The sequence below is a fragment of the Dermochelys coriacea genome, chromosome 2 (genome assembly GCF_009764565.3).
Source record: "Dermochelys coriacea isolate rDerCor1 chromosome 2, rDerCor1.pri.v4, whole genome shotgun sequence".
Lineage (NCBI taxonomy): Eukaryota > Metazoa > Chordata > Testudines > Dermochelyidae > Dermochelys > Dermochelys coriacea.
This window is the reverse complement of record NC_050069.1, coordinates 2,441,142-2,558,589: the sequence shown is the minus strand read 5'-3', so window position 1 is coordinate 2,558,589 and position 117,448 is coordinate 2,441,142. Positions and strand designations below refer to the sequence as shown.

Here is a 117,448-nt window from a genome sequence, read left to right as displayed (position 1 = left end):
AACAAACCCAGTGTTTTCAATTTTCCCTCAGAGCTCATGTTTTCTAGACCTTTCATCATTTTTGTTGCTCTTCTCTGCACTTTCTCCAATTTGTCCCCATCTTTCCTGAAATGGGGCGCCCAGAACTGGATCTGACACTCCAGTTGAGGCGCTATCAGGGCGGAGCGGAGCAGAGCAGAAGAATCACTTCTCATGTCTTGCTTACAACACTCCTGCTAATACAGCCCAGACTGACGTTTGCTTTTTTTGCTACAGTGTTGACTTGGATTTAGCTTCTGGTCCACTATGACCCCAGATCCCTTCCTGCAGTGCTCCTTCCTAAGCGGTCATTTCCCATTGTCTGTGTATGCAACTGATTGCTCCACTTAGGAAGGAACACTTTGCATTTGTCCTTATTGAATTTCATCCTATTTACTTCAGACCATTCCTCCTGTCTGTCCAGATCATTTTGAATTTTAATCCTGTTTTCTAAAGCACTGGCAACCCCTCCCAGCTTGGTTATCGCCTGCAGACTGTACAACTACGCTCTTTGTGCCATAAGCTAAATCACTGATGAAGATGTTGAATAGAACCGAGCCCTGCAGGACCCCACTCGCTCTGCCCTTCCAGCATGACTGAGCCACTGATAACTCCTCTCGGGGAGGAATTTTCCAACCAGTTTTGCACCCACTTATAGTAGCTCCATCTAGGTTGGATTTGCCTAGTTGTTTATGAGAAAGTCATGCGGGACAGTATCAGAAGTCTCACTAAAGTCAAGATTATCATGTCTACCACTTCCCCCCCCCCCTCCACAAGGCTGGCTGGAGCCCCCCTCCCGGTGTGCCATGCTTGGGCAAGGAAGTGGCAGGATCTGTGCTGGAACAGCAGCGTTCTCACCCACCCCAGCTCTCCATTCAGCTCTGCCCTGGCCCGTGGTGCTGAAGCATGGAGCAGGTGCAGCGGTATGTGCAGCCGAGGGCACCTGCCTTTCACACGCCAGCCTGCAGCCCCTTTTTCTACCAAGGGAGTCATTTGAAGGGGGCAAATTGCTGCCAAGAGGGCCCCCCACCCCGAGGCCAGTCACTGCAGGCCAGGCTCCAAGGCCCCTGCCCTGCCCTTAGCAGCACCCAACAGAGCCAGGGCAGGCTCCACCTGGCAATGAGACTCCAGCGCCAGCCCCTCTATGAGAAGGAAACGAACAGCTTTATTAAAAAATAAGTACAGTCTGGTTTCTATACACATTCCGCGTGGAGGGGACAGCTCGACTCAGCCAGCAGAGAAGCCGGAGCGCACCGCTGCCATCAGGGGCTCTGCTGTGCCGGGGGCCCAGGGGAAAGCGCCGGGAAGTGCCAAGGACTCTGGGGGCAGCTCGCTGGCCTCACTCGTGGAACAGTGGAAGGAAGGTGCACGTGCAGTGATGGCCAAGGTTTCTTACTATCCTAGGACATTGGGTGGGGGTGGAGGGGAAGGTCCTCAGAGGCCATCCAGGGCCCTGTAGGGATCCCCACAAGGGCAGGGTGCCCCATCTAACCCCCAGACCCAACACAGGGCACTGGCCCCAGGCTGTGCAGTGCCCAGGTTAACCAGAGTCAGACTAACAGGCACAAGTCCCCGTGACTGGATGGGAGCGATTGGTGTGAGACAACCAGCCCTAGAACATGCAGTGACACAAGGGGCCTCAGCAGGGCTGGTACCTGCCCCTCTTGTGTCAGGGCAGTGACGCGGGAAAGCCAGAGGGGCTGCACTCATTGGGCATGGACCCTGTGCACACCCCGGAACAGTGCCAGGTCCTATTGCCCAGTTCATTCGCTGGGGGGAAAGGCTGGTGGAGAGCTGGGACCGGGACACTTGAGCCAGCAGCCACAGCAGAGGGAAGGGCGGAGTCCTGGCCCTGTGGGGCGGGTGCCCCAGGCTGCAGTGGGAGCATCCGCACAAGGCCCCTGCTCCAGGCAGTGGGCATGGGAGTGAGCGTAGCACCTGCTGCTCTGCAGAGCCCAAGGCACCGGTTCCGGGCCCTGGAAGCTGTGGCATCTCCGGGGCAAGGAGCATCCATCCAGCTGACCGCCGTCAACGGAGCCCGGGCGCCCGCAGGTCCCATCTGCCGCTTACACAACCCGGACCAGGCGGCCCAGAGCCTCAGCCACCTTCATGCGGACGACAGGAGCGGGGTCCTTCAGCAGCACGTTGAGAGCTGGAATGAGAGCACACGACTCGGGCAGCCCTGACTGAACACGCAGCCATGAGCCCGGGGACCGGCGCCGGTGGAACCAGTCTCATTCCAACGCAGCTGGAGCTGGCACAGTCCTGCCCCAGGGAGGGCAAGCCAAGCTGTGCCCCACTCTGCAGCAGGACCAGCCCCTCCCTGCACTGGAGGTCAGCTCCCCCTCCCATCAGACAGGAGGTTGGGGCACTGCCCCAGGCCTGGGCTCCAGCCCTGGTCTGCACAGCCAGGCATCGAGTCTGACCAGCCAAGGGCAGTGCCTCCCAACCTCCACCTCTGCTCCCCAAACCAGGGCCATGCCCCCTCCCCCAGAGCCCCAGGCACAATCAAGGCTTGGGCCTCCCCCCTTCCACCCCACGGGAGAGTGCTCCTCCCCAGCAGGAGCTGCCTTGGCCCCTCAGCCCTGCATGGAGGGGAGCTGCCACGGCCCCTGGCAAAGCCCCCTCTGGAGCACAACATCCATTACCCAAAACGAGCAGGGGGGGCCAATGGGGCAGCAGGACCAGCCTTGGCACTGGCTTCTCCTAGAGCTTCCACAGGCCACCCCGACCCCCACAGCCTGTGACAGGGAGCCAGGCAGGGCAATAGGAAACCTCCCTGCCAGGCACTGATCTGGCTGGCCCCATCATGGGGGTCTGAACCCTGGCACCTCCCCGTGTTTACCCTCGGCCCCAGGAGGCAGGGCAGGGCAGGGCTCACCGCCTTAGAGGGGAAAATGAAGCACAGAGGCTGCGTGACTGGCCCCAGGTCACACAGGGCAGCTGCAGCAAAGCCTGGCTCGCCAGCGGAGAAGCGCGAGCCCCACGTGAAGCTGTGTGCCCAGCCCCTGTGCTCTGCCTGTTTCCCAGGACCCACCCTGAGCTCGGCGGGCAGGGGGTGCTCTGGGTGTACAGCACCAGACGGCAGCAGCACCCCAGCTGTGCTAAGGGACACCCCCAAGCAGCCTGGCAGGGGCTCAGAGCTGCCCGGGAGGGGGGGCGCTGGTTACTTCATGCCCCGCCCCAGCACTAAGGGGGCGGTTGGGCCCTGGAGGAGAATCCTGCGGAGACAAGGAAGCGAGGCAGCGATGCCGTTTCACTGCAGACTCCATGCTGGGCTGGGGGTCGGACTCCTGCACACTGGCCATTCCAGGCAGGCCCCCGGCCGCTGGGCGAGCGCTGAGTGGACCGTCGGCTCCACGCGCTCCCAGAGGGGAGCGGGCAGATCAGGAGCCCAGAGCAGGACAGCGGCCTGGTTTCCCCAGTGAGCAGCAGGAACCATTGGGCTGCACAGATTGCACTGCAGCACTCACCTGAAGCTGTGAGCGGGTCTTTGGCCTTCTGCTCGCCAGCGTCCCCTCGCCGGACTCTCCCCTGCTAGCACTGATGGGCCCCCGTGCTCGGCTGCACTCAGCCGGCTAGACTACTGGGTGCCCATGGACAGGGCAGGGGGTGACGTGACCCCGCCAGTGTTTACAGCACCTTGCCCAGGGCCAGACAGGTAGGGTTTCCTTGCAGAGAAGCTATAATATTTTCCAGTAGCTTGTTTACGAAGCTGGGCGCCCCCCGTCCCTCCAGCTCCCCTCTGCCATTAGCATGGATGAGGTCCCTGATTTATGTGCCGACTTGCTTCCTGTTCCAGCCGTCCTGGTGATTAGCCTGGGCTAGTGCAGGGGTGCCCCCGGGGCTGGGCTGTAAATCAGAGCCCAGAGCTGTCCCCGGACCCCAGTCAGCTAATCCACTCAATACGGGAAGCTAGAGCAACCCGATCCAAGGCTGCTAACTCCAGCTATTACTCACAGACACACGTCTTCTCTTTCACTTGTTTCAAACAGACAGGCCTCTCTCTGCTGGAAGGGCTCCGGGAGCCAACGGAAAGATAGTTTTTCCTTTTTTAGTGTTTTTTAAGCTCTCTTGGAACAATCCAAGAGTTTCCATGCATTACTATACACTATGAGGTCACTAGTGACAGGGAAAAAATCCCTGAAATCCAGGAAAATTACTTAACTGGGCTCCAAAATGCCACCAGCTTTCAATTGGACTTTTTATTAGTCCTTTCTAATGAGCTCTGGCTGGGCCTTTTAACAGTTAACACATTACAAGCAACCCCGGCATTTCCTTACGTGCCAACGCTGCAAATGCCACACGTGCTTTGAGCAGATGCTTGGGCTGCAGCCCGCGATGCCACAGACGGGAGCCAAAATTGCAGCCTCCAGCCGCTTTGCCAGCGCTGTGCCATGCTGGGCTCTGTGCTTGGGGCGGTTTCCATGAGACAGGCTCCTCCGGAGCCCAGCATCGGCAGCAGCCAAGGCGGGGGTTAGTCACAATGCACACTGCCGTGCCCAGCACAGGGCTCTCAGGCTGGGTCTCCCTGGCGAAGCAAACCCTCACTTGCTGATCCAAGCCCTTTCCCCAGCTAAGCTAAGGGGAGCAGAACCACTGGGGGACTGAATGTCACAACGCCACTCCTAAGTCACTAGCACGACGTGCCCTGCCACTCGAGGGAGAGGCTGCCAGGCAGTGGCCAAGCAAGCCCTGCACTGGCAGCTTGCTAGGATCCTGGCACGCACAGTTGGCTATGATGCTCAGAGGTCAAGGAAACCAGGCCTGCGAATAAAGTCCGTGAAGATGAGTGACCTTGCTGCAGAGCACACGCTCTGGATTGGCCCGTCCACCCCTCTGTTTCCATCTCCAGAGGGGAGGCTGGGCAAACCCAGAGTTGGGCTGCGACCACATGTGCCAGGAGCGGGGACCAGCCTGTGGGACAGGAGCCAATGCTGCAGGGTTGGCTTGTTCTCCAACCCCCTGGGCCCCGGGCCTCACCGGCCAGCACCTGCACTGTGCTGTGCTCTTGCATATGTTGACAGCACATGCTGGCAGGGACTTTTCAGCGACTCGTTCCCCAACCCCACGAAGACACCCACCTCTGCTGTGAAACCGACTATCAATTTCCATGCCAAAATCGGAGCCTTACGCACTGTAGCCAGCTCCACTGGTAACATGCCAGAAGAGGCCACAGGGTGCAGGCCCAGGCCCAGGACCTCGAGGGACTTTGTCTAAAGCTCTTTGGAATCCACTTAAGTTACTCCCCCAGGCCTTCACCCAGGACCACGCGGACGGTCCAGGATTGTCCTTGGCAGAAAAGGGACCATCTGCCCCGCCACATTGCTCCTGGGGCAGTCGAGCGCCAGACAGAGCTCCCGCCGATCGATCTAGTGCTGATGCAAGTCTCATCCGATCAGTGATCTGCAGGGCTCTGCCTGTAGCAGCTCTCTCAAGACGACAGTCCCTGCCCCCACTCGGGCTGCCTAGGAGAGTCTGTGGCTTACGGTCACTCGTTAGCAGCTCAGTCTCATCGTTCTGCAGTATCCTCCCAACACCACAGTCTTGCCAGCCTTGGCCGCAACGTGCTGCACCGACAGTAGGGCTCGTCTATGCCGGGATGCTGCTGCTTGGCAGCCCAGACACTGCCCAGGCCGCCGGGGGGGCTCTCCCTGGCAATCCAGTCCGAGGCAGTAGCCAGGCTGATGGAACCAGTGCTGTGTACACAGGCCCTTAGGCTGGCTTGGCTGAAATCGCTTGGGGGGGAAGATATTTCACACATAGCTAAGTTGAGCTAGTGTCTAAGGTAGACCAGCCCCTGCTGTTTGTGAGGGTTCCCCAGACTCCATCCTTGGTCCCCTCTAATCTCCTCCGCAACACGAACTCAGCTCCTGTCTGTGACCGTGCCCAGCTCTCCAGGCCGGTCTCCTTCTGCCCACACTGGGGTCTGCGCCGCTCTCCGAGGTCTCCGCAGGGCCTCTCGTCACCAGCTCCAACACAACAAGGCTGCAAGCGAGCCATCTCCTCAGTCACTGTGGCCAGCACTGCCAGCCAGCCTGGCCCGCAGGCTCAGACCCTGGCCCCTTGGTAGGTCCTTACATCCACACCGCAGCCTGCCCTGGCCAGCCACCAGGTCACACCTCGATCGCTGCAAACCCTTTCCCCTAGCCCGGACAAACGCAGCCTTCTGCCCACGCTCACTCCCAATGCTGCTGCCAAGATCCCGCTCCTAGCCTGGTCCCCTGCCCTGGCTCCATCAGACAGCAGCTACTTGGCCTCACTTCCATGGCCTTCCCCGCGCTATTCCCCCTCCCACAGCAGCCAGTCATCTCGTTCACGGGCCAAGCGCTCACTCCCTGCCCATGGCACCAGCCTCCACTGCCACTTACAAGTCTGCAAACAAACCCCTTCATGCTTCCTCGGCTGCTGCCCCTCAGCTTTGGCAGAAGCTCCCCTGCCCCACCCACCCTCCTTCAAACGCTCCCTTACGGTGACACCAACAAAACCCTGAGGAGTTAGGCCCTGGAGGCTGAGACCACTGCCTGCCATGCTGACCAGTCCCATCTCCCTGCTTCTGCAGCCTCTCCAATCTGCCTGGGACTTAGAAATTTCAATCTGTGCACGTACGGCGCCTAGCGCAGCGAGCCCCTGGACCATGCCTAGAGCTGCTAGGCACTCCAGTAATACAAACTGATTTGTTAACTAATGAGCTCCAGCCCCCACTCATTTCAAGCCAGGCCAGCCAGAAGCCAGTGATCAGTGCCTGTCTGCCCAGGACATCCCACGGCACAAGATGGGCCTGTGACAAGAGCTGCCAGCACACCAGGCTGCACAGCCCTGGAAATGACCCACAGGGAGCAGCTCGTCGCCGGCTCCCTCCCCAGCACTGGTGTCCCCTGCCTCAAGGCCTGAAGCATTGGCGAGAGCCCTTGCAGGCCCTCGTTCAGCCAGGCTCCTGTTTAACAGGACTGTGCCATGCTAACATGAACCTCCCGGGCCCCAAACCCGGGGAGCAGAGCCCCGAAACACCAAGAGCCCCAGGGCAGCGTTCCCGGAGTGAACAGAAGGGAAAGGGCCACGAGATACCAGCTGGGAGAAGGGAGCTGGGATCTGTTCTGCAGGAGGCACCAAGGGCCCCCTCCAGCCTGTGCAGCACCATGCCTGCTGGACCTCTCGACGGAGCGCCGGGCAAGGACCCAGCACACGTCTCGTGCCCTGCACCGGGTACAAGCTGGCTCTGTGACGAAGTGGGAATGTTCTTAAGATTTTCTCCAAATACTGTGTAGGTGCCTCAGTTTCCCTCTATGCCTTTCTTAAGTATCCAGGTGGGGAGATAAGGGGTGTGATTGTTGCAGAGCCCTAGGGGGCCAGTGGGATGGTGTCTGCACAGAGAATGGCCGACAACCTATCTCCTGGCAACTGATGGCCTGGACCCCTCCTCTGCAAAGGTGCCGACTAAAGGTGTTGGAGAACAAAGATCAGGTGGCCTCCTGGCCTGGGAAAGAGAGAAAGGCCAGAGGAAGGGCTGGGGAGTTTCAGTTTGGAGCTGGCTGGGGAAATGGAGCAAGGGCCAGATGGGGCTCTGGCCTCCCTGCCCCCCCAAGATGGACCTGACTGAGGGGTCCTGTTCTCTGTACCTACAAGCTCTGTGTTAGACTGTGTTCCAGTCGTCTAATAAACCTTCTCTTTTACTGGCTGGCTGAGAGTCACGTCTGACTGCGGAGTTGGGGTGCGGGACCCTCTGGCTGCCCCAGGACCCCGGCTGGGCGGACTGGCTGTGGGAAGCACACGGTGGGGCAGAGGATGCTGAATGCTCTGGGGTCAGACCCAGGAAGGGGGAAGCCGGGTGAGCTGTGTGTCCTGCAGACAGGCTGCTCCCAGAGAGGAGACTCCCCAGAGTCCTGCCTGGCTTCGTAGGGAGCAGCTCCAGAGCATCGCCCGGGGACGCCGGGACAGGCACTATGGAACCAGAGAGGAACGTTTGCTATTGCGGGCCGGCCTGGCGAGGGCAGAGATGCCCCCCAGCAGGGGGTTTTGCTGCTGCTCAGGAGAACGACCTTGGACTCTGAAGTCAGGGTGGGCCAGTGGCCTCGACTCAAGCCAAGACTAACTGTCCCTTAGCCCAGTATCCAGCCCAGACCTCGTGCGCCCTGGGGAAGCCCCTGCCAGCACAGGGGTTTATAGTCCTGTACAAAGGACGGGGCAGAGGCGCAGCGCGACCCTGACTTGGTGGCAGCAAGAAGCAAAGTGCCAGAGTGAACTGGAAGGTGAAGCTGCCCCACCCCAGCCCTGGCTCATTAACCTCCCGCTGCCTGGTGTGGAACCTCACTGGGAACCACTGCGAAGCCTGAGGCCGGCCAAGAAGCTCACCAATGACTCGTTCCCAGCCCTGCCTTCCCACACTGCGATCTCCCTCCCATTTCACACGCAGGCTCCTGGGGCTCTGCACCCGCAGCTTCCAGCCCCAGCACAGGCCTGTGACAGGGCTCCCACAGCACCAAGGGACGCTCTTACTCACAGGAAAGGAGTTGGTCCAGGTCCACTTGCTTACAGTGCTCTTCATCTACGTGCAGAACGAGGAAGCCTGGAGTCAGAAGAGACTGAAAGTTACGGCCGAGTTTGCAGCGCAGGGTTTTGAGGCCTTGTTTAACCTGGCCAGGTCACATCAGACTGTTCTGCAGAGCAGCAGCCGCAGCAGGTCAGTGCAGAGGCACCAGAGCACCCCTCCTGCAGCGTCGCTGGCGTCTGCACAGTGCTGATCCGCGAGGGGAGAAGGCTGGGGAATGTCGCAGATTCCAAGGCCAGAAGGGACCCGAGAGATTATCCAGTCTGACCTGCCTAGCACAGGCCAGAGACCTCTCCTAACATCATCCCTAAATCCAGTCTTGATCTGAGACTTGTCAGTGATGGGAACTGCACCACGACCCTTGGTAATTGGCCCATGGGCTAATCACTCACAGTTAAAAACGTATACCTTATTTCCAGTCTGAATTGGTCTGACTGGAAATTTCCAGCCACCGGATCGTGTTAGACCTTTGTCTGCTAGACAGAGGATCCCATTATCCAATATTTGTTCCCCGTGCAGGTATTTATAGACTGATCCAACTCACCCCTTAGATGTCTCTTTGTTAAGCTCAAGAGACCAAGCTCCTCAATTCTCTCACTCTAAGGCAGGTTTCTAACCCTGTAATCACTCTCGTGACTCGTCTCTGACCCTTCCTCAAAGTTATCAACATCTTTCTTAAACTGTGAACACCAGAACTGGACCCAGGATTCCAGCAGTGCTCGCACCAGGGCCACAGAGATAAAATAACCTCTGCTCCTACTCGAGATTCCCCCATTTATGCATCCAAGGATCCCATTAGCCCTCTGGCCACTGCATCACACTGGGAGCTGATGTGCAGCTGATTATCCATCAGGACCCCCACATCTTTCAAAGTCGCTGCTTCCCAGGATAGAGGCCCCAGCCTGCAAGTCTGGCCAACAGTCTTTGTCCCTAGATGGTCCATTTACACCGAGCCACATTAAAACACGTTTGCACTGTATCTCTGGGTAAGCTGTGGGCAAGCAATCTCAATCAGTGACCTACCCTCTTGATTTACCACTCCCTCAATTCTTATATCCTCTGCAAACTTCAGGGACAATTTTTTTGTTTTCTTCCAGCTCACGGATTAAAAAAAAAAAAATGTTCACTAGCATAGGGCCAAGAACCCATCCCTGCGGGACCGCACTAGAAACATGCCTGCTCAAGTACTCCTCGTTCCCAGCCCTATCGGACAGTTTTTAATCCATGTAATGTGTGCCATGATGATTTTAGTTGATCTAGTTTCTTCAAACTTGTGTGGTACCAAGTCAACACTGAACAGAAGCATAAGAACTTTACATCTCATGACCATGGTTAGCAGCCAGTCTGGTCATCGCAGCAAAACAGTTACTTTGACAGGATCTAGTGTCCCCGTAAACCCAGGCTGATAGAGAATTAAAGGAGGATGACTAATGCCAATCAAGTCCTGTATCGGCCACTCCATTATCCTGCCCACAACTGACGTCAAACTGACAGGCTTCTTATTACCGGAGCCAGCCTGTTTACTCTTTTCCAATACCAGCACAATATTAGCTTTCTTCTAGTCTTTTAGAACTTCCCTGGTGTTCCAAGACTTATTGAAAAAACAACAATATTAGCCATCCAGCCAGCTCTTTTAAGACTCTTGGATTCAAGTTATCCAAATCTGCAGATTTAAAAATGTAACTTTAGTAGCTGCTGTTATCCTGAGATACTAGTGGACTGGAGAGAGAATCATCATAGGACAGGACATCTCATCTGTTTTATTCCCAAATACAGAACAAGTATGTATTGAACAACTCCTGCTTTACAGATACTCTACCACCATTTCCATCTAGTAATGCACCGATACCACTGGCAGCATTCTTTTTGCATACACTTAAAAACTCCTTATTGTCTAACTCTGCTAGACACAGATTTCCTCCCCCCCCCCCAAAAAAAAAAAAAGCTGCCTTCATTCCACAGTGAACTGTGTCAGTCTTTTCACCAATACAGCCTTCTTCCTCAGTTGTGGGGTTTTGTGCATCTGATGAAGGGTTCTTAAATAATTCCCAATCATCATTCACACCTTTCTGATTAAATTCTTCCTCCCTGCTGGTTTGGCTCATAACGGTTTTCATCCTTGTGAAATTGGCCCTATTAAAGCACCAAGTTATATTTTTCTGGTCTGGATTTTATCTGGCTTGATCAAGTCACGGTCACTTGCACCTGAGCTACCAGTAATGTTTAGTTCTAGGATCAGACCCTCCGTATCTGTCAGCACAAGATCTAATAAAGAATTTCCTAACTCGAAGTGTTGCAGCCGACCTGTGAAATTGTCATCTAGCAGGTTTAGAAATTCCAAGGATGTTTCCATACTGGCAGCATGAGACCTCCAGCATGTGCCACTCAGAGTGAAGCCCCTATAATCTCCCCCCCCCGCCCAACACATTACAGATTACAGAGTTAAGCACCCAAACCCCAGTGACTTTCAAACCCCTCTGCCAGTCCCAGCCAGCGAGAGCAGGGCCGATGTGGGAACAGTGCCAAGGCAACCTTACCTATAAACATGGGCGCTGCTGCTCGAATGTCAACCCAGTTGCTCTTGAAGTAGAAGAGGTTGGTTGAAATCAAACGATTCAGCATCTCTGGGTAGTTCTGCATCTAAAGGGAAAACCAAGGTAATGAGAACGAGCTGGGCTCCCGGGGGCACCCTGCTTCCTGCGGAAAGGAGCAGCCATGCAGGGCATCTGCTGGGCTAAGGCATTCCAGCCCCCACAGGGTCCCCACCATCCCAGCCCCAGCACGGACCTCCACTGTGCCAAGTCCCACCCCCAATGGGCTTTGTCAGGTTCGTAGGAACGTGCCAAGGCTCCTGAGGCAAGCGACCATGTTAAGGCACACCTTAAGGAACGGGAGGGAAGGATCCAGGAGGTCATTAGCCTGGCCGGGAGAGTAGAGAATGGGCCCTGTGGGTGGTCGGCTGCTCCCTTTGGAAAGCAGTGTACCTACGGGCATGGCAGCGACTGGCCGGGGTGCTCCGGGAGCTACCCAGCTACTCTGGGCACCCTCCCTGTGGCGTCAGAGCTGGGGTCAGAAGTGGATCAGGGTGCAGCCTGCCGGGCTGACAGGAGAGGGACTGGTCTGCTCAGCAAGGTTCAGAGAGTGTAACGGTCCCTTCTGGCCTCAAGGCATCTCCTCTGCCCTCTGGGAGATCCCTGGTCAGACGTTTCACTCCCATGGGCAGCCTGAGGACGCAGTGAAACTAAAGCATTTCAGTGCTCAGGACACTACGCTGGTGTGTGCCACGGCAGAGAGGAGAAACCAAGGGGCCAGCAAAATACCCAATACCCCAGTGGCCGGGAACTGAAGAGGTGACATGTGCCCAGATGATCCTGCAGGCGGATCCATGCCCAACGTTGCAGAGGAAGGCAACAAACCTACGGTCCCTGCCAGTCTGAGCTGGGAGAAACCCCCTCCCAGCCCCTATGTCTGGCCGTCAGACCCACAGCAAGACCCACCAGCCAGGCATGTGAGAGTGGGTCCCCTGCACCAGCTCAGAGCACCAGGGTCCCATCTCCTGCTGGGGCTTCAGAGGAAGGGAAAGATTCTTTCCCGACCCCTGCAGGTGACTGGTTGAAACACTGGAGCACGAGACAGTCAGATGAACAGGTTGAGGGCAGTGCAGATGGTCTGTCCCCCCCAGCCTGCGAAGGGAGTGGGTGACAGGAGGTCCATGGGGTCACGGAGTCCAAGGCCAGATGGACAGCATGCAATGCTACAGCTTGAGCCAGGCACCCTTGACCTCTGCACTTTGGCCAGCACTTCTGTTCACTCCTTTGGGGCATCAGAAAAGGGCCAACTCCAGGGACTCTCGAAAGGTCCCACCCTTTCAAGGGAAAGGCCAAGCCGCTGTCATGCTAGCAGCACCACTGCTGGGGGGAGCTTCAGCACCTTCCCGATGTCCCAGAAGGTCTTTGCTCTGGGTCCTCCAGCTCACTAGGCTGGAAATGCTGCTCTCCAACTTTAGCCATACCAGGGCGTTTCAGTGCCAGCTGTCGGCAAAGACTCAGAGTGGGGCGGGCTGGGGCAGGTTAGTTTCGCCCCAGCAGTGACTGCTCGCAGGGCTGTCAGCCACTCACTCCACCCACTGCGAAGCCAGAGAGAGTCTCGCTCACCAGGTGTTTGCAGGCATCGTTCATGAACTCTCCGTAATGCAGGCTTCTGTCTTCGTGTAAGTGGCTCAGAAACATGTCACAGAGCCCCTCACAGCCCATGCTGGGGCCACACATGCGCAGAGCAAATTTACAGGCCTGCAGGACAGGGCAGGTGAGGAGGAGACCACAACACCTGTTAGTCACTAGAAACTCACCAGCCCGCTAGTCGCTTTCCACCCTGGCAGGACATTCCACACCCAGGGACCAAGAGCCCTGGTTACAGGCTCCCAGCCATAGGAGCGCTTAGCAGAACACTGTCCTAGCCGAGCCCGCAGGCCAGCATGGCAGCTGTGCATTGAGACACCAGCCAAACATCTGCTGGCCCCATTCTAGCAGCAAGACACTTACTTTGATGACCTCTGGCTTTGGATCTTGGAGGTGAAGCAGCAGTGTCACCAGCCCATTCAAGATCTGCTCAAAAAAGACGTCTTCACAGTTCCCAGCGCTGAACTTGGTCAGGTTCCCGAACAGAACGATGGAAGACGTGCGCAGTTCATGGTTTTCCTGCAGGCAAAGGGCACACAAGGAGCGTCTCGCTGTGATGGAGATGCACAGGAGGATCATAGCAGACACCGTCTCAGCGATCGGTACAGCCCCACTCCAGCTGCCTACTCCTGGGGACACCCTAGCATGGGTGAGCAAAGGAATTGTTCCCTCCTTGTTCACTGGTTCCTTCCCACCCAGCCCCCCAACCCGCTGGCTGTCTCCAGTTCTGAGCAAACAGACAGACGACAAATCTCCAGGTTCTACAGATGCTGGAGCTTTCTCACTGTCCACTGGCTTCTCGTGGACTGGGTGAAAAGCAGAGAGCAAGGATGGAGATTTCAACCTCCCGTCTCAGTTGTCTCCTCTGTAGAATGGGGCTAACAGCCTCCCTGGGGCAGAGATCAGCCGGCTGTCTGGACCGTGCTGGGAGTCCCCTGGATGGACATTACTTTAGCACAGAGAAACAGTCCCCACAGTCACCCAGCCCTGCCACAGACTCAGCTGCTACGTCTCCTACAGTACGTCACTCGCTCCTGCTCTGCCATCTGGGTGGGTCTTTCCTTCCTGCTCATGGGTGCAGAGCCTTCCTCTCCCAGCCCCCGTTAGCCACAGCCAGCATGCCGGGTTGTTACCTCTCACCCACCCACAGCTCCCGTTTCTCTTTACGCAGGTGTGCTAGCACACTAGGGACTCGCAGTAACGCCCACTAGGCACCAGGCTTCTCACGCATGAAGGATCCTCCTCCCAGCCGGCAGGCAGAGGCAGGGGAAGGACCAAGGGAACGGTAGGGAAGTTGCGAAGCCTCCAGCACTAGTGGGTCTGCGAGGGACTTCAGTGCGGGCAGACAGAGCCGGGCTCCGGAGGAGCACAAGAACCATTGCATGGCCATCTGACGGACGGGTAGCTACTGCTGGGAGCAGCGGTGGTGGATGGGGCAGGGCAGGGCGAGCAGAGCTCTGAGGCAGTGACTCGTGGCGACTGCAAGAGGGGCGTGACCCGATTCCACCGGCGCATGCTGGAGTTCAGCGGCAGCGTGTGCTGGGAGGCCAGCGCAGGGGGACGATAATCCAGGCAGGGCAGAATGAGGATCTGAGCACCAAGGCCAGATCTCAGCAAGGCGGAGGGAGCAGGGGATCGAGCTATGGTTTGACAAGGGAAGAGTTGCAGGCCTGAGTGCTGGGGAGGCGGGTGGCGTCAGTGACAGCATCAGGCAAAGGGAGAAGGCGGGAGCTGGTTTTGGGCCACGGGCAGTTTAGGAGGGCAAGCCGTCCCACGAGGTGGTGTCAGACAGGTGGGATGGAAGAGAGGGTGGCAGAGCGAGCTCTGCGAGCTGTCAGCAGAGAGTGCCCCAGGGCCGGGTGCAGAGCAGGAGAAGGGAGGATGCAGAAAGAGCAGCCAGAGGCAGGAGAGGCAGTGTCCGGGCAGCCCAGTGGGCACAGGGTGTTCTGGAGAGGGATGCACAGGACAGAGCAGAGGCCCTGAAGCATGGCCAGGAAGAGGTCATTCAAGACTGGAGAGTCAAGCACAAGCCGGAGCAGGAAGAGAGGAAATCGGTGCCTGTCAATACTTTGGAGAGGTGGTGAAGTGTAGGGGGAGGGGAGGGAGCGAGATCCTTGGAAAGGCAGGAGCACTGCAGGGAGGGGGCAAGTTTCTCGGAAGGGGAAGGAACAGAGAACAACCCGATGAGGTGAGGGAAGGGATCACAAGGCAGGTGCAGAGAAGAGCAGAATCTGGGAGAGCTCAGCAGACCCGCAATCCTCTCTCCAAAGGAGTCAGGAAGATCTGGTGCAGAGAGCAGGGTCGTTAGTCTCACCACTTCCCGGGGGCACGCCCTGTGCGCTCGAGTGCCTCATGCTTGGAGAAGCCCTCACCCCTTTCACTAACTCGCTCCAGCTACATGCTGCTCATCTCCACCGCTCAGGCCTTCAGGTACTCTTCTCTAGCTTTGTTCTTTCCCTGCTTTGCCATTCCCAGGGCAGGTACATCGCCGCCACCCCCTGGCCAGGCCTGCTCCCTTCTCAGAGGAATTGTAACCTTGAAGTATTGACCTGCTCCTCCAGCCTCTCTATCCTGGAGCACTAAGCACGTCCTCCTAGGACGCCAAGCTAGACCGACTCCCTTCCCATGGTTAACATCGCTGGCCTGCTGCGCACCAATGCCCCACTACGCTGAACCCAGCAACTCCCGCACACTGGTACCAGTACGGCCATCCTCACCTTCCCCACCTCTTCCCTGTGGCCAAGGGGTGAGCCCACGATGGCATCTACTGTCTAGCTTAGGATGCTACCTTCTATTTACTGGAAACGGGCGATGGGATGGATCACTTGATTCCGTTCCGTTCATACTCTCTGGGGCACCTGGAATTGGCCACTGTCGATAGACAGGATACTGGGCTAGATGGACCTTTGGTCTGACCCAGTCTGGCCGTTCTTATGTTGTAACTTAGCCTCAGATGATCCCCGCTTAGCTACCAAGCGGGCCAGATCTCTCCTGGGTAGGACAACCTGCCAGGACTACACTAGCTTGTGGTCTAAAGCTCTGTGCTCCCCCTCAGCCCTAACTCCCAGCATTGTGCTGAGTCAGCAGCTCTGTTCCCTGACATGCTGGAGAAGGCTGACCCCCCACTTCAGAGCAGGCACCTCTTCTCATTACAGCCCCCGAGCCCTTTGAACTCTGGCTAACGGCTCACGCTCCCCCGCAAAAAACAGCCACGGTTCTGCCTTACGTTGTCAAAGAAGGGGCGGATGCGGATGGCAATATGGAGAAGCATGGAACGGATGTCCCTCTCCTCCACATGGTCCAGGAGTTTGGACAGGCTAGTCATGGCCTCCAGAGCGACCACATTGTTGGGATCATCCTTGTCGTCCATGCCATTGACCATGGAAGCCAGGAGCTGGGCCCCGTGTTTCCTCACCTGCAGAAGGAAGTGGCACATTAGAAGCACTCCCTGCTGTAGGACACATGCCAGGATACATGGGTGGGATTCAAGCAGCACCCTCAGGGAGGTCATGGTGTCACTGCCACATGGAAGGATTTCTCCTAAGTGGAGCTCGTAGCATCATCTCTGAGCAAACGTCACTAGCACTTTCTATTACAAACAACTGAAAACAGGGGCTTGTAACTTTGCCAGACTAAGAACGGAGGTTTCTTTTCAAGCCTGATAGTTTAAGCTAAAACAGTTCTGAAAAAATGGCTGAATGACGTTAGGGAACAAAAGAAAAAACCCACAACATTTTCCCCTGCCCTGCCCTCCAATGCTTTGGCACAGGGATGTGAAATTTGGCAGGGTCACCCCGGCATCACGGATGTGCCTTTTGCCATCTCCATGAAAATCTGCCCAAACTTGGCCCAGGGATAAGAAAAGTCAGTTTGCACATGCTCAGTAGAGAGACTTGTTCAGCAGCTAAATTCTCTGAAGATTCTATCTGCACTGGGCATGTTCCAGGCCAGAGCTGTAGGACTTCCCTGGAATTGCTCCTCTCGGCTACCGGGCTGCTGTGAGTCCAGATACAGGAACAGAGCAGGGAGACTTGTGCTCTCAGAGCCCCTGATCAGCAATATGGTTTGAACACACAGGGATGGGGCAGACAGCCTGCAGGAGAACATGTGAGGGGTGGGACAGAGCACTGCTCACTCCAGAGCCTGGAGCTAAACCCAGGGACCCCGAGTCTCCCCATTTCTCTGCTGTCTGCAGATAGCTGTGAAAGCCACTGGCAAAGCGCATCATCCCCTGTAGTTACTGATCCACAGAGGAGAACAGCATACTACTGCTACCAGTTACTCCATCAGTGCAAGAGGTGGACATCTGTGTTGTGGAACAATCCTATGTGAGGACATAACTAAAGCCTGTGTGATAATGCATAGGAACAAGGAAACCAAATTACGTTTGCACCAGCAGACTCCATCATGACCACTCCTACCTTCTGGGTGCTTGACTTTTGCAACCTAACCGCCTGCGGTGTAACTGATGTAGTATTACAAGCATGGGGCAAAGCATTCGGAACACTGTGGCCATCTGGCCACAAGTGTCCCGGAGGACTGGATGCCCCTCTGCAGTTGTAAATGGATACAGGGCCTTTTACTTGTAGTTCACCACCTCTGTGCAACCCAGGTCAGGCTGGCCCTTGGATCAAGCTGGGACCTGTAGCTTCCACAGGGCACCTGACCTTATAAAAAGACATTGTCACTGCCATGTGCTCCATTTTATTGGCATTAAATGCAGCCCCCACCCCCGGCTCCTGGCCTGGTGCCAACACAGCCGGGTGCTGGGCAGATGGTGGGTGTGCTGCTCTGGGCATGCAGAGCAGGTGTAAGCACATGCAGCCACTCTCTCTGCTGGGGAAGTTCATTCAGTCCCTGTTTGCCCGGGGAGCACTTTGCTCTGCTCCCGGCAGGAGAAGGCGGAGGAGCTGGATGCTGTTACAGAAGGGACTGACTACGGCTACGCCAGCAGAATGGTATTTTTAGTAGCTACTTATATTTTAGTGTCAAGTCACAGTAGCTTATTGTCTGTCTTAGGGGTGACCTGTCCATGACCTCTTCTTGGGGTTTGGCACAAGCCCGAGTGTAGGAACGGTGCTTGCCAAGTCACTGTGCTGCCGTAGATTAGACAGCAGGTATAGAAACCTGAACAGCGAGTGCAGGCAGTTCAGGGCCACGTGACAGTCAGCAGGGCTGGGCTCCTCTGCCTACAATGGGCCACGATGCAGATTCCAGGGCGGCCTCTCAGACAGGAAACGACTGTTTTAAAACAGTCATTTCCCACTGCAGGTGTATCTGGAAACAAGCAGCAACTCCTCACTCTCCCAGCAATTGAGATCTCACACGCTGCAGTGGCTGGGAACAGCACAGCCAGCCACCCCTGCAACTGGCGGCATCAGAGATGTCCAAGATGGGAGAGAACAGACAAATCCGAGCGCAGGCCTCGAGAGGGGCAGACACCGTGCTAAGGTGTGGCTGTCCGGATTCCATGATAAGCGCCCCGGCTGTCAGCGGAGGTACCCACTGGCGAACAGAGTAGCGCAGGAATCGCCAGTAGCCAATGGAGACAAGTCCAAGCACATCTCCCTGTGGTGTGCGGGCCTCCCTTTGCACAGCCTCTCTCAGCTGGCGCCTGGCCAGGGCCCGGGGAGCTCGGGACTTCGCAGGAGGCTCAGTCTGTGCTCCACAATCTGGGCTCATGTTTTAAGTTAAGAAACCTTCAAAAAATATGAGTCAAATCAATCAGTGCCTGCCTGAGTCTCTGCAAAGAGCCAGAGACAATAGTTGGGTGGGGGGGGGTTAAACCACCCCATTCCTCTCCCCAGGGTGTCAGCAATCAGGGGTCAGAGCCAACAGTGCTGGCATCTCCCTTCCCTGCCGATCAAAGCAGGTCCCAGAGGACGGTGCTGGCTGAAGAGCTGCACAGTGCTAGTTGCATGAATGGGTGGAACTTGGGAAAGCAGGAGTACTTCCCCAATTTGGGCAGTACTCCTGCCCTTCCCCCCAACACCTCCACTTAGTACAGGTCAGATAGCGCCCCGGGGCAGCAGGCCAGAACAAGCTTTAATCTGGGGACAGACAGAAGTACCCTGGCTCTAGCAAAGAGGGCCTGGAGCCAAGCAGGACAATTCGCTCAAAGCCCTGGGCTCCTTTCCTGTCAGCACCCAGCAGCACTGAGGAGGCAGCTCTGCATCGGGGGGATTTCTTGGTGGTGCAGTAGTGCACCAGCCGCTCTCACCTTGTCCGGGGACCCAGAGGAGATGTTGCCCAGCCCTCGGAGAGCCAGCATGCGCACCAACGTACAGGGGTCCTTCTGCCTGCCTGTCATGTTATCCATCATGGACTCCAGCAGGATCAGGTCACTCACCACGCTGCTGTTCAGAAGCTAGAACGGACAAAGCCTTGGTGTGAGGCACTGCCAGGCTCCACAGTGACCTTCCCCGGCCAGGCCACATCAGGGGCAAGGTCATGTCCAGTGCTTAGAAGTTCCTGGCCCTACACAGTATAAAATGGACTCCTGACCTTCCAGCTCTCTTGCAGAGAGCCCAGAGAGCCTCGCTCAGTGACCAGTAACCCCAGAGATGTCCCCAGCCATATACCAACCTGTGCAGCTCAGTAACCACACAGCTGCTTTCCTCTCCAGGGAGCTCTAATCCATGCCCTGGCTGGCTGGGGCAGGAGGGCGCCCCAGGCCAGTGGCCCAGCTATTGCACCTTAGCCCAGTGGAGAAGAGCTCCCCTCTGCCTCCAGCTGGCAGATCTGTGGTACGCCCACCCATGAGTGGTGCAAGGGGCCAGCTAGCCTAGGGGTGACAGGAAAGGTTCCCCAGCAGAGCAGCCTGGTATCACACACCTTTACTCACAGCAGGCATTTACAAGACAGCGACCCAGCGTCGCTTCTACCCTCACCTCTACCCAAAGCTGCCTGTGTCCCTTCTCTCCCCCCAAAAGAGAGGAGACACCAAGGCAGATGTTACACTGACCCACCCACAGGAGGGCAGTGAAGGGCTTTGAGATCCATAGACGGAAGATGCTGAGAAGGGCAGAGTACCACTGTCCCAGGGGGCAGCCCTAGTTCCTTCCTGGAGAAGGAAGGGTTAATTCTCAGGAGGGGTCCTGGAATGAGACCCTGCGCAAGGGGGCCTGTAAATGCCTCTCGCTCCCTTATTCATCCCCGGGGCTAGAAACCAAAGCAAGAAACTCAGAGCGGGAATAAGGGACAAGCTGAAGTGAGGGTAATTAGTCACTGAATTTACCAAAGAATCTAGTGGCTCCTCAGCCATTGGGAGCCTTTAAAACCCTGTGTTAACTCAGCAAATTCTGGTGGGCTTCAGACAGCAAATACCGGGTGAAAGGCCCAGGGTTGTGTGTGCAAAGCGCCAGATTAGAGGACAAGGGTCCCCTCTGGTTTAACGCCAATGAATGTTTGGAGTCAGGGATTAGCAGCTACTGACCCAACTCTTTACCGTTTCCTTCCCACTTACACGAAGAGAGGGGCTGGAGAGCGAAGCTGAACCAAGAAGACCCGAGCTAGTTACTGGCAAGCAGCTCCTCCATGCAAGGGCTGTGAGCACTCAGCACCCCACGCCGGGGAGGCTAGCGAGTGGGAAGTTGGAGGAGACCTAACTAAATGGAGATCACAGGGCTGCTCTCCCAGTGGGCTCCAGGCCCATCGCCTCAAGTTGAGAGTGATGCCGTGTACATGAGAGGAACACACTCCCAGGAGCAGCTAGACACTCCACAATAGAGACCCTGGAGACCTCTGGGTCCTGGGGGAGCGTGTGCCAATAGGAACCACCCCTGCCCATCAGCTCATATAAAAGATACAGGCCAGCGGTGGTGTCCGCCCTGCGACATGGAGCTCAGAGGACAGTTGGAGTCACATTCCAGGGCCAGAAGGGTCCACTGTGATCAGCAGTCTGGCCTCTTGTGTAACCGGTCACGGAACTTCCCTAAAATCTCCCAAGAGCAGAAGTTTTGCAAGGACTGAATGGCCAGTGATGGAGAATCCACCACCACCCTGGGGAAACTGGCCCAATGGTTAATGACCCTCGCTGTTAAAAGTCTAGGGCCGGTTTCCAGTCTGAATTTGTCTAGCTTCAACTTCCAGCCACTGGATTGCGTCACACCTTTCTCAGATAGACTGAAAAGCCCATCATCAAAAAAGTGTGTTCCCCACCTAGGTACTTACAGACTGAGATCCTGTCACCCCTTAACCTCAGCTAAATAGACTGAGCTCCTGGAGTCTCTCGCAGTACGGCAGGTTTTCTAACCCTTTACTCATTCTGATGGCTCTTCTCTGACCCCTCCCCACAACTGAAGGATGTTGAAAAAAAAAAAAAAAAAAAACACGGAGATCAGAACTGGACACTGTATCCCCGCAGGGGTCACGCCAGTGCTCAGTACACAGGTAGCATAACAGGGAATCAGCAGAGAGGTTAAACACACCTCTGAACCCGAGTCCCCCGAGGTTTGTATGGTGATCTATGGACCCAATCACAACTGGTGGCCAAGGAGATCCCTGGCAGCAGCCTTGCAGGGGCTGGGGACACTGACTGCATCTCTGGCTTGAGTTGCACTCACCAGTGACCGCAGACCACTCTGCCCAGGCAGAGGCACTCTGCCCAGCCTTGCAGGGGCCTCAGGGAAAGTGTCCATCCTTACACCCTGCACCACGATCACACATGCAGGAGAGGCCTGAGGGCTCAGGGGAAGCCTTAGTACGGGCTGCAGCTTGGGCCAGCAAGGCCACCGACTTCAGAATCTACCCCCACTCCCTGAAACCGCTCTGGGGCAATTAAGCCACTGCAGATTTGGGACCCAGACCCAGGTTGGTGTCTAGGTGGGTTCCCCTCCCCCACTCATCCCCCACTGGCTAGGCAAGCAAACTTTTGGAGGGTGGACTAGCTCCCTTGGGCAGCCCTTTTGCTGGGTCACATCCGTGGAGCACTGGAGATCCAGGCAGAGTCCTGCTCCTCGTGGGCCTTGGGACCAACTCCAACAGCGACCGAGTGCCCCAAAGCAAGGTTGTGGCTTTGAGAAGAGGCGAGGCCAGGGCCACCACGCACACCTTGGATCTCTTGTCCCACTGCCCCTTTGGCCTAGGGGAGGAGGTGCAACACAATAAACCCCTCCCCGAGCACTGCTGGGTCTGGAGAGGGAGAGGGACCAGGCCTTCGCACTTCAAGAGGGACAGAAAAGGGAGAGAGCCAGCGGCCGGTGCCCAGATAGGTCTGGCAGCACAGCTCTACCACGCCCGGCTACACACCGTGCCCCAGCTGCTTGGAGGCCAGCCCACGCCTCCCCATTGCCGCTGGGTCAGGTCAGCCCCTGGCAAGGAAGGGACGGCAGCTCTCACCTCATCAGCTTTCCGAGAGGGAGAGACGCGGGCGGCTGCTTCCTTCCCCACAAGCTCGAGGGTGAGGCAAAACTGCTATTTTAAACCCCGCAAGGCCCGAGAGCCAACCGCACTTGAAAGCTGAAGCAGATTGTGGGACAGCAGCCAAGAGCAGGGTCTTCAGCCCCCCCCCCCAGCCAAACAGAAAATAAAAACAGGGCCCTAAGCCCAGGCTGCTCAAGCCACTGAGCATTTACAAGGTGGTTAGAAGCAGGGCTGGAGCTCTGCTGACGGCAGGCAGCGCTGCTCTAGGGAACAGAGACCACGGCAGCAGCCCAGTGTTATAAGCGCATTACAGTCTGCTGGCCTTGCAGCAGGAATGGGCCTGAGTCACCTCATTCTTTACGGTGGTACGTAAGGAAGGGTAAGGTTCTGGTTTGCTGGCTCCTGGCCCCGATGTGGTAAGAGCTGGACTCCCATGAGCAGGGCTACGCCATTCCCTTTAACGGAGGGCCAGGGAAGCTGAAGGGGACTGATCAGCCGCGCTGGCCTGCTGGACTCAGCACTGCCTCTGGGCTCCGCTGCTAACCCCTCGCCCCGGGGCGCAGGAGCCAAGTGAGACGGCTCGGCCCCGCTCACCTCGGCGAAGAAGGCGGTGGTGGTGATCCTCTGGAGGTCATACACACTGTTGAGCATCGGGAAGAGATTCTTCACAATCAAAGGGAGCTTGGGGCCAGCGTGTTTAGCCATTGCCCTGGAAGAGAACACCCCATTACACGGCATACAGGGCAGGCTGGCTGGCGGCATTTGCCTTCCTAACTCAGTAGCACAAGAATCAAAGGCTCAGCTCCACTGCCGAAGTAACCCCCTAGCTCTCCAGAGGCCAGCGTTAAGGGCGCAGTAGCCAGTCTGAGCCCATTGGAAAAGCCGGTTTAGGCAGTATAAGCAGGCATCCAGGATATCCGACCTGGGCAACCGGAGCCAGCCCTGGGCAGAGGCCCAGCCAAAATGCCAGCACATCACACCTTCAGTGGCGCAGAACCCCGACAGGGAGATTACAGCCATGGCCTCCTCCAAAGCTCAGGCTGAAGTGCCAGGAGCCACCGGACAGTTTCACTTGCTTCTCCCTAGCCCACGTCAAGCTTGGTAGGAAGTTTGCTTTATTTTAACAACAAAGGGAGAGCAACACCAATACCCTGCTCCCCCCAACCTCCATGACCATGTGTCTGAGTTCCAGGTGAGCTGCTCCAGCCGCTAGGAGCTGCGTGGACACCCTGGGGATCGCCTAGCCCTTTACACACTGGACGGGCAGCTGGAACATACGTCTTGGCAAGAAGAGGTCTCCAGCAGAGCCCCTCTCTGACTGCCTGCCCTGCCCCCCCATGTCCAGGAGCTCCGGTCCAAGCCTTGGACACCCTCCCAACAAGAGCCAATCACCCACAGTGCAGGGACTCATCCCAGCCTCAAGCTGGGCACCCCTTGCTCCTGGTGGCCAGAGCCTACAGCCTGGAGGTCTCCCAGCCCTCAAATACAAACCCAGGAGACATGTGAGCTCTGACCCGTGAGAGATCTCTCCTGCTGGCCCTTGGCCGGGTCCCCTGAACCTACCCCCTCTGCCCTCCAATCCAGACGAAACAAGCTGCCAAGAGTCTTGCTCCACTGGCTCCCCTCCTGCACTGCATTCAGGTCAAGTGCCTGTCCTTGCCTTTCAGTCACGAGTAGCTTTGATCTTCACATTCCCCACAGACCCCATCCCGCCTCTCTGGGTGCTGCATCCATTAGCCATGCGAACCCCAGTGCTCTCAGCCTGCAGCGCCCTCCCTTCTCTTGGCCCGGTGCTGCCAGGCTGCCCACAACGGTAGCCAGCTGTCACTGGGAGCAGGGAAGCTGCAGGTAGCTTCACAAGCCTGGAGCCCGGTGCTACCAAGCCCTGGCCCTAACACACCATTCCACCATTGCCCTCAATGAGAGCTCTGCAGCCACAGCTGCCTTACTGCATTTGCCCTTTGTCCCAACCGTCCCCTGCACACCTGGTCAACAGGCTCCGGGGGGCTCTGTGCAGCACACGCTGAACTAAAGGTATAGCTCCTGTGCCCGGAGCCTTCCTTCGCCCCGCCCCCACCTGACCATTTGCCCATTGCTGGACACTGGAGGGGGGCGCGGTACAGAGTGAAGGCCACGGGCTGAGGCTCAGTTCGTTCAGTTTTCGATACCTCACCGTGTTGGTGGCTATGGAGAAAGGGCTGAGGCCTGTTCACTCCATCCAGATCGAAAGGAGCGACGTAGGTCCTGAAGCACTGAGATTTGCTGTGCCACGGCACCCTTCCCAGCTTCCCCTTGGTCCTGCATCGCCCCCCATTTCCTGGGGGGGCTGCCCCACTCCAGCAGATCTCACCCAGCCTGTGCACTCTGCTGCTGATCCCAGGTTGCAGGGGGACAGGCTGCCTGAAGAACTCCTCTCTTACCTTGCAAGCAGCATAATGCCATCATGGTGCCTATCAGAGCTTTTCATCAGCTCCCAGCCTCCCGCACTCTCCACGGACTTCACCACCTCGTCACTGCCCCCTTGGGTCAGCATGGCTCTCAGGGCTTCCACCGCACAGCTGGACCGAGAGAGAGAGAGAGAGATTCTTTTACGAAGCCTGCATGCAACTTGTTCGTATTGCACCGAACAGGAGCGCCAGCCAACAGGGAGCGCTGGCCAACACACACCACAGTACATTAGAGAATTCTGCACGGTGGCGCATGGGGTTATTCAGAGGCACGAGGGTACCCGAGGACTGAATGAGTTATATGAGGGCTTTAGCTGGAGAGAGACAAATCCATAACTCACGGCTACCTCCATTTCCACCAGGACATTTGTCATTAAAGTGATCCAAGACAACAGACTGAAAAGTGAAGAAGTCCAGAGCTACTATAAGAAGGGTTTTTTTTTTTTGCATTAATATTTTATTGCTAGGGATTATTTTGTTGCAAGCAGAGAGCAACATATGGGAAACATACGTTATCCTGTCAGAACAAAAATATTAGTAATGGCTAAATCTTAGCCTTCTATACAATAAAGAGGACGGTGTTTACCACACATGTAAAGAAAAACAAAATCCCGGAGAAAGAGCAGCTCAGCATCAGGGACTTTTAACCCAAGACTGCCATGCTCATGCTATTCACTATGCCTGGAGAACAAAGCCTAAGCCGCGGTGAGGGAGGTTCAGCAGGTTTGGAGGGACTGGCTGAGAAAGACCCGCGTGTGTGCAGAATTCGTGAGTGCTGAAAGTTCACTTCTGCTGCTGTAAATGCACTTACACAACTTTGCTGCAGAACATGGCAAGTGCAAAAAACCCCAAAAGATCCTGGCTCTCCTTAGTGACAGTATATAATCTTTTCTCCAGCGTTGTCCAGAATCCAGACTAATGATGGAAAATATAGAATGAACCATTGTACACATGGAAATTAAATGGATACACATGACTGCTAAAGAAATATTTCTTCAGCAGTTTTGCCTTGTATTTATTTGTGTCCTTTTATCTAGCTCTCTCCCTCCCAGAGCGCATTTGTGCGCGTGCATGCGCGCACACCCACACACAGTGTGTTAACAAACACGAGATGTATACATGGAAAAACCTCTGCACGCAGACAGCACTTAACCAATGGCAGCTGCTGGGTTAGCCTCTTTTTGAGGCATCCCCTTTTATGGGTAAACTCTTGATCACCCGTGTGGGGCAGCTGCCGAGCATGCTCCCAGGACAGGTGAGTAAGGAAACTAGCTAAAGAACAAGGGGTGCAGCTGCTCTGCACTAAGTTGCCCTTCCTCACCCTGAGAATGTTTCCACTCCACAGGTGCAGGACAGACCATGCGGCTTGTTGTCTGCAGCTTCCCGCTTCTTGGAGGCGCCCCAGAGGGCCAGCCGTGTCCTCCCACAAACACAGGGAGGCATGGATCAGCTGCCGAGGGTTCTGAGCAAATCAATACAGAAAAGAGTAGCTAGGAACAAGAACCAAACCAATCCCGGACATCTGCCATGGGCAGGAGTTTCCCAAACAGGCCGTCAAGCATGTTTTAACTGGCTACTGGCACAAGCCTACCTCATTTGGCAATCCTGGCCTCCATTTTGGACTCCGTGTATAATCTGGCCCATCAAACGCTGCCGTTCTCTACTTTTTCCATCACGAATGTTTTTCCTACAGAACTAGTTTGCATTAACTTAGGGACTGAATTTTGGGGTAAAATGCTCTTTAGAGCCTTACAACTGCCATCAATAACCTCCTACCGCAGCTTTCAGAAAAAACAGCCAGCCTGGATTTACAAATGGTCAATGATGGCAAATCCACCACACCCTGTTAAATTAACCATTGGAATCATTACCCTCACTAGGCCTCATTTCCAGTCTGAACAAGTCTAGCTTCTACTTCCAGCCATTGGATCCTGGTAGTCCTCTATGCTAGATCGAAGAGCCCATCATCAATAATTGTTCCTCATGTCGGTACTTAACCTTCTCTTGGGTCGGGTGCATGGATGGAGCTCCATCACTCTAGGGAAGGGCTTCTAACTCTTTCATCGTTTTTGTGGCTCTTCTCTGAACCCGCTCCAATTTTTTAGCATCTTTCAATTGAGAGAGAGACTCCTACAAGAGGAGCATTTAATCGTTTCCATACCATTGCAGGAGCCTTAAGCACCGGGGCACCCCAGTGCCTCCTATTCTCTACCTGGGGCATGGAACAATCTAATCTCCTGGGGGCTGCAACAGTTGGGTCTGATTTCTGTGGCTGGGTTTAGTTCACCAGGGGTCAGACATGATTATCTAATGGTCCCTTCTGACCTTAAACTCAGACTCCAAATCCATCTCCTGTATTTGGGGTCATGGCTCTATCAGGCATTAGTCTCTACGTAGGGTCAAGGGACCCTTTGTTTGGCATGTGTAGGTGCTGGGCAGGAGACCACCACTAACTTCGGACAACATTGTATTGTACAGGACACCACCAAACTTCCTGCAGTGAATGATCACACCCATCTCAGGACATGAGACCCCTTGAATTTAAGGTGACCCAAGCTGTTCCTTTCTTCGGCGCTGTACTACATGACTGCATCCAGATACAGGTACTGCTCATATCCAGCACCAGCTTCAGCTTCCTTGCAGCTGAAGCCTCCAGAAAATTGGTTTCAGAAAATGAACGGCACAATATATGCAAGTAATTCCCATGTCTTCTCTTTCACGATGGCTGAAAATGGTTTTAGCTGTAAGTGGAAGAATGGGAGAGCCGGTGATCTAGCATGCTAGGTTACTTGTGATACCAGCTTCATGTATACACACATCAGCTCTCCAGTTCAACATCTACAGGAAAAGTATACACCAGCTATCCACAACTTGGATGTCAAAGCCCTTTGACTGGGGCAATGTATCCAGTCACCCAGCTCCCAGGGGCCGCTGTTGAATAAGGAGAACAAAAAGTCACCTTATTTACATGCTCTGTATATTCCACTCAATACTGAATCCCAAGTGTTTTACGTCAGTGTTCTTCAGACTTGTCTGCAATATCCAGTCTTAGCTACATCAGTCATGCCAAATGCTGAATTGCCTTTGGAAGAGGCAATATCTGCCCAGTGTGTTAATACAGCAGCTAGCGCATCCTGAAAACTGCTGTAATACCAAGAGCACCCCTCTCTCATCATCCCGATGTCAGGGTGACCTGTAACCTTTCTGCTGAGCAGGAACTCTGATCTACAGAAGCCTCTGAACTTTTTCAGTTGCATTCAGCGTAAGCAGCAGCCGCCTGGGCCAAGTAGAACCTGGGGAGTTTAAGTAGTGATTTTCTTGGTGCACAAGGAAATTAGCATAAAAAAATAAATAAGCAAGATTCCCGCCAATCTAGTCATGGAAGATAAGCATGGCTTTGGGTGGTGGAACAGTAACTTTCTGGCCATTCCATATAAGGGTTACAGCAGCAGGTTACAGAAGCTATTTTGCACATAGATGTAATGCTGCATTTTAGGGACTGTTCTGACCTCTGTTTAGAAACACAGTGTTTTCATACACCTTTTCCTAGCGTGGTATGAAAAGTTAGTCCAGATCCACTTCTCTGTAAGCTGCCAGCCCAGCCCAGCCCAGCCCACAGGGGCTGTGTATCCAGTTAACAAGGGAGCTGCTTTCCCCATTCAGTTTTTGGTTGTCAAAGGCCCCACAGGGAGGAAGCCCCTGACAGCTGGTAAGTCTGACTTGGGGACTGGTGAGATCTGACCAGAGCCTCAGAGGCACTGCATGAGCTGGGAGAGGGGTTTTGTTCCTCATGGTGCCCAGTGGGGACAGACTGCTGGTGAGTCAGGAAGACAGGAGTGTCTAGGAATGGCACTCTATAGCTGAGGGTCCCCAGTCAGGAAGAGCTGGTCACACCATAGCATAACCCTGGATGGCCAGTAAATGTTCCTGGCTGCATCACAAGAGGTATGGGGAGGGCTGTGGTTTGAGGGGACTAGCGGGAAGTCGAACAGTTGCACTGTGGCCAGACTTGCAGTATAATTAACAGCATGCTGATCAGGGTACAGCAAGGAGATCCTAGTACGTTCAATTTTGTGTTTTTCTGCATCAGTCTCCAAATAACTCAGTCCCCACACAGCAGCTACCTCAAGGGAATGGATTCCACGGTGGAGCCCAGGCAAGGGCCTGCTGGAGGCCTGGCCAATGAACTAGGCGAAGGAGACCATGTTCTGTAGCTGTCCTGGAAACCGTAGACTCAGTGACTGGGCCATAAGCCATGACCCCTCAGATGAAAAGTTAAGAATGCAGCCCCTGCCCAGTTGGACAAGCCATGGATATTAAGGTGCTTGCTTGCTCTTTAGAAAGCAGAGGGCAGGTAACTGTGCACAGAAGAGTCTCAGCTCAAGAATCCCCCTATCCTCTAACAGGGATTGGTAAACTGAAGCAAGACACAAAGCCAGTGAGCCACATCAATAGCCTCGAAAGTCAGTTGTTCACTAGGTTTGCTTTTTCCAGTGTCCTATAGCCACTTTCTGGCTTCCCAACAAAAGCCCATCTCTTCCAGGGCCTTTTCCTGCCAAGCTATTCACCTTGACCAGCTCTTTGGCATTTAAATATCAGCAAGACTTAGAATTCAAAACGTGTACAGGAAATTATGGATATTGCAACCAGCTGCTCCCAGGAATTTCACATCTCTGCATTTTTCCTGTACCTGGGACAAAAGCGATTTTCCCTGCATTAATCAGCAATGACTTCAGACGTAGAGCCAAAGTTCACCTGTTTGCACCCAATGCAGTAAGAGCAGAACCAAATCCCAGGGACTGGAACGTTGTGCTGTCAACGTCAATGGGCCAGGCAAGTCTGGATGTAGTTGGTAAGAGACTCTTCCCCCCCACCCCCACCTCCCCAAATGTAGCCATTTGATCAACCAATACTTCACTGCAGCTTCCTGCCCTGCAGCAATGCTGCGGCTCTGGAGTAACACCTGCAAAATTCAGCAGAGACCAGAGAGCACTTGGCCTTGCCTATGTCAGGTTTCTTCCAGTTGGTAGTCAAATCTCTAGATCCCCAGAAAAAGCCACCTTTTCACTTGAGCACAAAGGCCACATTCAAGACAGTCTTCAGGGAGCTTTAGTCACATGCCTGCTATTGACCTAATTAACCCTGTATTGGAACCCTTTCCAGTCCCGCCGCTCGCCTTCAGTCTCCACTATGCCCTATACCACTCTGCTAGGTGCTCTTTGGGAGCGTTTGCCAACAGAGTTGGAATAGCCCCTCCCTCCCCCCGAGGGACCGTACGAGTGCCTCACAGTCCACTCCTAAACTACCTGAACCAGAGAGAACCCTGGAGAGCCCCCCCCCGGGAGCTGCAGTGCAATAGTGACTCATCTGCTCTCTTCCAACGTCAGCTCTGAAGACTTCTAGGATACTTCAGGGACTCCCTATCCCTTTTGCAGCCAGCATATTGCAGGGAAGAATAATCAGTTCCCGCTCAACAGAACTGGGTCTTCTTGCCACCTGAAACACACTCTCCAACAGGTCTGGCCTTTGCTCTGCCTGACAAGGGATCAGAGGGGCCAGTGACTGTACTGCTAAAGGGAGGCACTCGGGAGGAAGCATTTTAATGCTTGATCCAATCTGTGGCCAGTGGCACTCTCAGACAGGGCAGCAGCAGTCCCACTGTATTTGGATTCTTGCCCCAACTGCTCCAAGAGTCAGTTTTTTGGAGGAAGATCTGTAGTTTCTGGCTCCTGCATCTCCCTCCCTGGGAGGCAACCAATTGCTCCAAGTTCCTTTAAGTGTTCCTCATGTTATGGTGGTCTGGGGTCTGGCTGAGATCTCTCACTGTGCATCTTTTCCAGAAGTCATTAAGGAGGAGGAAGAGCGCTTTGAGAGAACAGACAGTTCTGGGTGCACACAGCCAAAGCCACAAAGAGTGCAAGTGACTTAAGGAATGGTGAGAATTTCTGTCAGGGTTCACAAATAGGGTGGCTGTCAAGGCTCCCGCGAGCGCTTCCCGGAGAACAGAACCCTCCCAGAGCTGGGCTGGAGAGTGGAGGACGCAGCCAGGAGGAGGAAACAGCAGCCGTGTGGAGCAAGCTCAACTTTAGCTTGAGCCACTTGAGCAGATTTTTTTTTTAAATTTTGTTTTAACATGTGGTCTAAATAAAATACTAATCAGATAGCAGCTTTGCTAGCCAGCGTAACAACCTGTTTCCATTCATTACAACTTTGGGCTGGAAAAGCTACCAGAGGAATTAGTGGCAGCTTTCCAAGCTGAACACAGGGCCTATCAGGCTTTGTCAGATACAGTTTGCATCACTTTAAAAAGTTTGTCATGGGCAGCCACTAATTCAGACTCTGTCCCCCTTCCCCCAGCAGACAGAGCACAGCTTTTCCTTGCAATTGTCTCAGCACAAACTGATGAATGGAGCCTGAATCACCTAACGTGGCTACAAGTCCCAGTTCTGGGTCCATGCAGCCTTCCCCATGCAAGTCGGATTTCCCTGAGTAACAGGCCACAAAAAGCCACAGTAAAATCTGCAAACCACCCCCCTCCCCACCCCCCAACCAAGGGGACTCAGGCACAGCTTCCCCTTGCCTGATAAAAGTGGGGCAGGAATCTCCAAACATCAAGTGCAGCATGTGCCTCATCTATGCAAACCTTATAGTCCGAGGGCAAAGGAGGGTTTTTCCCCCAACCAGATTCTGCACGTTTTGCTGAAGCCGCCCTGGGCACCTGTGACCACCTCCAGTGACTGCAAAGGATCATGGAGGCAAAGCAACCCCTCTTCAAGCCGAGGCAAGGAATTTGGAAGAAGAGGCACGTTTATAGGCTAGTTTTCCTGGTTCACTGGCGTGTTCCCCATGCGGTTTTGAAGGCGGGTGCCCCATAGCAGTGATCTCCCCAGGAGCGTTAAGGGTGCAGCAGCAGGACACAGCTTTGCTTTGCTGCCACATGGCGCATCAGTCAGAGCCTCAAGGTCATTTTAACAGACTGAATTCAGACAGCTTGTGGGCATGGCTGACCAATGGGCGGGCTGAGATCTGGGCAGGGAGACTGGAATTCACCCAAGGAGCGCTGGCAGAGACCCAAACGTGCAGCCTCCAGCATGCTAGTCAAACCAGTGCCATCTATTGGTACCAATATAGAACTGCCTATCGCCTTTCCCCACGCAATGAAAGAAGTGCTGCTTTGGATGCAATGAAGAGCGCGAGTTTTGTTTCCTTCATGCCAGTAGGTGGGGGGGTGCTGGGCACAGCAATCCTGGTTCAGTGCCATCTAATGTGGGCATCGTCCAGTGTCTGCCTGGGGAACAGCCAGTCAGACTCCTCCCCAAGATCACATCGGCCCCAAGTCTTACCCCTCGTGCCAAAGAGGAGAGTTTACAGAATTGCCCCTGCTCGGGTGGGAAGAGGGTGTTTGAAAGCATGTTGTGCTTGTCCAGGTCTTTCACACAGCAGCAAGGGAGAGGGCAGCTCTCAGCAGGGAAGGGACATTGTCAGAGCCTACACCCAGAGTAGCAACTTGGGAGCAAAGACAGAATCTGAAGTTACTCAAACTCCTTTTTGAACACGGCTGGCCCTTCATACTGCCTGCGACCCCCAGAAGCAAGATCAGAAAGATGGCTTGTGTACCTCAAACCCTGGACCCAAGCCAGCAGCACTTCCTGGCTACTGGCCAGCTCCAGCCAACGGGAACCCCCGGACTGATGAGGCTTTGCAGTGAGGCACATGTGCTGGGTGTAGACGCAGTCAGTGAAGTTACACCATCCCTCAGCTTCCAGAGCAGCATTCAGCCGCCCCATGATCATGGACAGCAGGGCACAGGGCTGGGCTCCCTCAACACAAGCTCAGACACAGCTGGGAGGGAGAGCCAGCCCCGTACACACCGCGTGGCAACGGAGATACCAGCAGTCACCTCCTACGGGAGTTTGAGGCCACTGCATCATCCAGCAAGTCTCTTCAGCAGGTTTGACTGTGGCCAGCACCACATCCCACCGAATCTGTGGTTTGCTCCTCCAGTTCTGGGGCGGGGAAGATGGACTAGCCCCCACTGCATGTTGGGCTTCCTGCTGGAAGTTACAATCCATCCAGGAAGCTGGTGGATGAGGAAGAGCGTCATGCCAGGATTGGCAGTGCCAAGGAAGCTGTAGTGGTGCCAGAGGCAGTAGAGCACTGATGACCAGAACCATAAAGCATTTTCCAGGCCACACGATCCGGCCACAAAATGGTGCAAGTTTGATACGTTCAGGAGCAGCCTCAGGGCACATGACGCTAAAGTCCCAGAAACCTGCCTGCCGGTCAGCAAGAGACATCTCACACACTGCATCCTGACTGGCTCTTGTCTGACGGATCACTCTACCAGAGGGTGCCCTCCCTCGAACGTGTTCTCTCTCAGCCATCAAGCACTCAGTGCCCTGTAGGAGGGATCAATGCTTTGATCTACATTTGTTATTGACCAAGACATTTGGCAAAGAACTCAGGACTGATCACGTTAGATGAGGAACTCTGCCCACTGAAATCCAAGTTCAGGGCTTGTCCACATGTGCAATTGCTCTGGAATAGCAATTCTGCTTTAAATTCATGTCCTACCTTATTCCAAAATAGCTGTCGTGTGCAGATGAGCCCTGAGGATCACGAATGCATTAGGCTTACCCCAGTTTCCCAAACTCTGCCAGAATATTTCATTTGTAAACACTGCGCACAGAAGACACGTGCGAGCAATCTACTCATCAGTAGCCACATGGGAAGCAGCTCCAGCATTGCAGGTAGCCAGTCAGAAAGCCTTAGCACGTAGCCCCATTTGGGCTTTATGGACAATAAAAGCAAGCGTCACTGTGCAACATGGAAGGAGACACAAAGGTGTGGAACCTAAGCAAGAACTGGGGAAGATCTGGTGGAGGAGGAATCTGAGTCAAGCTTGAAGGGAATTAGCCATACAATTAACTCACTCAGAGGGGCCACAAACCATGACCAGACTGAACGGAGGGATCCAAATGAACTGGAGCATGCAGGGCCTGACTCTCGGTCGCACATGAATGTCCTGTATGTGCACAAGAGATGATCAAGAACAGAGGTCAGAGTAGGCAGATATCACAAGCAGAAGCAACTCAACATGTCACTCATTTAGGCACAAGACTTCCTGAAGAGGTGGCTTAATGCTACTAGCGAGAATGGGTCTGGACAGGCCAGTCTCACCTCTTGGGCAGCTGGAGTGTGTGAATTCATATCCTGTAACTTCTGCTGTCAAAGCACCCAAGCCAGTGGTGTGAGGCAAAAGCACACAATCACCCACAAACCGCATGCGTGATCCTTGCCCTTTACTAAATGGTGAGGGATAAAGCGCCTTAAAGAAGTCTCTTCTGTTTGCAACAGTGGTATAATTTTCTGGCCCATGAACAACATAAGCCCAAAGAAAGATTCAGTCTCCAGCTGCCCTGTACGTGGGAGAAGGGTGTACAGATCAGACCTGAGCGTGCCTGAAGGGCAGCACCTCTAGTGTTGTGCTCTAGACAAAAAGTCCTTGGAGCCATAAGTGTGTACTCCAGCAGCACCTACAGCTTGGGGGCTGGGTTACTATTCTGCACAGCTAACATCTAACTTATTCTGCAAATACAACCAAGTCCTTTCAATTGGGAACTGTGGAGTTACAGATTGTGCAGGGATCTAAGTATTACCACTGGATATAAATCTTGGCTAGAGACGAGAGACAGAACTGCTAAGTTGTTTTAAGAGTAAGTGGATCACGTGCTTGAGGGCAAGGGAAGAAAAAGCTTTGGGGGATGCCCTGTAAGACAAGAGGCAACGCTTGCGTGTACCTGACCATTGCTGCTGTCACTGGAAGAGGCACTCTTCAGACTGCTGATGGGGTGGTAGGTCACCCAATGACCAACCAGCTTTTGGAAACCGGGCCTAGAAAGGGGAGTTTGCAAGACGGCCATTACAATGCAATACTCTTCAAGTAGGCACTGCCACACAGGTTCAGGGTACGCACGGAGAGAGTGGCGGCTTTATAGCTTTTCCATGGTGCTCACCAGTCGTACCCAAGCCCCCCCACCCTCCCATACCTAGCCTCACTGAACAAGTGGGGAATGAGGCAGAGAAGTCAGGAGGGCAGCACAAGATCAGACAGGAACAGAAGCCAGGTCAGCGTTCACCCACAAAGCCATCTTTCCTCATGAGGGCACAGAAGCCCTTTGGCCTGAGGCACTGCAGAAGAGTAGCCTGGTGACCTGAGGAGACTAGAAAGGCTGAAGACAGAGAGCTTGGAATATCCTCCATGCACCAGAGCCATGACAAGTGCCAAAAGCAGGTGTTTCCCGGTAACGCAGGAAGGGATGGTCATCGGCAGGCTAAGCCCAGGGAGTCAGGAAAGCAGTCTGCCAGCACTGTCACAGGGAGCCGAGGACCAGCGGCTGGGTGCTGGAGGCGATAGGTGGGACAGGTCAGAGCTCTGCCACAGCGTACGCAGATCAGAGTCAGAAGTCCAGGGACTTGGCCACTTTCCCAGCCTGAGCCCCTCCCTGCAGGCTGGCAGCCATAGCACTCAGGACAGTCACAGGATGGGGACTGCATTGCCCCCTCTGCAGCAGCACACCCTGAGAGGAAATGGGGAACGTGATTCCCCGTTCCAGTGCGTCAGTCAGCGATTAAAATGTGCCATCGTTTGGGTCTGCAGGAGACGGAGCAGTTTGTATCCCAATTTCCCCCGGACCCCATTTCCAAAAGGAGCACGCGTGTACGGGCAGTTTGGCAGAGGGGGAGGCTGCACAGAGGACATGGGGAAGAGCTGCAGGGCTAGGTCAGGGGACACCATGCCCTGGAAGTAGCAGTAGGCCAGAGCACGGCGCACACCACCTCAGCATGTGGTGAACAATGTCGCAAGCACAAGTGTGGCTGGAGATTGATCCTGTTCTGTGGAAACTCGAGCTCTAACCACAGCCTGTGACTCAGGCCTTCATCCAGAACCCGTTACAGGCTTCATGTGATGCGCCAGCCATCCGATTACATGCAGGCAGCATGTGTGTGTGTGTGTTTGTGAACAAAAATCAGTTCCACATGGCAGGTAAAACAGCTGCCTCCAAGCCCCCAGCACCCTCTGCTCTCTACCTGCAGGGGTCCAGGTTTCTGGTTCCTTGGCTACGGCTGGAACTCTTCCTCTCCTTGGACTGCAGGTTCTTTGGTAGCTGGACACCCACGGTGCAGCTGACTCGCAAAAGGAGAGCCACAAACAAGTGTGGGTAGAGCCCCATCACTGCTGCCCCAGACTCTGGAGCAGACATGATCTCATGCAGAGCACATGTGGCCTGAGAAGAGAGAAAGAGGATTAGGAAGGGCCGGGGCGGAAGAGAGAAATCGTCTACTCCCCACTAAGACCTGTTAACGATACTCGGTAGGTTATTGACTACAGCAAGGAGAGCTACAAATCCCCTCCTCCAATTTAGAGACTAACAAGACCCCAGCAACCAGCCCATTGTTCAGCAGCCCAGGCATGGCTTTGCTGTAGCCAGAGTTGGAAACAAAACAGTTTGATTGTAAACTTGCATGTTTCTAAAATCGGGAAATGGGGTCTGAGATTGGCACCTGGCAGGGAGAGCACAGGAGATCTCATAGCTTGAGTTTTCAGGCAGGAAAAGCGCGTGCACATCATGCACACAGCTTGCAGAGCCCTGCTCCGGCTGATTTAAAGACCTGTAATTACATGGCCCAGAATACACAGGGCTGTAAAGAGGGGAGGGAAGGGAAGGAGTGTTTGCTTTCAGCATGACGGATTTTGTACCATCTGCACTTGGTGAGGAGGAGGAGGAGGAGGCGGGGAGGAGGAAATTGTCACAGCTGCTTTACTCCTTAAAAAGCTGCCAAGCAGGGATTAGGTTTTTGATGGGATAAAACGCAAAGTGATCTCCCTAGAGGATGAACACCTGAGAGGTTTTTTTTTTATGAGCCCATGGATTAGCTCTAATAGGCATTATACAGTGATGCGTTATTTCCAGAGTCCAGGCCTGGCCCAAACACCTGAGCTGAGGAAATGAACAAAGCAGGCCAGGTGGGGGGGGGAGGGGTCTGGAATGCCATCTTCCCTGGGGGCTAGGAGCCCGGCTAACAAAGCATGGCCCCTTTGTGCCGGGGGAAGGGTGGCAAGGCATGGGAGCGGCAGGATACTTACAGCAAAAGGGAGGGGAGTCGCGATGCGCTCATAGGTGCTCCCCAACAGGAAGGATTTGTTCTCTTTGTATGGCACATCCCGATTCACCTTGTCCAGGAGCAGCTCCAAGATCTGTGGCGTGAGGGTTGGCTCCGTGGCCAGCGCCTTCCACATAGCACAGGTGTGACTAGGTTTTGACAAACAGGAGGATTAGTTTTGTACCCGAGCTGCCCCGTTAGTTTGCTACTGGCTCCTAGCTTTGAGCAGCAGGAAGCCTGCAAGTGTCCCAGCACAAAGCTGCTCAGCTCCCCACTTGAGGACAGACATGGGTCTCCTCTCCTGGCCTGCAGTCCAGAAATAGAGCGAAAGTGCTACCCACCACCCCAGGGCTTTCTGCCTGGCTCCGCAGCTGTACTCGCAGCCTAGCTAGGACATCCAGAATCCCGCCAGAGGAGAGGCAGGAGAAGAGCCTGTGAAGATCCCCATGGATGGAGGGAATTGGTCTGTGACATGGGGGGGTAGGACAGAGCCATGAGAAAAGAGAAGAGAAGAGAAGAGAAGAGAAGAGGGATGTTCAGGATTGACATCAGATGAAGCCTCTGGACAACCCAGTGGCTCCCGCTGCGCACACCCCTCCAAAGGGAAAGGCTGGGGGCTGCCCGGCTGCAGTTGGATGAAACACTCCCTCTGCATGACACCCTAAGTTTGGCAAGGTGCATTATGGGGTTTTCCCCTTCCTCAGGCCATGATCAGCTAGCGGGGCCTTTGCTTTCCCCATTCCCTTAATTCCTATGCCTCTAGCACCCCTGCCCCAGCAGGGTCACAGTGGGGGTCACATGCAGGGAGGGGGGAGGGGGATACGTGCAATAGAGGTGCGAGGGCAACCCCAGGGCCAGGGCTGGATGATTCTGGGTAGGTGGCCTACGCCATAACAGACTCACTAATGCAGGCTACCACACTAAGCAATTCCAGGCCCTTTTTAAAGACAGCTCTCCCGACAAGTGGATGTGCTGATCCCTGAGCACAGGAAGGGCATTCCAGCAGGGTCTGATTACCAGGGGCAGGAGCCAGAAGATTAGCTGCAGCTTAAATGAAAGCTTCTCCGAAGCCCAGCTCCTCCGAGAGGGAGAGCAAGAGCATGCAGCACACCAGCCAATGCAATGGTGCGAGCCGGGTACCTGTCAAAGGGCAGGGAGCTGCCCAGCAGGCTGGACACAACCGCTGTCTTATGCTGGGAGGCCAGGATGTAAACAGTCTGCTGAGCTGCTTTCCTTAAGTGCTCTTCATCCACCTCCTGCAGCTTGTTGTGAATCAGAGCCATGATCACGGGCACCTGGAGGACGAGAGACAGAAGACGTGTAGAGAGGAGCCGGGACAGGTTCCCAGCACACTGCCTGGTTTGCTGCCCAGACCCAGGGCGGCAGGGCAAGGGGCCTTCCAGGCAGGCTGCCAGAAGAGGAGTCATTAGCTGGCTAAGCTATAGTCTATGGTACATCTTACATCCTGCCATGCTGGGGGCCGACAGTGATCTGGGGCAGGGCCCTTAGCCCTCTGGGGTCCCGAGGAAGGGGAGAGGCAACAGAAACGAACGTTAGCCAGCAGTCCTCTCCATAGGAGCCCCCCAGCCCTGCTTTTCCTTTGCTGCGCCCAGCAGCACTTTTCTGGGTAGAAGGATGGAGGGGGCTGCATCTGAAGCCCATGAACACGACTCCCCAGCCCTCCAAGCACCCCCAGGTCCTGAGCAGCTCCCAGAGGGACAGGATGAAAGCTCAGCCCCTGTACCACGCCCTCTGCTTAGAGCCCAGTGTCACAGACAGCCTGCCAGCTATGTACGCTAATCACACTCACCAGTGAAGGCCCAGCTCCTGGAAAGGAGCCCGCAGGCCGAACGGCGGAGCGAGCCGCACAATGCAGTCGAACAGGGCGGTCATGCACAGAGTGGGCCTGGCAGCATACTCCAGACAGGAAGTGCAGAGCAGCAGGGTGCTCTGTCCCAAGCTGTGCTCAGGTTTGGCCCTGGACTCAGAGGCTTAGCTCCAGTTTGGATTTCAGAAGCTGGGCTGGACAGATCTGACCAAGAGGTGAAGCACGGAAGCTGGAGCAGCCCCAAGCAGGATAGAGGCTAACTGGGAGAGAACAGCCCAAGGAGTGCAGAGGGAGAACTGCTTTTTCCAAGAGAGGGAAAAGGGGGGGGGGAAAGCTTGGCCCAGAAGGTAGAGGAATCAGATGAAAGAAGCCTCACATCCAGAACCTCTTACCCCCCCCCCAGGCTTCCAGCCCTCCTGCCCGGCAAGGCCGCCAAGGATCTCACAGGGAGCCCCAGTAAAGCACTGGAGGCCAGAATGGCTGATAAACCCATGGAGCAAGCCTGGCAGGTGGCAGCTTCCCTACACCCGCCAGCAGGTGACTCCAGTTCCAGGGCTGCAGCTCCTGCTCCAGAGTCGCTTGGGCAGGCTGGGGAGCAGGACAAGGATGCTGAGTGATGCCCAGTGACTAAAAAGCGGCACTGATGGGGCAGAGGCACAGACATTCCTCTGCCCAAAGTTCTTTGCGGCCTTGTCCTGCTGCCACAATATTTACAGCCAGAGCTCTTCAGGGAAGGACCACCTAGCTCAGAACCTGCCCCATTTCCCCCCAGTTGGTGCACGAATGTGCCAGTTCCTGCCTTGCAGAACATATTCCATAATCTGACTGCACCCTTCATCTGGCAGTAGCACCCAGACACCAAGCCCTTTCCCAGAGTGGGGGCTGCTAGAACTGGGAGGGACCAATGCCCTGCTCAGACCCAGCAGCAGGGGAGAGCACGGCATAGCAGAATCCAAGAGCCAGCTCTCTAATGGAGGTCTCCTTTTGCCCTGGAATCCAAAAAGTAACCGAGGGAAAGCAAAGGCCAGGAGAGAACCTAGGGCTTTACCTTTTCCAGCAACACCCCTCCACGCTCCTTCAAGAGGGCGTTGATCATGACAGCAGCAGCTCGAGAGCAGTTCTGATCAGGATCTGCCAGCCCTTCAAACATCGTGAGCAGAAGGCTCATCAGCTGGTCAGGTGGGAGGCGCTTCCCAATCACCTAGCAAAGGAGAAGGGAGGAAGAGATGTTAGATTTAACATGCTGGGGATTAGAGCACCTTTAACCAATGCACTTAAAGGTCACCAAAATGCAGACACATCTGGGGCGAGACACAGCAACTAACAGCAGTGCTGCACAACTCACAGTCAGAATAAAGAACCTTACGCCTGGCTACTGTACAAGGAGGCAGAACATAAGGAGTTGGAATTTGGCCAGAATACAGTCTGTCACATGCCATAGAAAGGGTCTTAGAATAGAAAGAGTGTGACTGGAAAAGCTCAGGACCCTGGTTTGATTACCCCCCTCCCCCCGCCAGCTGAAAGCCAGCAGCCCCAACCTCCCACTGTGGGCCTGGTTCCCTACTGACTGAGGGAAAAGACCCCAAAGGAACACCTGGGTGTGCCATAGATTACGGCTCTCCAGCTGAGAGAACAGGCTCACAGCTCCAGGCCTCTGCCATGGGGATCTCCGTGTTCTTTAAAAATCAAGTCTGGCCCAACCACCGCGTGACCTGTGGGGTGAGTGCCACCCTCTCTAAGCTCTAGGGTGTGATTGAGAAAAGGAGGAGCTCCTTAGCCAAGGAGCTGACATTCTAGCTTAGACGAATTTAGAGACTGCCAGAGGTGCAGTCTCAGAGCAGCTTCAGGCTGACCCTCATGAGCTGCTTGCTCCTGGAAAGGAGCGGGGACTGCACTGGGCAGCATGGACACTACTTCTACTCTGGAGTTAGCTGATCTGTGACTAAGCCAAGGACTTCAGTGTCCAGAGCTTTCATTTCATTAGAACTGGTCACTTCACAAAGGGAAACTGAGGCAAAACTGGGCATTTAGAACTGTCCACTTCGCACTCGGATGCGGCATCAAGAACCTGATGTATGCCATGGAGCTGGTGAGGGGGTGTGGAAGCCATGCTACTGGGAGAGATGTGGCCCCAGCTGTGTCCCTCACATTTACCCCACACTGGCATGTCAAAGCAGAAGGGCCTTTAAAAGGCAATTGTGCTCTGTGGACAAAGGCGTGGGCTGGACTAAGATGCAGAATCCAGACACTTCAGTGCTCACACTGCCGGAGAGTTCTGTTCATCTCACCCGCTGGGGCAGCTCCTCCACCCTGCAATGGGCACCTGTGCTCCCAGACCGGGTACAAGGACCCTGAGAGCTCACAACTCCCCTGCTACTATGTTCATGGCCACTATCAAGTGTGGCCACAACGACGGGTCGATGGTCACTCCAAGGACAGCACATCAGAACCCTCTTCAGGATCCCTGAGGCACAGACAGCTCTGGGGCACTGCAGGACAGCTGCCATTTTCCTGCTACTTCCCAGCAGGAAGTGCAAATTGCTGACCCTTTGTGAGAACAGATGTGCTCGCTGGGGGGCACACAAGATGGGCTAGTAGCTCCAGGCCAGTGGTCCTGTCCCCCTGCCTATTGTATACATTTAGTCTCAGGTGTGGACCCGTTTCTTTGGAGGTAGGGTCAGGTTAGTACTGGAGTCAGAGGGGCAGAGACAGGCAAGCGATTGGCCCTGCTCTGGCTGTCCACCCCCCTCACCAGGAGAGCGGCTCCCACAGGCCCAGATGTGCATGTTCTAACCTCCAAGTGCAGAAACTGACCCTTGCAGCAGGCCTGCTCTCCCTAGCGAACGTACCTGGCCAGGGTCAGCTGGGCTTATGAGCACATCGGATCCTACTGGCGGAGAGGGCAGGATCAGTCCTTATGCCCACAACCCCCATGCAGGAAGGCAAGAACATTGTACCACTGCACAGATGAGGAAGTGGGCAGGGAGGGGATGGGAGGGACTCCCAAGATCTAGACACCTCAGTGGCTAACCCAGGAGTGACACAGCTTGCTGATGGACCATCCTCGGCCCACTGTGCTCTCCCACAGCTTCCTGGGGCACTCCAGGGTACAGCTTCGCAACTGGAAAGGCCTCTGGTTACACCCTCAGCTGCCAGACCAGGACATTTCCGCACCAATAGCTTCACCCCCCTCAGCCAGTGTCTAAGGCCCACATCACACCACCAGCCACAAGGAGCAGTCAGTTCCCCTTAGGCAGGTTGGGTTACTTACCCAAGCCCAGGTATTTTGCTTATCCACACAGAGGTGAAGGCTAGGGAGTTTGGAACGAGCGGAAGGAGCTCGAGGGGGCAGGCTTGAAAGAAGCCAGGTGTTCCCACTCTCCTCTGTGGGTGTCTCCTCTGAACTCCCACAATGAGAGGTAGGGCGCCGTTTCCAGGATAAGAACCCTTCTCTTTAGAGGGTAAAAATTCACTTGGACCAAGCTGGTTAGCGCGCTTTGGGACAGAAGCCATGTCCCTCATTCCACTGACATGAGAGTGTACAGGACACACGGACAGGCACTCCTGTTTGGAGCTCTGGATTTGCAGTTTATAAAAACAGGTGCCCAAAAGCAGTCACGGGGTTCAAAAGCAAAGCCCCTCACATGCCATGATCTGGCTGTTCTGGACACTGGTGTTTAGAGCACTTCTGTCACCAAGTGCTCCAGGCTCTGAGCAGCCCCCTCTCTGTCATCCAAACCCAACATGCGCCACCAATACCCCACAGTTGGGAAAAGCAGATTTCAGGGCACAGTAGCCTCCAGGTCACAGACAAAGGGACTGGAGGCTTCGTGGGCTCCAGCCCCAGAACGTGACATTTACCCTGAAGAGACCAGGATTCAGTGGCAGGTGCAGGGCTCTCAGCCTTACCATGGCAATGTTGTAGCACGTATTGAAGAGAATGGTGAAGTCAGGGTCTTCCAGGCCTTTCTTCAGGTCTTTCAGCCTCTCAACCATCTCATCTCTATAATCGTGGGCGAATCCTACATGCAAGACAACAAACAGCAGACTTAGCAGAACTGCTCCTCAGCCATGACTTCACCACGTGCTTTATACTTGGCACCAACACAGCACCTCTGAAGTGGTTGGAGGTCCCACAACAGGATCATTATGCCTCTTGGCCCCCTGCCCTCCCCCAGGAGTTGGCACCCTATCTTCCCCACCTGAAAGCGGGGCTCTAAAGGTGAAGCGACTCACTCCAAAAAGCCCCCTGCAAGCCAGAACTAAACCCAGAGTCTGAACCCCCACTCTGTGGTCGAGTCATGTTTGATAACCAAAAAAGGGGGAACAGAAACCTCTTATGTCATATATAGCCCGCTTTTCCCCTGCAGCATCCCACAGCTCCACTGACTCCTTCCCAGTGGAGGAGCGCCCTCTCCTGGGCAGAGAATTTTCTCCTCAACTCCAGGATCACGGCTATTATAGTATTTGTGCTGCATAGCGCCAGACAGCTCCAGTCACAGAACGGGACCCAGTTGTACTAGTTCCGTTTGTACGGCACCACCAAGACAAAAACTTTCATGGAGCTGACCAAAAAAAAAATAAAATAAAATAAAAAAAATGCATTTTTCCACAAAAAGATTTTCTGCAAGAAAATTTCAGTTTTGCAAAAAGTAAATCAATTTTCCATTGCGGGGGGGGGGGGGGGGGGGGGAAGAGATCAAAATGACTACTTCCTGGCTCCCCATCTGGAAGGCTCCTGTCAATTTCACTTCTGACCTGTGGGCTAGCTCCAGGAGGTGGAGAGGCAGGAAGCGAGGACTGTCTGCCTCGCTGCTACCTGGAGTGTGGGGTCAGGCTGAGCACCAGCCTGGGAGGCTATTGTCAATTTCACTTCCCACCTTCCCTGCGCCCCTCCCCGCTGGAAACTGAAAAATTCCACTGTGGTTCTCCCAGAACTGAAGCTCTTTAAATCTCAGAGGAAACATTTCATATTTTTGGTGTTTCATCCTGATTTGGGACAACTGTGTGTGGAAAGGGATCCACACCCTCCCCTGCGAGCTCTGAGCCTAACCCCGCTCACCACAGCACAGAGGATATTGAAGTGATTATTAGGACATTTGAAACCTGAAGCTTACGGGTCAGATATTCAATGTCTTCAAGAGGGAAGAGGGCTATTCCTTTCCGAGCACGTCCCACATCCCACTCAGAAGAAAGTGTCAGCATCTAGTTTCCAGGCACTCCCTGGTACCAGGCAGTGACGCAAAAGGGGGATTTCCCTCCCCACTGTCTGCCAGACAAGAGGGCTCCCTCGGCACTAGCTGGTGCTGACAGTCCTAGGCAGCGACACCGCTCTCCCTCCCCATCCGATTCATTTACCTTCATAACACAGCTGTATGTAGAGCAGATAGTAGGCGCAGTCCACAGCATGCAGGCGAATGCTGGCAAGGGAGTCTGAACACCGGGGGGAGAAGAGTGCAACCAGCACCCCGAGGTTATAAAAGGGCACCACAGTCTGAGCAGTAGAGAGGAAACAAACACATGGGTGTTAATGAATGGTGTGTCCTTGGTATGCAGTATCAGCAGGGCAAGTGGAACAGGTCAGGAGTTACCAAGGGAGGGCATACAAGTGGGGTCCCTCAGGGATCACCTCGGGGCCCAGTTGTGTCCAAAATCATTGATGAAGATATTGATCATGGCACAGAGAGTACACTTATTAAAAAGTCTGCAGGCAATACCAAGCTGGGAGGGGTTGAGTGCGCTTTGGAAGACAGGATTATAATTCAAAATGATCTGGACAGTCTGGAGAAATGGACTGACGTAAATAGAATGAAATGCAATAAGGACAAATGCAAAGTGCTCCACTTAGGAACAATCAGTTGCATACATACAAAATGGGAAATGACTGCCTAGGAAGGAGTACTGTGGAATGGGATCTGGTGTCATAGTGGATCACAAGCTAAATACGAGTCAACAGCATAACGCTGCTGGAAATAAAAAAAATAAAAAACAAAAACAAAAATGAACGTCATCTTGGGATGTATTAGCTGGAGTGTTGTAAGCAAGACACAAGTAGTAATTCTTCCACTCTCCTCTGTGCTGATTAGGCCTCAACTGGAGGATTGTGTCCAGGTCTGGGCACCACATTTTAGAAAAGATGTGGACAAATTGGAGAGAGAGAGTCCAGAGAAGAGTTTAAAGATAAAAAGGACTAGAAAATATGGCTTAGGGACAATTGAAAACACGGGGTTTGTTTAGTCTGGAGATGAGAAGACTAAGGGGGGACATAACAGTTTTGAAGTACATAACAGGAGGAGAAAAATTATTCTCCTGAACCTCGGAGGCTAGGACAAGCAGCAATGGGCTTAAATTGCAGCAAGGGCAGTTTAGGTTGGACATTAACTCCTTGACAGGAAGTTTTTCCTAATCACTGGAATAAATTGCCCAGGGAGGTTGTGGAATCTCAGTCATTGGAGAGGTTTAAGAGCAGGCTGGACAAACACCTGTCAGGGATGGGCTAGATAATACTTAGTCCTGCAGTGAGTGCAGGGGACTAGACTAGATGACCTCTCGAGGTCCCTGCCAGTCCTATGGTTCTATAGACCAGTGCAACAGGGGATTGAGTTTCCTGCTCTCCGCACCCCCTATTGTGAGCGAGGTGGTGCAGGATCCCCATTACTGGGTGGGATGGGCATGTCCTTACACTGCATTTACTTACACTGACATTCAGTTTGTCCCGGTAGAACTCCAGCAGCGTGGCACTGACCTCCACTGCTCGCTCACGCTCGTGCTCTTTGCTCGACCTGATCCATGGGCCTAGATGCTGCAGAGGCAGACCCGAAAACAAGAACTCAGAGAGGTGGCTGAAGGATTGTCCCTAGACCTCAGACCATGGAGCTCTACGACACAGCCCAGGGCCTATGGCATCTACAGAGCATTGCATGCTGGGGCCTATCGGGGTTAGAGTGACAGCCTACACAGGACACACAGTTATGCTCAGGAAGATAACTGCAGTCTGAGGGATGGGCCAATTCTCACAACTCTGGGTTCAAGCAACTCCCAGGACCAAATCTGCCTAAGGGCAGATGCTGCCACCTTCCATCTCTCTATGGCACACGTGTCCTTTGGTCCACAGACTGCCCAACGAACTCCCAGTCTGTTCTGTTGAACGAGGAGAGTACTGGGCCCTGAGACTAGGGGTGCTGCTGTGTAGGGCTGAGCAGGCACGGGCAGCCCAGCTAGCCATCGTGTGGCTAGTGAGTACCAGAGGTGGCTGAGATATGGGCACCTCGCTTTAGGCCCCAATACCAGAGACTAATGTTGAGAGAGTGACCAGAAACCCATATCATCTTCCTCCCTTTGCTCAGCATTAGGGTGGTGAGCAGCCGGCTAGGTGGTAGCCAGGAGCCTTCCTACTCTTCCCCTCCAGACTCTGGGGCCACCCACCTCGAACATGCTCTGTAGTCCATGGGGAGTCAGGTCCTTCTGCAGCATGCTCTTCAGCAGTTCCTTAAGGGCACTGATGGTGTCATAGTAGAGAGTCTATGAGGAGGAAAAGGCACGACATTACCACCAGGTGACCGCTCAGATCTATCCCAGTGGAGTCGGTCTGGCCACAGAAGGGCACCGAGCTTCGCGTGAGGCCTGTGCTAGCAGCTTGCTGCAATAACTGGCATAACATGGAGCAGCAGCAGCTGCCTTCCTCTTGGGTACAAAGGTGCAGCTCTCAGAGACACAAGGCCCAGCAAGTGAGGCCTGCCTGTAACTGGAACTGCTCAGCCACACAGTCTAGTGACCCCATGGGATGGAACTCTTAGAAGGGAATGGCGCCAGCTTAGGCTGCATGGCACCTGCTAGCTGGGGGCTGGAAAAGGAAGCACAGAAGTTTGCTAGGCTTTAAAAACCTCCCCATTCCAAAATCCAGTACTTCCTGACTCACTAGCATTTCTCCCAAGTGTGACAAGTCCCAGGAGGGCCTTCAGGCCCCACACGATGCACTCTGGTTCACAGAATTGATCCCAGAAAACAAAGAGGGTTCCAGACTCTGGAGGGAAAGTTTGTAGGAGCTTTATTAAAAGCTGGTTTGAGCTGCCTGCCCCTGAACTCTGGTTAATGGGACAAGCCCAGAGACACGGCTTCAACTCCTGCTTTGCAGTTTATGTGAAAGCTGCCCTCTAAGTGCAGTACAGAACTTTAGGGGCTACTCTTTAGCGGCATGTTGCAATGGCTGGGTGGCAAATAACCAGGCTGTTATTCGTTACAGCTCAGCCGTATGTAGATCTTCGAACAAAACCCATCATTTCGCCCTATGGGCTTTCAAAGGCCGCACAGAGAAAGATGCCTTTTCCACCAAACTGACAGTTTGCTGGGTGCCTGGGTTGTTCTGATTTGGCTCTGGAAACGTGGTATTAATACACCTGGAGTTTTTGGAGGCTTATCAGTAAATCAGTGTTTTCTTACTCATGTTTTGTGTGCAGAAGTTTACGGGCCAGATTTCCCCAAGAGGTGCTGCACTGGTCAAGTGAAGGAGAATTGACACACGTATTACACAACGGAAAGGCACCACTGACAAAGATCTAAGTGGCTCATGGGTCTGGTCTGGCACACACAACTTTCCACCATAAGGCATCAGTTCCAGTCCAGCTGAGATCAGTGACTGGCACCATCTCAATGCTGTTCTTCAGAACAGACATGACCGCCGGACACCAACTCTGAATCCCACTGGTGCACTGACAGAACTAGCTAGGAGCAGAGAGGGCACCAAACACCACACAGACGTCTAGCTCAGACAGCTCCCTTCCCACCTCAGCCCGCTGGCAGTTCAATTCTCTACCTCCTTGTGCAAGGCGTCTGGCACGTGCCCATCTCTTTCCTTCAGGACATCCAGCGGAGGAAGGGCCAGCACGCTGCTCAGGCAGGTTTCAATCAGTTCCACGTGATCAGGCTTGCTAAGCGGAGGCTCCAGTATGCTGATTGATGAGTTAAGGGAGCAAGTGAGCAGCTACATGCAGTTCTCTAAAGGGAGCTACTTCCATACCAGTCAGCATTTTAATTTGCATTCTTGCTGACCTTGCCACATAGCCAGTGGCAGAGCTGTTCTCCACATTTGTGTCAGGAGCAGACACATGCTGCAGGATTTTTAACTCTAGCTCAGAAACAAAACACTCTCTCTCTCTCTCTCAGAATTTAAAATGAAGAGTGAGGCCCTTAGCTTTCTATTTTGCATGATGAGATTTTAGTGCAGAGCCTGAGCAAGACAACCAAGATTGACTGTTATTAGCAAGTGCATAACACAGGTGGGGAGCGGGGGTGGGTATGGTTACTAGCTAGAAGTTTTCTGCAAGGATTGTCTTGATCCAAATTCCTGGGGTGTACATATGGACTGGGGCACACGCTGGCCAGGCACTTCAGATTTGTACTTGGTTTTCATACCACTCACATGAGACGGCAGCTCAAGCTGCCTCGGCAGGTGGTTTCTCATTATTTCCACAGAAGTGGGAGTACAGGGAAAGGATACACCAGGTATGTGCAGGAGATCATGGCTCTCTGGCGAATAGGAGTTCTCAGCAAGTCCAGTGGTTCTGTTTTGATAAACTCCTAGCATGCAAAGGGAGAGAGTTTAGCAGAAATCCAGCACCATCTCAAAGGCAGCTCGCCCTGAGCAAACCACAAATGTTTGGACCCAAAACATAGGCCACACAAGGTCCAGGAATAACTCCACCTCCACAGAACAGCCATGCAAAGCCATGAACCCTGCCTTCCAGCCAATCTCCCCACACAGCCTCCCACGCAGACCACCACTGACCCTGGACAGTCACCACACCTCCTTCCCACCTCCAGTCTGCTCATTTGAGAGTCAAACCATGCGACCATCCTCCGTTTTCAGTCTCTGCATGCCTCGTTCCCCGCCTGCACTAACTCCCTCCCTTCCCCCAAGAAAGGGGACAGACACTCAAGAACCTCCCCCAGAATCCCGGGCTAATGCAGAGTTGTGTCCATCTAACCCAGCCCCCCAGTCCTGACCTAGGTCTCAAGAGAAGCAGCCCAGAATTTCCTCTTACCATCATCTGAGCTAAGAGCTCTGCTTTGCGGGAGAAGATGAAGGCATCAGACTGCGCGCTGTTATAAATGGCCTGGCTGATCATGCAAATGCTCCGAATGAGGCACAGCTTCAACGTCAAATCCTGAGTGCAGAGAGTGCAGGACAAGCAGTGAGGTGCTAAACCCAGATGTATCTACCCACACACGGACGGGGGTGTACTGGGCTGGCAGGCTCAGCCACCTGTCAAAAGTTGAGCACAGCAGCTCTTTCCTCGCCTGCCTCTATTCTGGTTGTTCTGCTGTGGGCTCAGCCAGCTCTGCCTCTCATCCAGGTTACAGCCGCTGAGGCTGGTCTACACCTAAAATACAGGTCGAGCTACAATGTCACTCGGCACCGGGAAAGCTTTAGTGCCCTCAGAACAGTACCTAGGTCAACTCGGGCTGTGTCCACACTGCTGCGGGAAGTCGATCTAGGTGCCGCAACTCCAGCTATGTGAACAACATAGCTGGTGTCGACATGCCTTAGGTCGAGTTACCGCGGGGTCTACGGGAGAAAGTCTCCCGGCGACTTACCTTACTTTTCCCCTCGGGGGGTGGGGGGTTAGAGTACGGGGTCAACCGGAGAGCGATCAGCAGTCACTATGGCAGGTCTTTACTAGACCCACAAAATCGACTGCGGGTGGATTGATCTCAGAGCGTCGATCCCTCTGTAGTGCAGACCTGACCTTAGTTTTAGGTGTAGATGTGACAAGGTTGACAAAAGGATTCTTCGTCAGCCTGGCTTCTGCCTGCCGGAGGCAGATTACCTGCATTGACCGAAGGGGCTTTCCTGTCAGCATGGGAAGCGTCGACACCATGACGCTAGAGTGGCACAGCAACAATGGTGTCCCTATAGCACGGACATCTCCTCCACTAGCACGCATCCCAGCTCCCGAGGGCTTGCCAGCCAGCCAGCGAGCTCCTGATCCGAATGCAGCCTCCACCCAGCCAGCAGTGTGCCCGAAGAGACGCCTTGCACCTCCCACCTGATGAAATGGCACCCAAGGACAAGGTGCACGTGCTGGAGATTCAAAGCACAGAAGCTGCCACCTTAAAGTGAGACTTGCTCCAAGCCCAGTGTTTTTAAACTAAAAGCTCGGGAATCTGCATTTCGGACAAGGCCTCCGAGCCTCCCGAGGAAATACCATGGAGCCATCCAGCAGCAGGGCCGAGACACACGCCTCACCAGCAGACAAATGTGTCCCTGTCCATTACTACTTACTCTGCTGTAAAGAGCCAGGCTAACCCCCCGGCCCACAACAGGTGGGAACATTCCTTGCACTGCCCATGGCTTTGCCAGTCACCCCACAAGACAGCAGACAATCCCTTACAGCACCAAAAAAGGGACTGCCGCAGGGATTAATGTAGAGGGCCCTGATCCCTTTAGATCCAGGGTATGCGATAAAAAGGACTAAAGCCTGGTTCTCCTCCTGGGTACGTGCAAGTTGAGACACTGCTCTGCTCCAGCCACAGCTCCCCAAATGAAGGCATAATCCTAGTGCCCCCCCCTTCACCACCCCCCTCCCCGGGGACCCTATGGAGATGGCTGTGGAGCCAGCAGCGTGTTTGCCAGTGAGCGTCCCGACCGCTCAGTGTGCCCAGAAAGCCATGGTACAGAAGTGGTTAGTGCCAACAAGAAACCAGAAGGAAAAGACATTAGTGAGTCTGGAGAAGGTGGTGTTCTGGCCTGAGATTTTAACTTGAGCTTCACAAATGCCACCTTTTGTTCCTCAGTCTTTTATAGTAGCAGAATGCAGCTGCCTTCCCCTCCCCAGACAGTGACTTGGGTATCTGGCCACTGAACACCTGCTCTGGGTGGTTAGGGACTTTTAGCTGAGCTGTGAACTGTGGCTAGACCTCGGGAGTCATTAAGCTTCCCCACCTAGTTACATCAGTGCTGCTCAAATAAGCTGGGACGGGTGAGAAAGGGCACACCAAGGTCTAAGGGGCACCTGTGCTCTGGAAAGCAGAGCACCGGAGGGGCACGTGGGCTCGGGGTTATTCTCTAGTTTCTGCAGTACATGCACAGTTTGAACACACGAGACTGACAGACCCGTCAACACCGCCTGGGGTCTGTCTCCTTTTCGTGCAGTCACCAGTGAGAGGTTCTGCAAGGCAAAGGAGGCTGTCCAGGACACCTGTGCAGCCCGGTAGCTTTCAGTGAGTTTGCACAAAAACTGAGTGCAAGGGGAACCCTGCTGAAGGCACACAAAGGAAGGAAGAGACTCCAGCTCCCTCCTGCTGACCCTGTGGGGCTTTAGTGACTACAGCCAGCCGACCTGGAGAGCAGAGTGCCATTTTAGTCTCTTCCAGACCAGAATCATGCTTTCGGCTCTCGGCCCCTCCGATAACAAGCACTTAGCCACAGGGCGACTCTGCTGTTCACCCAGTAATGGTCTCATTCCTCCCCAATGCCAGACTTCCCTGCTGAGAGCACTGCACAGAGACCCCAATCACGAGCACTGGTATTTAGTAAGCTAATAGTCTCCTCTCTAGAGAGATCAAACAGAGAGACAGAGAGGCAGGCAGAGCAGAGAGTAGGTCAGATTTAATGCCTCACACTGTACCTTGGTTTCTACCTTTATTCCCAGAACCTGAACAAGTAAAAGAAAAAACATGTTAGCAAACACTGAAGTGAGCTGCCTCCTCCCAAGACACGGCATGAGCCCCTCCAGGGATTAGCATGGGCCCTTTCAGATGCAGCATTTGTACACCCAGCTAGGCTGCTCTCACTCGTTCACATGCACACGGGCAGGTCACCTACCTTGGTGTCAAAGTAATGGAAGATGTTCCTGAGAATGTCTGCTTCGATTCTGGACAGCACGAGTTCTTTGGGGGCATACCTAGCTACGTAGCCATAGCATAAGATCAGGGTGCTCTTTATCTTCTCCACTTCATTATCGCTGCGGTCCTGAGACAAGAGAGAGATAGGAAAGAAACTAGAGAAGGAAGTGACCTGTTGGGCCACCCAGTCCCTCTCCATGACAAGGCAGGACTGGTCCCTACAGGACTGGTCCCCTTGGCCAGTCTGTCTGTGGTCCTGGGATGGGACCTCCCGACAGGGGGTGGGGCTCAGATACTTCTGGTTCCCTTTGTATTAATCTTCCTGTCCATGCTGCTGTTTGCAGCTCCCCTGCAGATTTCATTACCATGCTGTTTACATGCCTCTGCCGGAGTAACGTGGTTACTAGGACACGGGCCAAGAGAGGTCTGTGGCAGTCCCTAGACTGCCTCCAGGGCCAACCTGTGCAGGACCATAAATGGAGTGATGCTGAATAGCCACCAGTTTGCAGAGCACATGAATCCAACTTAAGAGTATCCATGTGAGAGACTGGTTGTCTATGAGAGTTTGGGTTCTGTGCACTAGAATTACAGTCAGCAGGGTGGGTTAGCCAGAGAATTCTTTCCAGCTGCTGACACTTCGCATGCCCGATACCAAAGTAGAAAGCTATTCTCTTGCTTCCTTTGCAAACACCTCCGCCATGTACTGCCCTCACTTTGCTCCGCTGTTACTTGCACGCAAGATAAATATTTGACAACTGTAGTTTCTGGTGATTGCCATTAGGTGGTGAACACCGATAGCCTGCCACAGGTGGGTATGTCGGTCACTCCATGGAGAGCAATCTACTTCCCTCCCAATAAGTGCAAATTCTTGGTTTGCCATAGTGGGCCGAGTCAATGGTCTGAAGCAACAGTTCTCAGACTGGTTTGTTTCCTAGGGGGCTCCTTTCTCAAGAGGTTTCATGGTAGGATGTGGGGGCTGGGGTGATGGGCCTTACACAAGGTGGTCCAGAGAGCCATTGTTCTAGAAAGCGGGCAGCTCAGAGTAACCTTGGAGGGCCGACTCCCCAGCACAGCTGGGCCTCTGGAGTGAAAGCATTGCAAGTTCCCCCCTCCCAGCGTGGAAGAGCAGTGACCTTTCACAGGCTGCTCTTTACGAGTGGGAAGAGCTTCTGCATCTCTGCAGAGCGGCTTGGCCCCCGCCAGGACATGGCCCTCCTGCCTCTAGATGGGTTTCCTCCCCCAAACCTCACGCCCATTATACTGTGTGCACCTTTGGCCAGAATAAGACTATTGACCCCTAGCCTGGGTCAGTCTGTTGCATGCGAAGGGCCCATAATTTGGGCCCAAGGAGCACAAAGCACAGTGAGGGTGAGGGCAGGAGATTATTCTGCAGCGCTCCCTCGGTAGCCGCCACACCGCTCAGGACTTAACAGACATTAACCGGGCCTTGTCAAGGGGGGCAAGCCCAGACCAAGTCCACTCTGCACATCCCTGTGCAGCAGATCCCCCCCCTGCCCCGCCCCGAGACGGGGACAGTGCAAATACATTTGAGGGCAGGCTCTGGCTGCCAGTTCTTGTGCACTACCTAGTCAAGTAGTTCCCCTCTGGGGACGTGCAAGGCTAGGGCCCACACACTGCTCTGAACAGGTAACACACTGGTGTTATTCACCATCCAGCCTCAACCTCTCAGGGAGACTCCCTATTTGGTATATGTAGACACTGAAGCTGTGGCTTCTCCAAGGCCTCCCAGCAAGGACGAGGCAGAGCTGGGCCTGGAGTTCATAGGCGGTCCCAGTTCCCAACCTTCTGCTCATTCCACTCCTCCCTGAAGCCAATGACACTCCTGTGAGAGCCAAGGGGACTGGGCAGCCCCCGTAACATCCCCTTGAGACACAGGGGACTAGGCCTGTTTAGTGAAGAGCTGCTCAGGCGTGGAGATCGGACTGATGGGGCTCTGGAAGCACCTACCCCCCCATCACCCCACTCCAGGTTACTTGGCCCTTTTACCTTGAAGATACTGAACAGTCCCACCGATTTTTTGAAGACATCGGATTTGACAAAGTCTTCTAGTTTGGCCAGGGTTTCGTCCAGGTGATTTATTGCACAGATCCCAAAGCTGGAGGCAAGTCCCTGGAGGACGGGGAGAGAGCTATTAATTCACCAGCCCTGACTGGCCTGTTCAAAACACAATTCTTGATGGTTTAACACCAGGCTTTCAAAGTGTGCTCAGCAGACAATGGGCCTGGCAGCTCGGCAGTTTACGCTCTCCACAGAGCAGCGGCTCAGATATCTTCATATGGGGGCGCAGCCTGTGAAAGGCTCCAGTCTCCGCATGCAGCCAAGCCACTCAGACCAAAGTGGAGTCTCTCATGTAGTCTAAACTACTAGAGGAGTGAAGCTTTGGCCTGCCTAGCAGACCCCAGTGGGTCATGGCACACTTGGCCACCCAGGCTAGCCACAGCTGTCAGTATAAGCAAGCCAGCTATACTATGTTCTCCAGAAGTCACACATGAGTTTAACTTCCCCAGCAGACAGACAGGAGCAAATTCAAGGGAGTCCAAATCTACTGGGAATCAAAAGCAACTTTAGCAGGTTGCCTTCCACATTATAACTCCCCACACCAGGTAGTCCAGCAAGTTGGGCTGAAGCTCCATAAACAGTTTATTAAAAACTGGCCCTTACTGGATCAGAGCCAGTCACCATTAACTTATGTCTGTGCTGCCTTTAAACATGACTAGATGCGGGATAACATTCACCCCGATACATCTGAACAGTGCAAAGTAACGTTATTGGCAGCTTACGATAGCGACGGAGAATCCTGTACCCAGGTGACAGCTCAGAGGAACTTCAGGGAGCCCACGTAATCACCAGGGAAAGAGGCCACCAGAGGCAGGCACCCCAGGGCTGGTTTCCTCTCTCACCCAGAACACTGCAGCACTAGCAGTCAGGCGCTAACATGGTTTAAGGTGTTACTCTGTGACTGACCCATAGAGTGTACCTCTTGGGAGTTCAACCTCTTCCCGCGGTACCCCATATTCCTTGGATCCCCCTGTACTGAGCCAGCCTGTTCCAAACTTTGCTTCTTTATGTAGTCTGGCAAGCACCACTCCGCCCAGACACTAGCTGGAGTGGGTAGGGAGACAGATTTAGGTCTCAAACGAGGCCAAGAGCTAAGAAGGGATCGTTAGTGTGGCACTGGGGAAAGGGTAGGAAGCAGCTTTATCTCCAGGCACATCTGCCTGGCCATTGAGGCTTGGGCCAAACCCAGAGACATGAAGTGGTGGAATAAGCTGGTTATAAAAGTGCCTAGGAGGGCAGAGGGCTGGAGCCTGCACTAGTTTGTCATTCAGTGGGTGTGCGACACACAGAAGGAGGCAGGGCATGTGGTGGGGAAGCCCCCTTCTCACTAGAGAGCATGGTGGTGCTGGCCCACATACTGTCTCCTCACCTCCCTTTCTGCTTCCTCCTGGTACCTGGCTGTTTCAAGCAGCTCTTGAAGCTGCTTTTGCACCACATCCTTGTTCGAACAGACCCTAAGAGCTGTTCCAATGCACTTATACAGGAAGTTCTGGAAGACAAGAAGAAGAGCATTGTGTTCTAGGAACCATAGACCAGCAGAGCCCTTGGGAGAGCAGACATCACCCACGGCCTTCCACTCAGCCTTCAGCTACCCTGCAATGCAAGCCACGGCTCAGGAGATCATGTATTGACCGTACGGCCCAAGCGCACACATTGCTCTGACCCATCTCAGCACCTGAGACTCCAACTGGCCAAAGTTTTACTCTTGCAATAGCATTCACAGGCACAAGGGGATGTGGCCCTGCACAGGGACAGAATATGACAGGACACAATAACCCAGGATTCACTGGCGCAGGAAGGGAAGGCATTGTAGGGTAGGCGTCAGGCAATAAGAAGCAGCAAGCTTAGGCTACAGCAGGGAAGCTGCAAATTAAGTTTTTAACTCAACAGTCCAGACGCTAGAACCAGCTGCTACCACCGCAGCTAGCCCATGGCATGTCTAGCCACTCAGTGCACACTCTAACCCGTGCCTGCCATTCAGCTGCTGCTCTTGGGGGGGGGGGGGGGGGGGGGGGAGAAGAGATGGGCCCACGCACACACAGCTCTCAAAAACACCAAACTCAGCCAGCTCTGCTTCAGCACACGAGTACCACAGCAGAGAGACAACTGTTGCAATTCATTAATACCCCTTGGCAGCTCTGGGCTTCAGCTACCACATGTATGCAGGAGACAAGTCAGCCTCTGCACCCCTCACTTCCACAGCCTCACCTCATGTCTCTCCTCCCATGACAGCTGGGTCTAACATCATTTCTTTCCCAAGCCCTCACCCTTCGTGCTCTTCGCTGCCCAGGAGGGCCAAAACCTTGGTGACCCTCAACACCTCACTGAGGCAGACCCTAAATCCTGCTCTGTTCTTCTCCAAAATATCGCCAAAGCCACCCACTCCTCCCTGGCTGCACCCATGAGACCCTGGCTAGCTCGCGCAAACATGGGCCAATTCACCACAACTAGAGTAACTGAAACATTGGGTGATTCTTTAACTCAGTGGCCCAAATGCCCTTCAGAGGCAGCACACAGCAAAGCACTGCCATAGTGACACCGCTACCGCCACTTCTTCAAAACAGCACCTAGAATCCAAGTCATCCGCTGTATGCGTCAGCTGACCAGGATCAGCCCCAGGTTTCCCCATCCCCTCCAGCTGGGCCTGGCTGTGAGCAGATGCTTCCCTCTGAATGCCAGAGTACCCAACCCCTTTACCCCCACAGCCGCCTCCCCAGGGATACAAGCCCAGGAGGACCACGACAGACCTTCTCGGAGGGAAAGTCGTTGTAGCTGCTCAGCTGCTTGCACATTTCCATGCTGAACTGACAAATCCAGGCGTTGTCAGAAATCGCCTTCAGTGTCTCCCAGAGAAACTGCAGGGGAGAGAAATGGAGAGAATGGATTTCTATTCAGAGCCTCCTGGTGTGCGAGAAGAGAGAGTCTCTGCCTAAGTGCTGGTGCGTTTAAGCCTCTATTTAAAGCTCAGCACCTTGAGTGTCTGAATTCAACACACACCCGGAGATGGAGACTCCCGAGAGGCACCGCTAAGACAGATGTTCAGAGCACTGGGGTGCATACAGGCTCCACTCTGCTGGATGGAAGCAGGGCCCCAGAGGTTAGTGACTGTCATTATCCGAGGCTGGCCCCGCTAACTCTACTCTTCCTCTCAGCTATTTCCTTCCGGCTCTCAGCACGAACACTGGTGCTGCCTTGGAAGGAATCTGACTGAGGAGAACAGTGTGCTGCCTCTTCCCAGAGCAGGAGGAACCCCTGCACTAGTTCCTTGATTGCTCCAGGCCTTATTTTAAACTTTAACAAATCCCCTGTGCACACACTGTTCTGGGATTCGTGCCCTCTGGCCTGCCAGTAAGCCTAGAGATGAGACGGCTTGGGTACTTCCCCTACCAGGCCCTGCCTGAACCCATCAGCAGCTACGCTAATCTGAGCCCTGTCATTTGTCCAAGTCAAGTAGTCTCTTCAGAGCAGTCCGTGGCGACTGGGGACACGTAGCTGCCTCACAGTGGGGGCAGAGGTCCGGGTTCTAGGCCTACAGCCTTGCACACGGCATAAAGGCATGCTCCCTCTGCCACACTAACCCTCAGAGGGGGCACAACGGCCTCTTGAGCAGACACTGTCTCCAAGTGCTCCAGGCTGCATTTGTGATCCCCTGACCCTGCCCCCCATGTGTGTATATCCACACCCCAACAACAGTACAGGCTATTACACCCCTTTGAACACTTACCAAAAGCAGCTTGTCTTCCCACTCCTTTGGGGACAGGGATTTCTCCGTATTTGCTACAAGAAAAACCAGACCATTCGTGTGTGCTGGTTTCAGATCAGCACCCTACAAAGCACAGAGTGCAGCAGGCAGAACAGGGTGTCCCGGGGATCGTGGCGCGAACGCTCCAAACGCAGCCATGGACAAGTTACTAGCTCTCGCAAGGAGGCCGGTGTGTAAATGCAGCGTGGAGAGGAACCCAGTTACCTTTGATTTAACACACAGCTTAAGTGCAATATTTTGGGAGACCTAAATGAAGTCCAGTTATCAGTTACAGTGGCAATAAGGGTCATTAAATCAAGATGCCAACTGAAGAGCTTGCAAAGAACATGAACTTACACCGAAGAACCTCTGCACTTTTTGGCATGGCCAGTCGCACTGCCCCCACCCCACTGGTAGAAGCACTGAGATTTCACTGAAGTGTCCCTAGCCTCTCTTTGCCAGAAGCTGGGAGTGTGTGATGGGATGGATCACTTGATTCCCTGTTCTGTTCATTCCCTCTGGGGCACCTGACATTGGCCACTGTTGGAAGACAGGACACTGGGCTGGATGGACCTTTGGTCTGACCCAGTACAGCCATTAGGTAAGTGGACGGATTAGCTAAATGCAGGAATGCAAAATCCCACAGGAGGCCAGCCACACCTTCGTGTCAGGGTGGCCAACATGAAGGCTGCATCCAATCTGGAGCATCAGGGCAACACCCAAACGGCACGAGCAGCAGCACTAACAGAGGCGTGGCCCACACATTCAGCTCCCAGCATGCAGCGCTCCTTCCAAAGAAAGGAAACGAAACGAGAGTTTGCAGCACCATGTTACAAGGTAGCAACTGACACTATGGGCTGAATTGCAGAACCCTGGCTGCACTTCCTGGCCTTGGCCTTGCAGGAGCAGCGGCGATCAGAGGATATGTATAGCCTTAATTGGCCAAGTGTTTCTCTTCGGTGGTTTTCCAGATTTTGCTCCTCAAAGCTCCACAGGTTTCAAGATGTGCCTGGCTTCCTGATGCTTGGAGGCAGGCTTTTCCAGGACACAGCACTGCAAGTCAGCCCTGCGTGACAGGGCAGGAGGGCTGTCTCCTGGAAGCTGCACATCGAGGCTGCTGTTAGAGGTGGGAGACAGCCAGCCAGAGCAGCTCATGAGTTGCTTACAGTGATCTGCATGGCCTCTTCATGTTTGAATAGTTTCAGTTTAATGATAAGTAGTTCCAGACGGCTGCCCATCCCTGCAGTATCCGAGTGCAACAGTGCACCTCAACAGCAGCCTTTAGATATCACAGGCCTCTGAATAAGACTTTCACTTGTGGCCCCATTAATGCCTTACCTTCCAAGTGCTCTATTAAGGGAGAAATCATCTTATTCCACAGCTGGCCCAGCATGGGATGGATATTAAGGTGCAATACATTCAGCAGACGCAGAGCAGCTGCCCCCCGACCATCCCCTAAATATGGCTGTGAAGAGACAGTCTGGGGGAAATGGGGCAGAAGAGAATTACAGCAGGTGAATTCACAGTTGTGTATATAATTCCTATAAGCACTGGAAGGCTACAGAAAGATGTGGAGGTTAAGTATAGCTTCACTCTCCACCCCCAACCCAGCACAATTGCTTTAGCCATCACGGAAATACCAGCAGCCAGGACACAAGCATGCAGCTGACAGAGGGGAGATGGGATGTTTCGCCAAGGACGTGGGGGTAAATCCTGTTTCTGAGACGTGCTAGGAAGTTCCCAATATCAAAGAGTAGGGGGACCTGATTTTTAAGAAGCTCCTGGGTAACATTTCCAAGAGTGCCCAAGTCCTGTTTTCATAGGCGATTTAGGCACATGGAACCCCAAGTGCCCAAGTCACTTATGAAAATGGGATGTTTCTGAAAGTATTTCCCCTTGTTCACAAAAGGGCCAACATATTTCAGAGAACTCCATCAGGAGAAAGGACCCAGTTGCTGCTCCCTGGATCACAGCACATCCATCTCAGATTACAATGATGAGAAGAGTGGTAAGGCCAGAGGAACAATTATCCAGGGTTTTACAGCACCCCCGGCTTGGAGGCACCAGGACCTGGGTAGTCGGGGGGCACTAGTACCAGGGCAGCCCATTCTCAGCCTGGTCTTCCCACCCCGCTCCAGGGAAGAAAATGCCACCTTCTTTCAGTACACAGAGAACCCAGACAGACCAGCCCTAACCTCACTCACCAGCAGCCTCGCCATTAGAGCGCACGGCGATGGCAGGTTTGCTACAAATACAGAAACAAGTGTCAGATGGGAAACTTGCTCACCTAGAGCCTGAGCACAAGACTAGATGCTCTGGATGCTCAATGCTTCCTGCTGAAGCAGGCAGAGTCTGCCCAGGAGAGCAGCTGCTGATACAAACCATGTGTGTCGTAGTGGATGAGGATGGCATTCTCTCCCTCCTCTTGTTTCTTTGTAGCCAGGTGCATTAGGCTCCTGCAGAGGGGGGTCAGGGCACTGGTGAACTGTATGGGAGTCACAAACTCCAAGAGATACGGCCAGAGAACCTGTGGAGAACGAGTCACTCATGTTTGTCTAGCACAGGAGCGGGCTAACTTTTTGGCCTGAGAGCCGCATCGGGTTTCTGAAATTGCATGGAGGGCCGGTTACGGGAGGCTGTGCCTCCCCAAACAGCCAGGCATGGCCTAGCCCCCGCCCCCATCTGACCCCTCCCCCCCGCTTCTCACCCCCTGATGGCCCCCCTGGGACTCCTGCCCCATCCAACCCTTCTTGTCCCCCTGCCACCCCATCCAACCCCCTCCAAGGATTTTAAAAAAATCCTTATTGAGGTTACAGGGACAAACCATCCTGATGTGTAGAAAGAATAATAAATATGGCAGGCGACCAGCTTGGCTTAACAGTGACATTCTTGCTGATCTTAAACGCAAAAAAAAAGTTTACAAGAAGTGGAAGATTGGACAAATGACCAGGTAAAAGTATAAAAATATTGCTTGGGCATGTAGGAGTGAAATCAAGAAGGCCAAATCACACCTGGAGTTGCAGCTAGCAAGAGATGTTAAGAGTAACAGGAAAGGTTTCTTCAGGTATGTTAGCAACAAGTAGGAAGTCAAGGAAAGTGTGGGCCCCTTACTGAATGGGGGAGGCAACCTAGTGACAGAGGATGTGGAAAAAGCTAATGTACTCCATGCTTTTTTTACCTCTGTTTTCACGAACAAGGTCAGCTCCCAGACTGCTGCACTGGGCAGCACAGTATGGGGAGGAGGTGACCAGCCCTCTGTGGAGAAAGAAGTGGTTCGGGACTATTTAGAAAAGCTGGATGAGCACAAGTCCATAAGGCCGGATGCGCTGCATCCAAGAGTGCTAAAGGAGTTGGCGGATGTGATTGCAGAGCCATTGGCCATTATCTTTGAAAAAACCTTATGGCGATCAGGGGAGCTCCTGGATGACTGGAAAAAGGCTAATGTAGTGCCCATCTTTAAAAAAAAGGGAAGGAGGAGGATCCGGGTAAACTACAGGCCAGTCAGCCTCACCTCAGTCCCTGGAAAAATCATGGAGCAGGTGCTCAAGGAATCAATTCTGAAGCACTTGGAGGAGAGGAAAGTGATCAGGAACAGTCAGCATGGATTCACCAAGGGCAAGTCATGCCTGACTAATCCAATTGCCTTCTACAACGAGATTACTTTCCCCTCATCCATAGAGCCAGTTGTGGAAGCGTTATTCCTTGACTTTAGCAAAGCTTTTGACACTGTGGGAGACTAACTTAAAGAAATATGGGCTGGATGAATGGACTATAAGGTGGATAGAAAGTTGGCTAGATTGTCGGGCTCAACAGGTAGCGATCAATGGCTCCATGTGTAGCTGGCAGCCGGTATCAAGGGGAGTGCCCCAAGGATCAGTCCCAGGGCCGGTTTTATTCAGTATCTTCATTAAATGATCTGGAGGATGGTGTGGGTTGCACCCTCAGAAAGTTTGGAGATGACACTAAACTGGGAGTAGAGGTAGATACGCTGGAGGGTAGGGATAGGATACAGAGGGACCTAGACAAATGAGAGGATTGGGCCAAAAGAAATCTGATGAGGTTCAACAAGGACTAAGTGCAGGACTCTGCACTTGGACAGAAGAATCCCATGCACCGCTACACACTAGGGGCTGAATGGCTCGGCAGCAATTCTGCAGAAAAGGACCTAGGGGTTACAGTGGACGAGAAGCTGGGTATGAGTCAGTGTGTCCTTGTTGCCAAGAAGGCCAATGGCATTTTGGGCTGTATAAATAGGGGCACTGCCAGCAGATCGAGGGACGGGATTGTTCCCCTCTATTTGGCATTGGTGAGGCCTCATCTGGAGTACTGTGTCCAGTTTTGGGCCCCACACTACAAGAAGGATGTGGAAAAATTGGAAAACATCCAGCGGAGGGCAACAAAAATGATTAGGGGACTGGAACACATGACTTTGAGGAGAGGCTGAGGGAACTGGGATTGTTTAGTCTGCAGAAGAGAAGAATGAGGGGGGATTTGATAGCTGTTTTCAACTACCTGAAAGGGGGTTCCAAAGAGGATGGATCTAGACTGTTCAGTGGTAGCAGATGACAGAACAAGGACTAATGGTCTCAAGTTGCAGTGGGGGAGGTTTAGGTTGGATATTAGGAAAAACTTTTTCACTAGGAGGGTGGTGAAACACTGGAATCTGTTACCTAGGGAGGTGATGGAATCTCCATCCTTGGAAGTTTTTAAGGCCCAGCTTGACAAAGCCCTGGCTGGGATGATTTAGTGGGGGATTGGTCCTGCTTTGAGCAGGGGATTGGACTAGATACCTCCTGAGGTCCCTTCCAACCCTGATATTCCATGATTCTAACCACCCCTTCTCCCTGACTGCCCCTGGACCCCTAGCCCCTAACTGCCCCTCACCACCCCATCCAACCCCCCTTCTCCTTCCTGACTGCCCCCCAGGACCCCGCCCCCATTCCCCACCCTCCGATAGCCCCAACCTCCGTCCACCCTCTGAACTCCCCTGCCCTCTATCCAATCCACCCCTGCTCCCTGCCCTGTTACCGTGCTGGTGGAGCGCCAGTGACTGGCAGTGCGGCTGCACCAGGACAGGCAGGCGCGCAGCACAGAGCACCAGGTCAGCTGGGGTCTGCAGCCCCGCTGTCCAGAGCATTGCACCAGTGGTGAGGTGAGTAGAGGCTGCGGTGGAGGGGCGACATCCTCCCGGGCCAGGAGCTCAGGGGCTGGGCAGGATAGTCCCGCAGGCTGGATGTGGCCTGTAGTTTGCCCACCTCTGGTCTAGCACCATTAGTGCTTTACAGGGGAGTGTGATAAGGTCCCTGCCCAAGGCACTGAATCAAAAGGACTCTGATAGCCCCATGAGAAGTGCCTGACCACAGGGATTGGCTGGACGGGAAGGGTAGGGGGGTTTCCATTGAGAGGCACCATCCATGATAGCTCAGTGGTTTGAGCATTGGCTTGCTAAACCCAGGGTTGTGAGTTCAATCCTTGAGGGGGCCATTTGGGGATCGGGGGCAAAAATTGGGGATTGGTCCTGCTTTGAGCAGGGGGTTGGACTAGATGATCTCCTGAGGTCCCTTCCAACCCTGATATTCTATGTCCGTATTTCATGCATGTATTACACCATACACCTATGTTCTATGTCCATGTGGCATCAGAAGTGGAGGAACAACTAACTAACTGTCTGAACATTCCCCTCCTCTGACCCACCAGTGCTCTTTTCAGGAAGGACAGAGCCCTTCAAGTTGGCCGGCACCTTGAACACCTGCTCTGAACCCGGACGCTAATGGACAGCAAGGCCTTCTCATCTTCCACCACTTCACAAACTCACCTGAGACAGTTCCTTGTTCAGAGTTTACAAATCCAGATGCCCTCAGCTTAGAGAAAAGAGCACCTGGACTCTGTCACCGAATGATTTAGTGACTAGCCTATTTGTTCTCTTCTCCGACGAGAGAGCAGGGAGATCTGCGCCTGGCTTTGGAACTGCAGCAGTCTGACTTGCCTAAAAGCAGACCTGACAGCAGATTGTGCAGGCCAAACAGCACCCCCCAGCCAGCTCTTACCCAGTGCATTAACACAGTGGCAATTCCCAACTCAAGCACTTTGTAAAGTAGGCGGTACAGGGTACGAACTGAGTTCAGCCCCAAGCAGGGAGCGACAGTGCTCCACAGACTCACCTCCTCCATCCTGTCGACAGTAGTGCTGATGAGAAAGAGAGTATTGATGCTGATGTTCTGGACGCTGTCGCTAGTTAAGTCATCAGCTTCTGGTGTCTGCTTCCTGGGTTGCTGTAAGGAGCACAGCTGTGATCAGTTCCAGGAGACAGAGGGCAGGCAACAAAGGCCAGCTCCCTCTCCCCTGGGGCTGTACCATCACCCCCTCCCCACACCAACACAGGCTCACATTTTCCAAGCCATCAATATGGCATGCTCAGCAGACGGCAGCGTTACCCTGGGATCACGACAGGCCTCTGCCTTCCCCGCCCCATGCTATTTTGACTCCTTGCACATCAGTCACTTGTCTCTGGAAGGAGCTGCAGGCTGCCCTCCTGCCAGATTGCACCCATTTTACTGATGGGGAAGGAAGCACTGAGTGTATGGCCTTTTTGTTTATTTGTAAGCATCTGTGTGTTGGATATAAATAGATATTCAGGCCTGTCTGTAAAGACCTGTACTCTAAAGAATTTAGGTGTATTCTTATCACTTGACTAGTTCTAGAGGTACAAAAGAAAAAAAATAAAAAAAGTCACTGTCTGTGGGTGTAAGGGTCTTCTCTCCCTGTGACAATCTGAGGCCCTGTGCTTAGGCTAAGGCCCTTGGCTAAGCAACAGAGGCAGCCATAAGCTGGGAAGCGACCGGTCACCACCTCACATTGAAAGAAGGTGCTATGGGGCTGTTAGGATACAATCCTGTTCTGATAACGCTTATCGCCTCCAGAGACAGGGAAGTGCCTAGAAGATGTAAAAGGAAACTTAGTTTGACAGCATCCTGCCTGGCAAGAACTCACTTATCCATAGCTGGGATGTGAAATCCTCACTTCTCTATTGTTTTGTCATTATAGTTCCCACTTTGCCATTGTTTGTCTGTATAATCTCTGTCTGGTTCTGTGATTGTTTCTGTCTGCTGTATAATTAATTTTGCTGGTTGTAAACTAATTAACGTGGTGGGATACAATTGGTTACATAATCATGTTACAATACGTTAGGATTGTTAGTTAAATTTCAGGAAAATGATTGGTTAAGGTATAGCTAAGCAGAACACATTTTACTATATAATCTGCAGTCAATCAGGAAGCGAGGGGCAGGGGGATGGGAACAGGGACACAGGTAAGGCTCTGTGGTGTCAGAGCTGGGAAGGGGGACACAAAGGAAGGAAACTGGAATCATGCTTGCTGGAAGTTCACCCTAACAAACATCGAATTGTTTGCACCTTTGGACTTCGGGTATTGTTGCTCTCTGTTCATGCGAGAAGGACCAGGGAAGGAAGTGGGTGAAGGAAGAAGCCCCCTAACATCTTGGTGCCGTGACTCAGATGCATCGCATCGAATAGGTGAGTGGCAGCCTGCAAGTCCCCCTCCCCAACAGTCCATGCAGCTGCTTGGAGGGGGTATAGCGAACTCTCGTGATGGTAGTTGCGGGTTCTGGCAAGCCAGGGTAAAGGATTTTTTGGATAAATGGATAAGGAAGAACCAGGACCCATACCAGGTGCTGGGGTCAACCTGGGATGAGATGAAAAGGAAATGAAGGAAGTGTTAGGGGATCCAGAGGGATGGGGGGTGGCTGAGGAGCCCACCCTCCTTGATATATGGGTAGTGGAAGAAGGTCCCTGCCCATGGGGACTGAATGCTTTCCAGGGAAAGGAGGCACTGCAGTCAACTTGTGAGAGGTTTGAAATAAGGGCAGCATTATGGGAAGCTGCCAGGAATCTTTCAAAGTTTGGTGCTGCTTCAGCAAGGGCTGCTAAATGGTTGTAAATTAGTTAGGGGTGGTTAAACATGATTTGGCACATCAGGGTTTAGAGTCCAAAGCAGAGTTCAACAGACCACCTTTAGAGATGGAGCTGGGACTTAGTCCTGCGGGAGTGGAGGGGGGAGAAGTTTCAAAGTGCAAAATGGCAGGGTTTGCAGGAGCAGGCAACAACCCCCCACTCTTCTCCCAGAGCCAGAATGAGAACCTGGGGGTAAGGGTTCCCAACTGTTTCAAGCCAGGGAGCCTACTCTTGGCTCAGAGCTAACTATGTCCTTTTTTTTTTGTCCTCCTCCCTTTTCTCAGTTTACTTAATTCGCTGCTGGTAGCCTATACTTTAAACTGACCTGACAGGCTTAATTGGTTTCTTTCCATCTCTTCCCCCTGCCTTTCCAAACTTTTGTTTTTCTGAAGTTTTAATGGAGGGTACTTTGGATACTTATGAGATTTTGGGGGGGTTTTTTGGACAAAAGTATGAGGGAGGTCTGCTGTATTCCACTGGAATTTTTTTTTTTTGAGTAAAAGATCCATGGGCATCTACGGAGACAAATGTTTTACTGCCTCTTTGAACAGTCTCAAGGTAAAGACAGCACAGATTAAGGCAGCTGTGTGGCAATAATTGTACTTGATGGCTGAGTTGTTACAGACAAATTGCACTACCTTAAAGAACTAAATGTAGGAGTAAGTAAGTGAGTGAAAAGTTAGATATATCTTTTGCAGAAATTGATAATATAGGATTTGGAGGAAAGTAAACATTTGGGAGTTGTGGAAATGGTGAAAGGTAACTCTTGTGAAAATGTTAAGAGCAACAGTTGTGGTGTTACAAGAAGAAAGTTTTTGTTCAATGATCAAACCCAGTTATATAAATGTAACTGGATGTGCAACTCTGTGCAGTCACATTGGATGGAAGCTTGGTAATTAAATTATCCAAGGGGGTGAGGTAGAGTGGCTACTAGCACCACTAGGCTTCTGTCCCAGAAGCCTTTCCAGCTATTCTGAGCCCTTTTCCCACAGAAAGGGTCTATAAGGGACTGCTGCAGGCAGCAGGCAGAGAGAATCTGATCAAAATTATTTGACTATTGGGTAATGTAATCAAAATCACTAAAGGATGTAAGGGGTTTCTATTGGAACTTAACTTGGCTGCCCCTGGTTGTGTCTAGTTGTACAAGATGGAAGTGTAATCGGGGTACAGTTGTGTAAAAAAGTAATCACCGTGCAAGGGACGTTAGGCAAAAGAATTTTGTGTGCGCACGCACGGGACAAAGAAAAGGAAAAGGGGAGGAATGATGGGAACACTGAGCCTTGGGGTGGCTCTGGGAGGATCAGACTGTCGCTTTGGTAGGTGTGCATAAAAACTCTGGGCATGGGGGATGCAGTTATACCTTGCGTAAAATTAATATGGCTAATATAATGTTGTGGAGGTTAAACTATGGAAGGAATGTGCATTTTCCCAGGACATGTGCAGTGTATATTGGAGAAGGGGTTTAAACAAACAAAAAAAAAAACACGCAAAACAAAATATGGTACTTAATTAAAATCCTATTAGGGCTCCAAAAAGAGCCACAATAGGTTGTGCTTTCTTTTTCAGATGTGTGTGTGTTTTGGAGCAGGAGATGAAAGTGAAAATAATCAGAACTCTGGTGGAAGTGGAATGTGTCCCTTTTAAGACAGTCTGAGTTGTTAATAGCTTTGGATCCAAAAGCAAACCAGAAAGCCTCTGGTGTAAATAGGTTTCAGAATAGCAGCCGTTTTAGTCTATCTGCAAAAAGAAAAGGAGGACTTGTGGCACCTTAGAGACTAAAATTCGCGAGCTACAGCTCACTTCATGAAAGCTTATGCTCAAATAAATTTGTTAGTCTCTAAAATGCCACAAGTATTCCTTTTCTTGAAGCTACTAGAAGACTCAGATTATGGCCCTCCAGGAAAGGGAGGTGAAAACAAACAAGTCAAGCTTGAAAATAAGGGGAACAGGTTAACCCTAAATTAGGGGGGTGGGTGGGTGTGCGCGCGCGCGCGCGCGCACAGTGCTAAAATCTAAAGCTGTCTCTCAGCTATTACCTGAGAATAAACTTAAAGCTTGGTACAGCAGAGAAACTATTGCAAACCTGGTCTGTTATACAAGAGGGGAAACTGAGGTACACCACCTCATGAATGACCAGTGAGTGGGGTAATTCACTAGCATGATTATATAACAAAATAAAGGACAGCCTAGAGGCAATTCTTCTGTTTTTCCTGCAATTAGCAAGATGATTTGTAAAAGGAAGTGGTATTATTTTTAAGCAATAATCTGTCCCCACTGGGGGGGGTGGAAATTGTTTTTGTTTTTCCAGACACTCTACAAGCAAGCTGGTGCCCGTGGAAGAATAACCCACAATACCCCAGATTTACGTTTTGTGTTGTTTTTCTGTGGTGTTTGTCTTGTTGCTAGCATTGTTGTGTTTCAATGAACAAAAAACCTAATGACATGGGTGGGGGATGGCTTCAAAAGGCTAACCTTGGTGTGTGTGTGGGGGGGGGCGGGAAGAGATGCGTATGGGAATGCAAAATGCTCAACTCTGAGGCCAGCACCTGTGTAATAGCTACCAAATGGCAACTAAAGTGGTCCCCACAAGCCCTATGGGAATAATAAGGGGAGGAGCTCACTGGAAATCAATGGAGGGGTGTGTAAAATAGCGTAAATCAAGAGAAGATGTTTGGATGTGCCCTTCTCCTATGACTATGGAGGAGCAGGATCAATGGCCTATGGCAAGGGGTAGACAATTGAGTGTACTGTGTATGAGGGGTTTTGGTGGGAATGTACATATTACTAGGGGCACAGTTACACCAGCCCATAACCAAACTACACCCATCTACACGCTGCTATCTGGACTTTGGTGCACAAATGGATCTGTAAATCTTATTGCTGTAAATAATCAAACCAGGGCATACGGCCTGATTCCATACCAAGTGGTTAAGCTGGTTTGGACAATATCCCATTTCACTGTGAACATTCAATGGACTTATGATATGGACAAAAGCATGCAACAAGCTGCCCCTGCAGGTTTTGCAACTGGACACAATAAGATCTTGACCCTGTCGAAGGAGGAGAGGTAGTGTTTTGGTGGTGGCCAGGATGTTGGACCATACCTCAGTGGTCAGAACTCTCGGTGTTGCTGTAAATTATCATAGCAGCTGCTGTATTCTTAACAGTACGTGTGTGTTATGTTGCATATGGAAATGATTAAGGGGGACAACCCCCTAGAAAACAGCCACTAATTATAACCTATAAGTAATGTAGTAAGCTCTCCACACCCCTACAGTGTACTAGACAACCCGGACCCAACCTTCTCGGGCCCACTGTAATGGGAAGTCTGGAACACTAATTGGAATAGGTGTGGTATGCCCATACGAGAGAAGGTGCAGGGCACTATACTACACAAGGGGCAGTGGGACAAATGGAATATTGACACCTTCCACCTTGATGCCTGGCCCTGTCAGGAAATGTGTCACCATACGTCCTATGCTTTTCCAGGGATACCTGGACAGGAGATCCCAAAAAGGGGGTGTGTGTGGAGTGTTAAGATATAGATATTCAGGCCACTGTGAATCTTGGGTGCCAGTCTTGACACCTTTGGCTTTCCCAGATGCAAGCGCTCCCCATTTCAACCGATGCCTTGGGGCTGTAGGCAGCCAGCCTGGCACCATGTCTCAAGTGGACACTTGAGAATTTGGGCCCAGATGACTAGGGCCAGGAGCCCATGAGAGGCAGGCAAGGTCTAACCCTGGCCTTTTAGCTGGGTGCTCAAGCTTTCCCCCCCAGCTTTTGGCTACAAGCTAAGGAGGGGATCATCAGTTGCCAAGACCCCCACCCCTGCTTCCCCTGCCAGTCTACCTCAGTTATTCTCTTTTCCTGTGGAAGGAGTTGGGGAGGAGCCCATGGGGAAGGAGGAGGGAGGAAGTTCCAGCAACTGTGAAGCAAGATGCTTCAGCCTGTGAGCGAGGGACTGTGTGAGGGTGAAGACCAAAGAAACCAGAGAGGACTGGCAGGGACAGAGTTCGGGGGTAGAAGAATAATGTGCGGGTGGAGAACAGACAGATGGGGGAGGGGCAGGTGCAGCGGATTGGGACCACATCTAGAAACGTGCCAGCTTCTCAGGCTCTCGACACCACCAAAGTGGGCAGCTCGGTGGTGCAAGCAGCAATAGAAACCCGGTTTCCAGACTCCCAGGCCTGCCTGCAGAGCTCCACAGTCCAGTCTGCGGCCACTCTTCTCTTTAGCAGAGAGGTGTCACCAGTGGAGAGGAGAGGTCCCTGCCAGGCTAGGCCACCATCTTCAGCCAACTGGGCTGGCCACACTTTGCTGGACTTGGATCTCCACAGCCCCACCTCCGCTCCCAAGGCAAGAGCGGCTGCCATCTGCTCCATCTCATGCACCTTTGGTTTGGCCACTGAGCTCCTGGCCCAGTCTCTTTGGCCATTCGTATCACCCCTGGGCAGGGGGGCCATAGACCTCCCACTTTTTGAAGCGTAGAGCCCAGCTGGGGAGCCCGGGCAGTGGTGGGAACCGCGTGGACCCAGACAGGAGCCCCCGGCCCTGCCCCTGCCCCCTGGGCTCTCCACCTGGCCCAGGGCAGGTGGAGGCTCTGCAACTCCATGCTTACCCTGACATGGTGGGGCCTCTGAGCTGCAGCCCGGCATGATAAGAGCAGGAAGCTGTAGGAGCCACAGCATGGACCCTCTATTTGTCCTGGGTGGGAGTCTAGGGGGTGGGGGGACAGGCTGGGGGCTGCTGTCCTCAGCCCCACCCTCACCGTGGACAGGTGGAGGGTCCACCACAGCTCCCCACAGTTGCCTGAGCAGCTTTTACCATGGTCAGGCTGTGGCTCTGAGCTGGGTCGAGGAGAGCTGTGAGGAGTGGGTCCCTCCACCTGCCCTGTTCTGGCTTGAGGGGGTAGGTGTGGGGGGGGGGGGGGAAGAGAAGGAGTGGAGACAGTGCCTGGGGGGGTGCCTGTGGCCCCCACCCCCACCACTTTTGGGAAGGCTCCAGTGTCCTTGATGTGCTGGCTAGAATTAAAGCCAAGATTTGCTCTCACATGGACCCAAGAAACCACACAGGCCCTGCTGAGAGAGCCTACTGCTGCCAGGCTGGACAAATGAACTTTACACCCAGGCCAGCAGCCCGAGGGCACAGAGCCAGTCCCCACAGAGAGTCACGTGCCCCGATCCAGAAGGGCAAGGCAAGCGTAATCGTAAGAACTGGCTGTATCATGGCAGTTTTACCGTGTCAGGAGGAAGGGCACACTGGTGGATGATGTACTCGATCATGACTTCCCCGCCTGCCTGTTCCAGATAACCATGGTGAGCCATCGCGCTGATCACCTGGACCACAGCCCGTTTCACCTAGAGGAACAGAGGGTGAGCAGTAAACTCCACAGTGGCAGCTCCTTGAGCAAAGCAGAGGCCAGTACCCTCCTTGGCTGGAGCAGGCAGGGATGAGTAATCGTCCTTGACCTCCGCCCCATCTCTTCATGCACCGAGTAGAGGATCAGTGATCAAGATGGAAGCAACCAGGATCCCTGGTGCCCATCTGTTGCAGGAAAGGCCTACACGAATGCAAGCCAGCTGCTGGCTATGCTGCCATACACACCAGAGGGGATTCTTAAGCCATCTCCCAAGGCTGCACTAGTCACTGCTCTTGTGGCCAGGCATTTAGATTGAAAACCAAACTCTGGTGCTTTGCAAGCAGAACCACACCCTGCAGAGCTGGATTAGCTACAGGAGCTCTTCTCACATCCAGGGCTTGAGAGAGACGGGGCAGGGAGCTGCCCCCAGCCAGCTAGGGTCTAAACCAGACACCTCCCTTTGCTGCACTGACAAAGGGAAGGGGGACAGAGGACAAGGATCACAACAGCTGGTCATGAGAGAGGCTTATTGTAATCCTTAGTCTTAAAAGAGGAACCCACTGGAGAGGTCAGCATGGGAGTCATGAGTGCTCAGGAGAGGTGGTGACCTCAGAGGACCAAGGAAGCATGTTTCAGGCATAGGGGCTAGTCTGAGAAGAGGGGCAGAGCTACAGGGAGCCCCCAGGTGAGCTGCGCTGGTACAGCGTGGGGCACCTGCAGAGTGCCACAGGGCCCTGAAGGGGAGCCAAGTCCCAGAAAAGCCCAATTCACCACATGACCAGCTGGGAGTTAAGGACAGACGAGGGAGTTTCCAGTTACCTTATTACTGTTGTCCTGCAGAGGAAGTTTCATAGAAGAAAGAATAAAGGGCTTTTTAATCTCCATCTGAGAGGCTGGAAGAGAGAACAAAGGCTCAGCAATTCATCCCTACCCAGACTGACAGGATCACAAGGCCTGGCCCCAGAGAGCATCCAGCACTGACCACCCTCAATGGCCAGATGTGTGCTTTTCTCCGTTCCCCTTTTGGGAGGGCCATTGAGTGGGAAAGATGCTTGTTTTCCACCTAACAAGCAACTGGATACAAAGCCAGTTCCCTGCAGTCTCCATGCTGATTCTTCACACTGAGCAGGAGTGGAATCCAGAGGCCAAGAGGGTTGGGGCAGCATTGTGCCAGCAGAAAGTCCAAGCGAACATTTAGCAACTCCACCCAGACTAGCTAACAGTTACACGCCTTGGCTTTGGGAAGGGGGCAGCTCTACTCCAAGAGGCATGGATGAGGCCAGAGCCGGCTTGCCATCCGGCACCAGGAGGACATTCCCATGTGGTGGAAGTGGAGATCCCCCATTAGCAAACACAGCAATAAAGGGTTGAGTTGGCCTGAGGCATTTTGGCTACTAAGGGAAAGGCTTTGTGTAGCTAATTACCCTAGGCCAGTCTGCTCAGAGGAAGCATCTGGATTACTCACAAGCTGCCCACCTGCCTGGGGGCTCCCAGGACTAAGGATCCCTGGCTCCCTCCACCCCCCCCCCCATAAGAGAGCACCATTTCCTCAGTGTTGTCTGCCCACAATGGGCTGGGAGCAAGGAACAGATCTTAAATCCCAAGCCACGTCCTGCAGGGTGGCCCCAAGGTTCCTGCTTTGTGATGCTCTACAGTGGGTAACAGTGGTGTGCATTCTAAATCACAATTTTGGCATAAGGGCTTGTCTGGGGCACAAAGCCGTGAAGGATGTTTGTCTAAGAGACATGCTAGGAAGTTCTCTGGCCTGCACTATACAGAGAGACGGACTAGATGATCAGAAGCTCTCCTTTTGCCCCAAAAGGGCCACGACCAAGGAGTCAGGGACTGTCTGCCAGAACGAGGTCAGTCCTCTGAAATACCAGCCCCCAGGTCTAGCTACCCAAGCACATGGCCTAGCACCGAGCAGGAATTCCCACCTGGGTGCTGGCACCCTGCATGGATATGACAGGGCCGCTGGAGGGAGCTGGTCCCTTTGGTACTTACGGGCACAGTTGATGATTTGCCTCATGATGATCAGCGTCCCAACACGTATCCTCTCGTTGTGGTTCTCCAGCTTTGGGAGCAGGAAGCCAAGCAAGCGATCAGGAAATGTACAGGCTGCAGAAGAACAAGGCCACCATTATGGACACTCTTCGCTCAGGGCCAGCCAGCAGAAAGGCCTCAGGCCAAACACGGCTGGCAGTCACCTTAGTCCGACAGGCCTGCAGCCCAGAGACTACAGGTCCCAGGAGGCAGTGCTGCCTCTGGGCATGAGCCAGGGGTATTCTCCTCAATTTGGTTGGCTGCATGCTGGGACAGGCCCCTCCGCAACTAAAGGCTGTGGCTTTGCAGTCTGTATTTCAAAAGCCATTAGAATACCCTCTATTTCCGCTCTCTTGGCTCACATAGCCAGTACTCCAGTGGAAGCTGTCTGCTGATCTGTGCAATGCTTCTGCAGTATTTTCAGCCTGTCTCCCCCACTAGTTATGCATCTTGGCGACCTTTGCTGAACGTTCAGCAGAGTTGTCCACAAGTCGACATGCACATCCTCTGCTTCCCAAACCACCAAGCGAGCTGGTAGTTTAGAACCCAGGACTGTGCAGGAGGAGGTCAGGTTACACCTTCCAACATCTAACACCTTGCATTTATCACGGATGCGTTGCCTGATTTCAGGCTCAGTCCCAGGAGACCCAGCTGAAGCACGGTGCATTGGTGCAAGTCAGGTTTCAGAGTAGCAGCCATGTTAGTCCTTATTCGCAAGAAAGAAAAGGAGGACTTGTGGCACCTTAGAGACTAAAATTTATTTGAGCATAAGCTTTTGTGAGCTACAGCTCACTTCATCGGATGCATTCAGTGGAAAATACAGTGGGGAGATTTATATACATAGAGAACAAGAAACAATGGGTGTTACCATACACACGGTAACCAGAGTGATCACTTAAGATGAGCTATTACCAGTGGGGGGGTGGAGGGAGGAAGGAAGAAAACAAACCTTTTGTAGTGATGATCAAGGTGGGCCATTTCCAGCAGTTGACAAGAACTTCTGAGGAATAATGGGGGGGCGGGGGGAGAATAAGAAGGGGAAATAGTTTTACTTTGTGTAATGACCCATCCACTCCCAGTCTCTATTCAAGCCTAAATTAATTCCAATTCAGCAGTCTCTCATTGGAGTCTGTTTTTGAAGTTTTTTGTTGAATAGCCACTCTTAGGTCAGTAATTGAGTGACCAGAGATCACAAGTAGAGTAGCAAGTAGAATGGGGGCATTAGGGGACGAGAAGACACCACTGACTTCCTGAGGAAACTACAATCCATCGGTGATCTTCCTGAAAACACCCTCCTGGCCACTATGGATGTAGAAGCCCTCTACACCAACATTTCACACAAAGATGGACTACAAGCCGTCAGGAACAGTATCCCCGATAATGTCACGGCAAACCTGGTGGCTGAACTTTGTGACTTTGTCCTCACCCATAACTATTTCACATTTGGGGACAATGTATACCTTCAAATCAGCGGCACTGCGATGGGTACCCGCATGGCCCCACAGTATGCCAACATTTTTATGGCTGCCTTAGAACAACGCTTCCTCAGCTCTCGTCCCCTAATGCTCCTACTCTACTTGCACTACATTGATGACATCTTCATCTGGACCCGTGGAAAAGAAGCCCTTGAGGAATTCCACCAGGATTTCAACAATTTCCATCCCACCATCAACCTCAGCCTGGACCAGTCCACACAAGAGATCCACTTCCTGGACACTACAGTGCTAATACACAATGGTCACAACCACCACCCTATACCGGAAACCTACTGACTGCTATTCCTACCTACATGCCTCCAGCTTTACCCAGACCGCACCACACGATCCATTGTCTACAGCTAAGCTCTACGATACAACCGCATTTGCTCCAACCCCTCAGACAGAGACAAACACCTACAAGATCTCTATCAAGCATTCTTACAACTACAATACCCCCCTGCTGAAGAAAAGAAACAGATTGACAGAGCCAGAAGAGTACCCAGAAGTCACCTACTACAGAACAAGCCCAACGAAGAAAATAACAGAACGCCACTAGCCATCACCTTCAGCGTCCAACTAAAACCTCTCCAATGCATCATCAAGGATCTACAACCTATCCTGAAGGACGACCCATCACTCTCACAGATCTTGGGAGACAGGCCAGTCCTTGCTTACAGGCAGCCCCCCAACCTGAAGCAAACACACACCAGCAACCACACACCACACAGCAGAACCACCAACCCAGGAACCTATCCTTGCAACAAAGCCCATTGCCAACTCTGTCCACATATGTATTCAGGGGACACCATCATAGGGCCTAATCACATCAGCCACACTATCAGAGGCTCGTTCACCTGCACATCTACCAATGTGATATATGCCATCATGTGCCAGCAATGCCCCTCTGCCAGGTACATTGGTCAAACTGGACAGTCTCTATGTAAAAGAATAAATGGACACAAGTCAGACATCAAGAATTATAACATTCAAAAACCAGTCGGAGAACACTTCAATCTCTCTGGTCACTCGATTACAGATCTAAGAGTGGCTATTTTTCAACAAAAAAAACTTCAAAAAACAGACTCCAACGAGAGACTGCTGAATTGGAATTAATTTGCAAACTGGATACAATTAACTTCGGCTTGAATAGAGACTGGGAGTGGATGGGTCATTACACAAGTAAAACTAATTTCCCCATGTTATTCCCCCCTCCCCCCCACTGTTCCTCAGACATTCTTTTCAACTGCTGGAAATGGCCCACCTTGATCATCACTACAGAAGGTTTTCTTCCTTCCTACCCCCCGCCCCCTCCTGCTGGTAGTTGATCACCTTAAGTGAACACCCATTGTTTCATGTTCTCTGTGTATATAAATCTCCCCACTGTATTTTCCACTGAATGCATCCGATGAAGTGAGCTGTAGCTCACGAAAGATTATGCTCAAATAAATTTGTTAGTCTCTAAGGTGCCACAAGTCCTCCTCTTTTTTTTTTTGGCATAAGTCAAACATGTCATAAGAAAAAGGAATCAGAACTATTCTAGACATCTCAGAACTAGTGTTGCTACTTTGCATAAAACCAGTTGAAAGAGCTGCTCTGCTGTAAGGCTTTCAAGCACAAGTGCCAACAATAGAGGAAAGTCATCTGACTGTGACTAGGCAGATGTCTGGCAGGATCCTAATCAAAACTACTGCTGCTTTAGTGGCAATTCCACAAGCTTCATTTAAAAGAATGAATCATTCTAAAGGGAAGCTTGCCAGAGCTGGGGGCTACAGGACTCAGTCTGTAAAGGCTCCCACGTACAGGAGGCAGGGCTACAGCAGTGCTAGAAATCACACCAGGGCTCTGTTTTATGTAGGACTCTAGTTGCCAGAGACATAATTCAACTAGCTCAGTCCTTCCACAGAGCTTTCATCCAGAGGCTAGCTGACAACCTGTGCGCTGCACATCAGAGTGGAGTTCTGCTCTGAGGGGCTCCTGGAACCCTGCCACCTACTCTGGCTGCTGCCATCCGCTGCTCTAAGCAAAGAGGGTAAAGCAAAACCGTCAGGGTACATACAAAGCCAGTCTCTGTCCCAGTTATCCCTTCCAGCGTACACGGCTAAGCTAGAGGGCCAACTGGCATATGCTGCATTACTAGCCTCTATTTGTCTAAAGAGGCAGCAGAATCATCTGACATTACTCTGCTAAATGGCCCTTAGGAACTTGAGCAGTGAAACCAGATGCCTTCGGAGAGTGATGAATTCATAGATATTCATAGAATATCAGGGTTGAAAGGGACCTCAGGAGTTATCTAGTCCAACCCCCTGCTCAAAGCAGGACCAATCCCCAATTTTTGCCCTGGATCCCTATATGGCACTCTCAAGGATTGAACTCACAACCCTGTGTTTAGCAGGCCAGTGCTCAAGCCACTGAGCTATCACTACAGAGGTTGGAATCCTCAGCTGCTGTGGCATGTCTCAGGGATGCAAACTTTCATACTCGAGCCAAGTCAGTCCAAGGCCAAGTTTTAAATGGCCAGATCTCAGCAAACACCTCAGTTAAGCAAGTGGTGCCCTGTAATCTGCCTGCTTTTGGCACAGTCTCCACACGGACGTGAGCAATTGCTTTCACCAAGCCTGAAGCCAGGTGGGACAGTTGGAACAAGAACCTGGTCAGTCTGTCTGTCCCATTTCCCCCTCCCAGAACTGAAGTCTGCCAAACCCAACTGGACACCCAGACAAGGAGAGAAACTGGTTTTCTGCCTTCCCCCTGATGCAGCCAGATCTCCTGGCACATTCAAGAAGGCTTGAGCTCCATCTGAGACTGGCTCAGAGGGGGGGGTCAGGAAAACCCCTCTCTCACAAATGCTGAACACGGACCACGAGAGTTTGCTGTTATGATCGGCACCTCCACAGGGAGGCAGAGAATCTCCGCAGATTTCAAACCCACACACAATGCCGTAGACAGGCAGGAGGTAAGTCACAGCAAGAGTCCATAGGGGACTCGGCCTTCACCCCTCAGCCCCCTGCAGCCCTTACCAAGGACAGTGAAGCATCGAAGGACCTCGTTGTGGTTCTTTAAACTCAGGGGGAAAGAGGACTCCACTGGAGCACAAATCTGTTGGGGGAAAAGAGTCAAATCAATGAGAGCTGGGCAGCTCCTGGCATTCAGCCCCATACCAAACTCTTTCAGCAGGCACCAAAATCAACATTCGCTGGCACCGAATCCACGCTCACAGCTGGACACGGCCAATGGAAGAGCCCAGCATTTCGCAATCCTGGAATCCATGCTATATGCTGCGTGTGATGCTCCCAGAGCACTTTAAACATTTGATCACTGCGAAGTAGCCTGAAGAGGCTGCGTGCACCTGCTAGCACAGACCTTAGCACTCTTCAGTCATTCAGTGCTAGCACAGTGCATAGGTTCCACGGACAAGGCTCATTTGACAAGCTGGGGTGGTGGAAAGGCGTGTGCAGTGGCCTTGGCATATGGGATCAGCTAGCTTGTGGGTCTGTTTTTTTGGAGCTGCTATACATTTCCATTTCATGCATAGTTTAACAAGATCAGACAAGATCTATTTCCTTTGCAAGTCATTGCAGACTCCCTTCTTTTAGATACTAAAAATTGCTCTTTGCTGACTGCTCTAATATGCAGTTTATCTGGGGACCCCCTCCGCATCTGCTCCATCTCCAGCTTGCAGACAGGACATATTTCTTATTGGTAACCGAAGCAAGCTGCTTATCGTCTGTACTTGTGCCAGAAAGATCCTTGCTGTTCAGGTCTTTTTGGCCGATACTGATTTTTAACCAATACAGTTATGCAGTAGTGACTCCACTCCTGATCCTAAGAACAAGCTCTTGTGAGCAGCCATGCTGGGTCAGACCAATGGTCTATCTAACCCAGTATCCAGTCCTGTGTGGTGCCAGGTGCCCCAGAGGGAATGAATAGAGCAGGTAATCAAGTGATCCCTCCCGTCATCCACTCCCAGCTTCTGGCAAACAGAGGATGGACACTCAGAGCACGTGTTACACCCCTGCCCATCCTGGCTAATAGCCATTGATAGAACTAGATAGGTCCTGTCCTCCAGGAACTTTTTTTTTTTTTTTTTAAAACCCTGTTATCGTTTTGGCCTTCACAATATCCCCAGTAACGACTTCCACAGCTTGACTGTGCATTGTGTGAAGAAATACTTTATTTTGTTTTAAGCCTGCTGTCTGTTAATTTCATTGGGTGACCCCTAATTCTTGTGTTATGAGAAGTAAATAACACTTCCTTATTTGCAGTAGACCTCAATCATGTCCCCCCCTTGCTCATCTCTTTTCCAAGCTGAAAAGTCCCCATCTTATTAATCTCTTCATACAGCAGCTGTTCCATATCCCTAATAATTTGATGCCCTTCTCTGTCCCTTTTCCAATTCCAATAGATCTTTTTTGAGATGAGGAAACCACATCTGCACGCAGTATTCAAGAAGTGGTTGTACCATGGATTTATACAGAGGCAATAGGATCTCTTCTGTCTTATTATCTATCCCTTTCTTGATGATTCCCAACATTCTATTCATTTTTTGACAGCTGCTGCCCATTGAGTGAATGTTTTCAGAGAACTATCCACAATGACTCAGATCTCTTTCCTGAGTCACAACAGCTAATTTAGACCCCATCATTTTATATGTATAGTTGTACATAGAGTACTATTTCATCATCATACAGTCTGCACAGGATTGGCATCCATTACCTTATAGTCTTATTTTGTCTTTGTGTTAAAAAAAAAAAAAAAAAAAAAACACAACTTTTTAACACAGTTCTCACCACCTTCAGTTCCTCTGCCACAGCCACAGGTCTACTGTCTGACTAAGGCACTTAAAAATACCAGTTTTATCAGACGTGCTCGTGCAGCTAGTGTTAGACGTGTGTGTTTATCATTTTAACAGTACTTGTTTATCAGTGTGACGGGCTCTCCTATCAGAAACTCCAGCTGGGAGAGTGGGGAGAAAGGAGCCTGGGCAAAGCAGTAGTGGAGGAAGGGCACAAGTCAATGCCTTGCATATTGCCCATCCCCCAGCCATGTGAAGCCCAGGGCTCCTGATCTTTCGGGCCCCAAAGGGAAACAAAATTAAATATTAGCTTAAAAATACATTAACGTGATTTAAAAGGGTGCCACCCCATAGATGGAGGCCATCTGATCAAGGGGGATCGACTCCCTCCCCCACATATGGTTTGGCGAATGGAGTCAGCAGCCATAGACTGAAGAGGAATGTGGGGTTATCCCTCAGCTCCTGTAGATTCAGGCACCCATAGCCAAAAGTGGGCTGGGGAACAGGACATCCCAGCAGTGCCTAATCCTTAAAGTGGGCCTTCCCCAAGTGTTGTCCCACAAACAAATCACAAGTCAGCCCCCAGACATCCTGGGGGGGCCACACGGAAAGGCTGAGTGCACCCCCTCTGACAACCGAGCAAAAGCAGCTCTAGGGATTCACTGAAGTTTCTGCTTTTGACTCAGTGACCAGGCCTGGAGTTAGAGTAAGTCTGTGCAAGTGGCTGAATTCAAACCCAGAATCACAGTTCTTTTCCAGGCGAGTCGCCCTCCTTCACAAAGCTGAGCCATACATGTACTTCCCAGCACTACAACGGCATTACCCCATTGGAGACCAGCGGTTCATGTCAATCCACTCAGCAGCACCAGAGTCGTTTGCTCGAGTAGAAAAGCAATTCAAACAAAGGGCTGTCTGCACTTTGCACATGGTTATTCCTGCAGAGCCCCCTCCATTAGGGCAGCACAAACACTCCTCCAGCTGGTTCGGAGAATCATTGGACCCAGACTTCTCTAGAGCACCTGGCTCTGCTCCACAGCCATCGCTTGTCCTTCAGGAGTTCAGAAGCACTTCCCACCCGGTTCATTTCAAGCAGTTCTCTCCAGGACACATCATTTAGCTCTCGGGCCAAGCCTCCAGAGAGAGTGACAGAGGGTCTGTGCTTTTAGAAAGGACCACGACACGTGGGGGCAGCGTCAGACAGAACTCTTCCACTCCAAGCACAAGACAGGGTTAGGGCAGGGTGACCAAGTGCAGCCCAGGACCATTTACTTAGTGCCAACGTCCAGATAGAAAGTCCCTGCCTGAGGGGCAGAGTCTCGGAGCTAGACACTGAAGGAGGGATGCACAGCGATGGAATAGGGGGAAAAGCACTAAACCTTCAAGTTATAAACACTTGGTGCCATGAGCAACCTCGGCGTTAACAGACTACCTGCTCATAGGGACAGGTAGTTAGCACAGATCAGGGCCTGCTCCTAGCACCGGCTTCAAGAGAAGGCTTGGCTGCATGCCAAGGCATGCGCAATCCATGGGCTATAACTCCCCGTGGGAGAGCTGGACACGGATCAACTCGAGGTTATGCAGCCTGAGCGCGGCAGAAGCAGCCCAAGAGCACCCTCTCCAGCTAGGGCAGGGGTAGGCAAACTTTTTGGCCCGAGGGCCACATCTGGGTGGGGAAATTGCACGGAGAGCCATGAATGTAGGGCTAGGGCCTGGGTGCAGGAGGAGTGTGGGGTGTGGTGAGGGGCTGGGGGCTCAAGAATGAGCTCAGGGCAGGGGGTTAGGGTGCAGGCTCCGGCCTGGCACCCCTTACCTGGAGCGGCTCTGGGGTGGCATCGGTGCACAGCAGGGCTAAGGCAGGCTCCCTGCCTGCCCTGGCCCCACACCACTCCAGGAAGCGGTCAGCATGTCCGGCAGTGGGTCCTGAGGGTGGGGTGGGGCAGGCGGCTCTGCCGCATGCTACTCTTGCCAGTGGGTAACACCCCAGAAGCTCCCATTGGCTGTGGTTCCCCCTTCCTGGCCAACGAGAACTGAGTGGGGGCGGTGCCTGCAGGCGAGGGCAGCACAGGGAGCCCTCTGCCTCCCCCTCCTCCAGCGGCCGCAGGGACGTGGTGCCGGCCACTTCCAGGAGCGGCGGGGGCCAGAGCAGGCAGGGAGCCTGTCTTAGCCCCTTGGCACCACGAGGCTGGCAATCCCATGGGCCAGACTGAAAGCTCCGACGGGCTGGATCCCGCCTACAGGCCATAGTTTGTCCTCCCCTGTGCTAAGGGCTTGGAGGGGAGGGAGCATTTGGAGAGATTAGATACTCGAGGGCATTAAAAAGCTGCAGTAGAAAAAAGCTCATTTAGGAGCCTGCAATAGAAAACTGGTTGCTGGTGGGGAAGCACTTGGACTCTTCAACCAAGTCCATGAGAGCTGTCCAAGAGGTCAGCAGTCTGGACATCCCAAGCAATTCAAACCTACCCCTAGGTGCATCCAACAAGGAACACTCCCAGCCAGTTACAGACCTCCACCACGGGCAGCCAGCGACCTCCCACCTTTCCAACCTCAAAACTAATGCACCACTCACCCACATTCCAAGGTCTGGCACCCCACCTAGAAAGATCCCAAACACACCACACACACCCACAAGATGGAGCCAACAGTCCTGCCCTACCAGGATGAAGGTGAAACCTCAGTTTCTCAGTAGCATATACAGGAACCATGGACAACTGGTGCTTAACAGTTACAGGATTAATCTAAAGGTTGATGCCAGAACTCCACTGTACAGCTCCCATGTGAATAAGATGCTCCATGATACGCCGATCTAGCTCCCTAGATTGTTAGCAGTATTTGGTGTTGCTCACTCCTAGTTTTCAACCTTTCAAGGGTTTGTCTTTTCTCCACATTTGTTTGAGGATTCTGCCTTTACTGCTTCACTGAGAGTGGGGTGTGACCCTTGTTCAAGGCAGCTGGAGCAGAAAAGCAAACAGCTTCTGATCCTACTAGCAAGGAACTGGCTTCTCCTCTCCCCTGCCAGGGTCAGACCATCTGAGAAGGAGCTCTCTGTTAGCAGGAGCACCTCAGGGCAGCTAAGAGGCACCAAGCTAACTCTCTCTAGCAGAGAGACATCCTCAATGTTCCTCTGCAGCTCACCCTTACCTATGCTGGTAGCTGCCGCTGCTCCTTCCAAATACATCCCACCCCTTCTGGGACGTGCACATGCTGGCCAGCCTGGCCCCTGCCCTCAAAACAGAAATATGGTCTCCACTTAAATGGAGAAATGTCTCCTTCCTCATTCCAAACTGGAGCCTGGGGGCTTTCTAGACTGGGAAGTTCCTTCTGCAAAATGGGGAAGAGTTTAGGGTAGGAGGCCCCTAACACACCCAGTTCTTAGCTTGATGCAGGTGGCTGTAGCGCTTGGATGTGAACTCCAGCCCCAGGCTCTGGATCCCGTGTGCCATTTCCTGAGACACCTTTCAGGAAGTTCTTATGAATGTCTGGTCTCACCAGCACCCAGCCCCAGAATAGGCCTCCCAGCCCTGCTGACCCATCTCGATCCTTACCTGGGGATGCAGGTTGCTCAGAAGGGCATCAAGCTGTGTGTCCAGAGTGCGGCTGCCAACGTTGACAGAAGCCTCAAGAATCTGGCACAAGCTCTGCTCAGAAAGAGACATTGCAATGCTGCGATTAGCACTGGGAAAAGGAACTGCCACTCCACTGGAAATGGAAGGGCAGAGACATGGTGATCAGGAAGCAGAAAGACTCCGTGACAGGGATCCACACATAGGAGACGCTATCCCAGTGCACACTAAGCTAAGGGGATGGGGCTGTAAAACAGTCACCTCCAAGTGGGAGCATAATCCAGCTGCTGTGGGTAAACCACCGAGGAGGTTTCTGGAACTCACCCATCTCCCCCCATTCTCCTGCTGCAGCCAGCCACAGAGCAGCACCTCCGCATACTGGCTGCTGCAGCCAGCCATGTCTGTCAGCTGACTTCCAACCCAGCCATTGTTTCTCCGCTAACAGCACTCTGTCTTGGAGGGCTCTACTGGAAGTCCTCCCCTTACAGGTAGTGGGAGCCAAGAAGCAGAGCAAGAGAAATCCAGGACAGAAGGAAATCCAGTGGTCCCTGCACCGGAGTAGGACATGGGGTGGAGGAAGTGGGAGAGAGATCATCAGTCTGCCAGGCCATCTTGAGGGACTCCCAACCCACCAGAGGTTGCTATACTCTGGCTCAGTAGCAGTAAGTTTACCCCTCCCTGACAAAGAGGTACATGGTAGCGCTAGCCTGGTCCCTGGCCAATGGCAGGTTCAGCCTTTGTGGCAGAGGTATCAGAATCTGCCAATGCGACACTGGCCAGCTCAGTGGTGCCATCCCTGGCGTGATTCCAGCCAAACCAGAGCGTTTAGAGAAGGCAGGATTTGTCACTGTGCCGCACCGCATGGGTCTGGGCACGTGACCCAGTCTGTGGTACGAAGAGGAGCCTTCGAATGCTCCTTTGCTGCCAAAGCCTGGATCTCAGTCTGACTGCGCCGGGCAGGCGAGAAGGCAGCGACAGGACTGTGGATCCTAGAGGGGCACCCGGCTTGTACGGAGCACGTGCACGCACACGGGGAGCCTATCTTACAGGCAGTCTGCGCTTCTGTCCCACCCCCACCATCTGGGAGCACCTTATTCAATGCTCTATGGATTACAGGTAGCCGTGGGGACACACAAGAGGGTGCCCCTCCATCTCGCAGGAGCAGTGAGTGGAGCTGTTTACCTTGGTCACATAGAAAGCCTCTGCATGCTTCTTGTAGAGCGCGAGAATTCCCGGGACCAGTTTTGGGAGCTGCTCCTCGAGCTTTTCGCTGGGCAGCAGATGACTCATGGGCCCAAGAGCCTTCACGACAGCGAGTCTCAGCTGCAGGGACAGAAACCACTGCCAAGAGTCACAGGCTTCCCAGCCAGCCTGAGCCCTGTAGGTGGGGTCATGCTGCTAGACTGGCTCCAACACTGCCCCCACAGCAACAAGACTGTCAGAGGGGTTGGTTTGTGCCCCTCTGGTGCCAGGAGGAGGTCTCAGGCCAACCACCACGTGGACTAAGCCTGCTCCAAGGACCCACTGAAAGGTGCAGTGGCAGTGTAAGTTTGCCCACAGTGCTCCACCAACCAAAGGGCAAGGGGAGCTGGGTCTCACCATGCATTCAAAGGAGCCATCGGCATCAGGTGCTGAGAGAGAGGGTGGATGGCGTAAGCCAGGCCACCTTCCGTCACTCCCAAATCCAGCTAGATGGAGCACGCCCAGTTTCTTCATGGATAGGATTTGGAAGTTTCCCCTTCTCCCTTAGACTCAGCTGACACCCTGACAGTAGTAAGGGGTGCACACAAGACTCTCCCACTCCAAGCTGCAAAAGTTAGGGACGGAGTGACAACTATAGCTGTCCCAGAGGGCAAACTCTAGCATGGCATTAGAGAGCAAGACAGGTGCTTCTTCAGCCAGCAGACTAGAGTCTTATGGGTGGATGGTGGAGAAAGGCAGACTCCCCTGCATGAGCCGTGGGAGGCCCAGTCCAATAGTGGAGATTTAGGGGGAAAAAGTAGAAACCCACTGCCACACCCAAGCTTCAAAAGCTAATAGCGCTACCAAATAGCAAAGCCGCACCTTGGCCTCCCGGCTCTGCAGCCAGATGTTGAAGAGCACATCATAGGCACTGAAGATCTCATTGGAGAAGGTATCTTTCCTTACAGTGGGGTCAGGCGCTTTATCCAAGTTCGCCAGGTATTCCTGAATGCTCTCACTGAAATGCTGCAGAGCTACAAGACACACAGAATTTACTTACATTTAGATGCTACACACCCAGGGTTAAAGTTAACAGAAAGCTTTCGACGGAAGTCTGAGATGCTGCTGTTTGAGCAACATCCAGTGTCCTGGTGCTTGAGCAATTCCACTTTCACACCACAGAGCTCCAGCACTGAAGGTGCAGCCCGCAGGAGAGGTCAGTGGCTGTCACAAGTCAACAAGATGCTTTTACTGGCCTACTCCTTTATTTAAGCCCTTTCGTCCCCATTTTGGTGCAATGGCTCCTGACAACAGCCATTTAGAGTCCAAAGTGGGGCCTATGTCTTGACTTAGGCCATTTGGAAAGCAAAGAGGAGACCTGGTGTTCGGGCTCAGTGAAGAACCCAACCCAGACGGTTCCCCTGGAGAGTGGATCCTCCTCATCTTTGTATCAGTCTTTGACTAATCGATAGGTCTGACCAGTAGGTGTCTGATAAAGTTTCCTAATCAAATACACAAGGGGTGGGCAGGAAGCATTGTGCAGAGAAGAGAGGTGAGAACACACACAAGGCAGGTGACAGCGTGGGAGAAGCACACCTGGGTCTAGGATGGGAAGGAGAACAGGGGAAAGACAGGAAGAAAAAAAAAAAAAGAGGGGTTTTGTTTTTAAACATTAAATTAACCACACTAGCTAGACTGACTGGCTACTACAGTAGCTGGGGCCCACAACCTCCTTCTTCCTTTAAGATGCAGTGACCAGGCTGGCACAGGTTCTCACCCAGCTGATTCGTTTACTCCTTGGACCAGCCATGTAGTTTTCTCAAGTCCCACCTTGCTATTTTCAGGAAAAATCAGGACTTTTCAGGTAAGCACAGAGAAGGGCCTATACACTTTAAGTGGGATTTCCAGGAGTGCGTCTCCAGTGTGGGATGCAGAGCTACCCTTTCCACACCTCACTTTGGGTGCCCGTATTTAGCGTCCCCTCCAGCTTCCCCTGAGCCCTGCAGCAGAGGAGACTTCTACCAAATGGGAGCCATTCAGGCATTTTAATCAGTGCCAATGTGAAGAGTTTGGTGAATTTTGAGGGCTTGCACTTGCTGCCTTCATATCTTTTTACACACCCAACACCAATACGAACATCCCAAATTCATCATTTGAGTTAAAGGAAGAACATGCTTCCCACCCTGGGGCACGCTGTTGCCAGAGTCCCTGTAACACAGCTGAGGCCCTGGCATGGAAAGTTGATCTGCACTTACCTGAAAGTTTCCTTTCTTACAGTACTAAGGTCCACAGAGCCAGCTTGCCCTGGCACACAGGGTACGTCTACACTGCCCACTCAGCACAGACTGACTGATTTGAGCCCAACCCCCACTTTCATCCACTCACAAGTCTGACTCAGGTCAGCAAGCACACAGGACCAGAGTCCTGGGACCCCGCTGGGGAGAGGGTCAGAGCCAGAGTCTCACTGTGACCCTAGGCCAAGCCTTGTCATACTGCAGTGTGACTATAGCTCAAGCCACAGACCAAGTCAGAAGGGCTGCACAGCGCAGCACGGACGCAGAAGCACAGCTGGGAGACCCTGATCCAACAATCATAAGCCCAGGTTTACAACGCAGTGTGGACACTCAAGTGCAGGCTTGGACCTTCAAATCCACAAGCCAGAGACCAGGGTTTTCAGTGCAGCACTGACATACCCAGAGGAGAGATGGAAATGGACATGCAAAGACAAGGTCTGGTTCACTAGGGAAAGTGATGCCCAGTCTCTGCCATGGAGAAACAGTTGGGCTTTTTCTGGGATTCAGGAAAAGGGAATATGAAGGATCCTGGCTGTGGAAGGTGTCTCAGCTGAAGGGACTTCGTGGGGATAGGGCATTCATGGGCTTCCAGGTCTTGTTCTGCCCCAAGCTGCATGCAGGGGTCTGCAGCCACTGTAACAGCTCCATGGGCTTTAGCAGGATGAAGATAGGAAGATGCATCTACAGCTGCCCGGGCTCTGTTCCCTGTAGCCTCCTTCCCATCACTACTCACTAGTCAATTGGCAGGAAGGCGACCCACAACCAGCTACCCCTGGACATTAATGTGAAGAGATTTGGGATTGTTAGTCACCTGACCTTTGGTTCCCAGTTGTTTAGCTTTTAGCTCCATTGCTAGGCATCATCCCCCCAGTGTGCTGGGCCTTTCAGCCCTGATCCAGGGCAAAGCCCTCTCTCCCATGCTGCCCCTCTCCATAAATATCCAAAACACTACCTCATCCCCGATGGCTACAAAAACCGTGACAAGGGTTAGGTGTCTGGTGCACAGAGGCTTCTGCAATGCCATGCTGGCCAGTACTGTCTCCTTGGATCCAGGCCAAGATGAGAGTACCTTTGGTGTCTTACCCTGCCACTGTATGCTCTTCGGGGCAAGGGCCATTTCTCTTCTGTTTGTACAGCACCTAGCACTCTGGAGTCCTCAGCCCTGACGAAGGTGCTATGGTAGAGCACACACCATGAATCATGTAGTCCCACTAAGTCAGTCAATGGGGCAAGCACAGGCTTAAAGTCAAGCACCTTCCTAAGTGCTTTGCTGGACCAGGTGAGAGCCCGCAGCCCCTGGGGGACCTCAACACCTTGTGTATGACAAAGGCAGTGTTCTCTGAGGAACGAGCACAGGACTGGGGATCAAGAATGCCCAAGGGGTGCTCCATGCCTTGATGCCAACTCACTGACCTTTGCCCAGTCACTGCCCCTGGGTGCTGCAGCTGCCCTGAGGAAACAAGGGGGAGACTGAATGACCTTTTGCAAAGAGTGGGAGCGTTTATGATTTGTAAGACACTGAAGATATTTAGCACTAAGTGCTACATGGCAGCACTAGATGAGAGAGCTCCATTATACTGGAAAGACAAGCCACCTGCATTATAACCAACTTCTTCCTGGTGGACTCCGTGGTGACTAGCCAGGAACTGCGACATTGCAATTTTATCGACAGCACTGACTCAAGCACCAAAACGCTGGCTGAGTGAAGCACAAGAGGGATATTTAAAATGAGCTTCACGCACAACCGCAAATATTTTTCCTCCTCACAGCAGCTTTTCTCTAACTCCTTGGGAAATTTGCAATGATGCATGAAAGCAGTTTGGCAATTTCCACTATGCTTCAAACTGTTCACTGCATCAGCATTCACTTTCAGGGAGTCCACTGGACTGTGTTAGTCAGCACTGGAGAGAGATTTTGATTACTGCATTCTAGCAGTCTCAGAGTCTCTCCATATTACTTTGTTATTCCAGCAACAAGAGCTAGTTTCCAAGACTAGCTGTGCTGCAGAGCGTGGTCACAGAACTCTCCCCTGCAGCTTGAGGGCCATTCAAAGGTTCTGCCTGAATCCATTTGTTCCCAGTGCAGAGCTGCCCCAGCACTGAGGCCCCCGCGCTCACACATCAGCTAGTGGGGATGCTGCAGTGGCCAAAGAGGCTGCTCGCCCAGCAGAGTTGAGAGCAAAGCTGCTGCATCTGGCAAAGCCTTTGAGAGGAGAACAGTGCTCACACAGACCGAGCCTTCTCTTTTCAGCTGGCTGATGAAGGAAGCCACAAGTTTGGAGCATCCTCTACTGTGATATTTGAGACTACAATTTCACCTCCAGGTTCCTGTGATCACTACAGGACTCAGATTTTACTGGGCTATCTGTCTTACAGCCCAAGACAAACAGGGCAGGTGGTTACAAAGCGACTGAACAAAGGTGCAGAAGTAACCCACCGGCCAGACACAACAAGAACCACATCAAACTTGACCCAATGTGCAAGACAGCCAACAAAATGCAGGCCCAAAGCCTGCTCTCAGCTGTGTGGGCAGCTCCAGCTGGCGTCAAAAGGAAGACCATGCATCGGCATCAGCTACAGCCCACAAGCATGAAAAGCTCAGCTCATCTGTTGGCCAGACCCAGACTCTCTGACCCCCCCCCCCCCAACCCCACCCCAGCTGTAAGCTCATGTTTTCCATTCTGGCCCCGCCACTTCACATAAGTGTCACTGAGCGGAGGCTGTTGGCAAACTCCCAGGGATGTTCAATTCTGTACATCTTCAGTAAATTTCACTCTGAGGCAAACACGTCACTGAAAGTCAAGAACACTTGGTCTCCTGCCTCTGAAAGCAGTTTTGAGACCAGTGAGCTCACAGTATAAGCCCCCCCCAGGAAACTTATAGTTAATAAGCTCTTTGGGGCAGGACCCAAGTTTTCTAAAGTACTTTGCCCATTTTAGGTTCAGAGATAATCGGCAGAAAGGGAGAGCTGGGAAATCCCAGCCAGTGATTACTTTGTTGAGAACGGTGACTAGGTAAAGGCGCAAGTTTAGTTCACCTCTGAGGGATGGGGGAGAATTCCTAGGCCTGTTGGAAGTAGACTTAGGGGGAGAAGATGCAGCAATGGTGCCACCACAATTCTGAGACTAGGACTGATCCATCAAGCTTTCATTCAAGTTTTCCCACCTCAGTTGGCAAAAGGGGACATTCCTTACCCCTACAAAGAGGGATTTTAGTCCTGTGCGGCTTCCCTCCCCCCAAAATTTGTCACCCCTCCACCACTCACATCCTTGCCCAACGCGTCTCCATGCTGCCCTCAGCTAGAAGAGAGTTCAGACTCCTTGTCCACTGCCCTCAGTCCACCAACTGCAACACAGAGACCACATCCCGAACCAAAGATCCTACTGCTTCCTCTTCACCCATTTTATAGGGCACTGAGCAGGCAAGAGGACGGGACGGAATGGACCTGGGTTAGATTCAAGCCAGTGCCCTAGAAATGAAAGGCTCAGTATCCTACTCCCGAGGCAGCCATCTCCCAAAGCCAAGTCATTTAAAATACTTCAGGTCTGCTCTGAAACAACCCTCCTGGCCTTTGGGCTGAGTCTTTCCTTCATAGGATGAAGTGAGTTCCTTTACAGTGAAAGCTAAGGGAGATACAACTCCCAAAGACAACCCTTCAGCAGCCATCACAGCCTCAGTAAAAAGGAGAAAGCCACCTTACCATAGCAAAACACAGACTTCATGTGGTCCTGTTTGGCCATTCCCAGCATTGGCAGCATGGTCCCAAGGATGGAATTTAAGAAAGGCACCATCCCAAACACTGCAAGGGAAGAAAGGAGAAAGTTACAGTGGAGCAAGGCGAGTTGAGGCCAGGATCCTGTGTAAGAAGAATATGCAACCATGTAGTTGGAGACCGCCTGAGAATGCATATGTGGAGCTGATCAAATGAAGGCTGAGCAAGCAACTCGCTTTGGCATCTAACATTTGAGCCCCTGACTCTGCAGCCTTGACAATCTAATGGGGTTTGCATGCTTGTTCTGAAACACAAACAGGAAGCTGCTGATTTCAACAGCTCAGGTACAGAGCCTACAACCCCAAAGTTATAAATGGAGTTTCAGCAGCTAGCAGCCCCTCAAGTGCCTGGAGTTGTATCAGTTTAAACTGTCCCCAAGACGCAGGCATCTGACCAGCCAAGAGCCACTTACTGCCAGACATTTCATTAGCCAGCAGATCAATTTGGAAAACAGCAGATAGGCAGTGGCTTTGGAATCTGTATAGCCCAACAGCAGGCTTGGTTTTAGTGAGGTTTTTGACAGTCCTATGGGACATGCCCATAAGAAATTAGGGAACTGTGGCTGAGATTAGATTACTAGAATGGTGGCTCTCAACCTTCCCAGACTATTGTGCCCCTTTCAGGAGGCCGATTTGTCTTGCATACCTCAAGTTTCACCTCACCTGCAGAATCAAAACATACAAAAGTGTGACAACACACTAGTATTGAACAATGGCGGACTTTCTCCTTTTTACCATTAACTATAAAATCAAATCAATTGGAATACAAATATCACACTTATTTATACTGCTCTATACACGGAAATGTAAGTCATTGTCTATGAAATTTGAGTTTGTCCTAACTTCTCTAGTGCTTTTTATGTAGCCTGTTGTAAAACTAGGCAAACATCTAGATGAGTTGATGTACCCCTGGAAGACCTCTGCATACCCCCACATCCACTGTACCAGAAGATAACATAACGGCCATACCTGGTCAGACCAAAGGTCCATCTAGCCCAGTATCCCGTCTTCTGACAGTGGCCAATGCCAGGTGCCCCAGAGGGAATGAACAGAACAGGGAATCAAGTGATCCATCCCATCGCACATTCCCAGCTTCTGGCAAACAGAGGCTAGGGACACTTCAGTGAAATAATCTCAGTGCTTCTACCAGTGGGGTGCGGGCAGTGTGACCAGCCATGCCAAAAAGTGCAGAGGTTCTTCAGTGTAAGTTCATACTGTTTGCAGGCTCTTCAGCTGGCACCTTGATTAAATGGTTCTGACAAACCCTGTCCCTAGCCTCTATCCCTGCCCATCCTGATTAATAACCATTGATGGACCTATCCTCTAGGAACTTATCTAGTTCTTTTTTTGAACCCTGTTAGTCTTGGCCTTCACAACATCCTTTGGCAAGGAGTTCCAAAGGTTAACTGTGTGTTGTGTGAAAAAAATATTTCAGAGAGGTTTAAAAACCAAACAAAAAGGAAGTATTTTTTTTCTCCACACAACACACAATCAACCTGTGGAACTCCTTGCCAGAGGATATTGTGAAGGCCAAGACTAACAGGGTTCAAAAAAAGAACTAGATAAGTTCCTAGAGGATAGGTCCATCAATGGTTATTAGTCAAGATGGGCAAGATGTGTGAACTATTGGTTCAAAGCTCAAAGAGTAGTTATCAGTGGCTCACTGTCGGACTAGGAGGACATATCTAATGGGTCCTGAACAGACCCTGTGGGACCAGTACTACTCAATATTTCCATTAATGACTTGGATAATGGAATGGAGAGTACACTTAGTTTTTGAATTATACAAGCTGGGAGGGTTGCGAGCACTTTGGAGAACAGGATTAGAATTAGAGATGATCTTGGCAAATTAGAGAACTGGTCTGAAATCAACAAGATTAAATTCAATAAAAGACAAGTGCAAAGTACTACATTTAGGAAGGGGGAGGAAATCAAATGCATAGCTATAAAATGGGGAATAACTGTGGCTGGTTATAGGTGGTAACACTGGTCTCGGTTTACTTGGTCCTGTCTCAGCACAGGGGACTGGACTAGACGACCTCTCAAGATCCCTTCCAGCCCCACATTTCTGAGTCTAGATCTGACCTCTCCACCAATGATGCCCTGCCCTAGGGATACTGTTTCTAGCTGATCACCAGGTAGCCTGTAAGGAGCGGCTGGAGACAGCAGATAGAGATACAGATAGACACTGCTCGACTTTCGTGACTACTTTGCCCACAAGCAGTGACGGGTCGTAAAAGCGCACATCATGATTTAGTTTCACTTGTGAATTCCACACATTAACCTGGATTTGCATGATATGGATGCAGAGTATGGAAGGTGGCTACCTGCTACGCAATGAAAGCTCAGTGCTCAAAGCACTAGACAGAGGCCCAAAAAGGGAGTCGGAGAGACTCCCAGAGGCAGAAGAGGAGCAGCTGTGCCTGACCACCAGAATTAGAGACAGCGTACAGGGCACTTCCAAGTACTTGCATAGTGTCACTGGCGCCATGTGTGGCAGTACTTCCTCTTGGTCAAGTAAACTTCCAGGATACAGATGGGGAAAACTGAAGGCAAAGCTGTTATGTGTCCTGCCCAGGGTCACAGCAGGTCAGCGGCAGAATCAGAAGTAGAGCCCAGATCAGACTCCCAGGCTCTCGCTCCAGCCACACTGAGCTAGTGACTTAGCTTCCATGCTCCAGCAAGAACTGGAGAATCCCTGACTTTCAAAGACACCCTGGACCACTCCCTATGAAGCTTCCCTCAAACTGCTGCAAGGCAGACCCACAAAGAGCTGATGCAATGTCTGCCTCCAGCTCCATTCAACTGGAATCCTCACATAGCAGCCTCGACTTCGCAAAATGGGGCTGTCTTAATTTCCTTTAATTTACCAAGGGCCTGGCTTTCAGCCACCATGGACTAAAACAGCCAGGCAGGACAAGTTCTGGAAAGCAACACCTTGTCCACCACGGGCTCCAGGTATGGTCTCCTCAGCCCATCTGGAGGCAGGAGAGGCACGGTAAGCTACTGTATAGCAAACAAGTAAATATTCCCCCCCTCCACGCTTTGGATTAGAGGATTGAACCTGTACTGCGCCTCTTCCTAGCACAGACTTTCCAAACCCTCTGGCTGTAAAAACCCAGTTTTGAGTGAAATCCAGTGTGATAGTTATTTTATTTATTTTAACTAGGAAGTATGCCAACTGCATTGAACTTCATTGCAGAAGTTCACCACACCATGGAGGTGGCATAGTTTATCCTGGGACTATACCAGCTGAAGTGCTCTCAGAACAACTCTTCCCACAAACAAGCAGTATCTCCACATTTACCCCCAGCCCATGGAATCACCTGCGCCTCCAGTCGTCTTCTTCCTAACAAAAAGGTTAGCTGCAGATAGGGCAGATAACCTACCGTTTGACACAGAGAGGTTTGCGAAAGTCTGCATGATGAAATAATGAGGCAGGATTCCCGGCTGAAATTTGGTCAGCACCTCCTCCATCACTTTGTTGATAAAACGCCTCCCTGCAGCAACCAAGACATTGCTTGCTGCCTGCTGCCAGTCATAAATGATTTCCTAGGTCAAACAGAACAAGACCACATTAAACAAACAGTTACAGATCACCCCTGCAAGATGCTCTCCGCACAATAGTTCCTATTATCCAAGGAGAGCATGTGCACTTTCCCATGCTGCCTGGTCAACTCGAAGTTCATGGGACAGACTACATATACAGAAAAATGGCAGATTTGGGGGGGGGGGGGGAGAAGAAGAGGAGGGCACTGGAAAAAAGTCCGTCCCCAGACAGAATGCATGCCTACCTGGGCATTTACATGACACCCCCTGGAATAGCAGCTGCCTGTCATGCTCATTACAGTGTGCATACAAACAAGCCACTTAAGATTTACACCCACGAAACTAAACATCTACCCAGATATGCAAGTCTGTGCAAGACAAGAAGTCCGACAATCCCAGGTTTTCCTGAGCACCTAGAGCCCCTTCTGCCACTCAGCTGTGGTCACTTAAGCAAGGCTAAAGGGATGCCAAAGGAGAGAGACAGGCCCACCACATCCAAAAGGGCAGTGGCAGCAACTGAAGTGATGCAGGGAGGAGAGAGGGGAAAGAACGAGGAACGGGTCAGCACCCTTGCAGCTCCTAACTCCAGATCAGAAATGGATATTGTAAGGAGACAATATAGGAGGAGAAATGGTGGGAAGCATCCTGGAACGAGCCAGATAGATAAAAAGTACAGTAACTCCTCGCTTAACGTTGTAGTTCTGATCTTGAAAAATGCTACTGTAAGCGAAATGGTGTTGAGAATCCAATTTCCCCGTAAGAATTAAATGTAAATGGGGGTGGGGGTTAGATTCTGGGGAAATTTTTTTTGGACAGAAAAGATTTTATACACACACACACACACACACACACACACACACACACACACAGAGTTTTAAACAATTTAATACTGTACACTGCAATGATTGTGAAGCCAGATTGAGGTGCTGAAGTCAGAGCGTGGAAGAGGGTGGGATATTTTCCAGGGAATGCCTTGCTGCTAAATGATGAACTAGCACTCGGCTGAGCCCTCAAGGGTTGTTGTTAATATAGCGTGTGAGGCTACAAGGAAGCATGAATGGAGGGAGGGGATAGGCTTGTCAGTACTGATTCTCCACTTGTAAGGTAACTCTCTTCTCTTCTTGTGCCAGTATATTTATGCTTGTATCTGCAATTTTCACTCCATGCACCTGAAATGGGTTTTTTACCCACAAAAGCTTATGTCCAAATAAATCTGTTAGTCTTTAAGGTGCCACCGGACTCCTCATTGTTTTAGGGAACTTAGGGGAGTGGGGAGCTGATGGGGGGCTGCCAGTCCACCCTGGTTCCAAGCCCCCACCAGCTAGCTCCAAAGAGCTGCTTTTTCTGCCAGCAGTGGACAAAGCAGGCAGCTGCCAAACAATGTTATGAGGGAGCATTGCGCAACTTTAAACAAGCATGTTCCCTAATTGATTAGCAACGGAACAAGTTAACTGGGACGACATTAAGTGAGGAGTTACTATAACAGAACTAGCTATAGCTTCCACCTCATACCTTTGACTTGGTCATTTCATTGGATGCCAGAAAGATAACGATTTTGGCCGTGCTTTTGTCCAGATATGCAATGTTATTCTTCACCACCGCTTCCATTGCCTTCAGGATTATTATACGGTGGGGATAAGCCATCTGAGGAAAACAGAGCCATACATGAGTCCCAATGCTAAATGCAAGTCAGAGCATCAGCTAGATCTCCACCCGAACAAAGCGCTCATCACCCTTTGAACGGTTTCAGCCTGTAGGAGGGGTCTGCAGTGCGCACATTGGCCTCAGCAGAGAGCCTTGGGGGCACACCCCGGTTAGCTTTTGCCATGCTGAAAAGCTGACTAGTCCTACCTCTGTTAGTACCTCTTAGACCAGTTCGTTTCTTGAATAGACTCTTGGGAGCAGCTTTGACAGAGACATTTTAGAGTCCCAATGATAGTAACCCATATCCCTTTCAGCATTGTTCCTGCACTCCTCCCAGCTGTCTGCTCAGGTTATGGACAAATCTCCTGATCAGTACTGCAGACGGATGGGATTCTTTCTGCATCCCGGCCCTACAGGCAGAGAGCAAAGCCATACCTTTTCATGCTGCCGCAGATATTCATCACAGGAGTTTAGGATCTCTTCAGGCTCGCTCTCTCCCAAGTAGCACAGAGCATTGTAGATCTGTTCTTGGACTAATGGGTCCTTATCAGTAGTGGCATCCATCAGCGTTACGGCAAGTTCTGAGAAAGATACACTAAGCATGAAACACGCTTTCCACCACCAATACAGGAATTTCTCTTCCGAGAAGAGAGGGAAGAGCACTGCTGCCCCTACCACAGGCACGTCCGCTCTCCCATGAGCGAACGGCAAGCCAGGACTCCCAGACTTCCTTTCCTCTGGTCCACAAGAGGCCATGGCTCCGATGGAACATCCCTGCCACAGCACCTGCCTCCCAACCTTCAACTCATCTTGGGCGAATCGCTCACCTCCACCCCTTCTAAAAAAATCCCACACCTGACCCCTCCCTCGAGCAGGTTCCCCCAGCATCTCCATATACGCTCTGACAGTTCCCAGTTAAGCCCCCTTTATCCAGTGCTGAGGCTCCCCTTCTCCCAGTGGTTCAATGACCTACATTCTCTGCAAGTAGAGAACTCTCAGCTCCTATTTTGTCCTAAGGCAGCTTTCAACACAGCTGGCTCCTCAGTCAGTCACCTCTTAGTTTAACTTTGCTTTTTGAGAAGGCTACGTATGCAGTTACAGCTGAGTGCAGAGTATAGACGCTGCACGGGTACGAACAGCACAGCTTAGAAGAGCAAAGTGCCCGACACGCTCAAACCCCCAACATACACATCCTATGGGGCAGGCTCTCGACATATCTAAGTAGGGTCTCCCACACCTATGCTGCTATTTTTAGGCAGCCTCTGTCTTTCACCGAGGCATGTGGCAACACATGCAGTGCCCGTCTTCAACATGCAGCCCTCAGTGTAGGCAGAGCCTTAATGGATCAAACATCAAGTCTCTTTGCAAAACAGGTTTCGTAGACCTGGAATTGGTTCCATAGCCCTCCTCGGAACCCTCTCCAGTTTTCAGATACCATTTGTGAGTTCCTGTTGCAAAATCCTTCAGAGAATCCCCTTCCCAATATGGACTTCACTATCAGGCTGCTTAGCTTTAGCTCCCAAGGCTGTAAGGGTTGAGCCATCTGTAGTACTGGAGGAGCTTAGAATCAGGTTACACAAGAAGCTCTCAGGAAAGAAACCTACACTGGCTCTCAAGGGATGAGCTGAGGGGATCAAGGAGGACTTTTGTCACTAAACTTCTGTGATGCCCACGTCTTCTTAACCCACTGACATCCCCTTTGATTAGCAGCTGACGGGAAATGAAAGGAGTCCAAGTCAATGCTCTGGCAGCTGGCAAGAATGGAAGGACATCCATAGCTGCAGGGGCAACAGACCCAGGACCAACATGCCCAACTAGCCAGTTCAGGAGCTGAAAGGTAGGCTGCAGCACCCTGCTTTGGAGAGCGGAAATCTGCCACCTAGAAGGCATTTTATAGAGAGTTATTTATAGCAGAAGGTCCCATTAGGGCTCCTCAGGCCCCATCTCAAGGATGGTCTAAAGATTGGGCTCAGGGAGAGGGCACCAGCTAGAGTTTCCTACTTTAGCCAAGAAGGTACACTTGTTACTACCTTTATGGCTTGTGACCAGCATTCCCCCAGCACTGGCACACAGCACCAGAAGCATGCAGACATTCAGCACTAAAGAGGTTAACTGTAGTTTGAGGAGAAGCAGCATATTTCTCATCAGACTGAATTAATCCAAAGATTATTCATTGGCAAAGGCTTTGAAAAGTCAGTGATGTTAATGAGATCAGATGTACAGCAGCAGCCTCCCTGAAAGCATCCTGCATGAAGCCAGCAGCTCAGTCACAGAACAGGAAGGATGGCGGCTAACCTTTAAAGCTCGTTGATAGGAATGTCTATGGAATGAAATCTGTAGACACCATGGTGGGCAGAACGGAAGATTACAGAAGTTCTAATGGTTAATTACTCTCATTGTTAAAAATCCAGACTAATTTGTCTAGCTTCAACTTCTAGTCATTGGATTGTGTTAGACCTTTCTCTGCTAGAATATTAAATATTTGTTCCCTATGTAGGTATTTACAGACTGATCACTTCACCCTTAACCTGCTCTTCTTTAAGCTAAATAGACTCAAAGGAGTCAATCTAGCACTATAGAACATTTTTACAAAGCTGATCATTCTCATGGCTCTTCTCTGAGCCCTCTCCAGTTTATCAACATCCTTCTTGAATTGTTGACACCAGAACTAGACACAGTACTCCAGGAGTGGTCACAACAGTGCCAAATACACAGTAAAATAACCTCTACTCCTACTTGAGATTCCCCTGTTTGTCCATCCCAAGATTGCGTTAGTCCTTCTGGCCACAGCATCTCAATGGGAACTCATGTTAAATTGATTACCTACCATCCACACCAAATCTTTTTCAGAGTCACTGCTTCCCAGGACAGAATGCCCCATCCTGTAAGCATGGCCTGCAATCTCTGTTCCTAGGTGGTTACATTTAGCCATATTCAAATGAATATTGTTTGCTTGTGCCCAGCTTACCAAGTGATCCACATCAGGTTGCATCAGTGACCTGGACTCTTCTTTATTTACCACTCCCACAATGTGTGTCATATCAGCAATCTTTACCAGTGATGATTTTGTTTTCTTCCAGGTAATTGATGAAAAGTAGCCTGGGGCCAAGAACTCATCCCTGGGGGACCCCACTAGAAACTCACCCACTCAATAAAGCTCCATTTACAGTGACATGGGAGCCTATCACGTAGTTCTTGTTAAGCACTGTCCAGAGTGCAATTCACGCAGAGGTACAAAATATGACTCACTGAAGCTCAAACTCAAAGATATTTAATACCCCATCAGCTGGCCAGGTCCAACCTTGACTGTCAGCTTCTCTTGCTTGCCTCTCAGAGCTAAAACATGAGGCATTTTGCCTTGACTCAGTCTCTATTACCTACATTTCCCCTGGTTTCTAAAAAGAAGGCATTTTTCTAGCTTCTTGGTCTTGCATCAACTGTCTCCAGATTAGCGAGTCTGCCCCATACTCAGTTTTGCATATAGAACCTTTGCCAAGTTTAGCACACAGGACTATAAAGCAGATTATCTGGATCCTGCTCCCAGAGCAAGTCAGTGTGAATCAGATATGGCTAGACTAAGATAACAGAAACCACACAAGGTTTGCTCACTGCAAAGGACCAGGTAACATTCCCTCTTCCATGGCACGGCTAACTACTGGCAACACTGTTTTAAAACACTGAATCAGCCATCCGAAGCCTGTTTGAGGAAAAAAAGAAAAGGAGTACTTGTGGCACCTTAGAGGCCAACAAATTTATTTGAGCATAAACTTTCGCGAGCTACAGCTCACTTCATCAGATGCAAGCTGTAGCTCACGAAAGCTTATGCTCAAATAAATTTGTTAGTCTCTAAGGTGCCACAAGTCCTCCTTTTCTTTTTGCGAATACAGACTAACATGGCTGCTACTCTGAAACCTGTTTGAGAAGATGCCTATGGGCTACCTCAAGTTACCTGAAAAGAGGTGCTCAAAATACACCATGGGAGGCTTTGTGAAAATATACCAGGACAACAGGGAATTTAGGGAGGATCTTTGTGCCGCCCAGAGGAAGGCGCAGATCGGAACCCCAGGCCCTTCTGCTCTGAGCCAGCAGAGGCATTTTCGCTCTATCCTCAGAGGATGACGAAACCACCGTCCGTCTTCTCTGTAGCAGCAAGAGCACATTTCAGGCACGGGGGCTGCACAGCAGGAGGGCAATCCAGGCCCTGAGGACTTGGGACCGGGGCACAAGAAGCGAGGGGTGGGAAGGGAGGACATCCTACAATTTGACTTAGATGGAGCTGTGCAGGTGGACCAAGGAAGCTGGGTTAGTGAGATACAAGGAGTAAACTGGTAGCTACCAGATTTGGAAAAAATGCCACCATCCTGGCTGTCAGACTCTCTAACTGAGCACACTATCTTGCTGGCCTTGTGCCAAGTGGACAGCCACTAGGGCAGGCTGCTCTTTCTCCAGAGTAGAAATTGCTCTGGTTGAACCCAGCAGCACGTACTACTTGTTCAGAGTATTCTTCCCAGCGGCATTGCCTTCCCTCTGTTAACACTGAATTCTATCTGCTCCTGGGAGCCCCACTTGCCTAGCTTTGGGTCACAGATTAAGACCAGAAGGGACTATCGTGATCATCTAGTCCAGGGGTTCTCAAACTTCATTGCACCACGATCCGCTTCTTACAACACAAATTACTACATGATCCCAGGAGGGGGGACTGAAGCCTGAGCCTGCTAGAGCTCCAGCACCCTGGGTGCGGGGGCCAAAGCTCAAGGGCTTCAGGCTGAGTCCGGGGGTCTGTAACCTGAGCTCCACCGCCAAGGGCCAATGCCCTGGGCCCCAGTAAGTCTAACGCAGCCCTGGTGAGCCCACCCTGGGGTTGAGACTCACCCTGGAGTCCTGACTCAGAGTTTGAGATCCACTGGACTCTAGTATCCTACCTAAGTAATTCCTCTATCAAGCCCATGGTTTCTGGTTGAGCTAGACTAGAGCATCTTTTAGAGCAGAGGTGAGTAAACTATGGCCTGTGAGCCACATCTGGCCCGTGGGACTGTCCTACCCAGCCCCTGAGCTCCTGGCCCAGGAGGCTCGCCCCAGCCCCTCCCCCACTGTTCTCCCTCCCACACAGCCACCCTGCTGCGCATGCACAGTGGTGGTGGGGGGGTTGGGTAGGGGGTCCCCGGGGCAGTCAGGGGACAGGGAGCAGTTGGATGCAGTGGAGGTTCTGGTGGTTGGGGGGTTTGGATAAGTCAGGGCAGTCAGGGGAGATTGTATGAGTCAGGGGTACTGAGGGGGACAATCAGTGGGCAGGAATCGGGAGGGGGTTAATAGGGGGCAGAAGCCAGGCTGTTTGGGGGGCACAGCCTTCCCTACCTGGCCCTCCATACAGTTTCACACCCTGATGTGGCCCTTGGGCCAAAAAGTTTGCCCACCCCTGTTTAAGAGCAAACAGCCAATCTGTAATTGAAAGTGTCAAGAGCCTGACAATCTACCACTCCCCTTAGCAAGTTGTTCCAGTAGTGAGCTACCCTTGCCGTCCAAGAATGTGCCTTGCCAACTCCCTCAAGTTTCTCTAGACCTAATTAACCACCATAACCAACAACATCTGCAGGTTTACACTACCTCATGGCCCACTCCTGTATCCTGCTCAATACTAAACACCCCAGGGATGGACTGTTAGACTCCTGCCATTTATCTGTAGCACTGCATCTAGCAATGCAGGGCCTACATGGCCCTAGCCAGGGATCAGAGCCCCACCGTACTCAGCGTTTTACTAGCATGAAGCAGACAGTGCCTGGGCTGGAGATTTCAGCAGCTCACGTGGTGATAAGATGCAACAGGAGAGAGAGACAAGTGCGGCAGAAGGGTAACAAGGTAACAATGCAGACAGATCTGTTCCCCTAACTAGTCACAGGTAGCCACCAGCCCAGCCAAGCTCAGATGGGGTGATTTACTGGCAGCAGAGAAGGTGTGTGCGTGTGTGATTGAAGAATCATAGAATCATAGAATATCAGGGTTGGAAGGGACCCCAGAAGGTCATCTAGTCCAACCCCCTGCTCAAAGCAGGACCAAGTCCCAGTTAAATCATCCCAGCCAGGGCTTTGTCAAGCCTGACCTTAAAAACCTCTAAGGAAGGAGATTCTACCACCTCCCTAGGTAACGCATTCCAGTGTTTCACCACCCTCTTAGTGAAAAAGTTTTTCCTAATATCCAATCTAAACCTCCCCCATTGCAACTTGAGACCATTACTCCTCGTTCTGTCATCTGCTACCATTGAGAACAGTCTAGAGCCATCCTCTTTGAAACCCCCTTTCAGGTAGTTGAAAGCAGCTATCAAATCCCCCCTCATTCTTCTCTTCTGCAGACTAAACAATCCCAGCTCCCTCAGCCTCTCCTCATAAGTCATGTGCTCTAGACCCCTAATCATTTTTGTTGCCCTTCGCTGTACTCTTTCCAATTTATCCACATCCTTCCTGTAGTGTGGGGCCCAAAACTGGACACAGTACTCCAGATGAGGCCTCACCAGTGTCGAATAGAGGGGAACGATCACGTCCCTCGATCTGCTCGCTATGCCCCTACTTATACATCCCAAAATGCCATTGGCCTTCTTGGCAACAAGGGCACACTGCTGACTCATATCCAGCTTCTCGTCCACTGTCACCCCTAGGTCCTTTTCCGCAGAACTGCTGCCGAGCCATTCGGTCCCTAGTCTGTAGCGGTGCATTGGATTCTTCCATCCTAAGTGCAGGACCCTGCACTTATCCTTATTGAACCTCATTAGATTTCTTTTGGCCCAATCTTCCAATTTGTCTAGGTCCTTCTGTATCCTATCCCTCCCCTCCAGCGTATCTACCACTCCTCCCAGTTTAGTATCATCCGCAAATTTGCTGAGAGTGCAATCCACACCATCCTCCAGATCATTTATGAAGATATTGAACAAAACGGGCCCCAGGACCGACCCCTGGGGCACTCCACTTGACACCGGCTGCCAACTAGACATGGAGCCATTGATCACTACCCGTTGAGCCCGACAATCTAGCCAGCTTTCTACCCACCTTATAGTGCATTCATCCGGCCCATACTTCCTTAACTTGCTGACAAGAATGCTGTGGGAGACCGTGTCAAAAGCTTTGCTAAAGTCAAGAAACAATACATCCACTGCTTTCCCTTCATCCACAGAACCAGTAATCTCATCATAAAAGGCGATTAGATTAGTCAGGCATGACCTTCCCTTGGTGAATCCATGCTGACTGTTCCTGATCACTTTCCTCTCCTCTAAGTGCTTCAGGATTGATTCTTTGAGGACCTGCTCCATGATTTTTCCAGGGACTGAGGTGAGGCTGACTGGCCTGTAGTTCCCAGGATCCTCCTTCTTCCCTTTTTTAAAGATGGGCACTACATTAGCCTTTTTCCAGTCATCCGGGACTTCCCCCGTTCGCCACGAGTTTTCAAAGATAATGGCCAAGGGCTCTGCAATCACAGCCGCCAATTCCTTCAGCACTCTCGGATGCTGAAGAGGATATGGTGGTGGATTTGTGACCAATGTCAGGGAATTTCACTCTCATGCAGTCTCTTACAGATGGGTAAAGTACAACCATGTTTGCGGGAGAAGTAGCCAAGCAGGCAATCCAGCCTGTTTGTGTCTTCGCCAATTTCTAGTCCACATCAGCACTTAAACGCTCACCTCACAATGATTTCATTTCATTGATACTTCTTGTGAGGACCTTTGCCAGGGGCTTTTAAATTGGTTTTAGGTGCCAGCTCTCCTTTAACCACTTTTGTGGACAAGTTTACACATTGTCTATGCAGCTCCATATTACTGGATTTTATTGTTAGCACATTGTATTGAATAATCACAGCAAGCATACAGCCCTCTCCCTGAGCTTTGCTACAGCTCATGTCTACGTCCCACTGAAGAAGTAGATCAGATGCCCCAATCCATCTATTGCCATGGGGCAGAGGGAACATATGTCCCCTCACTGAGAATTGAGAAAGAGGTAGGAATGTGTGTGTTGCTTTTCCCCCTTCTCATGCGATTTTAACAGCTCAGTCTTCAGTCACTCAATTTTAGGACTCATTTGTCTCCTCTTGAGGTCCCTTCCAGTCCTATGATTCTGTGATAACCAACAAGGCTGTCAAGTTAAACAGAGCCAGACCTCATTAACTCAATACACTGCTGTTTATCGCAACACTGTCTTATGGTCCTACAGAAATTTTCAGTCCAAGCCAGCTTGAATGTTCCAGGAGCTCTAGATCTTTATCATAGATTCATAGATACTAAGGTCAGAAGGGACCATTATGATCATCTAGTCTGACCTCCTGCACAACGCAGGCCACAGAATTTCACCCACCCACTCCTGCAAAAAACCTCTCACCTATGTCTGAGCTATTGAAGTCCTCAAATCATGTTTTAAAAACTTCAAGGAGCAGAGAATCCTCCAGCAAGTGACCCAGGCCCCATGCTACAGAGGAAGGCGAAAAACCTCCAGGGCCTCTTCCAATCTGCCCTGGAGGAAAATTCCTTCCCAACCCCAATTTGTCCAGACTTGGACCCCTGCATGGAAAAGACAGGCTAACCCTACATGCTAGCCTGGCTGCCCTCTAATTCTAGACCTTTCATTATCCTGCACTACCATCAGACACCCATGTTGTATATAATTACATACAATTAAAGGGCACAGCATGTGTGCTTGTAATGCTAAAGATTTATTTTGAGGTTGTGAAGTAGTCAGTCACTCTGGCTGTAGTCAGAATCTGTAGCAGGAGCAGCTGTGTGCACAGGTAAATGTTGAATCATTTAAAGGAGAGTTGCCATCTACCACAACTCTTGGCTCTCTCTTTTTGATGCTAAAAGATTCTATTTCCACATGTTTGTCTAGAGTCACTAGCCAATTGTCAGGATCACATTTTCCTCTTCAGAGGGGAATTGGTCCTCTGGCTCCTCCCCTCTTAGACTGTGTTCCTTGAGGTTAGAACAGGATTCTCAGGACAGGAATGTCAGCCAGAGAGCACACTGGAGTCATACCCTATTTACATCCAGGGCGAGGCCAGGTAGGGCCATCAGGGACAGGCTTATTATGCCTTGTGTTAAGACACTGAAATAAATGGGAGTCCCTAAAAGACATAAAAAGGCACTGAAATAAATAAGACTCTCTGAAAGCCACTGCAGGGATAACCTCCTTAACACAAGTATTAGACAGGTTTCAGAGTAGCAGCCGTGTTAGTCTGTATTTGCAAAAAGAAAAGGAGTACTTGTGGCACCTTAGAGACTAACAAATAAAATTATGAAAAAGGGCAAATAAATTTGTTAGACTCTAAGGTGCCACAAGTACTCCTTTTCTTTTTACAAGTATTAGAGAGGACTGTGTTCCTACTATCTGTAAAGAGCCTAAGGAATGTTTGTATGTGCATCCCAAGAACAAGGACTTGAAAATATGGGTCATCTTTCAGATCCCAATGCAAGTCAAAGCAGTTCTTCCCCCACATCTGACAGCTTTACACCTCCTGGTTCGAGCATGCCAGCAGTAGGCACTTGTCTACTGCTGGATCAAAGCAACATGCACCCAACAAGACAGACCTGTTATGAATAACCCACACGAGTGGCTATTAACATAATGGTACATTATGCTGTTAAAAACCATTCCAGGTGGAGTTCAGGATTTCGAAAGGAGCAGGTAAGGACTTGGTTATATTACAAGTTGCACTTTTTCCAACTTGTAATTTTCCAAATTTGTTAGTCTAAGGTGCCACAAGTACTCCTTTTCTTTTTTTTCCCCCACAAGAGAAGTCTTAAACTGATTTTTTTTAAACTACACAAATACCAGAGTTTAAGTAAATCAGCAAATCACTTCTCCACTGACTTCAGTCAATCAAAACGAGCCATGTTTGCATCCACCTAAAAAAGGTGTACACAATTTCAGACATTTAATAACTGATTTTAGTTAAATTGGTGCAGTTTGAAATATAGAGAAGGCCAAAGATTCATTTCTAATATAAGAGTTAAGTGCAAAGGAGACTTGCCACCTCCACTTAGCCCTGCCAGGTGTGTACACACTTCTCCAGAGGCTATCAAAAAACTAACAGAGCCATGAGCAATGCATTACAGTTTGACGTTATATCTCTTGTGAGTCACTCGGAAGACCACAGACAATTACGATACAGTGCCAATGGGTTCTCAAGGGAGCCCAGACAGTCAAGTTTAGTCCCATTCAGAAATGCTTCCCGACAGGCAGATTAGACGGTGGAATAGTCTCCCTAGGGAAGCGGTGGAAGGGCCATCAGATGGGCCATTTAATACGAGACTGGACAAGGTACAGACTCCTACTACAAGGAACAATCCTGCCCTGACCTCCAAGGGACAGGCTAGATGAGATCTTAGTTTATAGGGCTTCCAGTAAGAAGCCAGAAGAAGGAAGGGAGGGAAATGATTCAAGGAGAAAAACGCATAAGAGCACAAAATTAATGCTGGTGTCACAACAAAGGTCATTTTGCAGCAAGACAGCTGCCACCACGAGCAGGGGGCTCTGAATACCCATTGTAGTTAGAAACTTGATTTCAATTATACTGCAGTGGATGGTCTTGGCCAGTCCACCTATGGGCCAATTATAGTTGTGGGTCCAGCCATTCTTTTGCTACCCTGCTCAAACTCATTGTCCACAAAGAGCGGGGCTGATTCCCTCTGCTGCTGCTCCGGACTCTGAGCCTCCCCTCCACCGCCAGAGACCCCACACCCCCCTCTCCCTTGTAATCTTCCCCTACTGTTGTAGTCTGGTATTGAGATGCTCAATACCATCTCCAGCCAGAACATTACCTCTGATTTAAAAGCTAAAGGAAGTGCCATGGATCTCCTGGCTCTGGAAGAGCGAGATGTTACTATAGGGGAGCGGACCACAAGGCAGCCCCCAGCAGGGTGGCTGCCATGTATCCTGGTAGCAGTTCTTGGAGCAAGGGGGACAGTCTGAGCATGGGGGAATGAAAGAGGACCAGTATACAGTAAGGACAGGAGTTACACTTCAGAACAGCCTCAGATTCCCAAGCAAGAGAGCCATACCTTGAGCTAAACAAAATCAAGACCAGTGTTTGATAGCCTGGAATATAGCTATTACCTCCTACACAGGGTGCATTCATGAGTTGCCCAATTATCTGATTTTAGATGCAGCGAGATATTTGAGCAAACTAGCGATGGGTTATTCAGCCCTGCTCTTCCTTGCTAAGGTGTTCACACTAGCAGAGCTCAGAACAACCCAACATCATTGTAATTGCCTTTGCTTCTCTCCATTACTCTATGTCCCTTTACTACAAGTCCCTGAAAAGATGAATTTCCCCTCCCCTCTCAGAAGACAGTCACTGTCAGCAACACAAACGAGGAGTCCTGCCAGCTAACAGGGAACTTGGCACCTGAACTGTACAATACCCTTGTTGGAAGTGCCCATTTTTGTGTAGGTATCTACCTAATTCAATCCAGGTTTCTTAGCCTGACTTCCACAAAGCAGAGCGGCTAGAGTAACCCAGCACTTACTTTTCACCCGCAACTCCGTCATGCTCCTCGTTTTGAGCTTTCCTGCCCACAGAGAGTAATTTGCAACTTCTTGCTCCTTCTCAAACCGGGAAGCTCCTGGGGAACCTATTTTTACAGTCTGTCTTTGCTCCTCTAGGGAGCAGTTTCTGTTTTAAAGAGTCTCGGACTAGAGGTTTGTAAGTCAGGAGCGTTTCACACCATGAAGCATAGGATACTAGTCCAGCCACAGGGAAATAAGACCTCAATCTCTTCAGTTTCTTGTGGGCAGCTAACAATCTCCAGCTGCCTTATCTCTCCAGGTTTCTGAACCTCTGGCAGTTTCCTGATGGTGGATAATCAATGCACTCTCCAACGTGATCATTGTTCCAAATGAAAAGCCTTTAGAGAGGGCGAGGCCGGAGGGAGAACATGTGAAGTACTGTTCCCTACAGTTTCTTCCTTCTTCTAGGCCTGCAAAGACAGATATTTCACATGACTTACAACAGACTTGACATGAATTTGTTTACCTACAACATTCAGTACTGTGTTCCCATCCAGCAACTGCTTCTATGCCTTGATTTCCAAAGTCCCTGCATTTCTTTTTTGGCCAGCGATAACAAGCCTGTCCCCTATCCGAAGGGGACTCTTGCCAGCCAGTATGGCTGCAGAAAGCATGACTACTTCAGAAAGGCCTAGGCTGTACTCATTTAAGTGACCTGCCTCTGAAGGGACCAGGAGGATGGAAGTGACAGACATCAGCAGTCCAGAGCGCCCAGAGGCCCCTGTTCAGGGGCAGTTTTCCGGATCTCTTCCTTTAATAGAACCGTTTTGTCCTGCTTGTATACAGTAAGTGGCAACAGCAGTGCTTAAAACAAGTTTAAGATACATAAAAGTGGAGAATCAAAGTCCAGGCTTGCCTTGGTACATAGTATAAAGTAGAAGGGTGTGTATATATACACACACATGTAGGTGCCACAGCACACATTGTTTCTAAAAAAATACATATTGTAGCTTTGATCCCTTCTCTTCAACTAGGTCAGAACAGAATACCAGCCACGCTCACTCTGAAGCCTCCTACCATCAAGGAGCTGTTAGAGTTTCTAAAACATAGAATTATAGAATATTAGGGTTGGAAGAGACCTCAGGAGGTCATCTAGTCCAATCCCCTGCTCAAAGAAGGACCAACCCCAACTAAATCATCCCAACCAGGGCTTTGTCAAGCAGGGCCTTAAAAACCTCTAAGGATGGAGGTTCCACCACCTCCCTAGGTAACCCATTCCAGTGCTTCACCACCCTCCTAGTGAAAGAGCGTTTCCAAATATCCAACCTAGACCTCCCTGACTGCAACTTGAGATTATTGCTCCTGGTTCTGTCATCTGTCACCACTGAGAACAGCCGAGCTCCACCCTCTTTGGAACGCCCCCCCTTCAGGTAGTTGGTAGGCTGCTATCAAATCCCCCCCTCACTCTTCTCTTTTGCAGACTAAATAACCCCAGTTCCCTCAGCCATTGGCTTGCTATTTCTCTACCACCAACAACCTTGTCTGACCAGGTTTACCTCTGGTGAGCAGAGCACCCAGCTTCTCTCCTACCCCAGTGCATGTTAAAGAATTGATTCTTCTCCCCACCTCTGTATAGTGATGCTCATCTCAGTGCAGATAATCTGATCAAGAAGGAAACAGCAACACAAGGGAGTGTTCACAATCTCACTTGTTGTTTAGGAAGTGGAAGTTTAACATTCACTATCTTACTAGGGCAACTTATCTATTTTGGCATTTCGAAACATCAAGCAAACACCTACTCCTCACAAGTGGGTGTTTTACATCCGTTAATGTGTCACATCATCAGAATAATCAAATCACACATGGGCCTTTGCATTTGGTTTACACATGACCTATTAGTCCTCACAGTCCCCAGTTATTAGGCCTGTTATAAGATGTGGCCAAGAGGGGCAGTGACTTGACCCCAAGTTATCACAGCAAGTCTGTGGCAGAGCTGGAGCACCTGGCCCTCTGCTCAGTTCACTAACCAACTAATTCACAAGAGCGGCTCCTCCATCTGCCTCAAGTAACAGTGCACCCCACTAAGCAGAGAACCGGAGCTGTAGCCAGCACTCATTCATCTATTTCCTGAGTGTCATCAGACTAGATACTGCTCAGGAGGTAGGAATCTGGCCACTGCAACCCATGCTGGTTAAGGCAGAGGAATGGGTCTAAAGGGAGCACAGTGCTGCAGAGTCCCTGCAGCAGGGATGAATCCAGATACTCCTGATACAGCACAAAGCTGGTACTCATGCAAGAGCCATTGAGCCTTAAGAAAAATGGAACATTAACAGAGAAAGTCCAGCCCAGCATGAAGCCATGGTGTTAAAGCCTTGGAAACTCAGTACACCAGACTGGGTCTGGCCAACCTGCAAGCCAGAGGGCGGCTGTGCATAGATACAAGGCTCAGACAACTGGACAAAGCTGCATCTCTGGTGCTGGGACCTCAGTTCTGTATCAAGAAAGAACTGCAGATCCACAGGTGACAGAGATGCAGGTGAGAGAGGAAACAGACCAGAGCTCCCAATGCCTCCTGAAGCACACGCAAACAAGAACTAGACTAGCGGCATGGACCCTGAGAAGCTTTGTCATTTCAAAAGCTGCATGTGATGCAGCTAGCCATAGGACAATTACAGGATCAGTACAAATAACTAAGGCTAAACCAGCCTTCCCATCTAGCTATCAGCCAGACTGTCAGAGACCAGGCCTTACAGCCACCTGACTGGAGTGGCAATCACTAATACAGGCCTGAACAGATGCAAACACTGACCCAGCACTGAAGAGTTTACAGTGCGAGTAACCCACATAGCTGGGAGTAGACAGATGTCTACTAGGGGAGCTACTCCTACAGACAACTACAATGCAATTAACAGGAGCAGCAATAAGCATTCACCAGCAGCAGCTTGGTATGGAGAAGTGATTTCCTGAGGATTTATTTCAGGATAAGCTACTTATGAAAACTGTTTCCTATCATGAATCAACATTTTTTAAAGATGCAACAACTATAAGCTACTGAATGGCAAAGAAAGATCATTCCCAGTCAGCCATCCCACAGCAAGAAAGCACATCCAGTTGTCAGTTTCCTGTAAGGTGGAGACTGCATAAAGTATTCAGCAGTCCCATACAGGGGGTCACTGAGCTAGGAACAATCAGGCACCCAAACTGCAATGAAAGGAGCCCAGCCCATGGGAGGGCTGCTGCACAGCTGAAGCAGAGCTTTAAGGACAGCCTGTGGGTGAGAAAAGCCCAGCAAGACAGAAATCCAGCACAAATCCCCACCCCCCTTGTAAGTTTTGCTCTTGTTCCCTGTTCGGTGCTTATGTGTGAACCGATCTGGGTTCTCTCTAGCCCCAGTCCTGCAACACATCGCCATTTCTCTGAGGCAAAAGCCCCAGACCCCAAACTAGGGCCACAGCCCAGGAGCTGAAGTGCTGGGACATTCCCAAAAGCCCCATCCCAGAGCCAGGATGCTTAGTGATGACAAGCGAGCCTGGCACTGCTCCCCAGGGCCAGAAGGAGACAGCAGGTCACAGGCTGCTGGACCAAGGAAGGCAGCAGGGAGCCCGGACTCCTGGGTTCTCTCCCGGGCTCTGGGAGGGGAGTGGAGTCTAGTGGGTAGAGCGGGGGGGGCGCTGGGAGCCCGGACTCCTGGGTTCTCTCCCAGGCTCTGGGAGGGGAGTGGGGTCTAGTGGGTAGAGCGGGGGGGGCGCTGGGAGCCCGGACTCCTGGGTTCTCTCCCGGGCTCTGGGAGGGGAGTGGGGTCTAGTGGGTAGAGCGGGGGGGGGGGGGGCGCTGGGAGCCCGAACTCCTGGGTTCTCTCCCAGACTCTGGGAGGGGAGTGGGGTCTAGTGGGTAGAGCGGGGGGGGCGCTGGGAGCCCGGACTCCTGGGTTCTCTCCCGGGCTCTGGGAGGGGAGTGGGGTCTAGTGGGTAGAGCGGGGGGGGGGCGCTGGGAGCCCGAACTCCTGGGTTCTCTCCCAGACTCTGGGAGGGGAGTGGGGTCTAGTGGGTAGAGCGAGGGGGGGCACGCTGGGAGCCCAGACTCCTGGGTTCTCTCCCGGGCTCTGGGAGGGGAGTGGGGTCTAGTGGGTAGAGCGGGGGGGGCGCTGGGAGCCCGGACTCCTGGGTTCTCTCCTGGGCTCTGGGAGGGGAGTGGAGTCTAGTGGGTAGAGCGGGGGGGGCGCTGGGAGCCCGGACTCCTGGGTTCTCTCCCGGGCTCTGGGAGGGGAGTGGGGTCTAGTGGGTAGAGCGGGGGGCGCGCTGGGAGCCCGGACTCCTGGGTTCTCTCCCAGACTCTGGGAGGGGAGTGGGGTCTAGTGGGTAGAGCGGGGGGGGGGCGCTGGGAGCCCGAACTCCTGGGTTCTCTCCCGGGCTCTGGGAGGGGAGTGGAGTCTAGTGGGTAGAGCGGGGGGCGCGCTGGGAGCCCGGACTCCTGGGTTCTCTCCCAGACTCTGGGAGGGGAGTGGGGTCTAGTGGGTAGAGCGGGGGGCGCGCTGGGAGCCCGGACTCCTGGGTTCTCTCCCAGACTCTGGGAGGGGAGTGGGGTCTAGTGGGTAGAGCGGGGGGGGGGGGGCGCTGGGAGCCCGAACTCCTGGGTTCTCTCCCAGACTCTGGGAGGGGAGTGGGGTCTAGTGGGTAGAGCGGGGGGGGGGGGCGCTGGGAGCCCGAACTCCTGGGTTCTCTCCCAGACTCTGGGAGGGGAGTGGGGTCTAGTGGGTAGAGCGGGGGAGGCGCTGGGAGCCCGGACTCCTGGGTTCTCTCCCGGGCTCTGGGAGGGGAGTGGGGTCTAGTGGGTAGAGCGGGGGGGGGGGGGCGCTGGGAGCCCGGACTCCTGGGTTCTCTCCCGGGCTCTGGGAGGGGAGTGGAGTCTAGTGGGTAGAGCGGGGGGGGGCGCTGGGAGCCCGGACTCCTGGGTTCTCTCCCGGGCTCTGGGAGGGGAGTGGGGTCTAGTGGGTAGAGCGGGGGGGCGCGCTGGGAGCCCGGACTCCTGGGTTCTCTCCCAGACTCTGGGAGGGGAGTGGGGTCTAGTGGGTAGAGCGGGGGGCGCGCTGGGAGCCCGGACTCCTGGGTTCTCTCCCAGACTCTGGGAGGGGAGTGGGGTCTAGTGGGTAGAGCGGGGGGGGGCGCTGGGAGCCCGGACTCCTGGGTTCTCTCCCAGACTCTGGGAGGGGAGTGGGGTCTAGTGGGTAGAGCGGGGGGCGCGCTGGGAGCCCGGACTCCTGGGTTCTCTCCCAGACTCTGGGAGGGGAGTGGGGTCTAGTGGGTAGAGCGGGGGGCGCGCTAGGAGCCCGGACTCCTGGGTTCTCTCCCAGACTCTGGGAGGGGAGTGGGGTCTAGTGGGTAGAGCGGGGGGGGCGCTGGGAGCCCGGACTCCTGGGTTCTCTCCCGGGCTCTGGGAGGGGAGTGGGGTCTAGTGGGTAGAGCGGGGGGCGCGCTAGGAGCCCGGACTCCTGTGTTCTCTCCCAGACTCTGGGAGGGGAGTGGGGTCTAGTGGGTAGAGCGGGGGGCGCGCTGGGAGCCCGGACTCCTGGGTTCTCTCCCAGACTCTGGGAGGGGAGTGGGGTCTAGTGGGTAGAGCGGGGGGCGCGCTGGGAGCCCGGACTCCTGGGTTCTCTCCCAGACTCTGGGAGGGGAGTGGGGTCTAGTGAGTAGAGCGGGGGGCGCGCTGGGAGCCCGGACTCCTGGGTTCTCTCCCAGACTCTGGGAGGGGAGTGGGGTCTAGTGGGTAGAGCGGGGGGGGGCGCTGGGAGCCCGGACTCCTGGGTTCTCTCCCAGACTCTGGGAGGGGAGTGGGGTCTAGTGGGTAGAGCGGGGGGGGCGCTGGGAGCCCGGACTCCTGGGTTCTCTCCCGGGCTCTGGGAGGGGAGTGGGGTCTAGTGGGTAGAGCGGGGGGCGCGCTGGGAGCCCGGACTCCTGGGTTCTCTCCCGGGCTCTGGGAGGGGAGTGGGGTCTAGTGGGTAGAGCGGGGGGGCGCGCTGGGAGCCCGGACTCCTGGGTTCTCTCCCAGACTCTGGGAGGGGAGTGGGGTCTAGTGGGTAGAGCGGGGGGCGCGCTGGGAGCCCGGACTCCTGGGTTCTCTCCCAGACTCTGGGAGGGGAGTGGGGTCTAGTGGGTAGAGCGGGGGGGGCGCTGGGAGCCCGGACTCCTGGGTTCTCTCCCAGACTCTGGGAGGGGAGTGGGGTCTAGTGGGTAGAGCGGGGGGCGCGCTGGGAGCCCGGACTCCTGGGTTCTCTCCCAGACTCTGGGAGGGGAGTGGGGTCTAGTGGGTAGAGCGGGGGGCGCGCTGGGAGCCCGGACTCCTGGGTTCTCTCCCGGGCTCTGGGAGGGGTGTGGGGTCTAGTGGGTAGAGCGGGGGGCGCGCTGGGAGCCCGGACTCCTGGGTTCTCTCCCGGGCTCTGGGAGGGGTGTGGGGTCTAGTGGGTAGAGCGGGGGGCGCGCTGGGAGCCCGGACTCCTGGGTTCTCTCCCAGACTCCGGGAGGGGAGTGGGGTCTAGTGGGGAGAGCGGGGGGCGCTGGGAGCCCGGACTCCTGGGTTCTCTCCCGGGCTCTGGGAGGGGAGTGGGGTCTAGTGGGTAGAGCGGGGGGCGCGCTGGGAGCCCGGACTCCTGGTTTCTCTCCCAGACTCTGGGAGGGGAGTGGGGTCTAGTGGGTAGAGCGGGGGGGGCGCTGGGAGCCCGGACTCCTGGGTTCTCTCCCAGACTCTGGGAGGGGAGTGGGGTCTAGTGGGTAGAGCGGGGGGCGCGCTGGGAGCCCGGACTCCTGGGTTCTCTCCCAGACTCTGGGAGGGGAGTGGGGTCTAGTGGGTAGAGCGGGGGGCGCGCTGGGAGCCCGGACTCCTGGGTTCTCTCCCGGGCTCTGGGAGGGGAGTGGGGTCGAGTGGGATGAGCGGGGGGGCGCTGGGAGCCTGGACTCCTGGGTTCTCTCCCGGGCTCTGGGAGGGGAGTGGGGTCTAGTGGGTAGAGCGGGGGGGGGCGCTGGGAGCCCGGACTCCTGGGTTCTCTCCCGGGCTCTGGGAGGGGAGTGGGGTCTAGTGGGTAGAGCGGGGGGGGGGGGCGCTGGGAGCCCGGACTCCTGGGTTCTCTCCCGGGCTCTGGGAGGGGAGTGGGGTCTAGTGGGTAGAGCGGGGGGGGCGCTGGGAGCCCGGACTCCTGGGTTCTCTCCCGGGCTCTGGGAGGGGAGTGGGGTCTAGTGGGTAGAGCGGGGGGGGCGCTGGGAGCCCGGACTCCTGGGTTCTCTCCCGGGCTCTGGGAGGGGAGTGGGGTCTAGTGGGTAGAGCGGGGGGCGCGCTGGGAGCCCAGACTCCTGGGTTCTCTCCCGGGCTCTGGGAGGGGAGTGGGGTCTAGTGGGTAGAGCGGGGGGCGCGCTGGGAGCCCGGACTACTGGGTTCTCTCCCGGGCTCTGGGAGGGGAGTGGGGTCTAGTGGGTAGAGCGGGGGGCGCGCTGGGAGCCCGGACTCCTGGGTTCTCTCCCAGACTCCGGGAGGGGAGTGGGGTCTAGTGGGGAGAGCAGGGGGCGCTGGGAGCCCGGACTCCTGGGTTCTCTCCCGGGCTCTGGGAGGGGAGTGGGGTCTAGTGGGTAGAGCGGGGGGCGCGCTGGGAGCCCGGACTCCTGGGTTCTCTCCCAGACTCTGGGAGGGGAGTGGGGTCTAGTGGGTAGAGCGGGGGGGGCGCTGGGAGCCCGGACTCCTGGGTTCTCTCCCAGACTCTGGGAGGGGAGTGGGGTCTAGTGGGTAGAGCGGGGGGGGCGCTGGGAGCCCGGACTCCTGGGTTCTCTCCCAGACTCTGGGAGGGGAGTGGGGTCTAGTGGGTAGAGCGGGGGGCGCGCTGGGAGCCCGGACTCCTGGGTTCTCTCCCGGGCTCTGGGAGGGGTGTGGGGTCTAGTGGGTAGAGCGGGGGGCGCGCTGGGAGCCCGGACTCCTGGGTTCTCTCCCGGGCTCTGGGAGGGGTGTGGGGTCTAGTGGGTAGAGCGGGGGGCGCGCTGGGAGCCCGGACTCCTGGGTTCTCTCCAGACTCCGGGAGGGGAGTGGGGTCTAGTGGGGAGAGCTGGGGGCGCTGGGAGCCCGGACTCCTTGGTTCTCTCCCGGGCTCTGGGAGGGGAGTGGGGCTAGCGGGTAGAGCGGGGGGGGCTGGGAGCCCGGACATCCTGGGTTCTCTCCCGGGCTCTGGGAGGGGATGTGGGGCTCCTAGTGGGTAGAGCGGGGGGCGCGCTGGGAGCCCGGACTCCTGGTTCTCTCCCGGACTCCGGGAGGGGAGTGGGGTCTAGTGGGGAGAGGCGGGGGGCGCTGGGAGCCCGACTCCTGGGTTCTCTTCCCGGGCTCTGGGAGGGAGTGGGGGTCTAGTGGGTAGAGCGGGGGGGTGCGCTGGGAGCCCGGACTCCTGGGGTTCTCTCCCGGGCTCTGGGAGGGGAGTGGGGTCTAGTGGGTAGAGCGGGGGGGGGCGCGGGAGCCCGGACTCCTGGGTTCTCCCCGGGCTCTGGGAGGGGTGAGAGTGGGGTCTAGTTGGGTAGAGCGGGGGGGCGCTGGGAGCCCGGACTCATGGGTTCTCTCCCGGGCTCTGGGAGGGGAGTGGGGTCTAGTGGGTAGAGCGGGGGCGGCGCTGGGAGCCCGGACTCCTGGGTTCTCTCCCGGGCTCTGGGAGGGGAGTGGGGTCTAGTGGGTAGAGCGGGGGGGGCGCTGGGAGCCCGGACTCCTGGGTTCTCTCCCGGGCTCTGGGAGGGGAGTGGGGTCTAGTGGGTAGAGCGGGGGGGGGCGCTGGGAGCCCGGACTCCTGGGTTCTCTCCCGGGCTCTGGGAGGGGAGTGGGGTCTAGTGGGTAGAGCGGGGGGCGCGCTGGGAGCCCGGACTCCTGGGTTCTCTCCCGGGCTCTGGGAGGGGAGTGGGGTCTAGTGGGTAGAGCGGGGGGGGGGCGCTGGGAGCCCGGACTCCTGGGTTCTCTCCCGGGCTCTGGGAGGGGAGTGGGGTCTAGTGGGTAGAGCGGGGGGGGCGCTGGGAGCCCCCACCCGCACCCCGGCGGCGGTACCTGCCCCCTCTCGTTCGGCGTCGGGGACGCTGCTGCTCCGGCCGCTTCCGGGACAGCCTGGCCCCGCCCCCACTTGCGCGAGGGGCGGGGACTCTTCGCCCCGCCCGCCCCCTCACGTGACCCCGCCAGTTCGGCCCGGCCGTTGGTGCGGAGGCACCCAAACACGGCCATGCGCATGCGCCTGAGCCACGAGCAGCCCCGCCCCCCCACCGCAACTGACCGAGGGCGGGGTCTGGTCACACCGTGGGGGAGGGGAGCCCCCACCCTCTCGGGGCGTGGCACCGTCAGGCCCCTCCCCCATCTGGTGTGGCAGCCCTCCCCCACCCCCAGGCAGGGGGGGCCTCTCTCCCCACCACAGCCTCCCCTCCCCCACACTGGGGCTCTCTCCCCATCCAGCCCACTATGCTCTGGGGGAGACACCCCAAGAAGGTGCCCCCCAAACCCAGCCCCGGGGGGGGGGAACAGGGCACATACCGCAGGCTCCGCCCACAGCGGACGCCCCCCCTGCACTGCCGCTCTGCGGAGCCACGTCACGCCCTGGTCCGCGCACGTCTGTCACGCCGCCCAACACGCGTGGAGGATGGGGCTGCTCGACGGGCACCGCGCCCGGGCCCCCCGCGCCTTGTGCCTCTCTTCCCGGCCTCTCCTCCCAGCCACGCTCGGAGGGAAGCATGGTGCCCGGTCAGAGCAGGCAAGGCCACCCTTCACCCCGAGACCACACGTCTTTTTCCCCCCCACCCACCGGCACAGCGCTCGGCACGGCAATCCCCGGCGAACGTGGCAGGAGTTTTCTTTCCCACGGAGCATTTCCAGCAGCTAATCTAACACCTGGGCCTCATGGAGTCCGGCTGCTGCCGCTGCCTGGCATCCAGCCTTGCCACAGCCTGGCCTGAATGGCCCTGGTCCCCACAACCATCATCTTACCCATAGCGCAGCACGAGGGGCAGCAAGACCAGCCCTGGAAGTCCCCGATCAATCACCGAAGCCAGGCAGACACAAGCTGGATGGCACACGGGCGAGGATCTCGGCCATTACACAACAAAGTCCTGCCTCGTCACAGCATGCCATGGGCTCAAAGACACGCCAGCTTTGCAGGGCCATGGGCGCTGTTCCAAAGGGGCACTGGGGAAAGGAGATAGCCCTGCACTCAGGGAGTACATTGGAGAGCAGGAAGGGGGAATTCAGGCATGAGAGATACCATATATTCCTTTGGGGATTTTCCCCATTTGTTGGGGGGGGGAGGGCATTATACAGATAACTCCACATGCTTCTGGGAGGGAGGGCCACAGATGTGTGTGATAGGGAGGTTCCAGCCAAGGCCTGTAAGGGCTTCAGGGGAACAGAAAGTGCCAAGGCTGTTTGCCATCCTTGAGTGTTAGCAGGAGGAGGAAGGCAGGACCCTTGGAGAAAGGCTCCAGAGGGATGATCCCCACCAGGGCTCCAAGCCCCCACATTGGGGATTGCATCCTCTAATCACCCCTTAAGTCTTCCTGCTGGCAACCCCACAGGCCCTCAACACCCTGCAGCAAAGGGACTGCATGCTTACCTTCCACCCAGCTCCACCTGCAGGAACTGATTTAGCAGCTGGGCTGGCTCCAGAGTCTGCTTTTAAGGGGAGCCAGCTGGGGCACGGCAGCATTCCCTGGGGGAAGGGAGGGCAGTGCTGTGGCGGGAGCCCAATGGGAAAGGTGGATGTTGTTTGATGTAGCTTAATTTGCCATTCCTAATAAATGGGAGTCTGAAGGAAAAGTATCTCTGTCAAAAGTATGCAGTCAGCTCTTCCTGGCCAGTCCTTCACAACCACAGAGCTCATTGCCAGCCATTAAACTGACAAGTAACCCTTCTAGCCTAGCCCCAAAGGGGCAGGTCTGAAAGTGTCATCAGCCCCATTACACAGAGCAGCAAACTGAGGCACAGGGAGGGAAAATGACTTGCCCAAGCCTAGAGCCAGAACTAAAGCTCAGGCATTTGTAGGTCGCAGTGCTGGACTCTGCCACTTAGGCCAGGCCAGCAACCTCTGAGAGCTGCACCATATTCTCCAGTACCAGCCCAGCAAACTGCG

The 117,448-nt window shown here is 53.0% G+C and overlaps 1 protein-coding gene across 10 annotated transcripts; it reads right to left on the bottom strand.

The window, feature by feature from the left end:
- Positions 1 to 1,165: 1,165 nt before the first annotated feature.
- On the bottom strand, positions 1,166 to 116,949 carry MROH1 (maestro heat like repeat family member 1). Of its 10 annotated transcripts, none has more exons than XM_043509859.1 (45): positions 116,933 to 116,949; positions 106,349 to 106,802; positions 95,288 to 95,433; positions 94,721 to 94,852; positions 93,049 to 93,211; positions 89,589 to 89,687; positions 84,478 to 84,629; positions 83,596 to 83,736; positions 82,396 to 82,488; positions 77,079 to 77,157; positions 72,545 to 72,658; positions 71,360 to 71,433; positions 70,419 to 70,538; positions 63,373 to 63,483; positions 59,594 to 59,738; positions 59,416 to 59,456; positions 58,550 to 58,691; positions 57,194 to 57,246; positions 56,217 to 56,324; positions 54,839 to 54,958; positions 53,398 to 53,520; positions 51,371 to 51,517; positions 51,174 to 51,200; positions 48,588 to 48,710; positions 48,044 to 48,123; positions 47,360 to 47,495; positions 45,973 to 46,068; positions 45,245 to 45,349; positions 43,906 to 44,041; positions 42,457 to 42,569; positions 39,596 to 39,748; positions 37,860 to 38,014; positions 36,703 to 36,868; positions 35,646 to 35,842; positions 34,355 to 34,448; positions 33,488 to 33,579; positions 24,528 to 24,665; positions 22,702 to 22,816; positions 18,965 to 19,111; positions 15,971 to 16,159; positions 13,108 to 13,263; positions 12,721 to 12,855; positions 11,104 to 11,206; positions 8,519 to 8,584; positions 1,166 to 2,170 (listed from the first exon to the last, which is right to left on the bottom strand). In XM_043509859.1, exons 3-45 carry the CDS (start codon positions 95,414 to 95,416, stop codon positions 2,085 to 2,087), a joined length of 5,094 nt encoding a protein of 1,697 aa, XP_043365794.1. In that variant the 5' UTR covers positions 95,417 to 95,433; positions 106,349 to 106,802; positions 116,933 to 116,949; the 3' UTR covers positions 1,166 to 2,084. The 10 variants fall into 10 exon arrangements, with proteins under 10 accessions (XP_043365794.1, XP_038244379.1, XP_043365791.1 ...); XM_038388451.2 differs by having other exon boundaries at positions 106,353 to 106,802; XM_043509856.1 differs by lacking the exon at positions 116,933 to 116,949 and adding an exon at positions 115,387 to 115,483 and having other exon boundaries at positions 106,353 to 106,802.
- Positions 116,950 to 117,448: the final 499 nt, after the last annotated feature.

Coding starts and splice junctions, on each gene's coding strand:
- MROH1 (XM_038388451.2), bottom strand. CDS start 106,374: ATGACGGAGTTGCGGGTGAAAA. Junction 47,496..48,043: donor ATCTCCTGCACATACCTGGT/GTATCCTTTCCC, acceptor CTCATCAATCAG/CATACTGGAGCCTCCGCTTA. Junction 42,570..43,905: donor CATACAGCTGTGTTATGAAG/GTAAATGAATCG, acceptor TCTTGCATGTAG/GATTCGCCCACGATTATAGA.